This window comes from Anguilla rostrata, chromosome 1 (genome assembly GCF_018555375.3).
Source record: "Anguilla rostrata isolate EN2019 chromosome 1, ASM1855537v3, whole genome shotgun sequence".
Classification (NCBI taxonomy): domain Eukaryota; kingdom Metazoa; phylum Chordata; class Actinopteri; order Anguilliformes; family Anguillidae; genus Anguilla; species Anguilla rostrata.
The window spans coordinates 29,350,420-29,494,598 of NC_057933.1; positions in this window are offsets into that span (position 1 = coordinate 29,350,420).

The following is a 144,179-nucleotide window of genomic DNA, read 5'->3' on the forward strand; positions in this document are numbered from 1 at the left end:
CACCTAGTGCATTGTTAAAATTTTAATTCTGTGAAAAACATTCAGCATTTTGAGAAAATGTGTTTAGCATCTGTGTCATATCAAAAGCGTGTGTGACAAAGCAAGGGAATTCTCAATAATAACACAAGACTTCGCTTTTGGCCTTTCACTGTCATAGCATGAGTGCTTATTAACATGGTGTTTGTTTTATTAGATGCTATGTTAGGAAACTTCTGCTAAGAATAGTATTGGATGGTAAAAACCAGTACCTGTGAAAAAAGATGTAGATACATAAAAGATTTCTAAATGTCATGATACGTTTTGATACTCTTAAGAACATTGCATGATGGTACAATGGCATAAGACTAGACACTACAACATTCTGACTACAAGACCAGAAAGGACACTACCCCTTTTAAACAGCAGACTTGGCCTGTTGTGAACTACCGCACAAAACCTGTTGTGAATTCAAGAGCCTGAGTACAATATCACTAATTATTGTGGCACAGATCCTTTCTGAATAGGTACTGAATAGAAGACCTTGGCCTTATGTGCCCATAGTGCAAGAAGAAAACTGGGGTCTTAATTATTTTAATGTTTATCAATATAACATTTTTTAAATATAGATTGAATTAATATGAGCAAAGCATCTGGCATTCAAATTTTATTGGGCATGTCACTGTTTGTTTAAATATATTTCTAATAAATATATTGGGATGGTTGTATGTATGTGCGTTTGTGTGTGCATATGAGTCTTTGGGATTTATTTTCCTTCCAGTGCATGGCGGGTTGCGAGCTGTTGCACTGACAAAATGGTATTTCTGTTAAGAATTTTGACGCACCTGAGCTGAAATTAGGTAATTTCTTGACTTGGTGTGTGCCGAAGTTGGGGAAGAATCGCTGCTGGGGGCGTGCCAGTCAAGTTTGTGAAGCGGACTGCGATTTTGGTGCAGCTCAAAATTCTGGTTCGTCTGGGCAATTTTTGTGCCCTCACCCCCCCGCCTGCTCAAACCAGGTCTATGGTGTAAATCGCAGCCCAGCATAAGGTGGACTGCTAATTTCAGGGGTTCCCCATGCAATGTGTGCATGATCACAACATATTCAAAAGCCAATCAACAATTTCCGTGTATCATATGCTGTCAAATTTGATACAAATCCCAGAAATAGAAAAATGCATACTTTGCATTTATTCTTCATTGTTTTTTTTCTTTTTTATAATTTTGATTCTTGTATTTATTTCTATTTTTAATTGTTTATGGCTGTTCTTATACTGCATTGTGGTCCCTGGGACACTGCAGTTCATTCCTTTTTTACACCCGTCTGTAATGAACTGAATTACAATAAACACACTTGAACAATATTTTCATTTTAATTGGCTGTAGTTAAAATGATAGCTGCAGTATACTGGCATAAATTATGGATAGACTGCATTTATAAACTGTTAGTTTGACAATTAATGCAATCTCTCTTTTCGGCATAATAAATGTAATATGTAATAAACATAACATCAACATAAAACAAAAATGTGGAAATAATTTGCATTTGAGCTAAACAGGTAATAATCATTACAAATTCCTATATGCATTATACTAACTTAACTGAGCATTCTAACACATCTTACTGATGGAAATTGTATAATCAACTTGAACATGTATTACTTTGTCTCAATTACTTTTACATACGTCACATTACGTTTGAGGTGATGGTTTGTGTAGAATTTAAGCAAACATTAACGTAGTCCAATGTTACAACTGTGATGTATATGCGAATAACCACATAAAATGATCATTAATATGTTCAAAAGAGCATACTGGGCATTGATGTTTAAACCAGCTACCAAGTAGAAAGGTCATGTTTTTTTTTTTTTGTTTTTTTTTTTGCCAAAAAACGGTACGTATGTGGGATTCGATGAGTTATGGGTTTGTCATGTTTTAAATCCACTTATTTTGTCTGTGGAGTCATGTCAATCAGGAAAAGTAAAGAAACCTTTTTGAGCCAATCTTTATTTTCTGTAGGTTTTATGTCTTTTGTCGACCAGTTATAAATCATATAGACAGACTTGCTGTTTTGTTGCTTAGCGATGTCTGTGAGTAAGCAATACAAGTGAAACCTATGCTGATTTGGAACCAGGAGGTTAATTGAAAAAAGTGTATTTAAAACACGAGCAGTATACCTTGTGCAACGTGCATGGCTCATAAAGAGAATGAAAATTAATTTGGCTGTTAATGAATCCAGCTGCACCAATAATATATTTAGTATAATCCAGCCCATTTTCCAGGTGTATCACACACTTTAAGCTGTACACTCCTCACTTCTGGTCACATGCGCTGTGTGATATTGATTCCAGAAAACAGAGCTCTCTGTGTTTATCAATAAATATAATATAATATCATACCAATTGGTATGTACATGCATGTGTGCATAAATAAAATAGATGTATTCCTGTGTACCTGTGTATACATGTGTGTGTATCTGTGTGTGTGTGTGTAGTTGTTTTAGTGAGCAGATGCTACAATTCTTCAGGAATTGTTTCACTTAGAGTGTGTATATATATATATATATATATGTATGTATGTGTTTAGTGAAGACAGAAGTATGCCATTGTCATGACAGAGGAGAGGCTGTCTCTAGAATGTCACATCTGTAATGCCATTATAGTAAGAGTATATGTTGGACTGGGGGAGTGGGGGGGGTGGGCGGGCTTGGGGGTACTGTGAGGTCCTCAGGCTTGGCTTCATATTGTTTTATTTTTCTGGCGTTGTAAAAAAATATTATCAGTGAAAAAAGGGAAACATAATCATGGTGAGGTTTTAATGCAATGGCATTCTGACTGACCCTGACATCTTTAATGAATGACAGCTGGACAGTTAGCCAGGCCTGTCCCCTACTATGTGCCTATAACCCATAAATCATCTCTCACTGTGTCTGCCCTGCTTCTATGAGCTGCTTTAAGAGACAGCTTACAAACTTTTCACAGGGAATTAAAACACACCTAAAACCATGCCCACAACTAAGCAGTGATTCATGTTTTTCAGTCATTAATTGCCTTCACCTTGTTAAAGAGAAACTTTTTTATTGTATAGCCCAAGCACATGGCCTAAGCTGTTAACCAGTTTTTGAGAAAAATGTCCAGTAGAAATGCTAAACTTGTAGTCTTGGAAGAAGAGAAGTCAATTTGACAGGATTAACACTGATATTCACTAAACTAACAAAAGGACTATGTGTTCTTTGTGACTGTGAAATGGGTATAAACAAGAAATGTGCGTGTGGGTGGTTGCATTCAAGTGCACCAAAGTTGCAGTCAAGAAGTGATTTATTGAAAATTCAGAAAAAAAAAGTCTTGATGTGTATAGAATTTAATTTTCTACATGCAATTCATCTCTGGGATGTTGCACAAAAACAAAGGATAGAATGTGTGAATGAGATTCATTAAGCATTCTAAGTATTCTAATTAATTCACAAAGGCCTACTCTACTTACATGGCACCTTTAACAAACAAAATAACTGTCATTAATTCACTGCTGTGTTGTCGGTCTGTATAGTCAACGCAATGTCGGCTCATGCCTTGGAGTATTACAGCAGGACAGAGACATCGGCCTGGATTCAATCAAAAAAATTTTATTACACAAACACGGTTTGCCAAATTTGATGCACAACTGAACAAAAGTGTTCATTTCTCTTTCACAACCACAGTTCGGTACGTTCAGCTTTGGCAACTTGCCAAACTGGATGCGATTGTGTTTATTTGAAAGAGCATTTATCCTGTGAATGCCAACCACTGCCTAACTTCCTATTAAGTTATGTCAGACAATGGTTCAGTCTTTTCTTGTAGATGACAAATTAACAGGCTCAATTGTTTCTATGCTATCCACTCCCATCATGCACCTCTTCAGTCGGCAGTACTGATTTGTTTCCTGTTGTTGCAGTTCCTCTGTTGATGGGGCTCGCACTATTACCCTGTCACTGAAAAAAAAAAAAACTCAAACATTTCCATCACCTATTGATTCCATATTTTCATCCCATCAAACTTCCTTTCTCCTGGAGATGTGTTACACACACTGGTTAGAATACAATGTTCTAAACAATCTTTTAATTCATTTTGGAAATCATCTCAACTAATCACTCCATTTCCGCTTAATTAGGTGCATGGAGAAGAATGACACATTGACATTTATCACATGTTGGAGTGTAGTGTATTTGAAGATGTGGCAATACATTAAAACTTTCACCAAAAACATGTACATTGTACATTGGTGAGAAAAGTTGAAAAGCATTGTTACAGTGTTAAAAAGCATTTGTAAAAAAAATCATTTAAAAAAATCTGTTCACATTAGACACTCCAAACTGAAAACAGTGCAGTGGTGACACATTAAAGAAATAGGCGCAGTTGAATCTTTCATCAACATCAACAGTTGGTTGACTTCTTTGTGTGTTGATGTTTGTTCGAAAACCTGCCCATAAGAAACGCTGCTCAGCATCGACAGATTTTGTAATGGCTGAGAAGTAACACTTGGCCTTCTGTGTGAAACTGGGAAATATTTTTTCAGCTGTATCTCATCAATCCAAAGACATGTGTGCATTTAACTTAGCCTACAGTAGTTAACTTTCATGTTCAGACTGACAGTCCTTGTCCAAGCCAGGAGCAGAATCAATTGGGAGATTTCCTACCCAGCTGAGTGCTGTTATGTTGGAGTGAAACCAGAAACAGCCGGCGTGTTCTCTTTAAACAGGAGATAACTGATCAGCCTTGCATCTGAGCTTGAAATATGACCCAAGCCAAGCGCAGATGTGCGTCCTTTCGCGTGCATCGGTTAAAGACTTGGCCCTGTCCAACTGTATTTCCATGCAGTAAAGTGCAGCTAGTCTTCAATTTAAATGTCTGCCATCTTATGCGTGTGGACAGGTCTGTACATTTTATAATGCAAATACACTGAGATACAAGCCAATTATATATATATATATATATATATCATTATATATATATATATATATATATATATAAATAACCACAAAAAAGGACTTTCATGCTGCTGTTCCATCTACCAAGCCTGGACTCATATAAACTCTATTAGAGCTGAATTAACACTGGAAAAATTACTGTGTGGTCACTCAACTCCATATTTTAAAAGGAACAGATTCAAATGCATGTTATCTTACTGTTGTGCTGACTGGAAGAGAGAGCAAGTGCCTTCTACTTGGAGGAGCAGACAGACTCTTTCATGTTTGCTTCAGTCATCTGAAAGCCGGGGTACCAGGGCGGCGACCATTTCAGATCTGGCAGCAATTAAAGAAGCTTTTCATCCTCTCATGTTCACCTACACTGTACAAGCCTTACAGAGACAGTATAGCACAGAAAACTAGACATATCATAACAAGAGTGAGAATTTGAACATTGACATGCCTCTGAGTCTGGAGGTAAGTGCTAATGCAAGTTTTTTTTAAAAATTCAAATAAATTACGCAGATTCTAACCTTTGTCAAGTTGACAGTTTATATTTGAATCTTCCTTCAGTCAAAAAAAACCCATTGTTTCAGTAAACTTATTGTGACAGCAATTGACACAAAGGGTTCTCTAACCACTTCAAGGCCTCGATCCTTGCTTTATTCTGCATCTCCCATATCAGTGGTTGACTTTATATAAAATTATTGCTTATTGTTTATTCTGATAAATGATAAATGAGCTGATATTTTCAGAAAACGCTCCCTGGAGCCCTTCAGTGCGGATTGTATAGTGTTGCATGTTACAATTCACCTGAGCATAATAGCAATTACCTTCATTGCACATGATAAGATTCTAATGGTAAGACAATACATAACTACAATCTGCCCTGCAGTTTGTGCTTAACATAAAATCAGTATTTTCCAACCTCACATGAAAAGAAATATATTTGAAAGTACATATATAATAACAAAAGAACAGAGTCTTTCTGTGAGCGTATGCAGTGAAGAAGAGGGAATGATTTCAGAGTGAATGCTTCACCCTTTCCTGCCTCCCTTTAATCCTTCCTGTCATTGGGGTTACTGATGTGAAACAAGACTGACTGACAGCTTCCTTCAAGCATGTGAGGGTGTCTCATTTGGAACAAATGTTCACAAAACAGAAGTGCAAACATGCCAAAGGAGACCCCCTTTGGCCTTCATGATGGTTCCAGCTAGCTGGGACCAGGCCGCTCCACCATTTTGGGCCACACAGTCACGGTTCTCTTCTATTTTGCACAGCTGGTCAAAAAGCAGACAAGCCAAAAAGTGATTTTATCGACCCCATTCAACTGCAATTCATAATGCACTTTACATTAAAATATAATTTGTTTGGAAATCACGTTGTTTTGTCACGAAAGTTTTGCCGTGCATTTAAATGGCAAGCTTATGCAATTTGAATAATTGAATTGGGGAACACATGTAATATAAAGCACAAAATATCTGAAAATTCAGTTTGTTCAGAAACTGGTTATTACTGTGGTATTTACAAACGGTGCATATATCCTGTAATAATAATAATACATTCTCCCCTCACACTGAATAGCTTTTTATGCCCCTGCACCTGTGTGCACGATGGGCACGAGTTTGGCAGTTAAGGAGTAATCGAAAAGTCAGGACAGTGTTGAATCACGGCATGTCAAATTCAATTCCAGAAATTCTATAACTGGAGATGGAAATACACTTGCGGGGCAGTTTCAAAGGAGGTTAGTTTGAAAGGAATACATTTGGTTTGCTTTCATTTTGGCCAATCAAAATGACCCCCCCCCCCCCACCATTTAATAGCACAATGTTTATGAATTAGCTGTGTGATATATCTCATCATGTGTGATATAATTATCTGGGAGTTGCAAAGTCTCAACACTGTCAGAAAAGGGGGTACGGTATGGGTTTGTGTTTGTTCTCTAAGGTACGATTCTTAATGTTCCCTCAATAGGTCAAATTTTGTACCACAGAATATTAATTTAAAAGGGTAAAGGCTACAATGGTCATACCTTTGAGGATACTGCCCCACTGACAATCCATTGTACCCCTATAGGTACAATCTTTCCACATTTTTTCTATGGTATAAAAGACACACCATTAGTGAGGGGACACTGAAAGAGGAACAGCAGTGTGCCAATGAGCAGACGGCTTCTGACTTCCCATTTATGCTTTTAGCATGTTTAATTAACAAATGCCTCAAGCAATGCATAAAACGAGCATGTTATTCTGCTCGAACAGAAAAAGATCCTTATTTTACCGTGGACAATATATCCACATAATAAAGTTGTTCTTGTTTTCCCAGTGAATTGATAAATGTGGAAATGCATGGACCGTGGCATCCCGCTATCAACATCTGAAGGTCACAATGCACTTTGATGGACAAAGGCCCCCCAAAGTGTGCATGCTGAATGAGGGCCGTGTTTTTCATAGGGGGAGGCTCACCCTTTTGCACTGATTTGTGCCTTTTGTTTTTGATATCGATGAATAACCCTACAAGCCATTCGGCTTTTGTATGAAATGAATGCAGTTTTCATTGGGAATTGTGTTGCCCCATTTGTAATGATTTTATTGTTTGAACATCGAACATATGATAGACAAGCTTAAAGACATACACCACATTTCCAAATATATGTGGACACCCCTTCTAATTAGTAGTTTAGTGTAAGCCGGGGCTCAAACCCAGGCCTTCCTGTGTAGGAGTCAAGTGCTTCACCACTACAGACTAACAATAAAAATGTAGAAAACAAAAACAAGCAAGGTCTCTTGTATACGGAAGAAACTCAAAAGCAGGCTTGGTCAGGGTCAGAACACACAGGGAACTTCTCTAGACTGAGCAAGGAACTAAGAAAAACAGGCAACTTAAATACACCATTTAACAAGACACAGGTGACAACACTAATTGGTAACAAAGCACAGAATCAACACATTACACATGATGGGTGTACAACAGAGAGCTAAGTGTCCTGAGGACCCCTCATGGTCCGGAGGGGAATAGCAACCAGAATCATGACAGGTAACAAAGCACAGAAACAACACATTACACATGATGGGAGTACAACAGAGAACTAAGTGTCCTGAGGACCCCTCATGGTCCGGAGGGGAATAGCAACCAGAATCATGACAGTTTTGGCTATTTCAGCAACACCCATTGCTAATAGGTACATAAAATAGAGCATACAGCTATGTTATCTCCATTGACTAACATTGGCAGTAGAATGGGTTGTACTGAAGAGCTCAGTGACTTTCAACGTCGCACTGTCATAGGATGCCACCTTTAGCAACAGGTCAGTTCGTCAAAGTTCTGCCCTGCTTGAGCTGCCTCAGTCAACTGTAAGTGCTTTTATTGTGAAGTGGAAACGTATAGGAGCAACGTCAGCTCAGCCGTGAAGCCAAGAGCTTCATTAAATGGGTTTCCATGGCTGAGCAGCCATACACAAGATCACCATGTGCAATGAAAAGCATCGGCTGGAGTGCTATAAAGCACACTGCCATTGGACTCTAGAGCAGTGCAAATACGTTCTGTGGAGTGATGAATCATGCTTCACTATCTGGCAGTCTGACAGACGAATATGGGTTGCATAATGCCAAATGTGCGAATATTTCCAACTGTGTGCAGGAGGAATAATGGCCTGGGGCTGTTTTTTTATGGTTATTACATTTTAAGGGGGGTTTTGACCAGTGAAAATGCAAATGTGTGGCAAATGACTTTGGAAAATAACAAGTCACAATGCCTGGTGAGCAAAAAGTTAATGTAAAGCCATGCTAGTATGTGAAGTTGCTGGGTAACTTTTTCAAACTGATCAATCAAGACATTGACAGCTAACGGCTGCTAGCTATAAGAGGTAGTATCCGCACAACGGGAGCCAGCTAAGTTGATTATGGAGGAAATAGTCTACCATATTGATACAAAGAGTTAACGTTAGGTTGTACTATTGACAGTGCAAACAAGTGACATACAGTGACACTGTGGTTCCACCAGAAACTTACTTTCACTTTGAGATGCCTTGGAGAAGACAGATAAAGCTAGCGTGTCTCTGGTCTCATCGCATCAAGTTTCCCAGGCAACAACACAGCAGTTGATTCATGTTTCGGAACAGCGCCCCGCAGAGGCTCCAAATCGCAAATGATTCCTGAATTCCAGCCCACCAGGCCTGATTTTCCTGACAGGCAAATGAAAACCAACTCTTGGATTACAATTGTTTGTTTTTAAATCCGATGCTGATGGCTGATTGTGCAAATTGTTAGTTTATCAGCAGATACTGATCATGGGCTGATATATCGGTGCATCCTTACTGTTATGCTGTTGATTTGCACCATTATATGTAAATATATTTCTGATGTTTTTAAGAATGGCATTTTCCTATGATAAAATGTTACAATTAGAAGTGTTTTAAATACCTTTAAATGGCTTTAGTTTCTTTGGGAGAATAAATCAGCCTTGGTGGCTGCATCCTGTAAACATCCAGCAAAATTGTGATTTCAGCCCATCAGCTTAGAAGTATGGAAATACTTTACATATATAGCTTGTTAATATTTTAAGATTGTGAAAACTTCTTCGTGGATATAGTCTGCTGCTGCTTTTCCTGATGAAAAAATGAAAATTTAATGGCATCTTTCATGGCATTGGTTTCAAAGGGATAGTGAGTTGGGTGTTAATGATGCCGGCTATCCTCTTGGATTTCTTTTAAAGAGACACTGCCCTATCCCAAGTGAGAAGGCATAAGTTCTAAAACTGTATCCAATAAATGTTAAATTGCTATGGAAATGATACATTTTAAGTCTTGTTGTTTCATGTATTTGACTCTCCTTTGAAGTTTGTGCTACCCCCACTGCCAGTCACTTCTTATCATTCCACAGTCTACCAGCTGTGATTGCATCAGAGAAATACACTTCATGATCATTACTTTTTAAAATATTAGACCAGATCTGTAAACTGGAGTAATGGCAGCTTCTCCAGTTGATTGGCTGCTCCTTCTCCGGGTGAATTACAGGCCTTTTTAAAGTTTATCTCTGCTTTTCAAATGAGTTCCACCCATAATATATATATATATATATATGTGTGTGTGTGTGTGTGGGTGTGTGTGGGTGTATGGGTGTAGGCCAAACCATCTGTTTGGAGCATCAACTGGTTGGAACATCATTAGATTAGAAGAAAGAGAGAACTGGTGAGTTTAGTAATTGCAAAGGGCCTGGTAGGAGATGGAAGATCTCTGCAGTTGATGACTAAAGAATTCTCACCATAATAAAGACAACCCCCACACACCTGTCCGATAGATGATACACTCTTCAAGAAGAGGACTTGGTGACGACTGTCCACAGATGAACAGAACTACAGTGCCTACACTGCAAGATGCAAACCAGAGCCATTACAGTTTACTAAAAAGTACCTAAATGAGCTTGCAGAGCTCCTGAAAAAGGTCTTGTGGACAGATGAGACCAATATTCACTTGCATTTGATTAGAGTGATGACAAGAGCAAAGTTGGAAGCCAACAGGAACTGCCCAAGGTCCAAAGCACCCCTCATCTGTGAAACATGGTGGGGGTGTTGTAGTTTGGCCATGTATGGCTGCCACAGATACTGGCTCACCTATCCCCATTGATAATGTAACTGCTGTTAGCAGCATCAGAATGAATTCTAAAGTGTACAGAAGCATCTCATCTGCTCAGGCTCAACAAAATGCCAAAATTCCAAATTCATGTATAAAAAGTGCTATAATTTCTACATGGTGAAACCAAAGTTCATAAACATACCCTTAAAATCTGAGAATGCACACTTAAACTAATCCTGCCACTTTATTCCACTCTCAGGGACCATACACAATGGGGTTAGCCCTCATTGGCTGGGACCACTTCCTTCAGCACTAGCGCTTGCTACAATTTGTCCATTTCTGACTGCAGTAAAAACTATTTATCAATACACAGAAGATGTAGTCTCTGTGCCAAAAAAATTAGGATGAGCACTCCTCCAGAAGCTCTATTCAGCTACTATACAATCCTCAGCCACCAGAGTAGCCAGGAACTACAGAGAACCCTTCCACTGGTGCCCCAGCCAAATTTTAATTGATGTTCTAACCCTGTAGTGGTCAAATGGGTTAGGCTGCTAATTGCACTTCTGGCCCCGCTGGTTTGAGGGGCAGCATTGCTAGGATGCTCCAGCCCACTCATCTGCTGCTAACCTCCTAGATTCAGCCTGGCCATTTATTAGTGCACATACTACGATGTGCCAATCCCTGTGTCAAATACTAGAGTGAATATTCCTGTAGCATCCTCAAACAAACACATCATATATTATGCCACTAGTGCCATCCGTTATAAATTTGGATAACTGCAACAATCTTGAGTGCGAGTACAGGCACGTCCCTGGGATCATCGGATGGACACTCTCTTCAAAACTGGTGCTTCGTTGAATAATGCCCATCACTCCGAGAAGGCTCAACAGTGTGTTCCAGCATTCTAGAACCATCTCCCTCTACACCTCTAAAGGAATGTGATCCTGAGCGTCGTTACCACCTATGTTGCTGGTGACTTTGATTTCCACTCTCACTGTATGACTGCTTATCCCATTTTGCTGATAGTCCTGGTGTAGACTTGGACAGAAAGGCCTGTTGATATCTAATACTTGAATGCTTGGGAAGCAAAAAAAAAAAAATCATGTGAGCAAAAAGAAAAAAAGAAATCTGCAGCTTCAAAGCCAGCGACATGAAAGTGAATGCTGAAGGACCCCGCATATCAATACCGGAATCGTTGAGGAATCGGATCGATGCGTAAGACACGTCATTATTTATTAAAAGGCCCTACCTTTGAACTGAACCAGAAGAGCTACCTGTAAATTTTAGTGAATCAATGACTCTTACAAAGGAAGCATACACAACAGTGTGAATCACACTTCAAAGCCAGCCAACACCAAAACATGAACCCCGGAATCAAAAGATTATTTATTTATTTATTTATTTTATGGCTTGCCTGCTGTTTGCCTGCACTTAATGTGTACAGTATTTCAGGACAGAAACAGATCTGGGAGGGATTGCACGATTGGCGATGTAAAATAAACTTTCTCACACTGGTATACTTATAAATATAGGCTCTTTTCGTGTACGTAAGCCATTAAACTGAATTAAGTTCCTAGGTGCCCTGCACAAAGACCTTAATCTGCTCTACAGGAATGCATTAAGATCTATTGTCATTTAAATGCTCTGCACATGATCTATGCCCTTACCAGGCTACTGAATTAGTTGCTGAGTTGTTGGTTGGTTGTGTTTGTTGGTTATTTACATCAAAGTTGCACTCATCAACCTCCAGGGGGTGCAACTTGTGCTTGATTCAGGCCTTTGCTATTCATTGCTTTTCACATAATGTCACTTCCTGTAATTGCCATCATATAAGATCATACAGCAATGGCATTTTTACATAGTTCACTTGCACTAGGAAGAAAGAATGCAAGGAAAGGATGAGAGGATGGTGGAATCAGGGAAACGTGCATTAGGCAAATGGAACATCCTTGCTCTTTCAAGCATCAGTTTGATGCCATGTCAATTACAGATTTGGCAGTTGGGAAGAGGTGGATCATTTATAAGTCACACGTTACTTCTGCAAATAATATACTTCCGTAAAGGAAGCACTCATATTTATTTGCTCAAATGTCCTTCAGGTGCCTCCTAGGTCCTTCAAGGAGCAGTTAACAGGTTGGAATGTCTTTAACGATGGTGGACCACAACGATTTTTGGGTCAGGCAAGGACTGAGGAGGCAAGGATGGATAAAATAAGCAACTGAAAGGAGTCCTGGGTTCGGAAGTAGGATGCTGGATCGTCTTTGAATTCAAAAGTGAATTTTCAAATTCCAAAAATGGGCAACACTAGTGTGTTGTCAATTGCTGACTAGCCATTAGTGCTTTGGATCTCGGGAAGTTTCTTTTGGTCTCCACACTTGTCATAACTCTGACTGTAACCTGACCATCCTGTTTTTCTGGCTAACTAGTGGTTTGCATCTTGCAATGTAGCCTCTGTAGCTCAGTTTGTGTCTTCTGTGGACAGTAGTAACTGACACATCCACGACTGCCTCTTGATCTGTCGGACATGTGTTTGTGGGTTTTCCTTCATCATGGTGAGTATTCTTTGGTCATTAACTGCAGATGGCTTCCTTGGCCGACCAGGACCATTGTGATAACTGGGCTCCCCAGTGTTCTCTTTTTTCACTAGATGTGAAAAGCTCTCTTACACCTGCACTAAAGAAAGCAACTGAACATACCTGATTAATCGGAGTGTATAAAAATACCCTTCAATAAAAGCTGAGAATCTGTCCTTAAAGAAATATGCCTTCGTCCGAAACATTATGATGCTTATTGTACCTGATGGGAATGAACCATACACACATAGAAGTCACAGCTCAAGGTAAAAAAAGGCAGCATTGAACCATTGTAACCTATTAACACAAGCCCCCTCCCCCTAGTAACTCCACTATAAATCATGGTCACAACAATAGTACTTTTGAGCTTAAGAAAATGATTAAGGAAAATTGCAAGCAGCCATTTTATAGATCCTATGGTAAATGGTGGTTTTTGGGTAATAAACAGGACTGTTTTTTTCAGGATCTCAAATTTATTGCCAAATTCTGCCATTGACCGCAGGTTTTATAGAGCCATGCGTATACTCCCTGAGGGGAAGTGCTCATGGATCCCAGCAAAAACAGATGAGCCAATCGAATGGCGATGAGGAGGAATGTGTCCCGTGACCTGGTCCTGTTGTGATGAAGTCCTCTATCATTATTGACAGTCAATGGACTCTGTTTACTGCACAATATTACTTTCCATTGCTCATTCATTGTGCAGTATTTCTAAGCCTATTTAAACAGTCGCCAGGTAACATGCCTTTAATTGTGATAACCCCATTCTAAACTAACAATTATGGGTAAAGTCAGCAAGGCTGATTTTTGTTCATGCAAAAATATCAGTTTTAAAATGTGCACTGCATTCAAAGATAGGGAAATACAGTTTTTCAACATTTTCCACAACATATTCTCCTTTGTAACTCACATCTGCATGTAAATATGCAATTACACACTATCTTCTTTGTTTGTAGGTTTCACATCCATCATTGCATCACATTATTGTCAATTACTGTTTGCTCGATTTCACATTACATGTTTCTGTATAATTTGAGCAAGCAGGTACTTCTGGGAATATGAATCTTTGCAGTGGTAGTTTCTTTTTTTTGCAATAAAGTAGGGGAATAACACACGCTATTTATTGCTGCACATGTGATAATGTACATAATTACTCTGATGCCTGTCTGTTCAAACACTGTTGGTTTCCTCTGACTGATTGGTTCAGAGCATGTGTGGAGTGTGGCACACTGAGGCATGATGGGACACATTGGGACTTTGCTGCATTCTGCTGTCCACCTCACAGAGACAGAGAGAGATGAAGGTATGATGCCATGAAGACACAATGCCATGTGACATTGCATGGCAAGGCTGTTACAATTATTTGTACACTGTAAAAAGATTGGCTGTAAATTTACAGTAAATTACTGGCTACTAGTTGCAGTATTTTTTTACAGCAAACTTCATAGTAACTTACTGTAACATATTCACAGTACAGTGCTGTGAAAAAAGTATTTGCCCCCTTCCTGATTGGTCATATTAGACAAAGGGAAACTGAGTAAACACAAAAAGTATTTTTTAAATTATAATTTTATTATATTTTATTATCATTTATTTTATGAGAAAAGTTCTCAATGGCCACTAAATGAGAGCATCTGATCTCCCCACCGCCAAATTAAAAGACATTTGTAGCCCTTTTTTGAAGAGTTTAAAGAGCTTTCTGTTAAGCAACATTTTAAAATGATTTTGAGATCTGCTAGACTGGCCTCTTTCTCCTGTACATGTCTTCTTTTTGGGATCAAAAATATCTGTCCAAGCAGGATTTATAAATTCATAAAAATGTGAAAGCTTTGCTCATTTCATAGACTGTATATAAACAAGTGAGTAGCCTTGTATTACAGTCATAGTGCCCACCCGCCCTTGTCCTCTTTTTTGAAATCCAATAAATGGTCACCCTAGGTCAGCAAACTCAGAGAATTCCATTAAACTTAACCCATAAACCCATAAATGGATAACAATTCTGCGATTCCCAACTCCACCGATCATGAGCCTACAGAGTTTGTAGGGTTAAAGCAGCCAGATGTGCCAGTTCTCTGGAGGCACATTAACATTCACAGGGGATTTGATCCAAATTACTGCTGGTTACATCACCAAACAGGGACAGTGGCCTGAGCGTACAGTGCGAAGCCTTGTGACCGCAGACATTAATCCGGAGTGATGCTTTCCACTTGCAACTGCTGAACTCTGCAGAAACATCTGGAATCAAATCAAAGCCACGACCCACCCATTCTAATTCTGGAGCAAGAAACCACTACATGAATGGTGCAGCAATTTATATCTGATGTGTGCTTTCTGCCTCATAGAAACCTAAATGGGTTCGCCATATTTTGCTGTGAAGAACAAGAAGCAAGGAATGCGATGAGCATGGATTCATGAAGCAAAAATAAAAAATGATAAATAAAACAACGACAATAAATGTGCAGAAAAAGAAGCAAAATTCTTGTGAATCGCTCACATGCACTAGAACTTTATGAACCTTTCAGTAATTAACTTCTCTTTGCAGATCTTTAAGCATCTTCACAGCACCTTCGCTTAATGCTTCTCAATGTACAAAACTTCAGCCTTATCTGTAATCGGGCAACGTATCTCATATGTATCTCTCTGTATTTTCACAATGCAGTAAACCTTTAATAGCTAACTGTGTCCTGCAACACCATCGTTTTAGATTTGAAACCAGATCTTTGTAAGCTTTTTACTGAGTATTTGTTAAATGGAAATAAAAAACAGCATCAGCTGGTCATTTATAAGAACAGAACGCTCCCACTTTGAACATGATAGATATGTTTTTGGAAGACAAAACGCTGTTTTAAACAATGCTGTGGTTATTGACATTTAACTCTGGACTGCGTGATTTAAGACGGCATGTACACATAATCTCGTTTATCTTCTCTGCCTCCTCTACCTTCCTGAGCCGCAAGTAAGTGCTTTGATGTAATCTTCTGTTGGCTTATTGTAATTGAATCAAACCGTGGCAGAGAAATTCACTGAGCAGCTATACCCACATAATTGTGTGTATATGCTTTCATGTGAAATCAAGTTTTGCGTTTGGCGGTCTCTGACCTGACGTTACAAACAAGCTGATCACCTGCCGGATATCACAAAAAATAATAAAAATAAATAAAACGTAAAATATAATTAAAAAAATAAAGACAGAAAATACCCAGATCAGCATATTGTGGAACTACAGGGCCTGAAATTCCTACAAATTTCCTCTCTGCAGAAACATCCTAGCTTGGGCTGGTACAACTCGAACCCCTTTTCAACTCAGAGGACTTAAAAGGTCAAAAGAGCACCCAATAAGCTTCTCTGTTGTGTCTTTTTTTTTCTTGGGGGGCTAACAAACTGAGGCTTTGTCCTATGGGGCCACCCCTGCTGTGCGCTGCCATGGGGACTGGGGCTCTGACTACCAAGACCTGCCGTCAGGCTCTAAACAGGACCTGCTTTAATTTACCCTTTGACCTCTGCTCCAAAAGGAACCGAGCAGGAGAAAGAAAGGGAAAAGAGAGAGATATGTGATACACCAGGCCACTATGTGAAACTCCAGAGCTGTGAGACACGGATCTCAAAACTGCACTGTGTGCAAGAATGAAGGAGACCATTGTACACCACCATCATGCTGCCCCCGCCCCCACCCCCTTCCCCCCCACCACCGCCTCTTTATTTCCACCAAAGGCAATATCTGTGTACATATGCGCATATGGATTTAGAAAATGGGATTTGAGCAATTGAATCCATTATTTATCTAATTACGCTGACCGGAGTCATAACTTCCCCCAGGGCGTGAGCATTATTTTATCCTGTTCCTTAACCGGGACATGCAAAATCAAAACAGTGCGATGAATCCTGCTTAGAACGCCATGCCATTTTAACAACTTTTTTTTTCTTGCTGGAGGACATCGGAAAGAGAAGCATTTATACTTTTTTGTTTTATTGTTTTCATCATTTACCAGATTCCTTTTGTATAGCTAATCCTGTCCACTGACTAAACAATGTGTTTACCCGAGTACCTCAAACTTTTAAACAAGAATAAATGCAATACTCTCAGGTGTTTGAGAAAATGTATCAAATGTTTAATTAAAGTGTTATAGGCCAAAACATTAACATATAAATACTGATATAAATAAATGCAGATTTACAATTTCATTTCACTGTGCTTTTTTTATACAAAAGAATAGATCGCTAGTTACAAAAATGAATCCTTAGCCCTGCTGTCCATGGAGAAGCAATGAACTAGAAGATAATGAAGATAGTTTTGTACATTGCAAGGTTTGAGTCTTTAATGGAGTGCCTGTGGTCACTAAAAATGTTACCGAAAGAAGAAAAGGAACACTGGGCATCAACACTGTTGACAGATGCTGTCAAACATCTGATAAACATCTGTTACAACTGATAAAGATGTAAATATTGAATCCAGGGAATTCCAGAATCTGTATACATTGTTGCACATTGTTTATCCCAGCATTTGGTGATATAGATAAAATGCTTAAGCCTATATAGATGTACACTGTATGCTACATTAAGGTTGACATTTACCATCCAGGTCTGCTGAAAAATACGGAATCATGGGAATGAAAAACAAAGCAAAAAACAGGGAAATAACTGGCAAAATGCCAATGGAATCCACGACACCCGCGACTTCTGTGACAAACACCTTGCCATCCTAATAATCATGAGCTGTTATTCCAATATCTTAAAGTTAAAGGACATTCGTCATTATTCAATGTTGGGTGAAATTTGTTCTTAGAACAATGATGAATTCCAGAGTAAAAGATTGTGTCTTTAAATAATTAACATTGTAATACAGTTTCTGCTATTCACAATTTTAGCTATTTGGCAGGCACTTTTAGTAAAAATGTCTTACAAAAGTGCATTGGACATGGTAAGAAAACACCACTGGAGCTAGTGATATGCAAAGTTAAGGTGCATGATTCACGATCTCTGAAATGAGGGAAAGAAAGTTTTATTTAGAAACATAGAGGTGCAGTTTGGAAAGGTGAGTTTTTAGACATTTAAAATGAAGACAGCCAATGAATTTGCTTTCCAGACTGACTGGAGAAGGCCATTCCACCATTAGGGAATGAGGACAGAGAAGAGCCAGCGACACGAGATCCAGCTTCTGGGTGCTAGAAGAGATGGAACAGCCAGCTGCCTAGAGGATGCACAACAGAAATGTCTGGTTGGAGTGTATGGCATAATCATTGCCTGGACATAGGAAGGACCAGTGCTGTTCACAGCTTGGTATGCCATTGTGTGAGAGATTTGATCTGGTTGAAGACCAGGAGGGCAGCATTTTGGACGAGTTGCAGTTGCATGATAGCACAGGCTGGTAAACTGGCCAACAAGATAATACAGTCGTCCAGACGAGAGGTAAGGAGGGCTTGTACAAGTAGCTGTGTAGCCGCCTGTGTGAACAAGGGATGGATCCTTGTGATGTTGTCCCAGAGAGTGTCCCAAAGAGTTCAGCTGGTCATCCAAGGTGACACCATGATTCATATCTTAGCAGGAGGGATGTACTATGATTACATCAATCAGCAAAAACCCCTTTGCCAGGGGAACAGGTCTTCTGCCTTCTCCAGGTTCAGCTTCAGGTGGTGGGAGGACATCGAGATTGCAGTGTCAGCCAGACGTGCTTACTTCATGTACAGCATTGTACAGTACCTCCCAAACTGCACAGCACCCACCAAAGTATCTACTGCTTAAGTGTTAGGTTCGCTAAAATACCCAAAATATTTTTATTTGACTGCATGAACACTGAATGAAAAGTATCAGTTGGTGGCTTTATGTGTTTTAGAATGCGTGCTCATATAAAAAACACCAACAATTACCGGTAACTCCAAGTTGGGGAATAAACAAGAAAGCATATTCAATGTGTTTATCTACAACCTCATATAACATTAAAAATATATCAAATATAACTGTCTATATATGTCTATGCTTCATTTATTTGTATTAATAATAACATATATAAATATTTTCTGTGGGCAGCTTGGCAGTTCACTCAGTAAAAAGCACCCTTTGCGGCATGAATGAGGACCACAACTGAATCCTGCCCTCACTGGCCACAGACTGTCACCTTTTATTTCTAATATGTACTATACATCCTTTAACCTTTTATTCATTGTTCTATTTCAAATCCAGTGTGCTGGAGTACAGAAACAACCAAAATTATGTCACGGTCACAATACTTTTGCTTTTAACTGCAAATAGAAGGCTGTGTATTATACATGCGCCTACTTTAATGTATTAAAATAAGTCACGGGTTATGTTTTTGTTTGTTTTTGAATGATTTATAGGTTCAACAATTTCATTTTAAAAAGACAAAATTGGATTTTTTTTTTTTTGCATTCCATAAAAGCATCTGAAACTATTCACAGTCAGCCTTGTGATTATCTTCAGTTCACTGATGTCTGTAATCACACCTCGCGATACATCGGACGGAGCCCTAATCAACAATATTTGAGGTTTTTCACAGCAGAAAATTTTAAGCGCACAACTGGGGGGGGGGAGTAAACAAGTCATAAAAAGAGGAAATGAACGAGCTGTGTTTCTCGGACGGACGTCGGGTTCCCATGGCTTTGTCCCTGATAGAAAGGAATTGATTGACTCGGAGATGGCCCGCGTAGCCTATCAATCTGACAGGGGTTCTGGGAGGAGGCCCTGGATATGGAGGGGGACCCCCCCATTGTTTCAGGGCTGTGACACTCAGTTCTTGACCTTGGCGACTGGGGCGGTGACGTTGCGCCAGGGGTGGGAGGGAGCGGGGGGGGGGGGGTGGGGGGGGGGGGGTTGAGCACGGAGACCGGGGGCTTGGGTGCTCAATATTTGAGATCGAGGCTTTTAAGCAGAGAGGTCAGGGGTCAGCGTTAAAGCTTGGGAGTATTAATGAGTGACCTTGGTAAAAGGGGTGGGGGGCAGAAAGCTTTAAAGCCTGAGAGAGCAGAGAGGCTGGGCTGAGATCTGCGTCTCGCTGATAACGGCCCCATTGCGGGGAATGCATCCATCACCGGGGTGCTGAACCGGAGCCCTGGACCCGTCCCCCTGCTGTGTGTGCGTGGACGTGTGTGTGTGTGTGCGTGTGTGTGTGTGTGTGTGTGAGAGGGAGAGATTCTCTGCTCTGTTTGTGCTTGTATTTGTAATTGTGTGTATGTTTATGTGTGTCTACAAGTAATTGTTTGTTTGATACTACATTTTTTAAGGAGTCTGTGTGTGCATACACGTGTGTGTATGCGTGAGTGTGTTTGTGTGTGCATTCTTAAGCAGATGCAGTTGTATAGAAATATTTATTATGCAGGGTCACTTCAGAATGTCCCATAACAAATATGTACAACACGTATTACAGTATCCTGTAACTTTAACTTAAGCCAAGTAGAAGCCGGACAGAATATTCAAACTGAATGTGATTATATTACTTACAAAATGCATGACTGGAAACTACATTTTTGAGTTTGAAATTATCTTTCAGTAGAACTGACCCTTGGGTTTTCATGGCCCAAAACAAGAACATTGTTGTGCCCTCAGAGTGCTCAAACATAAACTGTTAAATGACATTAAAAAAATAAAAAAAATATTAAGTTGAATTGTGTGGCCCAAATAAGTGTTTATGCCAGTGGCCAGCTGAGTTTTTAAGTATGCATCTCTCACTCACAATGCATATACACAAACTTAAAAAAGTCTGAGCTCAGTAATGTAATAACAGCATGTAGAATGTGAAGATCAGTGTTTTTACTTTAAAAAAAAAATGTTTTTAGTAAATCTGTCACTTGAGGAGATAAAGGCTCATTTATTGTTCAATCAAATAGAGTATACTGTTGGTTATGTGAAAGGTTACCTTTAGCCAGCTGGGCCCCAGGTAATTGTCTGTAATAGCTAAACACCCATGAGAGCAGTATAATGACAATAAAACAATGGTAATTTCTTGCAGACAATAAAACACGTTTTTAATTAACTCCTTAACACACCACGATACCTTTATTAAGAGTGCTAGAAGCAGTTTAAGCTGAACTGGGTTGTCAGAAGCCATCTTCCAGCCTGAAAACCGCCACACACCTTTCAACATCCCCTCACTGATGTTGTGTCTTTTGGCACAGACCATGTCTAGCTACAAAAACAGAGGGAGTGAGATACTGTGACAGACTGCCAGCTCAGTTATATTGATATGTGTTTGACTAATTGATTGCTAACAAATATAAATTTGGCAGGTGTCAGCAACTCTAAAGTCGGTAGTGTTTCGCTTCCCACTTTTACTTACATATACTTTTATCTTGAACCATCCACATCCAGTACAAACATTTGTGGGAGGGAACATGTGTGAGAGAGAACAGTAGTAGAAGATAGCTTGCATGCATGCCTAGCCAGCCAACAGTGTCCTGCTAGATAGCTTGCAATGTCCTGATATTGCTTTTTTTCTGACTGGACTCAGAAGATAAAATATTTAATCTATATATTTCAAATACTTCTGTCTAGTGTGGCTATAGATAGAACTAGTGTCATATAGACTATTATGAAATACAGTTGAATAATGACTAATTATTTACAACATCTATTGTTCGTGCTCTTTGTAAAAGATAGAGAGACTCCAGAGACTGGGGATGCAGACACTATAATATATGAGGTAATCCTCCCAGCTGATCTCCAGGATTCAAACCAATTATTAAATGGCCTGTTTTTAAAAACCTGATGTTGGTATTAAACCTGTGTTGGCCTTTTGATGGCTTTGATGACCACCAATCAGATGACCACCAAACAATTTCCCTGAAACAGTGCACTTTATGCACTTGTAAGAATAAGTATGCTGAAAGTCAGTGGAGGAAAATGCAAACACTGGATTAGACATTGTTGACAACTACACTGAAACACATTTAGCAGATACTCTAACATTTTACTTACAATCCATTTACACAGCTGGCTATTAACCTAAATGAGTCATGAGATGTCCTTGTTCAAAGATACAACAACAGTGTTCCACTTGGCAATTGAGTCCACAACCTCAGAGTTACACACACAGTTCTCTAACCGCAAAGCTAACTCCCTCTTCCTCTCCATTCTGTCTATATAACCCTCTGTGTTCTTTATTTCCTGTGTTCTCAACTTCTTTCCTCCCATCATTCTTCATTCTTTGCTTGTCATTTTGTTCACCGCTATCTGCATTCTTCACTCTCTGGGTTCTCCCCTCTTTGTATTCTTTTCCCTCTGTGTTCTTTCACACTGTCTTTAACTGTATCTCTAATGGCTTACTTGTTCACTCATTCCATATATAGTGGGTATATACCCAGTACACTAAACAAAACGACATTTGGAAATCAATTTTCATATCCCAAAACTAACCAGTGAATATGTGTTGCCAGTTAGTGTCATTTGTTATTGACATGGTGACAAAAACAATAAACATGAATAAACTATTTTTTCGCTTGACATAAACGGGCAAACTTGTAAAGAAAGATATGTCTCTTTTTCCATAGAAGTTCCGTTTTACAACTATTGTTCATGTAATGTTATCAGATTTGGTTTCCCCAGTGGGACGAAGTCATAAGTTTCATCGTAAGTGGATGGGTGAAAGCCGAATTCAGACACCAAATTCCCTGTGATATTATTTTGTAATATCAGATGCAATACCTCTTAAAACATGTAACTTTAGTCTACCTCACGATATGCAATGCAGGAAGAACTGTTGCTCAAACACAATGTATGACAGCTATCTTTAGAGGCTAAATAGCTTGTGGCTAGCTAACTTGTGCACAAGCTCATATTTAAAGGCGGCTTGACAGTTTAGTAAAACCTGTTTCCTGTAACATTACTGAAGAATAACACAAATGTTCTTTCAAACTAAAATGTCAAAATATATCATCTTAGCACAATTGTCATTAGCTGGCTAGTTAATATTACACTTTTTCCATACTAGTGTCTGGATTGGTTTCAGTGCACTGCATCGGGGAAGAATTTTGATACAACTCACAAGACACACTAGAAAATGTCTGACACCCTAGATAGTCCACTACATAGGGAATTAGTGGACCATTTGAGACATAGCCTGTTTGCCTAACCCTCTGTGTTCTTCACTCTGTGAGCACTGTGCTTGTTATTCCATGTGTTATTCCATTCTTCACGCTCTTCATTTTGTTCTCCAGTCATTGTTATCCTCTTTTTATTCTTCCAACTCTCTGTTCTTCACTATCTTGTCTCGATGTTCTTCACTCAGAATGTAGCACGTTACCGTGCTGACCCTGGTGCCCTCATCTTTGTTTTTTCGTTGGAGGTGCGTCTCCCATTTCTCTGCCCTCGGGCTCATCATTTTCCCAACTCTTTCAGATGGCTCCTGTGCCTGCTCCAGAGGGATGCTTCTTGTGCCTTTTAAAATAGAATAATGGATGCATAATTCATGGGATGACACAAGAGGTGCTCGTTAAACTTTACATGGTAAATGGTGAAGACGGGCACTTGTTAAATGTGTTCCCCTAGTCGCAAATGTCTTGATGTGGCCACAGTAAAAGCAAAGCTTAGTGAAATAGCGTGTGAATCGCGTTGATTTGTCAGAACTAGTCATCGTGTGGAATTTCCAAAGTCCCATAATCTTTCCTACTCTTTGCAATAAGTGCTGTGAGATCTTTAAGGACCACTGTAAGTGAGGACCTTGATTTAATGTACCATACAAATGGTGGCTTCTCTTACAGTAAAGTGTCCCATTCAGCACACCCGTGCTTTTATTTTCTGTACTGTTAGCAGTCTTATATGTGCCCATCAACACCAGCATCAGCAGTAACTTGATTTACCAAGTTTACAGTCCAAGTATTAACAAGGCGTCCGCCTGCTAATTAATCTCTGCACTGGAAAGAGAAACAGAAGAGTTAGAGAAGAAAATCACCAAATCGTAATCACTGTTGCCTTTCAGGCAGTTGAAAAAGAGTTTTACACTGAACTATAGTACATACTGTAAATGTAGCAATAATATAAATAGGGTTAGATTTGGTCCATTGTTCAGTGCATGCACCCAGGTCAGATAAGGAGTATCTGAAATGCACTGACAACAGGTATTGTATTATCTATACTGCAACTAATTCATAATTAGACAGAATAAAATATATTTGGTCTATTTAATTCTGTAATACTTTTATTTTATAACGGAAGCTTACAGTAATTAAAATATACTGTATGAATATATTAAATATGACTAAATGGGTTCAATTTGAGACACTCCTCTAAAAGTAGTTTCCATTATCAATGGACTATGTTTGTAATTTGATTTGAATTTTGAAAATCTATCAAATGTTTTAGTAAGTCAGTAAATAAAGCAAAAGATAGTGAAAAGGTTTATCGCTTTAGTCAACACCAAGTGACAGATGCTGTAGATTAACTGAGGAACATAAAGCATCCTCAATACAGGAAAATAAAGCATTTGTCTGAAGAATGGATTTTATTTTGATTCTGTATGCAAACAGAGAGAAGAAATGCCCTCTGGGTAAATCATTTTATGTGCTTTACTTCCTCCGTAGTTGCCTCAGATTGTTCAGATCCTAATCATACAACATTTAACTCCCCCTGTGTGATCCGATAAAAGGAAACAGCTGGTGAAATATAGACAGGTAGAGCGAGCCCTTTGGGGTTGCCAGGCAGAGGGGTTGAATACAGAAATCACTCAGGGGGGGGAAACAGGGAGCTGTCGTTACAGCACTCAACACATGGGGGGAATGCTCCGTGTTTCGCCTTCGCTCGCTCCCAAAGGCCCAAACCCCCCCCAGTCTCATAAATATATAATTCCAGGACCGTTGACTATTTTCTGTTTTCATCAGCTGTCAGAAATGACCTAAATTCGCCATCTGAGACTGACCTAAATTCAGCAGTCAGATATGTTAATCCAGGTTTTACGTAATCACGTTGCCCCATTTCCAAATGCGAGCCGCACCGTGCTGTGGCCTGCGCTGAAAATAGCGCTCGCCCCGGCTAATTGAAACTGGGGATGAAGATATTTGCGTCCATAAATTAACCTTTCTCTTTTTGAAGTCTGGGAGCAATACCCCCACTCTTCCCCCACCCACGTCATCCTGTCAGTTACAGAAGAATTGAGACTTTAACAGCAAACATGATAGTCTGAAAATTCTAGTAAATTCTTCCCTCTCCAAAGGGAAAAATTTGAATATACTAGAGTTGGGGAAGAAAAAACACAGCAGAGAATGACTCTTTTCTTTGGTCATTTGACTGTCATTCTGGGATTTCATAAAATCTTAATGCCAGCTCACACCAGGGGATTTGGCGCTTGATTAAAAATGTATTTGCATGGAAGACACCCTACGTGGGAAGCTCATTGTTGAACAGTATTCTCAGGATACAGAGCGTCATAATTCTCTGATGTTTAGTCCCAAGCACAATGTAACATACAAAGATTGTTCATGATGATGGAATAAAGGTACTGTGTACTTTCCGTATTTTGTTTAGTTTCAAGGAGTACATATATGACTGAGAGACAAGATCAAAGAACATTATGAACTGTATTTCCAATTGTGGCTCGATCAAGGGCATATAGTTTTATCTCAGAAGACATGGAGTATGTACATATTTTGTTCTAGCTCAACTCTGAAACACCTGATTCAGCTAATCAACTAATCGCAGTCTGAAATCAAAACCCTGATTTAACCCTGTGATTCAAATGTTTAAGTGCTGGGCTAGAACAAAGGCCAGCAGCAATGCTGACCCTTCTTGCTTGAACCCCATGGCTAGTTTAAATATACTGCTTCTTTTATATGGCGGATCCCTGCCATTTGCTGTCATGATGATACTCTACTCAACATTATTCATTATTTTATGATGATCTTATGTCTGAGACTCATGCTAAGCTGTTAATTAAATTGTCTCTGTAACATTTCAAATGGAAAAGTCCCTCAAGTGACACACAGTCACACAATGATTGTAAAATATTCAGGAAGAGAACATGTGTACATGGCTAAGATATTAAGACTCTGCTGTCCACAATTAAAGAAAACATGGAAAGGCTGGCAATAATGTAAGTACACTGAGGCCTGCCACACCAGACAGTTGGGGGTGGGGGGGTGGGGGTAGCTTCACTTTACATTAATTCTTCATTAATATGTCTGCTGTCACTGTAATATACACTGCTATGAAGGCGTTAAACAACTGGCATATCAGCCAAATGTGTATCAGAGTGAAACATCATATGAATACCCAATAGGAAAACCCTGTTTATTTGAATTTAAAATCTTAACTCTGTGAAACTAGTTATCACTTTCATGAAGAAAAAAAACATTTATTTAACCTACCATTCATCTTTTAACTGAAAAGTTGAACTGGACAATTTTCTGGGGTTTTTCTGTTCTGGCCCTGCTCTCTGAAGCAGTGATGTTTTTCACCACCTACTGGTAAGACAGAGACACTGCTGCTGCTGAAGGGGAGCAACTGACTTTCTCACTCACATCTATTGTTTCTAGTGCTGGGTTCACATGTCTAGAATCAAGAGGGTATGCACACATAGACATACATATGCAAAGACACACACACATACACACAAACACAGACACACACACACAAATGTTCTAATATGGAATATTCAAATCCTAGAAGGGAAGTAATGAAGTTGATGCATTAAAAACATACGTCTACCAAGCTGTTCACGCACCAAACAGGATTATGGGATTTTAATGTATCTCTGCCATCAAAATCAACATGACAAGCAAGACAGCACTGTTGTGCTGGCGTGAAATTAAGAAACCACATTCCCATACAAGTCTGTAAAATAATAACATCATCAAATTAACTACAGTAATTATTACAAATACAGCCTTTTTATGCTTTACTGCAGGGTAGAGCGTCTCGTAACACTCTTTCTCTTTCAACATGTCTTTCTCTCCATTTCTTTCTCTCTCTCTCTGTCACACACAGATGTACAGACACTCGCTCTCTCCCACACACACATACACACACACACTCTCCCTCTCTCTCCTTTTCTTTGCATACGCATCGCCTGCAGTCACCAAGTTCTCTGATCAAAGGGACAAATCTATCCAGGAGCAATCAGGTTGCTGAGCTGGGCTGGCTGCCTCTTTGATCAGAAGCACATGGTCTCCTGCAGGCGGGCTGCCTTTGTCTGGGCCAGGAAATGGGGGAAGTGCTCTGCACCGCTCCCTCTTGGTTTGGTGTCTCGCTCTTCCTTCTCTCCTCCTGTCATTTCAGATGAAAGCAGGGCTAATTACTAGTGAAAACACCCCCCCAACCAACCATGCTGCTACACCGTACCCTCATATGCCAACAGTCAACCCCCTTAACCAACCATGTGCCCAAACAGCTGTCCTGTAGCCCCATATCAGAAAACTCAACCCCCAACAAATAACACAGTTATACTCTACCCGCACTGAAATTGAATACGGCCATCCAACCGTGCACTTCAGCATTTCAACCAGGCTCTCCACCGAGCCTGTGAAACCTAAGACATTCTCCCAGCTCTCTACTTATTATTTAATACGACTTACAGTACACTGCCTAGAGCTCACTAATGGGCCCTTGTGAAGAATCCCTGCCTCATGTTAGAATATTCAAAGCACAATGGCAACTACTGCATTTTATTTTGCTGCACAAACATATGCACTGTACGAGGGAGGGAGAGGGAGAGATAGATAGAGCTGCCGCTGGCTAGCAAATCCACAGAGCCAGCTTGAGTTTCTGCAGTGTCAGGGTTTTATAAAGAGACAAGATGGGAGGCGGGAAAGAAGGAGCAGACATCCAGAGTACCGCAGTTTTACTTTCTCTCTCTTTCTCTCTCCCTCTCCCTTCTCCATTTTTGCCGCATTCTAATATGCCGACAGGCGCATCTTACAGGCTGCGGGCGGTGGGCTCCGATCTGGCGGGAGTCTACGCCAATTCGCTCCGAAAGAGCGCCGCATTGCGGGCTGCCGCTCAGAATCCCCCCCTTCCCCGCCTTGACAGCCAGAGCCACGGGCAGGAGACCGTTACGGCGCCTTTAGGATCATCCGCCCCGTTTTTCGCCATGGTCCTACGGCAATTACACACCTGTCAGGTGTCACCCTGTCTCCGGGTTTGACCGACAGGGTTATGTTGAGCAGTCAGCCATTAAGGCGGTCGTTACCGCGAGGAGCTGCCATTGTCGGGCTTGGGGGAGAGTCAGAGTGTGGAAGAGTGAACAAGTGCTGGGTTAAGTGGTGACTGGAAGCCGGGTCCAAGTTGTGAAATCTCATTTTGATATTTCACAGACCTTGATTGGCAGCGAGGGGTGTTTCTTTTTCTTCCCGCACATCAAGCATGACAGCAAATTGCAGGCCTTCCTCGCTCGGGCTTCTCCGTCCCCCAAGCAATGGCTTTCATATGCATAAAGGTGATTCCACCCGTCCGAGGGCCGCAAAGTGCGTTATGCGCCAAAAATCAGACGGAATGGCTAATACGATGCAGAATGAATCGGCTTTCGCCCTCGGCCCGCTTTGGATGCTGCCACCTGTCTCGCGGTGCACTCGTCCGCCGTGACGGGTCTGCCTTTCTGTCAGTTTCCCTGGTTTTGGTAAAAAGCATGAACCAAACAGAATAATTGAGCTCCGCATAACAACGACTCGAGAGGAAAAACAACAGCAAGCAAAGTGAAGTTCTTTCTTCAGGGTCCATAACAGAATCACTTTGTTTACTTGGTGCCGAGTTTCCTTACAGTGTTTCCTGGAGTGTTTTTCCCTTACTTTCTGAGGTGTGTGCTTCCATTCTTCCTGGGGTGTATGTTTTATCAATTCCTGGAATGTTCTTTTCCTTATTTCCTGGATCTACAGTTCCTTTGCTGGACCCAGAGTTTCCTTACTTTGTTGATTCTATATGGTTTAACAACTCCATATAAAAATGCCAGGAAAGGTGAACTGCCTTTTATTTCCTCTGGTCATGAACACCACCAAATAAACTGTACTTCCTGGATACAGGCTGTTCTTACTTCCGGAATCCGGGTGGCTTCCTTCCTCTCCACCTTTAATCTTGTGTTGCACTGCATTTAGTGAAACTAACAGGTTATTGCCCCACACATATATAATCCTGGCTTGACCTGGTAATTTGTGATGATTATTTATGCACAGATTAGTCCAGATTTGTATATTCAGGGCCATTTACAATACACTATATGTCAACACATGCAGTTGGTGTAGAATCATTGGCTGCTCCTAATCACCATCTGTTCAGTTGGACACATTCAAAATAACTGTTCTGAACACATATGGGTCTTGTGGTCCATGGTGGTCAGTGTTGAGAGGTAGGCTGGATGAGGCTCAGGCTTAGAATAATTTAGGTAAAAGAGAATTTATAAAAATTGATTAAATACACTGTATGTAAGCCATGGATAGAAATGAGTATGAGAAATGAGAAATGAGCTCTGGAAATGAGTAAAATACAAAGGCATAAGCATAGTGAATGGATGGGGGCGGAGCTATGATTTTCACCCCCTCATATGAGTGACAGGGATATTGCAGGCCTGAGCTAATTCCTAACCATCTAATGGAAGGCAGAATCTGTTGTTAAGTCTTGGAACTAACTTCCACATAATGAAACACCAGTATTGTTTATCTCCACAATCACATCCTGAATTTATAAAGAACTTAAATTCTTAACCAAAATTTGAATCCTGTTTTTCTTTTTTTCCGGCATGGAATTCTGATTTGGAATGCCAGACTATTGGAAAATTGGGAATTGAAAACTCTACAGAAGCTCTGCCCTCTTTTCATTTTTTATTTTTTATTCAAGTGACGTCAATTTAATTGCTGTTCCTCTCGCCGTCGCAGGTGATTCTTTAATGCCGGCTTCACGCTGTCATTTTAGCTGTGACAGTTTAATATTGTATACCAGGTGCTGCCCCATGTTAAAAGCATTTGAGCAGAGATGGAATCTGGGTCACTTTCCAGCCCTGGTCTGTCTCACGGCAGTGTTACTGGTGCTTGAGTAACGTCAGAAACATTGTCTTAACTATTAATGAAGGAGCCGTCCCCACCGGCCTGGTGTTTGTCAAAAGAAATTACATACATCCAATTGGAAAAGGTATGAATTAATCTTTCAGACTCCATCCGGACATTGGAAGGAGCACAACGTAGCCCACCTACTGAAAATAGCCCTTTGACGGAGACAGTCTAGCAGGTGGCTTCTGCAATTAAGTCTTAAGCCTTGTGTGTTTTCACAGTTTTATCTTATGGATACCATGCAAAAAGGAAGAGCGTAATATTTGTAGTTTTTTCAAATTTGTTTCTATATTCCAGAAAAAGGATACGGTCATGGAATCATTGCAGCTGTAATGGTTATGAGCCATCTGTACTGAAATAATAAGAAATGCTATGGCCAGTGAATAGAAGGCATGGAAGAATCAAGCAAGGAATGAATTGTTCTTTAGAATTCGATTCGATTCGATTCGAGTTGTTTCAAAAAGAATAAATAGAACACGCTCATTTTTATGTATGAATGAAATTAATTCAGCTGATTGTGGATGCTCATTCAATAAAAATAGCAACATAAAGCTGGTTTTCAGGAGTGGATGAATGGGGAGGGGGAGGATGAACATATATATATATATATATATATTCCTGAAAAATGTCATTGAGATTAGTTAGTAAACGGCGTAAATATCAAGGTTCAAATATTGGTGTTTTACATTAGAGAGCGGACCAATGCAAACATACGTGGTACAGTACAATATAGTGAGCTCCATAATGTTTGAGTTTTTTTTTTCTTGATTTGGCTCTACAGTCCACAATTTTAGATTTGTAATCAAACAATTCACATTTTGTTTCTCGGATTTTATCAAAGGGTATTTTTTACGGAAAACTTTTTATAAATAGTCCCCATTTCAGGGCACCATGATGTTTGGGACAAATGGGTTCACAGGTGTTTCTGATTAGTCAGGTATGTTCAATTGCTTCCTTAGTGCAGGTATAAAACAGCTTTCAGAATCAAGAATTTTTTCCATGCTTTTGATTGCCATTGGAGTCTGTTATTGGCATGTGTCAACAAGAGGACCAGAGCAGTGCCAATGAAAGCCAAGGAAGCCATTATGAGGCAGAGGAATAAGACAAAAAAAGACATGAGGCCAAACCTTACGCTTACCAAAATGAACATTATTAAGAAGAAAGTCAGCACTGGTGAGCTCATTAATCATAAAGGGCCTGGTAGGCCAAGGTACACCAAGGTACAGTTGATGACCGAATAATTCTCACCATAATGAAGAAAAAATACCTGTCTGACAAATCAGAAACAGTCTTCAGAAGGCAAGAAACACTCTAAATACTAAGGATTCGAAGAGCGATGTTGCGGGGATGTAGGACCAGTGAACAAACGCTGTACATATTATGTCGTACCGATTAATTTGATTACATTTGATTGCAGATGTTGCGGCGAGGATATGTGCTTACTGGGTGAATTGTCAAAATGTTTGAGTACAATATCAATGCATAATGTCTAATGTCGCTAGGTGAAATAATTCATTAGCGGTTGGCCATTTAAATGTGCATGTAAACTAGTATCTGTGTTGGCTATTTCAGTGTATGGTGGACGTTTTATTAAAGTATCCTACCACACACTCAAAAAAAGTTGGATTTACTAAAGAAAATTATGGATAGCAGTTGCATGCAATGTTATTAGGTATAGGCCAATGTGAACTGTCATCATGTAGACATTACCTTGTAAAACAATGCATGATTAGAGTAACAGTGTGCATTTATTTAGCAATAACAATACAAAAGCAATGTGTAGATAACAGTAGTAGACCACAGAAATTGGCAGTAAGCCAGGACTTTTTGCAGCCTAAAGGGAATGAAAAGAGGTCATTTGATTGGCCGAATGAATTCCGCTGCAACACACCCAGCTGCAACACACCCAGTGATAATATATTAATTACAATCCAGCCATTTTCGACAAGTGCTGAGCGCTTTTAGGTTCACCAATTTTTAATAATTCCATCATTCTAAAGTTTAAAATGAACATAACAATGACCAGATGCTGTTAAGTCTTGCATTGCAGTGACCAGCATGCAGGCACACAATCACCGACCAGTCATACACTGGCTCAGTCTGAAGTGGCAAGGAGGCAATTAACTGTATAACTATGTGCCAGATCCTCTAAAGCAAGGGTGAAACCATGTGGCTAGCCAGTTCTCTTAACATTCGGTACTATATTGTCTTTGCTATCTGTTAACTAGATAGCTAATTACAACAGGTATTTTTAGTAGGATTGATGGTGGGAACTAATGTCTGGCTAGCTAGTACTAACGTTAGCTAACTGTCCTAATTTGATATTTCTGGCTAGCTAGCACGAACATTTCAGATCATATTGCTAGCTATCTGGATATAAATGTATATAACTTTACATACATGTTGTAGCTAAATGCACATTTTTATCCTAGGCTACTATTATATAGCTAATTGCATGCTCATCAATAAGTTGGAATATCAATGTCACACGCCAGTGTGACACCCCTGGGAGGGAGATGTGGCAGTTCCGGGAAACACCGTTGGTTGCCACATGGAGAGAGAGAGAGAGACAGAGCGGACCCACACCAACACAAAATGAAATAAACAAACGGGTTCTGGATGAAAACAATAAACTAAGACAACAAACTAAAATAAGAAAGACAATTAAGAAAGGCTTTCCACTGGACCTACTTTTCAGAGGCGGTTTACTTTCTCCATCGTGTTCAAAGAAACAAAACTGAAACTAAACAAAATGGTGTGTGCTCTCGGTCTCGGCTCCCGAACTGTGGAGAGCAACTCACATTTAAACACTTTGGCTGATTAATTAACGCAATCCAGGTGTATGTGCTCTCTCCACAAGCCAGTGCAGCCGAGACCAATCCGGTTCACCACCGGACTGAATGCCACACACTGCTTCTGTTGCAACCATATTGCTAGCTGCCCTGTATCTCCGTTTTTACCGAGTTGGACGGATGACATCTTGAAGAGTTTGTTTCTGGAAAGCGTAGCTATATCTAACTGTTATGGTTTAAGTTATGGAGTTAATGTTTTGTGTAACGTAGCAGCACTTCTTTTTGAAGAACCAACATAACAAATGCGCATTCAGTTTTTATTTTTAATAGGAAATTCCATTAGGCCTACATTTGATCCATGAAAGTAAAACTTGTATTTATACAACGGCTTGACTGAATACTCAATTATGATTGGTCCAAGGGTGGGCATTCATTCTCAGTAAAGGGATACCTCTGCCTTTTAACAGTTCTAAAATCAATGTGCTACAAAATCCAGCATTCTAAAGCAGTTAAAACAGCAACATTATTCTTTCGATTTTGAATTGTTGTTACGTCCCCTCCCCTTTTAAATGTCCAATTTCGCAATTGATGGCAAAGTTGAATCACGGTTCTAGTTACTGGCTTCATTTAGGGTTGCCAACCATCCCACAAAATACTGAATCGTCCCTTATTTGGACAGTAGAATAGGTATTCCGTATTTAACTCATGGCTACGGGACGCATTTTCTTCTGTATCTTCGTTAACGACTGCGTTTATAGGAACTGCTGTTTTAAATATAATTTAGTTGTTAGCTAGCTAGCTAGCCGGGATAAAAAGCATGCCGTGAGACCATTTTGACCTAAAATCCAGCTGAGTTTTAATATTGGCTAGGTGACAAATGACAGCAAATCAGAAAGCTAGCTGGCATGCAAACCCGATTTTAGAGGGTCTTGGAGAAACTCTATGTCTACACTGCATGACCACATTTTAAAAAGCAAGACAGAGCTAGGGAGATTCCTTTGATTGAGTTATGGTTTCATGCAGTTGTCTTAAATAATGTAAAGAAAAAAATGACCAAAATTAGTGCTAATTGTATGGTATAAAATAGGAAGGAACTATTTTTTCTTGATAGAATCATTGTTTTCATGGAATGAATGATCAGAGGTTTTTCCTTAACAACCATGCAAATAGAACTACCAACCAGAGTTTTCGCATAACAGCGGTCTAAATAGAACTACCAACGAGAGTTTTGCTTGACAACGGTAAAATAATATGCCCAAACGGCCACGGAAAAATATTTCCATTTCAGGTGATTAAATCTATAAAAATCAATAAATATTAAAGTAACCATATATAGTCATTGTTGGTTGTATAAGTGAAATAAACCCCTCCGGACTGTCCGGTTATTGTAAAATAATTTACTTTGGTGGTGGTCAAGCGATCCCCATCGTACGTTATTTTTTATTAGTTTTTATTATTTAACGGGACAATCTGTCATGATTTATTTCTTACATATGAGAAATTTAAAGTTACTTGTGTGGTTGATTACTTCTAGAAAGTAAGGTGGTAGCTAACGTGGTGGGTTGGGGGGTGTTAAATGGTGACTTTGTATGATGGTACTGAATGCAGGCACAGTATGTTTGGGAGGGTTATTTCTCACACCAGTGGTGCTATACTCAATGTACATACACAGTATGACCAAAAGTATCGGGACACCCCTTGGTCTGGGGCTGTTTTTCATGGTGTAAACTACGCCCAGTGAAGGCAAATCTTAATGCTACAGCACACAACCACATTCTAGAGGATTCTGTGCTTCCCTAACTGCTTGGGGAAGGCCCAGTCCTGTTTCAGCAATATTTACAATACCCTAAGGGACACAACAAGGTCCATATAGAAATGGTTTTGTCAAGAATGATGTGGAAGAACTTGACTGGCTTGCACAGAGCCCTGACCTGAACCCCATCCAACACCTTTGGGGTTCAACTGGAAAGCCGACTGCGAGCCAGGCCTAATTGCCCAACCGCACTAATGATCTTCTGGCTGAATGGAGTGCATTTAGAGTGTTATATAAGATATGATATCAACATTTTATACACTACCATAAAATCTAATACTTGTTTTAAATTTCATATGGTAATAATTCCCAGTTCCGTAATTTACATGCATAATAATACTGAGTATTAATGAAACTTCCTAAATTTCCTGGTGCAAAAACTGAGGATGTTTTGAGTGAAATGTTACATTTGCCGAAAGTCTCAAAAGACAGGAAATTACATTGATCAGCCGTAGTGCTAACATCAGCATGCTCCCTCTCAAGGTTTATCAGCACATATCTTTGACAACTGTTACAGCCCTGTATATGTCTACTGTACTTCAAACAACATGTAATCACCACTGGGCAGATTACATAAGATTCAAACCTTCTATCAAAGAGCCTAATTCACACTGTGCTCAGTGTGTTGGCAAAGTTGGATATTAAATATGGATATTAAAGCAAGAGGGAATGTACAGTACAGATTTTGCACTTTTTTGCACATGCGTCATTTCCAACACACCAATATGTTCTATTTCATTTAAATGTTGAAACGAACCACGTTTTCATTGTAGCTTTAAAGACATTTTTTTTTTACAATGCAGCAGGCCTTATTCTTGTTTCAGCATGGCTGTGTATCAGTGGTTGCTTTGAATGCTGGATTTTTCACCCTGTGAATATTATTCAGTTGTTCACAGAAGTAGCTTGCGGTTAATTAAATGCCACTGTGCTCAGCTGGCACCCGGAATCAAAATCTTAACACTCGCTCTATACGGTATTTTCAGCAGGGCTTGGGTCCAGCTTGAGAAAAAAAAAAAAAAAAACAGGATATATTAGGATCTGCAGTTTTTCTGATTTGCTGAGGTTGGAATATGCCTAAGGATCACTGCAGGGCCTTTAAATGCAAATTTGGGTGAGGGACCAATGCCCTCTCTTTAAATCCCTAGCCTTATCACCTGCCTCCCAGCTTAGGTCTGGTCTGGGATGGGATCTTGGATGCCCGCCCCCACCCTTTCCCAGAGAGCTGTTGGCCTGGGGTCCAGACCAACATGCGAGGAGTTCATTGTTTTGCCCACACTGAGAGAGAGAGAGCCTGGAAGAGAGTACATATAAGAGAGGGAATGAGAGGGGGAATGAGATTGAGGGGTGAGGTCATTACATGTTGTAGCATTATGACTATATTATGGCTATGCTAGTATGCACTGTATAAAGCAATTAAATATAAGTGTTAGATAAACAGAATGAGATGTGTATGTTATAAATATCGAACGAACGGTATGAGAACATTACAACTATAGGTCCTAATTATTATATACACAATCTCAACAGTGTAGCTGTAGATACAAAGTAGCCCCATCCCCTGCCGCAGCATCCTCCCCAATAAACCCTGGTGATGGAATGCACTGAACTGATGGATACATTACCCATATGTGACAAACAATTCGCGCAATGCGACAGAAGACACTGCAGCCGGGAGCGAGTGAAACATGGAGTCCTCGTGATGAAATTGGCCTGGGGGGCCGAGCGCACATGAGACAGCAGGTGCTGCAGCTCGGAGAAAAATGAACTATGCTCGGATGCACAGGTGAATGAGAGCCCCCCAGAGCATAGCATCCGCGAGACGGCCGGTGGCTACGGCTCATAATGGGGAAATTCCCATTCGATTAGCCACTTTGTAATTAGCAGGCTATTTGTATGTGCGGCTAGCTCCATTTAATCCAAATGTTGAAGCGTCGCCAGTGCATCTTGTGCATCCATTTGCTTTTGTGCCATGGTAAATTGGTAATTGCACGCTCTCTGGCAAAGTGCACAGTGCAGTACGTCATGTAGTCAGCCAAGTTCATTTGAACAGTAGCCAAGCACGGCTCCACAAAATGAACTTTATACCATTTTCATATAGCTGACTCCGCCTACAGTAGACTAGCACTGTTTATGATAAATCTTTGTGAATCATCCCATTTTATCACTGGAATAATTATTTTTATTACAGGTCATTAATATTTTGAAATAATAATAATAATAATGTTAGCAATTTGCTGTAATAAAAGATAATTATTTTTAATAAATTAGCAGGCTATTGTTCAAACTTCTCGTATTGGATACCTCTTTGACTAAAACAATTCACATCTCCGTCACATTGAAACTGATGCCGAATATCTTCCAAGATCCTAACTGCCATCAGTCAGAGCTGTTGTGTATTTACTGTCTGTCAGTCTTTATGAAGTACAACTGCGGATCAGGACTCTCTGGTCAGTCACAGAAATCTAAGGTGTTGTAGGCATAGTTCCATTACAGTCCTTTCCGTTGTCTTCAAGTAATTTACTTCCTCAGTCACTATGCTATTCGGGGCATTCTCTCCAAATTACACTCCCTCCGTCGTCTGATGTGAGGGGAGGTCTGGAACACAGTAAACCTGACATAGAGGCAATAGATATGACTCCCCCCCCCCCCCGACACATGCACACACGCATGCACACACACATACACATAACTGCACACGCGCACACACACACACACACACACACACAATGCCTCTGGTTGTCTGTGCACATTTGTGGTGTGATAGTGATGTGTTCCACTCAATAGGTGAGCTTCACATTTCTCCCAGCTGAAAAAATGAAAACAGAAAGGCACACTGCCCATTATTGAGGACCAGCTGGCATTTCTGCTACCTGCCATGGCATCAGGAGGGTGTGCAGAAACAACAACAGGCAAAGGAACCAATGGCACAGGGCCGCCACGATCTACAGGAAACAGGAAGGTGTCATGTGCTTGAAAGGCATGCAGTCTACAGCTCAAGATGCTCCGATCAAGCTTTAATTCTAGTAACAACATTGTGATAGTTTTTCTTTACTTCCCTGCAAAATCCCTCTACCGGATCAGGAGGGCGCACTCCAACAAAACCTGTTTCGTTAAAAAACCTGCAGCGCACATCAGTTCTGCAGTCGAAAACCGTCCTTCTCTGGGCAACATTAAGTGAGATTATGTGCTGCCCTGCGGGATTACCAACCACAATTGGCAAGAGCATGGCCGGGATTCAATTTCAGGCCACGTCGCGCCTCTACACAATTTAGACCAGTTTTTTAATAGGACAAGAAGCCCAGAATTCCAGGAATTTATCAACAGGAAATTTGATACAAAGCTGCATTTTCAATTTGACATCTGCCTCACATGATAACTGCTGGGAGATTTAGGTTGTGGTTGAGTAGAGCAAAGGGGCCGATCCTCTTCCTGGATTTGAAGTGGTTTGACAGAGCCGTTGTTCAGCACAAGGGCCAGGACCCGTAAAGCAGTCGGCATGTATAAACAGCCAATGACTATGCTCGGTCCACCCTCTCGTCACAAGTACCAATCAACCAATCGCATTTCATTTGATGACGTGTTCCTCACAGTGGGTTTGGCACAAAGAGTATCAAGAGTGCATTGCAAAGAAACATGTCAGTTACATTAATGAAGGCTCATAGAATGGTAAAGTCAGGAGCAATGAGAAGTGTGCTAACAGGCTGTCCTATTCTGAGCAGTTTCTGAATGGAACCATGTGCATGTGGTAAAGTACTGTACATGTGATTTCCTATAAAGGGCACAAAAATAGCACAAAAGGATCCCTTATACAATATATGAGCTTGGAAAAAAAGAAAATTTCCTTGGCAATAGTCCAGAAGATATCATTAGGAACAGCTACACAATGGTGTGTCTATTCCAATTGTGATAACCCTGCAATGGGGTTGGGAGATACCTTCTTACATGTAGAAGAGGGGTGTTTGAGCCCATTTATGTTTATTTAATTCATTTTTCTCCTTTGAATCACCCCCTCTACCCATTAGGAGTCATAAGCAATACTGGGTAAGTTGTGATAACTACAGGCAGGTTTAACCGTAATGAAACACCAAGATACACAGTTTGTGAAAAGTAATATACATTGCAAAATCCTAAGTGACAAATTTGCAGTATTAGAGCTGAATGTAAAAAAGAAATTCCAGCTCTTGTATGGCCTTACATCCTGCAGATTTTTTTTCTAAAAACAGCGTTGTTGTCGGAATGGGGAGTCAATTTCATGTTCTGTTAAACAGGGCCCTGTTTCATGTACGTGACTAAGTTAACCAGATTAGTTTGTTGATGTTTTGGTGTAAACCCAGGATTTTCACTTTCAGGAAGAACGCCTTTCTATTGCAGTAGGCAGGATAACTACATGGGTGGGTGGCGTGCTGGTTCAGTGAATAGCACTTTCGCCTCACAGCAAGAAGGTCCATGGTTAGAATCCCAGCCAGGGCTTTTTTGTGTGGAGTTTGCATGTTCTCCCCAGGTCCATGTGGGTTTCCTCCCACAACCCAAGGACATGCTGGTTAGGGTTGGGTTAATGTGAAGAGGAGGAGTTATCTGGACCTTGCTGTAAAAGAGCACGCTTGCTCAGTCAACCTACCTTGTATGCATAAAATGTTAATAATGACCAAAAAATGAATGTAAATGAACATAAATATTGTGATTAACCTTAACATTTAAAGATTGATTCCATCTTCCTTTCCCATAGGTAACCCTGTACCCCTATGGCACCGGTTCCCATACGACTGTTACCGCCTGAACTGAATCGCAGTGCAGATTTTGGTTATTTCAATGCCACATGCCTTCACTAGCTAACACTACACTCACTTCGTTGACACAGTGACAGCAGGGACTGTTAGGAAGCTAGATAACATTAAACGTGGTCAAAATGCCAAAATAGAATAATTCGTATAATTCATTCAATTTCTTTGCCTTTGCCTGGCGTGGAAGCACGCAGTCCATAAAAGTTACTGACATGGCAGACTTGGACGAGACTTGAGGAAAAGTGGGACATTGTTGAGCCTGTAGAGCATGTTTGCATGTTTGTAGAGCATGAGGCAGACTGAGGTCAGTGGATGGCTAGAGGCTGGCTGAGGTCAGTGGATGGCTAGAGGCTGGCTGAGGTCATTGCATGGCTAGCAGCTGGCTAAGGGTCAGTGGATGGCTAGAGGCAGGCTGAGGGTCAGTGGATGGCTAGAGGCTGGCTGAGGGTCAGTGGATGGCTAGAGGCTGGCTAAGGGTCAGTGTATGGCTAGAGGCAGGCTGAGGATCAGTGGATGGCTAGAGGCTGGCTGAGGGTCAGTGGATGGCTAGAGGCTGGCTGAGGGTCAGTGGATGGCTAGAGGCTGGCTGAGGGTCAGTGTATGGCTAGAGGCTGGTTTGAGGCAGGAAGAACTTCAAAAATATCACTAAAACCTTGGTAAAGCAGCACGAAAGTCAACTAGCTTATGACTGGGAGAATCTGTTTTTAAGGTTTGAGTTTGGTCTCATATAAAATTGAATGATTAGCACTTTTGGAGGGTGGTGAAATGTTAAGCAGAACATCACACGTGAGTGCATACTCTGGGACCCATCCCTTTCAACAGCGCCAACTGAGGCAATGTGGACCGCCCCCCCCGCCCCCCCGCGAGGGGCCCCCATTCCGCCCGCCGCGCTGGCAGAACCGGAACCTTCAAAGCCCCTAAATGCGCCCGCTGTGATCAAACGGAAGCGAGCGTGTCAAAAAGGCAAAGGGAAAAAAAAAAGTGCGTGCCAAAGTCCCCGTTTTAGATGAAGACATCAAAACTTGAGGGAAGAAGGGAGATTTACAAACCCGTTCCGGCGGCTCGGGATTTCCCTCCTTCCTGGCCGTCCGCTCTGGCTCTCTGATCCGAGCCGACCTCAGATGTAGCGAGCCGTGTCCCGTCGCGCTCGGGCCCCTCTGAAGATGACATCATCGACGGGAGACGTTTGCGCGTGTGAAGCGAGGCAAGTTGGGATGCGCTTGCTCCCGGTTAGCGGCCGTCCACAGGGAAGCCTGCAGGCCGCATGGGCCTCTTGGCCTGCATTATTTACCGTCCGGGCAGCACTCATAATGACTTTAACATGAACAAATTGTAAATGCGCAATAAATGTCAAGTTGCTTTTAAAGGAGGTGGCTACGAAAGGATGATACTCCCAATGCTTAGCACAAACTTAAACACATTCTCCATGCGCTCCTTTTTTTAATAACTTATTCATATTGTCAGATTTACACATCAGGTTGGTAATAAAAAACAGACATGTCATTTCTGAAAATGAACTGACTCACAAAGAAAGGAAACAGGTAATAATGATATAATAAAATGATATACTTCTGGAAGTATCATTTCTCTTAATAAAGAAAGAGATGAATTATTTACAAAAGGTTCTTAATAAAAAGCATTTTACCATGTAGTTCAGAGTAGTAAAATGTTCATGCTGGTTTGGTGTAGAATCGCTAGGACATCTCTTCAACTTATATCTCAAAAAAATGCCACCAAACTATCCGACCCATTAAGATGGCTCTTTTGGAAGCAGTCAATCCTGAGGCAATATTGGCTCGCAAAATTTGAATTTAAATATTCTCAAGCACCAGCTATACAGCACAGAGAAGTCTGTATGTTAAGAACATCCGAAGGCGCAGATGCCACATCTTTCTTGTGGGCATTCTCACTCATATATAGCTATCACAATGTACCGTTTAATATAATGCTTAAAAATGTACACAGATCACATTACCAGGGACATCTGGTGTGGTGCATGATTATAATGGGCCTAATTGGGAAAGCATGGGGACTCACTGAGTATTTCCAAACAGACTTAGAAACCTTTAATGTCTCTTTAAAAAAAACACGCAGCTTGTCCTGCATCAAATTCCATCCACTTAGCCCGACGCAGCAATTGTCAATAGGTAATAGACCAAGGGATCAGCTAATGAATGGTATTATGTACTTTACACTGTCACACCACCTCCAAATGAAACATTCCCTGCTTACAGTAAATTTCTTAATTAAGTTGCGCTTACTTAAAGTTAATTAGTAAAGGACCGATCACTTTAGTTGCAGACTAAAGACCCCTCCTCAACAATGTGTGTGTGTATCAACCTTTAACTCTCTGGACACAGAGCAATGTTCACCACTCTTTCCTCGGGAGACGGAACTTCACGGGAGTTTTAGATTGAGCATCAGCATTTCCTGGAACGGGCACGCAAAGCAGCAGTTGCTTCTCTACCCTCGTTCGCCGTGCAGCAGCTAAACCTCCAGAGAACACAGAGGCTGTGTGTGGCATCATTAAAAGAACAGAGCATCTGTATTATCCATTAAGCATATAATGGACATTTTCCTTCAGCTGTTAGGGGTAAAATATAAAAACAACAAAATCAACAAAATTGGAAAGAAAAAAAAAATATCAAAGCCTCAACTCAACTTTTAAGTTGGCACAAAGGCGGTGGCCCAGCCACCTGGTGCACACATGAACGGTGAAAAGGGGCCTCAATGAATTCACTTTTTTTGGGCTGTCAGTTGTGTGGGTGGGGGGAGTGTAGGGGCTAGAGGTAGGGGGCAGGGCGAGTGAATTAATGCGATAGGTGATTTATTTGTTTGCTGTAATAAGGACTGTAAAACAGTAAGAGTTCTGTCGGGCTTAGCAGGGCCCCTACCTCAGGGGCACAATCAAACAGTGTCAGTAAATCAATAGAGCCGGGAGAGGTTTTTATAACTGGACTTTAACACCAGTCTCTAAGTGCACCAGGTGGCAGGTCATTTGTCCATTACTGCAACTTATCACAATAAACAGTGGCAACCCTTATTTGGCAACATCAGTGGGATAAGCCCCTGCTCTCCCACCGCAAAAAAGAAAAGGAAGTTGCAGGAAAAAAAAAAAAAAACAGGTGTGGGTCAGCGAGACCTAATAATACATGACTGTACTGGAAATGGAGAGCCAGAGATTAAGCACTGTAATTACCCAGAAGTCCCATTGAGTTGTCCATGGGAGATGAGTTCCCTGTCCAGATTGCTGCCCTGTCCCCATTCAATAAAAGACCCTTGTTTATGCCCCTCCCACACTGTTCTTGGCCCAATTTCACATGACCAATAAGAATGAAACCTGGTTCATCCTTCTTTGCATCAGACAAGATTAAACAGAACATATTTGAGATTTTTGAGGCATCCACTGTTACTGTCGCATGCAGGGGAGACCCGTGAAGTAACACCCCTTCACACTCATGCTAAAGGTTGTGGTCAAAGGTCGAGAGAGGGTGCTCGGCGCGCTGGGAGGCAGCCTCTTGCCCGACTCCTTTAATCACAAAGGCACACCACTCACATGCCTCATCGATCGTGATAAAAAAATAAAGTGAAGAAGGAAGACAATAAAGAAAAGGGTTGGGAGGGACGAGGGCTAATTCACGGACAATCAGAAGGACTTGAACAAATGCACTCCTTGCCCACTCAACTGTCCTTGCTCTTTTCTGTGCTTTTCTGGTATTCAGTCACTCTCCGTGTGCTTTCGATTAACAGGCCTCACATCGTTGTTGTGAAGCCTGTTAACCGAGGCAACCAATTTCCCCTTCCCTAGTGATTGTGGTTGCCATGTATTCCTGCTCCTTGCTCTCTCCTCTTGAACCACAATGATGACACGCTGAGTCACTTGAAATATCAAGTTCAACCAAAGTTCTCTTTCCCCTGTTCCGCAGGAACTGAAAATAACGCGTAGCCCTGAAAATGTAAAGCAAAGGGCTGCATTTAATCGAGATTGAACTGGAAAACAAAATTATTCATTGAAATACAGGCCTTAATGATTGTGGTCATGGGTGAAAATGCATAAACACCAACAGTAAGGAACATGAAGCCGGCTTAATACACTGCAATGCTATCAGCATGACCTGTCTGTAAGAATACCCCATTGAACACCAGCAATGTTTACAGGCAGTCAAGAATGTTCACAGAGCAAAGTTATTCTTAGTAAAATATAGCTACGTAATGAAATTTTGAAAGCTTGATTTATTTGCAGTGTGTGCTGGTGAGTGTCTGAAAACAGGAATTTAGTCAAGGAGATCTGTGAGATGTCCTGTATCACTTGCTTTTGTACTTGAAACAGAACAGAAGATGGACTAAACTGACATTGCGACAACATTTCATATAGTGTGATAAAATATTTAAATATTTAATAAATATTAATTAAAAAAAATCAATGCTTTAAGGAAATCTAGCAATGAACAGTTTAAACAGATGGATTAACAAAATTCTAACATTTGCTGTTCTACAATGCAATTTTTTCTTCCAAAAGCAATGGAAAAAAGGAAAGCCTTAAGGAAAAGTGTATGCTCGAATTAACCTCTGTGAATTGTACAATGAGTTATGAATGTGGACATCCCACTACTAAAAACACTCCATGCAGCATGCTTTCAAGTCCAGGAGTAGACTTAATCTGGGTTCAGTGAAAGGAATTTTGTCAGAACTAACTGTTTCACAGAATGCCCAATTCTAGGTTGATTATAGGCCATTCACGTTGCTATTACACAGTGAAGCACGCTCAAGAAAACGACTCAAGCGTGAGGCGGCTACGATCTTCTGATCACGGCAGCCAGCATTCGCTTCCCCGCCTCTCAGGGCTAAAACGCTCGCGCTAACCTTCTCATGATCCCAGCAAATGAAATGAAAACACTGTTGCCCATGCTCTCTGTTTCTCCAAGAGTCCTTTTAAAGATGCGCCATCTGGCTTAATAATGCATGTCGTTTCTGGATGAATTAGCAGGGGGATTGTGAAATTACAATGCGCCGCAAGTGCCACCGCGTAATACAAAGCAATGGCGGAAGCAGGGCAGAACTGCGGTCACCCCAGCCACAGTAAATCCGCTGTGCTTTCACTGACCTCACGGTTATGACGGTGTATCCAACCTGGTCTCACACCCAATTTGTATCTGTTCAATGAATGTCCAGCACCCCAAAATTTGTACTTAGAGATGTGAATTCTCACATGTCGTGACTTAACAGGTTTTTTGAAATCAAAGTGAAACAATATGAAACAGAATGAAAAACTGACACTTTTGGCTGGACCGCAACGGCGGGGCCAGCCCTACAAATGCGAATGTCTGTGACTGAGTGATTGAGTGAGTGATGAAGTTACACCATTGGTCGGCCGGATCATGTGTGTTAGGTCCTGCCATATACTAGGTTTTGATCTGGTCTTGTTCTTTCAGCAGTGAATCAACAAAAACAATAAAATGTCAATATTGAATTTCAAACATACATTTATAGAAATGGTTCTTATTTTGTGATTGCATTGCATCTCTTCTTAATCTGTCCCAATTTTCTTGCATTACTTAGCAAACTATTCAGCTCTGTCACACATAGTTAGCTACATAGCTAGCCAGCTCGATTCGTTTAGATCACTGTGGCCGCAGCAGAGCTGGTTCAAATACGTATTTGTTTTAATTAAAATACTTTTCTGTGATCTATTGATCTTTACTGGATGAAATTGAGTCTGCCAATATGACCAGAACATGGGATTTGCACTTTTTGAGAGTATTTAATTGGTTCCAATACACTAGACCAGATCAGTAAAGAATAGAAAAGTATTTGAATCCAAAACAAATACGTATTTGATCCAGGTCTCGACCACAGTATTAGGAATAATAATGGATTTAGCTTGTGACCTAGCCATCAGATTGTATAGTTTTCACTTCTTTTTTTCCAGAAATGTAGCTATAACGTGAGGGAATCAAGCATATCTGTCTAATTTAAGAAAAAAGAAAAAAAAAACGTTGCCGTTAACATCTTTGAAGAACTACAATTTCCATGATTCAATGCGCTGTCTGTATGTAAACACGTTGTATTCTTGAAAAAACTGTTTTTGAACCTCTGATCATACAAAACTCAATATGAAATAAATGTTTAGTTGTTGTTGATGTTGTTGATGTTGTCAAGCCAAAACAATTGTTCAAGAATAGCACACAGCAGATATAGAACATCTATCTTCATGGTTAGTACTTGTCATATATAACATTTGCAGTGACGATAGCCCATTGATGAATTCATTTTTGCCAATACATAACAGTCTTTATGTTTTGTGTTAAACGATATGTTGATGTGCATCACCACTGCATTTTACATTTAACAGTATTGCCCCTATTCACAGTTTAAAAAAATTTGGATTTGCTTCCATCACTCCAGAAGAGCATTAGTGCTTTCCAATTAATTCCAAATAACACACATTTAAAGACAGACATAAAATCTGCATTGAAGAAAAAAACCTCATGATTGTATAAAAGTGGTTAGTGTGTGCCAGTGTAGCCATAGCTTTTCCAGATCGCCACCCATTTCTTCTGAATTGCATCATTCTTAGGAAACTGAAAAAAATGACACTGTAACGTTACCCTTATTCTCTATGTTTATGTGTACAGAGAGGGCACATATACAGGTCAAATTTGGCATGCTCACAATGAAAACAGACTTGATAATTTTACAAAATAATGATAATGAACTGAAATCTGTTGCTCCATAGCTCTAGGAGTAACACAACTAGACTACCTAGCCACACAGCTAGGTATCACCATGAAAAACGAATGGAGAAGGTGGGAGAAAGAGCAGTTTGGGGGATGATTGGTAGAAGGATTAAAAGTGGAAAAATTGCAAAATAACTACAGCTAACTATTACAAATCTCAATTTATAATGCGGAAAACGATTCACTATGGTAAAGGAGTGTTTTGCTCAGATTCAAAGAGACTGTTTTAGCAGGACAGAATGCATTTATTTGCATCAAGCTCTGGGAGGAGATATGCAATGAGACCAAAACATGTATTGGTCATTCGGGTCATGAAGGACCTGGCCCCAATAGATCAGAGCCCCGCAATAATTTGAACTCAAACCATTTAACCCCACATAGGAATAGATGAAATTGTTCAGACTTATAGAAGTCAATATTACAATGCAACAGATTTCTCATACTGTTGCTGATGCTTAATGCATATCATAATAGCCCGATACAATGTAGTCTAACACCATTCACGGTTTTACCTTTACAATCACTATAATAGGTCACTATAGGATATTTAGCCCTACAAGGCTATAAAGCTAGAAAGAGTTATTCAAATGAACTTGAATGAAAAAATTCTCTAATTCAGAAGCTTTGAAAAGCAATGCAAGGGAAAGTTATAGATGTTGCACACATATTAGCGAGTAATCCAATTTTCTCAATTATACAACTTTATGTGTATTAGTAAAGCTTTGTAAATCATTTTATTGGTGAAGCTTGAATATGTGAGTGACAGATTCATAGCATCATGCCGTAACCAACTAAATAAGAGTCAAGCATCATGCCATTGTTCTTCTCCCCCCTCAACCCAACATCTCCCCCAACTCCCTCTTCTGTCACTACATCTGACTTTGCAACCTCCTTTGACATGAAAGTAGACATCTGCATTTTCAGATCTCCAGCACAGTCTTCTAGCCTCCCCCACATTGACGCTGGCTCCAGCCTACCCTCTCTTTGTGTATTCTCTTCATTTTCCGATGCTTATTCTCCGCATTTCCAGATGCTTGTATCTCGGTACTTTTTCTGGTTCACCGACTGAACACCTGTTCACTATACCTGATTAATGATACTCAACTGTTTTGCTCCTTATCCCCCTCTGGTACACAGGTTTCCTCACACGTCAGCCTACCTTGTGTACTTTGCATCCTGGATGACACCTGAAGCACTGCTGTTGGGATTTGCTTCTATTCAGCCAAAAGAGCATTAGTGAGGTTGGGCACTGACTGGACGATTAGGCCTGGCATGCAGTTGGCATTCCAATTGATCGCAAAGGAGTTGGGTGGGGTTGAGGTCAGGGCTCTTTGCAGGATAGTCAAGTTCCTCCACACCGATCTTGACAAAACCTATATGGACCTTGCTGTGTGCAGCGGGGCATTGTCCTGCTGAAACAGGAAAGGGCCTTCCCCAAATTGTTGGCACAAAGTTGGAATCGCCTAGAATGTCACTACATTAAGATTTGCCTTCACTGTAACTAAGGAGCCTAGCCCAAACCTTTAAAAACAGCCCCAGACTAAGGGGTGTCAGGATACTTTTGGTCAAATAGTATACCATTCACCCCAAGTTAAAAACAATGTCGCACAACAATATTTCCCAAAATACTCCCAGTAAAATAGCCGATTAGCCCAACTATATACAATACTGCCACCGAGGAACTCACTCTTCACCCCAGGAGTTCCCCGCCTCTGCAGTGCCGCTTAGCTCTAACTGGCTACAGTTGTGCCCTGTTTCCTCCACCCCATAACTCTGCCAAGCCAATTATCTTGCCAGCTCTCCCTTGCTGCAGCCCTTCTATCCTGACACGTACATAATGTGAAAAATATTGCATTTTGATTAATATTCAATTATGAAGGGGAAGCTGCAGCAAAAGCTCAAGTTACCTGGACATTCATTTGGTTCTATCCAATGTTTTTACTAGTGATAGGGAAACAAACCTTTCTGAGGCAATGAAGCTTTCAAACCGATTGTGTTAAACCACTGTTCATTGAAATGACCACCATTCAATAAATTTAGATGCACTAAATGGTGTACACAAAGTGAGCTACAGGTGCACGGTTAGCCCACAGCATTAGGCATTGGGATGTAGGGGTTCGATCCTTGGCTTATTTCTGTTGCAAAAGTTTAGTCTACTTTTTAAAATATAATTATATGAACATTCTTTCTGTGTTTCTATGGAAGCTTACTAAAAGTAAAATGGATGAAAGTGAGTTTCGAAGCGGAAACAAATTTATTTTGTTGCTGAAAAGTGAATGTGCTTGTAGCCCACCATGTCTACAAACTTACAACTTGCTTCAAACACAATACCAAACCTGAGACTAAACCGAAACAGTGAGGTGGCCGTGTGACCCAATTAAGCTTCGGACGTCATTTACCACATGCTTTTTATCATACAAAACAAACATCGATGCAATGCTTTGGACTAAACTACTTCACAATTGCGATGCACGCTGTGAAGCTTCAGTATCAAGCGTAACATCACCAGTTGTTACAGCAGCATTTTAAAAAATCAAAGCATGCCTCAGGACTTCGAAGACAGATGCAGACAATGGTTAGTCCATGGTTATGCATTTTATGTATACTTTATATCAAAAGTTACATTTATACTTCTTTATATGCTGCATTTCCCATCCTTTAAACAGCTTATGACTATTAAGTATGGTTCTGGTTTTACAAGAGACAGGAGTAAGATCTGTTTTCAGGATTATGCTAAATCCATTACATGACATTCACTTTATTTTCAAGAGTGTACTTCCCTTGCTTCATTACCACTCTCTTAAATCACGCTAAAATTCTTTTTTTTTTTTTTTTTTGCTTTTAAAAATGAATAACTTTAATCATATTGTATTTCAGACTTTTTCATATATGAATATATTAGTTGAAAAGTAAGTTTTAATGAAAATAACCAATGACGTTCCTTTGTTCCAATGTGAAGAAGTATGCTTTATATTCCCAATTAAGGTATTGGCACTTCTTTCATTAATGTGGATGAATTCCTTCCTTCTGTTAACCACAAACATAATTAGTGGATACTTCAGCACTGTGACTATAAACTAGCTGAATAACCTCTACCCCTGTGCTGGGGAATTTAAAACATGCTCATTTCCATAAAATGTGTAAGTGAAGTTAAATGTTGGAAATAAAAATATGTGCCTAAATTATTTCATCAATGTTATGAGCAATGCACGATTTGGATGGGTTGAAGCTTCACTTGATGTAGACTCCTGCTATTAACTGACTGCACAAAGGCTGATGAGAAGTCTATTATAAAGGAATGGCTGCGTTTGCTAAAATAATAATTTTAAATATTATTTGCCACAACAGGGGCCTGAATCAGGCTGTCCAAATTATTATCAGGATATACTCAGGAGGGCTTGTATTGTGAAGGTAGATTCAAGTTTTTACTGGACGTATTATATAACTGTAGCACATTGCATTACAGTGCTTTTCTCATGTTTCAAGATGCTGACTCAACACAGGGATAAATGAAAAAGAAAAACAAGAAAATTCATAAAATAATCAAAAGAAGGAAGCCAATTATATGTGTCCAAGTAGACAACACACGAATATCAAAGAAGCAACGACTGTTTAAACTTGAGGTTATCCCTTTCACAATTGGGGGCGGGTTGGGGGAGTTTCAGTCCTCCACCAATGACAGAACTGCACTGAAGTCCTGATTGTGCTTTATTTGAGTTCCTGGCGCTGTTTCAAACTTCAGTGTGAGGCCGGTGAGATTAATCAGAGCAGTTAAAACTCAGACGGAGAGCCGGGGCTTTTATGGACTTTAATTAGGCGGTTAATTTGGGGTCATGGATTGGGTCAAGGGAAGCAGTGAGCGGGCCCCCGAACTTTTTTCTTTCCACGACTCGGCAACAGAGGAGGGGCCCGTGGTCCCGTCAGCTCATAAGTTTGAACGGGTGGAGTTTGTGGTCTGTCGTCTTTGTCACAATCACCATAAACGTACAGTTCTCCGTTGCCGTTCCGAGAGACGGCTCAGATTACGCGAAAATGCTTAAGTAAAATACATCACCAGTGACAACTCCTTGTTTACCTACCTATCATGTCCCCAGGAGATCGGGAGAAACTGTAAGGCACATGCTCATTTAGAAGGTTCACCGAGAAGGCACAAGGTGGTTTTGTGAGAGTTTCATTGGAATTAATGGCTTGGCTTTGTGATGGCCCAAATATTGTTTGTTGTATGTGGGCTGAATACCAGAAGGATTTTCTACTAAATAGAGAAATTAAGTGGTTAAATCACGAAACACTGATTACAGAGCAAACATTTAGCATATTTCAAGAAGAACATTCAAGCTTTAATGCAGATATATGACTTCAGAAATAAACACGTTCATTCTGATGAATATCTAAAAGCAGACGACGAGGTTTTTTCTATTTTATTTTTAATTCCTTGATGCAGAAGCACCTTATACGGAGCTCCTGAAGGGACATGGGTGAGAAAATTTTTTTAAATACTTTTACGTTTCCTGGCAAAAATTTTGCATCCCCTCTAGGGGCACAGAAAGAGATTTTGAGCAAGGGGTACTGCCGAAGGAAATACTAATTTGTGTTGTCAATATTTAAGGATTAGTTACAGGATAGGTCAGAGATCTGTCCCATATCCTCTCCCAGGGAACTCATTGTCGGGTAAGGCTGCTCAAAACTGGCAGCGGTGCTAATAGTTATGTGGTGGCAGCCCGCTGTTTATTCTCAATTGTCAGCATTGTGGTCTGCCAAGCTAATGCTAGTTTTGCTGCACTCGACTGCTGGGGTCGCAGGTCGACCTTTTCAGACTATTGTTGTTGTTGTTATTTATGTTACTACGTGTAGGTTCACTCTTAGTCATTGTTAGAATTTGTATTCAGAAAAAGGTCAAATATTCTTCTTGAGCAGTTTTGCTAACTGTATGTGTATGGGCGATAGCTAGCTTGCTAGCTGAAAGGCACTAGGATGTCACATGAGGTCAGTAACACTGTAGATGATTGGCTGTTGTTGGTATTGATGCCCTTTTCCTACTAGTCATCACATTAAAAGATCATTTTCCCCCTCCTCCCCCGCCAATTTCCTCCAATGAAGTCAAAGAGGTGCATTTTTTTTTGCAGTGAGGCAAGATTTACAGTACTGCTTCTTAAATTTAGTATTCTAAGCTTCATTCGCTGCCATAGCTACCTGTTGCAGCTGCAGTGTCTCAGAATTGTAACAACTAATTCTTTAAATGGGAGGCATTTACACACGCAATCACCCAATGCTAGCTAGCTAGCGAGAGAGAGATTGATAGGGCTAGCTAGCTATATATTTTGCAGAGGAAGCTGGTCTATAGAGGCAGAGGGAGATCAAAATATGAAAAAAGTACATGGTTGAAATGAATAAACCATTACAAAATCTCAGTGTCATATGAAATCCTTTTTCTCTCAGGAAAAATTTGTTTAAAATGTTCACCACAGACAAAAGGGGAAAGGACAGTCAACAAGTGTGGTGTACAGGGAGGAAAAAATCTCACTGTTCTCCCTTAAGGTGGGCCGTCTTCTATAAATCTAACATATTTCATTTTTTTCACTGCTAATCTGTGTTTGGTAAAAACATGTAAAATGATTGACATGTAAAAAGTATTTTCTTTTTTTCTCATCCATGTCCCTTTAGGGGCTCTGCAACCTTATACTTGCTGGTATGATGAAAATATTATGAAACAGACTAATGTGCAGACCAGCTGATTAAGAATGCATAATTGTGAAAAGTGCAACTGGTTTATGGGAAGGATTCTCCCAATGAATTTAAAAGACTGAAAGCTATATCTTAAGATACTATTTTGTATCAGTATTTTCCCTCATGCATTAATACCACTCCTGTGCATATAGATTTGTATTGGTATTGGTTGTATTGGTGCATATAGATTTGTATTGGTATTGGTTGCTCACTGACCTCCACTGGCTGCCTGTTATGGCTCGCATCAAATTTAAGACCTTGGTGCTTGCATACCAGGCAGCTAAGGGGTCAGCACCAGGGTACATTCAGAGGATCATCAGACCCTACACACCAGCCAGACCTCTCCGTTCTGCCACCTCTGGACGCTTGGCACCTCCCCCTCTTCGCGTCTGTACTTCCCGCTCCCGTCTGCTGTCTGTCCTGGCCCCTCGCTGGTGGAATGACCTCCCCGTGACGGTCAGAACAGCAGAGAATCTCACCACCTTCAAACGCAGACTGAAGACTCATCTCTTCAGGCTGCACCTCTCCCCACCCCTCCCTAGCCTATAGTTCAGCTCACTGTACCTAGTTAGGATAATATGATTATGTTAGTGTATCTCGCAGGATTGTTTTTGTCTGATTAGGTGTGATTAGATGTGATTCCAGTGCTAGTTTGTACTTGGTAGGATTCTTGCTTGCTGAACAAGCTTACTCTACAGGGTTGGAGTCCTGATCGATGTGGTCACTTCTGGCACTACGATCCTTACTTCACTCTAGTGTTTCTTTTGCACCTCTACATCATGAACCTATGCACTTGTTGTACGTCGCTCTGGATAAGAGCGTCTGCTAAACGCCTATAATGTAATGTAATGTAATTGTAGGCTATATAACTTATTTAATTATTTCTGACTGATTATTCTTTGCAGTGCATTGGAATAAATTGTAAATTGAAGATCATAGCATAGCTACTGATGAACAGAATTTTATTACTGCTGTGGCAGGTATGTTACAATGGCATGATCGGCAACATGCAAGGAATTAATAATCAATAACAGAGGTAATTACTCTTTTTGATTCGTATATCTCAAACAGAGTGTGAGATGATCAATCTACAGTCAGTCAAATTGCAGTCCAGGTTGCCGGCGTGTATACACTTATTTTTAATTTTTTTTCTTTTATTCACAGCTATGAATGACGATAGCCAAGCAGCAATCGATAAAGGGTATTTAATATTAACGGGTCATGGTTAGATGATGTGGCTCTGTGGCTGGCCTAACGGCAGGTATCCTGAGTGAAGAAGGTGGGCTTAACGACTGGGTGTCCTGGCTAACTAGCGCCACAAGGCCGAGAACGCAGAGCACAGGAGTGTGAAAAGCAGTGATCTGTGCTGACTGCTAGGGAAACGCAGCGTGATGCCACTGCACGCAATGTTTGTTTATTTCATGTTTTCATTATTTGGTCTCTGAGTAAATTCATCTGGATTACAGCTCCCACATTCACCCACCTTTACCGCAGTACACTACCGCTGTTTGGCAGGAACAGGGGGATTTTCTCTCACGCTCTGCTTTAGATTTGTTCCGATTTCTTTTCTTTCTTGCACTTTCTTTTGCTCATTTTGGCTCTTCCGGCTTTAACGTAGTGGACCTGGTGTGCATATTGCTCTGCATATCTGTCAATCTTTTAATGAATGGGCAAATGTGTTTGAGTCTTCACCGTTCCGTAACGGTATGAGTGGGAGCCCGGATGTGGGCAGGAAAAGCAGCGGGGGGTGAAAAGAATGAGAGAAATGGATGTGCTCAAGTCAGTGGCGTCCGTGTGTTCAACACACAACATGGGCGACAGTGAATAAAGGTGACCTCTTTGAATAATCGGTGGGAAAACATGATGTCAGCATGAATTCAGTCAATGTTGGTCTAAAAACCATTTGATTAAAACCATTTAATGTACTTTTTTACCTTCACATACACAGTTCATCACCAAAATGATGTAACTCCACTATCCACAGTTCTGTTAAATCAACTATAGACTATATTTTACTTTCACAAGATGCATCTCTATTGGATGTATATCAACTCAGGAAGAGTGGAAATAAGACTAAACATTTCACTGTCTGTTTGTCAACAACAACACGACACTTATGTTTAAATGCGCACTAATACTTTCATTATTGTGAAAAATCACTTTATTTCAGTATTTAGATTATGCACACATTGATATAAGTAATGTGATTACTCTAATAGCCATGCTTATATGATTCTTTCCGTAATTGGTATATGCTCAATGGAAACCGTTTATACGACAGCAATGCTTAATTTCATCTGGGATCTTTAACTTCTGCCTTTTTTTTTAATTGGGCAAAAATCCAGGTATCTTAATCGGGTTTTGAATACAGCGATTATCTCCGATAAAGATAACAGATAGGAAGATAAATAAGATAAAAGCGTTTACGTGACCATTTCAATAATCAGAGTATTGCCACGATTGGAGTATTAGTGTTCATGTAAACACACCCAATGTTACTCAAAAGGGAAATAGAAAGGACAATATTTTCTAGATTACTTTTATTTGGATTTACCTAAAGTAGAATGGGAGGGAACTGGGGTAAGGGAGGGGGGGCGGTGGGTGCCATTAAAACTCTGATTACATGTCACCGTGATTCACAGGCACCGATTATAGTGGTTTGGACCATGTCCAATCACGGCTCTAATTTACCACTCTTCTTTTATGAGCCCCAGCGAGCCTTGCTGCCTTGCCTTTCTCAGCTAATGATCGTTTGAGTGACAGCTGCTATCTTTTGAGCACAGCGGGGAACCCCTCGCCCCCATGGCTGGATTTCTGGGTATGGAAGCCCACCCCCTAACCCTGTTACACCCTGCTGGTCCCCAGCCCCCACCTACCCCCCCCCCCCCCCACCCCCACCTCTTCCCTGCCCCTCATCTCCACCCCATCAACTGGTGCACTGTGTGACTCAGAAGACGTGTGCTCCACAGCACTCCTGTGGACTTGACCCCCCCCCCCACCCTATTTTTTCTCTCAGCAGTGTTAGCCCCTGTCCGACCCCCCGCCCCCACCACCTCTGACAACCTATGAAATAATGAGCTGGTGGTGTAGCATCTCTCTGTTCTCTGTGCATCAGCAGGAGCGTTATAAAAATTAATGATCATTGCACATACTAAAAACATACATATATAGATAGTTGGTGTTTTTGGAGTGAGTGCAATGGGTGTTGTGCATCCACCACGGACCCCGTGCTGGATCAAAATGTTTGACCGAAATATTAGTGTTATTCACAAGAAAATATTTTTATTTTGTCAAGCCATTGTTACAAGCTTGTTTTTTTTTTTTTTTTTGGAGGGAAACGATTAGTGATTAGACAAAAAGAAAATAGTTTCATACTTTCAATAGTCTGTGTGTGTGCATGTGTGTTCACATAGCTATTTAAAATGGCAGATGGTCAATCTCTGTGATTATTGAACAAACAGAAATACAGTCCATTGTACCATGGCCACTGCTTCAGAGCTGGTACTGCTGTATATGTTTTGGAGGGTGCTTTGATCCAGCTTGCCTCTCAAGACAATTAAGCCCTGCATATGGCCAGTTTTTCATTAACAAATGTAAGCAGTTTAAATTGGTTTAATGAAGCAGACATGTAATAGTAGGCTACTGGCCTTGACTCAGTGAATCTTTCTCCTATCTAGGAACAGTCAAGTGGTGCGCACTGGCAATTTATCAGAGAACAACTTGCTTCTGGACTCACAGTGCTTACTGGTAATACTCCTCTAGTTGATGCCTAAATGGAGAATATATGGCGAATTATTAAAAAAAGTATTCTCTTAGTTTTGTACTGGAGGGTTAAGCAGAATTACAGTTGCACATACGTATGTATGTATGATACCATTCTCTTATTTAAAGTATGGTCCAGCTTTTTGACATTTCTATTGGGTAGTGTAGTGAAATTATATTTTTCTTCTTTAACCAAGCTATGTTTAACACAGACCTATCTATTTTTAAGCAAGCTACCATGCAGGCACCATGAAACCTCATGATTAATTAAGCTTGACCTGTGGGGGAATTTGTGCCGTGTTTATGCTATATATAGCTTGTGGAATGTTTTGTGGTGTGCCAGGCAAATGCAAGACTGCGCTCCCCCCAATAAAAAGCTAGAACCTCACAAATAAATGAATAAAGGGAGGGGCATACTGCAGAGTGGGAAAGATACGTAACAAGAAAGGAAGAAGCCCGTGTAGAGGCCTGTAACAAGAGGAGTCGCCTGTTTCAGAAAGGGTGACAGAATGCTGGGACTTACGCATCTCTTTACATGGTTTCCTATCTTCTTTTTTACACAGTTTTTACTGACTTTTTCAGATAATAGAGAAATTAAAAAGTAAAACCTTCAATTACGTTACTACATCCTTATATTTATACTCAGAGTGAGAGTTTGGCACAACTGGAAGTAAACTTGAATTTTATAAGTTTATAGGTTCAAAATATGTATCCTCAATCAGCAGAACTAATTATATCTCTGTCTAGCTGCAAAATGGATACACAGGAATGTTTGTGCTATGCTAGTCATGCAGGATAAAGGTGTTGGCTAAGCATATAAATAATGACAAACTGAGAGAAATAAATCCAATACTAATGTAAGTACCAGCATAAACTGTCTGAGCTCTCAGTGGAGAGCTAGATACTGTACCATTTTCTGTAATGTATACTCGCATAGGGCTAAACTCAAACTTCCTCACAAGTTCAGTGTTTTTTTCCCCCTGTGCATATCTTTGGAGGCTCAAGTGAGTTAAGTAGAGACGTGATAGATATGCGCCTGAGGAGGAGTCACTGAGAAGAAGGCATGTCCCACTGAATTCTGAGTTACATCTTGGCTTGAGGCTTACGTACTTTTTAAAATCTAGTTTTATCTATGCAGCCTTTTGCTTGGCTGACCTATCAGCGAGCACGTGGAATTACAGTTCAGTGTATTTTCCTCCAAGTGGGCAAACATGTTTTTACATGGAATGCTGATGAAACATTAAATCAATGTAATTTTATGGGAATTTTGACTTTTACATTCAAATGAATAATATGAATACTAGTTAAAATGGCACAAATGTTTACACACATTTGTGTCATCACATTCGGTAGCCTATTACTAGTGATTTGTAAATAATGTTTGCCTTTTTCATTAAAACATAGAATCCAGTGAGCTCATTCAGAGATTTTTAATGGACACCCTTTGTGAGACACCCCAAATGCTGAAGTGTCTAGTTACTATTAAAACCATCATTTACAGCGTTTCGACTGTTTTGCCACATCCCTCTCTTTCTCAACATGAATCTGCTTACAATAGAATTAACCAGGCATATGCATTTTTTACTTGGATATACAGGAACTGAGTAAGGGTGGGTTATTGCTTAATTCTGCCAACATCTAACATTTAGACAGCCTTTACACCACACTGGCAGGGCTTCCCGTTGCCTTGTCCAAGCACAGCATTGCTTATCCTGGCCGCTGTGCATCTGGTGGTGAGGATTCAAGAAATCGTTCTTTGTCTCTGTTATGTTTCTTGGGGTAACCTCTGTGACCTTTCTGTTGCCGTTTCCCTCTTCCAAGCTTGGCGGCAGAGGTTTTCACCCAGGGGCTCTGTAGGTTTTTCAAGAGAAGGAGGGGCAGAAGCTGCTAGAACTGATGTGCACCACAGAGAGACCAGGCAGTCCAAGACCTCGCAGTTATCACAAGAATGTATATTTGTGTGTGTGTGCCTACCTCTTTTCTTTCAGCCACATTTTCATTTGTGGAATTAGGTAATTGGAAATGTACATTAATCCACTTTAAGTATATAATGCCAACTATTTCATGGTAAAAGTCACCCATGTCTCCAAGCACTGAATAACTGATTTTACAACAACAACAAAAAACAAGGACACAGGAACTCACATTTTCCATCTGTGGGACTGGGTCAAGCTGATTTAATTATATTCACTGCAACTAAGCATGAACCAGCAAATTCAGAGTTAAGCACAGAGTAAAAAGCACTAAAAAGTTCCTTAAATTTGTAGCAATAATGTCAGGGATGACTTAATTAAAAAGTGACATAAGGAGCCATTTTGTTTAGGTGAAACTGCAATTGTTTGTGGTAATGATGATGAAAGTCTTTTCTAACTCAGTTTTGGTAATTGTGTGACCAGAGTAATGATAATGCACCTGTGACTCAGGAGCTTGGTTTATATAGCATGGATGACTTTTAGATGTAGATGGGTGGGTGTGGTTTCTTTGCAGCCAATCAGATCAGCTATTTTTCCCCTTAATAGCCGCTCACCTCAAAAAAGCATCCACAGGCAAATTATGTTAAAATGTCTTGTTAATCAGAGGAGGAAGATGTCGACTGTTCATTTGTTGTTTTATGTTGTATTTTAACTGAAGCTGTATAAAGACCTAAAATATTGGTTTATTATTTTGCTATTGATTCTTTTATTTGAATTCAGTATTACTAAACATTGTATTTATTAAATCTAGTACTGTTTTAGTTTAGCAGGCTATGGAAGTCATAAGATTTCACAACATTTTTCTTGTTTCATTAATGCGCTACGGCCATAATCTACCATGTGCTGTCTTCTTCTCCAACCTCCTCCACAAGCAGAAAATGCAGTTGTGTAGTATATACAGTTTGACCAGGGTATAAGCACATGATACAGAATTCAATCTTTGTCTCCAGATTAAATAGTTTTTCAATTCAAGTTGCTTTATTGGCATGAAATACAAATCTAATTATTGCCAAACCATACATATAAATAATATGTAAAATAATAATAATGATAAATGTATTCATATATAACAATAACAGCAACAACAGCAAAATAAGTAAACCAATAAATATGTAAATGTTTATATGGGGTGGGTGGTCACTCACTGTCCCTGAGATTATGACAGGCTGAAATGCACTATGCTGCAATTGGGACTATTGAACTTTCTCCTGATATAACTGCACATTTATGATAAGGAAATTAAATAATAATTTCATCATTCCTGAAAATATTTTTTTTTCTGATTTGTAAATATTTTGTGCAAGTAAAGAGGAAGTGCATCTCTGTTTCCACCTCTCCTGTCTTACAGTGAGCACATATTCGCTCTTCTTTTGGTAAGCATGAGTTTTTGTGTCTGCCTATTTCAATTGCAAGCGTGTGGTCACTGAACCTGTACTTGGTCAGGATCCATCTCTGCTTTTTATATCTGACAGAGCAGTGATACTCTGCCAGTGTGTATTTTCTGTTTAGGGCCTGATAACAATTCTGTTTATTTTGTGTTTCTCTGTTCCAATGGTCCAGATAGGAGTTTTGATGTGTTTTATAATTTGGTTCACTCTAATGGGCAGTTGTGAAGCAGTGCTGATCTGAAGCTGGTTTGTGCAAGTGTGTGTTACTGTTAGTCTAGAGAGTTTCAGAACCGGCTGATTGAGGAGATCCTTTGGGTTTGGAGTGCCATGAATTATAAGGAGTTTCTTAGACTCATTTTTAGATGTTCAATAAAATTGACTGCGCTTTTTTGAATTTGAATGAGAATCGGACATATGCCTAATTCAGCCCTGCATGTATTAGAAGCATTTCTATGTACTTGTTGTTTTTACAAAATCCGGCATGCAGGGTTTCAACTGGATGCTTCTCCCACTTTGTGAAGTGTTGCTGACTAAGCGGACTGCATATTTCGCTTCCATATAGCATAATAGGCTGGGTGACACTATCAAAGATTTTTGAGAAGACTCGAATGGGAATGTTTATTTTTTGGAATCTCTTTTTAATCACATAAAAAGACCTTCAGACCTTTTCTTTTAAAATACCTTTTCTTTTCTTTCACTGCTAGGCCAAAACTCTTGGATACACTGATTTTTAGTCCAAGGCAATCATAGCATAGTGTGTGTTCTAGGGCGTTGTTTCCTAGAGTAAATTATTTGTATGATCATAATTTTTGTCTTTTTCAAATTTACTGTCAGGGCCTAGTTCTGACAGTATTGCTCCAGCAGATCCAGATTCCGTTGTAATCCTTGTTCAGTGGGTGACAGCAGGACCAGGCAGACCAGGTGCACTGTGGCAATGTTTAAATGCATCAAGAAATTTTAATTCATTCTACACCAAGGTCCATCAAATTTAGCTCTACTCAGCATGCGCTGATCTCATCTGATCCTGTGCATACATGCCAGGTCAGATTGCAGTAAATTTGGCTTTGTTCAAATTACGGCTCAGCTTCAATACTTTCTAATCTACTCTGCCTGCTGGGATTTTCCCCAAATCTCACAGATTAGCTGAAACGTCAGCTAACACATACCATCTCTGAACCAGTTAACTTCTAACGCTGGCCAAACCGAGAGCACAGTTCCTGTTGAAAATCAAAGGTGAGATGCAATTGGCCTTCCCCCACCAGGCTCTGGGCAGCTTTAATTTGATCAGGTTTCCTTGGATTACAGTTGCATCCAGTGTCATGGCAGATGCCCATAGACCAAAGCAAGAAACAGGTCAGTAGCTCTCTTGTAGTACTGTTTGTTGTACTTATGCTGTACAGCCCTTCTGGGGTAGGTGACAGCAGCAACTAGGGAGGCAGTACACTTGGCGAGTCTAAATTCAGGAGGAAAAAAATAAAAAAAGATGTTTGAGAAAAAATATATAAAAAAATATATTTTTTAGTTTGGCTCTGTATTCCAGCACATTGGACTTGAAATTGGGTGATCCATGTATGAATTACGGCCATTTTTAGACATTTTGGGGGAGAAAATTTAATTGGTCAATTGGTTGCTCATCTGTTTCTTGGCCAACTGTGTGTGTTGCATTACATTGCATCACAATCTCAATGAACAAGTCTTAAATTATGTATTTATTCTGTACTCATTTATGTTGTTACTGTGATGGGCATGTAGCTCCTTCTGCATGGTGCCTTGTCATTTCCATGCATAAAACTACTAAAACATAAAGAAAAGATAAAAATATGAATTTCATGGGGATATAATTGTCCAGGTTCATCTTAGATAATTTGCTCTAATGCAAAATAAAAGTATAATTATTTCTTTCTTCAAGCTGTGATAGATCTCTTTGAAACAAAAAATGAATAATTTGATGCTGGTAATAGTCTCAAAACATTTCTTAACTGCAATCAAAAGTTTCCAAATGAGCTCAGATAGCTAGAAAAAGAGCCAACAAGCAAGTTTTGTACAAAACAAATAAAACAAAACATGTCCATCACAGTTCCCACTTAAATAGAATCGAATTACCTCCCATCCATCATTAAAATTGGCCATCCCGTCCAACTGAAACCTTCTCATCCCTAAGTGATGCTACAGCTAATTTTGCATCACCCAATGTGACTGCTGCACTGGAAAAAAACACAATGGGACAGCACCTTAGCAGAATGTGCCACCAAACAGCCCCCAGAATTATTGCTGTTTTTGCACTTTTGGGGCACCAATGTTAAACGGCAAAAAAAAAAAAAAACATTGGTTCTTATTATCAGGGAGGCTTGCATTAAAGGTTAACAATTATGTGTTCGAGCACAAGATTTTCCTTTTTAAAAAAGGTGGGCGTGCAGGTGACAAATAATTAATCTGGTCCACAGACTCATTCAGAGGAATTCATAATTTACAGAAGAAATATGAGCATTTTATGTTTGTGCCATGCCGTCTTGTCACACGATCGCTTGTCTGGAACCAAATTACAGCAAAGCCTGTTTGTGTTTATATGTATCTCCAGGCCTTCTCTCTTTATACAGCATTTCAACCACAAGCTCAAAAGTTTAATAAAAACAAACTGCTTCCTGCCGTTTTAACAGCAAAGCATCGCAACCTGGGACTACTCTTTTATTATTATTTTTATCTCAGTCACAGTCAAAACAGCACATTCAGCATTTGTAAACGCAGAAGGTCAAAGTTGTAAAAAGGTCTGTGGAAGCTGTGTCTCGTAATAGATTCCAGACCGCTCTGAAGGATGAAAGTTGGCCGGCCGCTCACAATGAGACCTTGGCATTGGAAACAGCTGCCGTGCCCTGCAGATGTACAGAGGAAAGAGGCGGGGGAATCGCAGCATTCTCCGGTCCAAATTCTCAATCTGAATTATTACGAGACTCAACATTCAATGACTATTGCTCTGGAAACTGGAGAAACAGAATTGGAGTTACAGCAGGAATTACACCTGCAAGCTTTGAATAGTATTTACCAGCCACTTTAATAAGAACAACAATTTCCCACCACTTCTGTTTCCAATCATCCAGATTTGACCCAAATACCTTACATTTGTCCTTAATTCCAAGGAAGACTTTAACATAACATGCCCATCGAATGCATTGTCTAAGAATTGAAAACCATGCAGCACTTACCATGCAGGTAATTTATTTCTCAGAGTTTGCAAAAGCTCACACGGGTGGATTGGAGTTGTGCTGAAATAAGACTTCTGAAATGACACACAGCTGAAGTCTCTTTGCAATTTCCTTAGGCAAACATCAGGACAAAAGAAAATACGAGTCAGGCAGCAATTACACGAAACCTTCAGAGAGGGAAATTAGAAACTTCATGTTTAATGACAGGCAAGTGGAGCCTCAGAAAGAGTTTCCCGTATAATGGTTTTGTAATTTTGATCGGAAGCGAGGGCCATTCCTTTCTTTTGATGGATAGAATGTGACTCCATTTTAGCCCTTTGTGATCGTCGCCTGAGGCTACTTTCCATTGGGAGATAGGGAAAAAAATACTCTTGACAAACGTAGCAAAAATACATTTAGCCAGGGTTTACTTTAGGCTTAAATGAATGTGAAGAACAATTACTACCCCAGATACATTGCTGGGTATTGATTTGCAAGTTGTTTTAATATGGACAAATAAACAGGCCGCTGGCAGCTGTGGGTAAACGTTTGCATTTGCAATTACTAACACAGGCCTACCCTTGGGAGAACATTTTCAAAATATGTTGTAGGCAGGAAGTGGAAGGCTGAATTTTGTAAACTCTTGTGCAGTCCAGAAGGAGCCAGTTGGATGAAACAGATGCTTAAACTGGAAACAGATACCTAACAGATACTCTAACTGGTGCTTCAGGAAAACATCACAGTCAAAAAAAATGCTTGTTGTGTTGTGAATATATGCCAGAACATCATAACGCAACATTGCTTTCCTCTTATTGCAGTGATTTGAAAAAGGAAGTAGGCCCTCTACTTCTATGGTTTCACATATTAGAACATAAGTAACCCTCTTACAGCATAGCCATCACCAAGTGTTACCAGTAGGTAAATCTAACTGTATGTGACAAATAGCACATGCCAGATTTTACATGTGATACCACTTCCTGATGATCAACTAATTGTGTTTACTACAGTATATTAGCAGCACATAGTTCTAACTACCGTCTTAATTGATATGGAAGCAGTAAGGGTGCACTTTCTCACACATGACTTCTGCATGTCAGCTTATTTCTGACTGAATAAGTAATGACACATTTTATGGCTGTTATTAGTCACATTAGTTTAGATTTATCTACAGGTAGCTCTTGATGAGGACTAAATGAGGCTGATAGGTTCTAATCTGTAAAATGGAGAAAGCTGGCAAAATGGATAAGTTTCTTGTCAGACATGGCCCTAGTCCGTAAAATGAAAATAATGATAGGGAAGAGCCTAGTGCAAAAAAATTTAAATTATGAAAATTCGATGAATCTGAAATACCCAAAAATATGGTTTCATGAAACACAGTGATGGCAGACCACAATGGACTTTGGGCTAGAACATTTTATCTTATGAAGCGCTAAACCCATCGCATCACAGCTCATCCAGAACATGCAAAAAATAAATAAATAAATAATAATACAAAATTTCCAGTACAAAGAAAGAGGAATATGGAAAACAAAAACACAAATGACAAATACCACAACAATCCCAGAGAATGTGCAGCAAACATGTTACCTGGCAGCCCTACAAATAGCCAAGTGCAAAAAACCTCATGCCAATGCTGAGAATTACTACTTCCAGAAGTGGATATGTGCAGAGTGATGATCAGGGAGGATGCAGCAAACAAGCTCTAGGCTATACCACTGTCCAATAATATGGTAACATAATAATCAGGGACCTATCTTTTGACGTGAAATGCCAACTGATCGAAAGGCTAAGATCCTGTGAACAGTTTTCAGTGCAGCTCAATTAATGCACAATGCAGCTTAGTTGCTAGTTTATGTTCAATACTCACGGGAGGGCAGACCTTTGGTTGATATTTCATTTTGTAAAACAGTAGAGGGGGAGCTACAGGTGAAGAGACATTTAGAATGTTAGACAAGTTCATGGTGGAGGAAAATTTGAGCTGGAAGAAGTGTGTGTCTTTTTGCGCTGATGGTGCTGCAGCAATGACTGACCACAAGAGCGGAATTGTTAGCCAGGTTCAAGCTGTGATAAAGATTCTCATTGTATGCTTCACGGTCATGTTCCTGCATCGAAGTCCATGGCACCTGAACTGCATTATTTTTTGGATGTAGCTGTAGCTGTGGTGAACTTTGTGAAGTCATGACCTCTGAAATCATGTCTCTTTGTAAAACTATGCACAGAAATGGGTGCAACTCCCAAAAAGCTACTGTTTCATTCAGATGTGCAATGGCTGTCACACGCTAAAGTGATCAAGCGAGTGCTCGAGTTCAGAGATCAGCTACATGACATCAAGACTGAACGCAAACCCAATTTGGGATGGTATTTTTCAAACTCAGAATGGGTGGCAAGACTGGCCTGTCTGACATTTTTAATGTTCACAATGGACTTTTGTTTATTCATGGGGCTCATTCCATTATTTTGGAAGCGAATGACAAAATAAACGCATTCAGGAAAAAGACTGAACTCTGGACATCACTGACATGTTCCCGAATCTAACCCATAAATAAATGCCTGTCCCCTTACTCTTTTGATCCTGTAATTAACTCACAGACCACTCCATTGATTTGGTACCAGTTTGGTCATGTACATCCCCTTGAGAAGGAAAGGGGAACCGGATTTATTTTGCATAAACACTATAGTTATAGGAAATGGTTGATCCATAGGTGTTTAATTACTGAAATGGTTCAAAAATAACAGGCCAATCAAAAGCATGGATGCCCCAAAACTATCAACTAACCCCAATCGAAGGATGCACATGGGGTTCCCACCATAAAAACTCTCCAAACTTTTTGCACTGTTGAGAACCTAGACTGACTTTGCTGTGCATCCCAACCCGCATCTTGCCTGATCATCAAGACAGAGTTGTCCAGCCACCATCCACAAGATAAACTAAGCTGGTTTATTTTCCTTTGACATCTTTTTTGAGGACAAGTGACTTTTCCTCCAGCATCACCCTTGCGGCTGGGGCCCAAGTGAAAATCCACATCCAAGTTTCCTTGACTGGAACCTCTTTGCGAACCTGACTTTAGTGAATATGTCTCCCAGGAGTACATGCACTTGCCAGAACCTTGGACAGCTGACTCACTCATGTAGCAAAACACATTTAAAAGTATAGCCAAGAAACAAAAGTTAGCTACTGGACGGTCAACATAACAACACTAACGTTATCTTCTGGTCAAACAGCAGACCCAATGGGAAATGAAAGGGCCAAAGCAGATGGCTAACAATAGAGCTAACTGCAACAGGACATACTTGCCAGAGAATGTCAGCAATTGATTAAAAGCTCTGTCCTGTATTTACATTTTTATCTTCTGGCCGTGCCAATCCACATGAAATGCAACGATAATGTAACTTTGACAAAAAAACAAAAAAAAATCCAGATGTCATTTTGACGATGATGGATTACCTATCTCAAGCAACTCTGCAAGTAGATTTTCATACTGTATGGAAATGAACAGAAAACCAATGGCTTTCTGGAAGGTAGGAAAAACTAATTTAACTAATTTCATTTAATCTAAAATTGTTTTGCAGCTATGTAAAGTACACAACATTTCTAGTAAATTAGTTTTTATATGAAAAATACCAGTATGGTCCTTTAAGTTTCTAAATAGGTGAGGACACCCAACAGGAAACAAAAAGGCAACACAACTAGGCAACTGCTGTGCCCAATAAGTAATTAGTAAAAAATGAACACAGTAGTCGAAATACAACAATTCGCTTAGCAGTATACAAAGCATAGGCTATAAACAGGCTGAGCTCTTTCTCCAAGACGACTGCGTGTGTTCTGTTCTGTGAGTGATGCCGTGGCTCCTGAACACAAACAAACTCCGCCCATTGCATCACAAGTCAGTTAACAAAAGCAAATTATGGAAGTTTTTTTCAGTCGACTATAGCTATAGTTTATCCTCATGATTGTTGCTGCCTGGACGGTCTCCGGAATACAAATAATATAGTAGAAATTCGGAAGCAACAAATATTGATTTGTATATTGAGTTGCGGCCACAATTTGCTGTTTGGAAGCACAGGCTATTTACATTAACACACAGGTGTGCCTAATAAACTGGAAGCGCAGGCTATTTACATTAATGCACAGGTGTACCCAATAAACAGGGCACTAAGTATAGTTTAGTGTGTCACTAACCCATAACACAAATAAAGTTCATTTTAGTTCAATTAGCTTCTATATTTACAGTAGCCGTTGTAGAATTATCATGATTAAGAGTCATATACCTCATATATTCTAATTATTATTTTCTATTATTTGTTAATTCAGAATTATAACCAATAAAATATATATCAAACCATTGTGACGTGCATAATTTTAACTAGGTGTTTAACTTAATTTGTTCTGAATAAAACTGACCAAACCTCACTACAGCTTTATGTTTCTCATCTTAGGCTTGCTATGGGTGTAGTCCGCATGTGTTTATAATTTGTAATTTGGCCCTTGTTTAGAATAGTTAACTCACAATAGTTCTTTAGTGAGGTTGCATCTTTACTTGTTGTTCTAAGAATGTTGTTGAGCACATCTGGTACTATTCTTTTTAATCAGGTGATTGCACTTATGTTTCCCTTATACTGTAATTTACTTTTGATATGATCATTTGCTAAATTAATGTTATGTCAAGTTATAGATCGACAGTGGATAAGTGAATATGGTAATACAGACAGAGCAAAGACTAACTTTTTAGGAATATGTTGGTGAAATGTTGAGTCTTTTTTATGTTTCTCTCATATTTTGAATGCCAGAGGCCCCCATTCCTTAGAGATTCACCCCAAATCCTTTCCTCTAGTTCCTGTCTGACTCGAAACAGAGTAAATAAACCAGATGCGAATCTGAGATGGTGGGGTTCAAAGGTCAAAGGCAAAGGTCACCACTGTAGGCTACAGTTAGGCCTGCGAAACTCACCTCCAAGGTCACTTGGATTTGATTTTGAGGTTCCGTGCACCCTGGTGCTTGGGCGTAGGCGTTAGTAAAAGTAGTAGATTTGAAGAAAAAAATTGAGAAAAACATTTTTATAAACTTTTTGCTGTAATACAAGCATCATGTATATGGCTATATTTTGTTATTGTGCTTATTTTCTGGGAAAAATGCACATCGGCTGTTGCTGGAAGACTCTGCAGGAGAGAACAGAATGTGGAAGCTTGCTGGATTCTTTCCAAGTTGTAGTTACCTTTCCTTCCTCGACTCTCATCAGAAAAAGGGGAGAGCGAGAAAGTGTTTCATCCATGATGTTAAAAAAGCATTCAGAGCTGTTAATGGTCAAGAAGACTGTTCTGACAGGCTGGAGATTGAGTTGAAAAGCAATAAGTAATTGCCGTAAGATGAACGAAGCACACATTATTGCCTTGGGGGTTCTGTGCATGAAAAGCGAGGCTTCAACTTCTACTTCCATTATAGGAAATACTCCTATAAATACTATTCTGCACAGTGTTATTTGGGGATGGGATAAAAAAAAAAAATTATGTGCAATCTGTCACTGCACAACATTGCCTGCATGACAGTTCGACACAACAGATATTTGTGACCACAGATTTCAGGGAAATTCAAAAAAAAAAAAAAAACATGCATTATATATCTATAAGTAAATTTATTAATTCTCCCTCAAAAATGTCGGAAATGCATGAGGGCACAAATCAATGAAAAATAGTTTATCGCTGCCTGCCTAACGATTTACTAATGGCAACTATCAATTGTTCGCTCGCAGCTTCAGCACAGAGTACTTCAGCAATTAGAGAAAACAGCAAGCAGTGTAGAAGGAAAGTGGTTTAGTGTTGAATCCCAGGTTAATTCAATGTTTATTCTGCTTGGTGAATTGAATTCATTCCACACCGTCAGTCTTGTTTATTTATTTATTTGTGTATTATATTTATTAAAATATTTGATTGCCAGGTTCTCTCTCTCTCTCTCTCTCTCAAAATAAACATTCATTCCACATTAGTGTCTTGCTTCAACAAACAAGTGAAAACAATTACAAGTCATCCTAAGGAATCATTTTAAATTATAATGAGTCAGAGAATATGATAAAAAAAAAAAAGTATATGTTTGTGAAGAACCATTAGTAACCATTTTCACACTCGCCATGATGACTGTAATTAGTTTCCTATTAACATTTGTTTTGGGGAGCTGAGGACTTATGGTGGTAAAATATGGATTACACTCTATCGGTGTGAAATAAAGATAATTTAAATAATTATTCTGGGAGCTATGGTACAAAATCCAACAGCATGAAGTAAGTGTGCAGAAGCAAACCTGAACACAGATATGTCATTTGGACCCAGGGAGTACTTTCTCACGATACACGCGTGTACACTCCAGCCAACGTTTTATTTATTTACTTATCTACCCCCCCCCCCCCAATGCCTGCCTTAACATACACAGCACATTGGACGTTTACTTTCTCAGTGTTTTTATTTATTCATAATGGCCCGGAGTGTTCTGTGTCCTTTTGCTTTGCTGTCACAGTTCTCTCCTCCGTGTTTGATAAAGTGCACAATGATGGTTTTCACAATAGCAGCATGATAGGAGGAACTGCTTCCACAGCAAATGGAGGGTGTTATGTGGCCAGATATTTCTGTAATTGACTCGTAAACGTAACGCAAACATCCCTTTTGCACTTATTGTCCAGGTCAAACTTTAGAAAACATATAAATCATAAGACACCCAACTTTTTCTCTTTTGACTGATATGATTTATCTCCTTCTGTCCACAAATATAGGAAGGAAACATGGAGCTTACAGCAACTTTATGTGGAAGGGCCCTGAAATGTTTAGGGAATGGTGTGTTGTTGCTGCTTTTTGTAATGAAAATGCTTTGGTCACATCACATTTTATTCCTTTGAATTCAACATATTTATTAATCCATGGAAAACTAATGAACTCCTGGTCATGTAATAGGTTACAAGTTTTGATGCGGTTTGAGGCTGCCTGTATTTAATATATTCAGTATTGGAGGAATTATGAACAAGACGCGGAAATTAACAACTATATACAGGAACAGAAATTAGCTAAAGTTATAATTGCAGTGTTTTAAAATCTGGTATGCAAACAGACATTTAGCTAATTGCTTGCTATGGGGTATGACCTGGGGAAAGGGGAGCAGTGTTGGCCTACTAGGCCACGTTTTTTGCTGGCCTATCTGCAAACCTTGCAAGTGAGCGACATTGGAGCGAAACTGGAGGGAGAGAAAAGATCGATGCTCCATCCTTTTGAAACGGCGCTCCACGCTGCAGTTAAATTACGTCCACTCCACTCCTCGCTCCACTTGAGCTCTGCTAGCATTCCCCGGCATGAAGTACAGGCAAAAGTACTATCTGCAACCTTCAAGCAAGACAACAATACAATGCACAGGGCCAAAGCTGCATTTGAGCAGCTCAAGAATAAAAAAAAAAGCAAATGTCCTTGAGTGGCCCTGTCAAAGTCTTGACCTCAGTCCCATTGAAAATCTATGGAAACGTTTGATACTTGCAAAATAAAACAGTGCTAACATTTTCGGCTGGACCGCAACAGCGGGGCCCACCCTATAAACGTAAATGTCTGTGACTGAGTGACTGAGTGAGTGATGAAGTTACACCATTGGTCGGTCCAGTCATATACTAGGTTTTGACCTGGTCTTGTTTACAACTGAAATTGTCCATGGGTGTTTTTCAAGGCATTGTGTGTGTGCGTGTGCGGGTACGTGCGCGCCCGTGTGTCTGTGTGTGTTCATTTAAACAAATGAACGCCAATGAAAAAGGCAATGTCACCACTGGGTGTACTCAATCCACCAGCTCAGCTGAGCATTCATTACAATTAGGACTGCACGACTTCTCCAGCTGATGCAGGGAGAGTGCACATGCCCAATCAACCAGTGTACTTCGAAAGGCTGGGGAAGGACAGGCTCGCTAACTAGTATAATGTGTACAAATACATGCTTTTCTATTGGGATTTATCTGGGTTCAATTCAATTTTAGTTTCCTAATGTATCTCAATGGGCATTTATATATCCAAGATTATAATACAGGGATGTGCACAATTTTTTAAATCTTAAAAATACAATGTATTGAACCTTTGAGGAAGGTTTCAAGCTGTTAATCAAATAATGTGGATTGATGACACAGCAAATTCTACATTGCCTGGATTGCCCTGAATAAAGAAGATACATGACATTGATCGGGGCTTTGACGCCGCATGTCTATCACAGATTGGACCGCAGCTTACAAAGAGGAGTAAGCTTGTCTGCTTGACTTTTCCCTTACATTCAGTTATATCCTTCTGAGCTAAAGATTGTGTTAATTTATACTCTTCTATAATTACGACAGTGTTTATTTATGCTCTTACATGGGAAATACAGTGTTTAGTTACTGTGAGCTCTATCTCATAAAAAACACGTTTTCAACGTACAAAAATGCCAAGTTACTAAAAAGTATTGATATCAAAATGACGCCAAGTTACGATACTACAAACAATATAGGCTATCTTGCCTCACCGAAATGACATAAGATGTATCTCAAAGCAATGCTACCCAATATTTCCTCAGTTCTTTCAAGTCACTTGGCCCTGTGTATAAGCATGCACTACATGAACAGGCCAAATATATGTGTGGATGGCTCTCTCACAGTCAAGATTGATTGAATAGGTGTGTGTATGTCCAATTTGTATTGGTATGTAGGGCTATGTATTTCGCTGCCCAGGCTTTCTGTTGCGTGAATGATAGTATGTTTCTTGGTACAAGTGTGTTCGTGAATGTGAATGTAAGATGCTGCCAGGGAAATGTCCCCATGCGGATAAAGAAGTTCTCTATGTATGTATGTACAATATGTGTTTTACATGCAGTATTTATTGTACGTAGCAAATATACAATAACTTGCACATGTACTCAAATTCAGTTCAGAAGCAAGTATAAACATGTTTTCTGGAGAAATGTGCTTCCTGTCGTTGCTCAGCAGCAGTTCTGTACATTAATGAATTTATACATTAATTTCAATGTACAATGTTCAATGTGTTCCATGAGGCAATTCGAAATATTTGTCTCTTTGATCTGACAGAAAGTTTGCATGACATTGTGAAATGGTAAGATTAGAAAACACAGGGCCAAGTGACTTGAAAGAACTGAGGAAATATTGGGTAGCATTGCTTTGAGATACATCTTATGTCATTTCGGTGAGGCAAGATAGCCTATATTGTTTGTAGTATCGTAACTTGGCGTCATTTTGATATCAATACTTTTTAGTAACTTGGCATTTTTGTACGTTGAAAACGTGTTTTTTATGAGATATCAGTTCTTTTTGCAAAGCGTTTTATTATGAGAGTGAGAAATGCGACCCTGCAAGAAACGGTTGTGGATTATGGCTATCGTTGTGTGAATCTGTACAGTCTGATGAGCGTGTACCGTTCAGCAGTTTCGGTTTGCTATATATGTAAAACAGTGGCTGTGAGAAAGGATGCAATGGCGTAAGCGTAAACGCATCAGAAACGCAGATGGAATATGGTATGTACTCACGGATTTGACGTCCATCCAACGAGCCTTGACTGACAAAATAATCAACACGCCCGTAGAATTATAACTCCCTAGGTCGCAACTTGTGTAGCCTTCTGTCCTGCTCCGTTGTCTGTTATTTCGTGGAGATGCACTATTAGTGTTTGTAAGGTTTATCCTTCTGTCCTGCTCCATTGTCTGTTATTTCGTGGAGGTGCACTTTTAGTGTTTGTAAGGTTTATAAGGCATTTTGATAGGCTAATCTGCAGGTAGGAATCCTCTTCGCCGTTTTGCTAAACTAGAACCGGAAAACATGATAGTGGAGAATAGGAGCAGACGCATATGTCCCAGCAGGCTTTGCATATGAGAGAATAACAACAGTGTGAGAGAAATTAAAATGAAATGACGAAATTCCGTAGTTGAAACAATATGTTTTTAGCAGAATGGGCATGTAGGTGAAGGTTGACATGATCACGGAGTATAGAGCGAAGTAAATGGAGTGACCATGAGCGAGCTTATATTCCTTATCAAATGGTATATATAACAGTCGGTATTTAACATTGGTTGTTGAAGTGGAGGGTCAAATAACATTGCACACATTATTTACCTGTAATGTAATCTATTGCACGAATGTGTTTTTCTCATGTTCAGTGCTAGTAGTTATACTTATGAGTGAATCATGATTTTAAATGTAATGTTTTAATGCGGAGTTGCAGAACGTACATACGTAGTAATTGTGTGTAGCCTATGTGGCTAGATAGAGAACAGGGCGAGGTAACAGGAATGTAGAAACGTGGCGTTTGCTGATATTAAGGTTTTGTACGGTAGCCAAGTGAAGAAATATAGTTAGTAGAAATGGCACAGTGGTGAACCGGTGTAACTTTTAAATAAAAGGAATACATTTGCGTCATGAAATGCATATGGGTGGCCGTGAGTGAGTGAGGTTTACCAGTCTGTGACTTCGTTAGCTAATGCCATAGCTATGCAATGCGTGAAATATCATTAGCGAACCTGCCGGTAGTTTTAAAGAAGAACACAAGCCAGTAAGCACAGAAGAGCTTCCGTTGAATCCATATGGCTTAGCAATATTGTAGCCGGTCAATAACTGAACGTACAGACGGTAAGTCATAATGCATATATCTTAGCAATATTGTAGCCGGTTAATAACTGAACGGTGAACGGCGGGTAGATATGGTGCAAAAGCAATAATTAAGAAGTAGTAGACAATTATTAGTGAGGGTCGAAGCAAGTTAAAGAAACGGGTTCCAAGCTGGGCTTGAACATGCGACCCAGTGTTCCCAAGCCTGTAACCTTACCCACTAGGCCACAGACGGATTAGCTGTTCAACCTGCGGAGTTGCGGAATGTACATAAGTACTAATTGTTTGTAGCGTATGTGGGTAGATAGAGAACAGGGCGAGGTAACAGGAATGTAGAAACGTGGCGTTTGCTGATATTAAGGTTTTGTACGGTAGCCAAGTGAAGAAATATAGTTAGTAGAAATGGCACAGTGGTGAACTGGTGTAACTTTTAAATAAAAGGAATACATTTGCGTCATGAAATGCATATGGGTGGCCGTGAGTGAGTGAGGTTTACCAGTCTGTGACTTCGTTAGCTAATGCCATAGCTATGCAATGCGTGAAATATCATTAGAGAACCTGCCGGTGGTTTTAAAGAAGAACACAAGCCAGTAAGCACAGAAGAGCTTCCGTTGAATCCATATGGCTTAGCAATATTGTAGCCGGTCAATAACCCAACGTACAGACGGTAAGTCATAATGCATATATCTTAGCAATATTGTAGCCGGTTAATAACTGAACGGTCAACGGCGGGTAGAAATGGTGCAAAAGCAATAATTAAGAAGTAGTAGACAATTATTAGTGAGGATCGAAGCAGGTAAAGAAACGTGTTTCAAGCTGGGCTTGAACATGCGACCCAGTGTTATCAAGCCTGTAACCTTACCCACTAGGCCACGAATGGATTAGCTGTTCAAATTGCGGAGTTGCAGAATGTACATAAGTAGTAATTGTTTGTAGCGTATGTGGCTAGATAGAGAACAGAGCGAGGTAACATGAATGTAGAAATAGAAACGTGGCGTTTACTTATATGAAAGTTTTGTACGGTAGCCAAGTGAAGAAATATAGGCTAGTTAATAGAAATGGCACAGTGGTGAACTGGTGTAACTTTTTAATGAAAGGAATACATTTGCCGTGACTTCGTTAGCTAATGCCATAGCTATGCAATGGGTGAAATATCATTAGCAAACCTGCCGGTGGTTTTAAAGAACACAGGCCAGTAAGCACAGAAGAGCTCCCGTTGAATCCGTGTGGCTTAGCAATATTGTAGCCGGTTAATAACTGAACGGTGAACGGCGGGTAAATATGGTGCAAAAGCAATAATTGATAAGTAGGCTAGTAGACAATTATTAGTGACGGTTGAAGCAGGTTAAAGAAACGTGTTCTAAGCTGGGCTTGAACCTCCGACCCCATGTTCCCAAGACTGTAACCTTACCCACTAGGCCACAGGTGGACTAGCTGTTTGAACGGGAAATGTTTCAGAATAAAAATGTATGGGTATTTTGCGTGTGTATGCGCGTTTTTGATTGGGTCGTGTAGGGGAGATTTGGCTGGTGTTAGTGAAATGTCCAATGGGGAGACATGTTGTTAGTGGGATAGGCGGCAGGAAAAATAAGAATGAGAAGAAGAAGAAGAAGAAGAAGAAGAAGAAGAAGAAGAAGAAGAAGAAGAAGAAGAAGAAGAAGAAGAAGAAGAAGGAGAAAACGCAAAATCCCCTTAGTTTGGGGCTTTATTGTGTGGACATGTGAAGTTGTTGTTGAATTCTGTCTGTTGAAATGGGGTCAGAATGTATAGAATTTAATGTTTTTAAGGGCTGAGTGTCTGTGGCTGTTGTGGTTATTTCTGTGGGGAACCCTGAAAAGTGCCAAACTCTCGGTGCTGTATAGGTATGGGGGCATGCCCCCGCCAAGGCGTAACTTGGCGGGATGGCATACCTGCCATCCCAATAATGTTTGGGACAAGGACTAATTCTTTCTTGATTTGGTTCTGTACTTTGCAGTTATTGATTTGGAATCAAACACTTCACGTGTCATTAAAGTGCACACTTTCAGCTATATTTAAAAAGTATTTTTATACATTTTGGTGTATAAATGTATAAATTACAGAATATTTTGTTTAGTTGTATACATAGCCCCACCTTTCAGGGCACCATAATGTTTTGAACAAATTTCTTCCCACGTGTTTCTGATACATCAGGTGTGTTTAATAGCTTTCTTAGTGCAGGTATAGCAGAGCTATCTAGTCTGTCCATATAGAGGTATCTAGTCTTATTTTATGCTGAGACTGAGAAATAAGAAAAAAACAGTCAGTGACATAGACCAAAATCAACTGTTTGGAACATCACCAAGAAAAAGCCTTGGTGAGCTCAGTAATCACAAAAGGCCTGGATGATGACCAAAGAGTTCTCACCATAATGAAGAAAAACCCCCCAACACCTGTCTGACAAATCAGAAACACTATTCAAGAGGCAGGCATGGATGCATCAGTGACTACTGTCTGCCGAAGACTTCACAAACGAAACTACAGAGGCTACACTGCAAGATGCAAACCTCTAGTGAGCCGCAAAAACAGGATGGCAGGGTTATAGTACCTAAAACAGCCTGGAAGAGCTCTGGAAAAAGGTGTTGTGGACAGCTGAGACCAAGATTGACTTGTATCAGAGTAATGGCAAGAGCAAAGTGTGGAGGCAAATGTGGCTATGTATAAAAAGTGCTGTAATTTATGTATGGTGAAACCAAAGTGTATGAAAATACCCTGAAATAAAAGCGGAGCATGTGCATTTTAACCACACTATGTAAATCTATAATTGTGAAGCATAGAGCCAAATACAGAAAAGAAAATGTCCCAAACATTATGGAGCTCAGTGTTCATCCTTATTTTGGAAATTCAGTGTTCGGTTATACTCTCATATTGGAAATACAGAGTTAAATCATGTAGTGTTCAGGTTTGGTTGAATTTGGTTTGGTTGAGTTCAGTGTTTCTGTGGCTGCCTAAACAGTGAAAGGAATGGCTTCTTGTACAAACGGCAATGGGTCCACAGGTGTCAATAGCTACGCTACTTACTGACAATCAGATGGCTTTGGGATACAGAATGTTCTTGGAGATGACAAGGCCAGGACTTTTAATCTTGGCCTGAAAACCTCATCTAGAGAAGCACTCTGAAACTGTGCCAGTCAACTTGAGTGACGGCTTGTTTGAAGTGTCCATAGACTGAGAAAACCACAGCTTGTCCATCACTGTAAATGTGTGAGTGCGTCCGTGTGTGTGTGTGTGTGTGTGTGAGAGAGAGAGAGAGAGAGAGAGAGAGAGAGAGAGAGATGTATATGTCATGCAAGGAGAATAAAAATAATTAAATGTTTAAATATTTGTTTAAATGTACATTTAAATTACTATTGTACTTCAACATGACCTATATGGAAGAATACTGTGTTACATATACAGTGCCCTCTGTAATGTTCGGGACAAAAACATATTTTTTTCTTGATTTGGGTCTGCACTCAACAATTTTAGATTTGTTAAAACACATGTGGGTAAAGTGCAGATTCTCAGTTTTTATTATAGGGTATTACACAATTTGGTTTCACCATAAAGAATTTACTGCACTGTTTATACATAGCCCCTATTTCAGGGTACTAAATGTTGAATCACCAGATTTATTTATACATTGGTAATTGCACACAAGTGTACAGTGCAGTATACTATGTAGTCAGCCAAGTTCATCTGAACAGTAGCCAAGCAGGGTTCTAAAAAAATGAACTTTATAACATTTCTATATGGCTGGCCTGCAGTAGAATATCTCCATCTATAATAAATCAGTACAAATTGCTGCATTTTATATCTTTAAATATTGTGTAATTGGCAGGCTGTTGTTTATAGCACATATTGTCAAGAGTGTTGATGAGTCATTACACATAGTCATCAACAGGACTTTGTCTAATAGTTTTGATGCCGTCATATCCCCCAAGCCATAGCAATCCAGCATCAATGGCCATTGTTTGGCTCAAATGTTTTGGTAAGATTGATTACATGTTATTTTATTTTAACCTTTTTTTAAACATACTTTTAGCAAAGGTAGATTTTTTTAAAGCCACATACTTTGGAAAAGCCATTAACTGGGAAACACAATTTTAGTGATAGCAGAGTTATTAGAAATTAGATACTGCCAAACAGCATATGGTGAAGACCCCCAAAGGAACATGCCCATTGTTTCCTTATTACTTTGCCTTGGAATATTGTGTAACCTGAAATTCCTTAGAAAGAGAGGAGCTTGATGCAGACATTGATGTGACTCTGTACTAGGTTACTATGAATGACCCCTTATCTATCTAAATGTGAAAACATTGGGCAGGGTAAGTTACCACAGGCCCTGGGACTCCCCTGTTCCAAATTACACATGCAAAGCTACAGGATAAATATATCTTTCTTAATGCCAAGATCCTAAAACTAAACCTTACATACCCTATGCTGATGTATTCTGCACATATATTCACATCTGCAGTTAATTTCTACATGTGATAGGACTCGGTTTTAATGAAACCATGTTGTTGCACAAAGCGACTAAACTAAAGGCTCCACATTACCTTACACTAAATCTGACATCTTAAGTTTAACAGGCACCATAATTCTCTTAACGCTGTAAACATAACTAACTAGGTAGCCTTGAGGATTGTTTAGTCTGTGCGTTGAATGGGGAATTGTAGATGGTTTATTGGAGTTCTTAGCCGCAGACAGCATTATTGCACGACTGCAGCACAAGATCCATATAACAGCAACTGCTTTGTGTATTTGTAAAGTTACCGTTTGTCTGTGTTTCAGAATGTCAGCTGTGAATAAACAGATTTGATTTAGTTATTTATTGGCTGTGAATTTAGGAGGCTGCCTTTAGGGTGGTTTTACATCCAGTTCATTTAACTGTTTCCTTGGAATGGAACATTTGTTTCAAGCTTTGTTTCATTGGGCGCTATATGCAAAACTTTGGTCAGTGACATAATCACACCAGCATGTGGATATAAGCTACCAAACACTGGCCAAGTGTAATCAGACTATTTTGGAACCGAACCTGGTGCATTGTGGTGTTGGTCCGTCAAAAATGTGTCCGGTGTGAAAGCAAACACATTCAGGTTCGCCAAACCTCCCCGAACGTGCACCAGACGGAGTGCTTGAAGTTAGATGAAGCAGCTTGTTTGTTTTTGCTTCAGCTATTTCATCCAATCCAAGCTATTGCTTGTGATTGATCTCAGAAGGAGAGTGGTCTGAATTTCATTTGGTTTTGTCCTGATCTTTGACTCTCAACTCACTTCAAGTATTATTTCCTATCTTCACCATACAATTTGGCATCACTAAAGTTGTAATAACCAGAGTAACACACCAAACTGTGAAGAAAAGAATTAACGCTCATTCAATAATTCAAAGAGAAATGTTGACTGAATCCTGGGCATTGGCCTCAACAGTGTGACACAACAATTGTTTCCAACTTAAAGTAATAATCTTGAAGATTTTCATTAAAATAAATGTCTGTTAAGTCACTATCTATCGCCAAATTAGGTAACACAATGGTGATTGAGCCTATTATTATTATTATTATTATTATTATTTATGATTAAAGAGCTAGGTGTCTGTGGCGACATTCCCGGGAAAAAATCACAAGCGGCGTATAGTTAGTGACGCGTTTTCCATTACCCATCAGTTGTTGGTCCGCCAGAGAGGGTAGGCGGAGCTAACGCAACAGGCTCGCTCCATGTCAAGAAAGGCAACATTAGTTTAGACAACATTGCTCACAGTATCCATCTCTCACATCAGGTAACATTGCGTTAGCTAGCTAGCTAATGTAATTAACACAATCTAATGTCAGCCAACAATTAGAAAAAACGCTAGCTAACGCTACCGACCGGTACCGACCTCGCAAACCGTCTCTCGAATGCAATGCTACCTTGTTGCAACGTTGTAATGTAGCTAACTAAAGGCCAGTTCAGATCAATGATTCGCAACGAGACTGGATGCAACTTGCAAAATTCCAAGACATCTGATTGTAAACATTCTAAAACTGCACTTGCTGATTTGACAAGGTGAGTCTTTTGAGACCCCAGGCAACGGCTTCAGACACTCTGCAACTAACCAGTTCACACCGCTGCAATTTTCTCTGCAACATTCTAAAACCGTTTCGCCTCGTTGCGAATCATTGATCTGAACTGGCCTTAACGTTACCGTTATTTACATTGCCATGGAGTTCATCAATATATTATAATGATCTGAATAAAGCCTGGGTATGGGTGGAGCAGAGCTGGGTCTGATTTCTGTGTAAAGATGTCAAGCCGGAGAAAACTAAATAAAAGAATATGGCAGTATGGATTAGCTGTCACAGTACGGTGGCTAGGACCCAGGCGCAGAGTGGGGAAAAACACGAAACTCAAAAATGTCGATACAAACAAGACTTTACTACAGAAAACAGAACGAACAAAGAGCCATGAGGGGCATATAATAAAAACTAAAAGAATACAAAAAACAAAACTTCACAAGCACAGAAAACAAGTGGCAGAAGCACAAGCGGGTCAAGAACACAGGCAGGTACATGGTCAAATCAAACACAAGTAGGAAACAAACACAAGGAACCAGCACCCGAGTCAAGGGAACAAAGAACTTAAATAGACAGGGGGTAACAAGACACAGGTGAACTCAAAAAACAATCAAACCAGAAAAGGAGGGGATAACAAGACACGGGTGGGAACAATGATAGAATAACGAGACAATTGGAACAATCATACAATTAACAGGGGGGAGCAGGACACAAAACAGAAGTGCCGCCATCTGGCGGCCCAACAAGGGAAACACAGACAGGAAAACACAGAACCATGACATTAGCGTTGTTATTATTTTATTACGCTTCCTCATATGTTCCTCATTGTTCTGATTGCTAATTTAACACCCAGCTCAGCTTTATCCTCAAACAGTTTAGCTAGCAAAACCAGAAACACCAGGGGTAACATTTTGCAAGGCAATTTTTTCAAAAGTATCACACAACAATCATTCACAAAAAAGACTGTTTATTGTGCACGAGATACATAATTGCACGAGCCACAGCGAATCCTGTGAATTCTTCTCTGCAGTGTAAAGATGTTCATACCGGGCAAAAGGTGAATAAAGAACGTTGTGGAAATTGATCATCACTAATTCTATCCCAGGTCTGCTACAGCATTTTAACCCGGCCCAGCAGTGTAAAGACAGTAAAGTGTAAAGTTAGCTAAATGTTAGACAATGAATGAGTATGTACATAACATTACTTTTATAACAACCATTTTTTATTCAGTAAATAGTAAGTGTTATAGTTGGCATGGCCCAGGTGCCAACTGACTGATGTCACACAGGCGACACTGGTTGGATCCGGGTGGATTTATGGGAAGTGAGGTCCAAAAACACACCTGCAATTACCGCTTCTTGCCATTGGTACCGCCAAAGATAACGAAACAGAAATCTTTGAGATTGTAACTTTAAGGTTACTCCTGAAATAACCAAATATCCCACAGTAAATGCAAAATCACAGCAAGGGTACCTGTATTCTCCATCATGGTGGAATAAAAAAGAAAACTGGTAGCAACAGAAATGCTCTTTGCAATTAATGTTACATTTCTTTAACTATGGATTTCCTTTCCATGATAAGACACTTGTGAGTAACAATATTTATATAATAGCATTGTTTATGCATAAGTAAGGGTATATATTAGGTGCAAATGAAAAGTTTCAGTTATATAATTCATATACAAGTATGAACATATTTTTCCTTTCAGGAATGTGGAGTCCATCCCATTATGTCCTTTGCCTTTGAGTTGTAGATTGAGTTAATAACTTTACAGACCTTCTCTTCATTGTTAAAAAGTAGTTGTCGACGGACTGTTCTTGCTAACGGTCTGATCACGTCCCCAGTGACATTCTCAGTCACCTGAGGAAGAGTTGCTCTGTCACTGTTCCTATTGAAACACTTGTCAGTTGAGCAGTCTTTGCTAAGCAGTTAATCAAAGCTGAATTGATTCTGAAATAGCAAAGTAAACACTTTAGCTAGATAGCAAGCTAAATAATAGCTGGCCTTCTAGCTTACTTTTGGGGCTTAACGAAAAACCGCTAGGTTATACATGTATCAAGCTAACCAGCTGACATTTGCTGTCTGTGTAATTCATAACTATTAGCTAGATAGCTAGTGGGGTAGCCATCTTAGCAACGTTCACTGTCTGTGTAATTCACGACTGCTGGCTGGCTAGGTTGCAGTCTTAGTAATGTTGGCTATCTGTGTAATCCACAACTGCAAGCCTACTATGTAGTTAGGCACCCATCTTAGCTACTAGCTCACAGGCTTACGGGCCACAAGTGCAAAGCTTTCAAAGTATACAATCATGTGATATCGTATCCAATAAGAAGTCAATAAATTGCAATCACAACGGAACCAGAAATAGTGGGTCACCAACGGTGCAGGTATACACCAGCTACCTATCATATTGGGGGTGGGCTTGCGGTAGGGCAAAGATGACACGACACTCTTACTGTCTGAATGAATGTTAGTGAAAGTGAAGGTATTTCACAGCAATAGTGCACAAGCAGATTTTTTGTCCATTCTGAAGTCTCTTTCTTCATAACAGTGAACGTAATAGTAAGCTTTTAATATGTTGTAATACAAGATATGTTCATTCAAGTGATGTACATTATTAAAAGACTAGTGGGATTTAAGAGGACTGAGGGGCCAACACTTTGATTCTCGATACAGTGATGTGCATTGGCTAGTAGTGCACCTACTGAAGCAAAGCACTTATACTGTTGACTTGTATTTGTTTGTCCCCTTCAGTATGCAGTTTTGTGTGACAGCATTTTTCTGTATTATAATTTTAAACAAGGACACTATTTAAGCAGTGGACTTTGTTTTGTGTTTGAGAAACCCACTGTATCTATGCAGGTGTTCATCTAGCCTAGTAAGAGCTGATAAGAATATAAGTTTCTGCTGTAATGTAAATGTAGGAATGTTGCACTGAAACTCATTATAACACTGTAGCAAAAGTCAAGCCTGCATTTGTTCAACATCATTGCATTCAGACGACTATATATATATATATATACATTTACAGACTCAAATTTTTCCTGTTAATTGGCCAGTTATGTAAACACTACCAAGTCTTCTTATAAATGCGTGTATGAACCTTTTAGAGCTCATTATGGATATTTTATTATTTATTGTATAGCACATTTTCAAAAAAGGTTGAACATCAAAGTGGTTTTCACAAGTTGAAGTTTTACATTCATAAAATACAGGCACTTTACACTATTAAACATATAAATTCAAATGTAGAGAATGAAAAAATATAAAAATATTAATTATACAGGAATACAATATTCAAATAATTGCAAAATTACAAAAATCAATGTTCACCTACACCTGTAGTTTGTTTGCTCATTCATTAGGTAGTGAGCCCCCCACAGTGGGGTTCTGAGAGCATGTGCACTGCACTTGGGGGTGAAAATTAAACGCACTTGTGAAAGCTAACACCAGAGGGCACTGTCTAGGCAGGAGATGCCCTTTGTGGAGATGCCACAGACGTGAGGTGCAATTTATCATCATTCATGCCGTCTGTCTTCAAGCACAGAATGAGGGCAGAGGCTTGTCATCCACAGCAATCATTTACCTTTGTGTAAAAGAATGTCCGTTTCCATCTCTGGGGGCTGTCTGTGCACTGTGCATGTGTGCGTGTGTGTGTATGCGTCTGCATGTGTGAGTGTGTGGGTCAGTGTGTGTGTGTGTGCATGTGCATGTGCGTGTGTGTGTATGCGTCTGTATGTGTGAGTGTGTGGGTCAGTGTGTGTGTGTGTGCGTGTGCATGTGCGTGTGTGTTTGTATGCTTGTGTATGTGTGAGCGTGTGGGTCAGTGTGTACGTGCGTGTGTGTGTGAGTGCATGTTTGTGTGCATGTTTGTGTGCTTGAGTGTGAAGACCAGTGAGTGTTTTTTTTTCCCTGAAGATGCAGGAAGCCAGGATCCGGAACCTGCAGATTTTTCGGTGCGAGTTTGGACCTGATCATCATAATCAAGTCTGACTCAAGAAAAGTGTTTTGCATTAAAAAAAAAAAAAAAAACTTCAACAAATGCACCAACAAAGGGGTGGTTCAAAGTATCAGCTTCAGATTACATTAGCCTTCCAGGACACGTGTGGATCTGGCAGCACTGTGCTCTGGAACGACAGGCTGCATGACGGGAAGTGCTGTAATTAATCTGTCTATGATTTGTCTCTATGATGGTAATAATGTTGCAGAAGAGCAAGTGAGGAGAGTGTTTCTCATTAACTTACAACTCAGATCACCAGCTCCGAAGGTACAGAAATATCCAGACCTACATACAGGTAAACAGGGAACCAAGATTTATTTTCAAGCAATAATTTATTTAATGCAATGTTATTCGTTTTAAACATCCCCTGTCCTTAAAGACCTAAGTGCCCCATGTAACTTGTGACGTGTGCAACTCTTGATTCTTAATTCTTTGCTTTCTGGGATAATGAAACACAAGTCCATCTTAAAAGTCCGCTGCCCCCTCACCACCACCAACACTGTCTTCTAGATTAATTGAGTGTAAGAGTCAATTTTTCAGTACACTGTAAGCACAGTTTTAAGTTAGTTTGCTGCACAATAAAATGTCCAGTATTAACTTAAAGCAGTTTATATGTGTCTAAGAGGGATCTACAGTGTGGAATCAGTGTTGAGTTACTGTAACACCGAACATTTTACTGTGTAGTGTTGAAGACTTTTACCATGAATGCAATGAGGCTCCTTTAATATGTCAAAGTGGCATCAGGACACAATCGAGCTCATTATGGCGATTAAATTAAGATCCGATTTTTGCGTTGTCAGCAGGAACTGATTCGGCGCTCAATTAAAACCTTTGGCACTACGATGAAAAATGTTTCCCGACGCCTCCCTGCCGCTTTTAAAAGGGTCGTCCCTGACAACCTCAATTCATTGGGGGGATGGGGGAGGTGCGTGATTCAGGAAGCGCAGTCCAACAGCTCAGGCGTCAGCCATATTTTCATGTTTAAACTGAAACGTCAATGCAGCCCGTCTGGCAGAAACCAAAGGGCCGCCAGGTCCCCCCGTTTTTCCCACAGGGAGGGGATCGATGCCAAGATAATTCTCATATTCATTAAGGGCATGGCGTCCATCGTTCGCAGCTATTTATGAATTGGCTGGCAGATTATTTCATTTTACATTATTACTTTGAATAACAAGGAGTCTAGTGTGATTCAGATTTGGACACTCCACCACCACCCCCCCCCACCCCCACACCCAAAGCTAATAGTCTTACTTTGTACTCATCAATCCCGGCAGTCAAAAGATATTGATTATGGGGCAGATGGAATCAGAGTTATTTCACGGTGATAGCTATTACAAAGTACAGTTATCATGGCAAAAGGGCTCTCCATTTAAAATATGGAAGACCTGCCTTTTTAGGTGAGTGATCATATAGACGAGCGCGCGATCTGAATTCATCTTCCATCTCGTGTTTGAAATTGGTTTCCATCAATGGAGGAGCTCTCTCCATGACCATGAGCAAAACTCATTACAGGAAAGCACTAAATTAAGCACTTCTCATAGCTTTTCCTCTATTTATGAACCGGGCTTGGTTCAGTTTAATTGCAGGGTGTCTTTTACTTATTACATTTTTTTCCCCACTTCAGTCTTGAGTAGTGAATTTTAAAAGCTTGCACCACTTATTTTTTTACACTCAAACATCGCAAGGTCGGTGGCAGCTGAAATGACGACACCTGATGTATGAAATATGTTACACTTGCTTAAATTCACAATTTGAGGGAAGTGTGCAGAAAATAAGAAAAAATGTGTGGCTGTAATCTAGCACTAATCAGTGCTGAAATGCATTACTCAAAAATAAACAATGCTCATCAGCTCATCCTCAAAGTGTGGTGACACAATCTGGTATAAAATATTGCCTATACCTGTATTGCCTGCGGAGGGAGGGTTCATTCGGTAGGTCTGTCCCAGCTCTCATGTGCAACAGCGACCCCTCTGGTCAATGAAGTGCCTGCAGTCTGCCTGCCATGTTTGAAGTGCACTCGACTGATGGACCGCAGTGAAAAGTAATGAGGGCTAACAGAAACAAATAATCCAGAAGTTTTGTTATTGTTAGGTTGTATTGATCATTTGCTATCCATACCCCTAAAACAGCATACATTTTTACACAGTGGTCCATTTATAAAACTGGGTATTTTCTGCATACATTTCATGGTTTTCTCAAAGCATTGCCCTGCTTGGGATTTGAACCTGCAGTCCTGGTGTGACAGGCCCACAATGCCTTGTGCGTCGGTGCTTTAAGACACTTTTTCCCCTCAGTGGTCACTGTACCCTCACTCTTTGGTAAAAAGACCCTCCATGACAAGCCACCATGAGATGACATGTGGAGGGATGACATCATGAGACAAGTGAATGGCTGATTCTGTCCTCATGAGTTTCTGACAGTGAGTCATGGGAGGGGCCCTGAGGGTGACATGTATCACGTAATGAATCAGCCTTTCGGTCCACTTCAGAAGGAAGTGTCAGGTCTCTTAAGGTATCTTGTGGGAGCATTTCAGGTCTGTCTTCCACTCACCCTCCCCTCCACCAGTTTAAGCACACACCCATTCACCTGACTTCACTGCGCCCGGCCAGATAAAATCACCGAAGAGGGTGACGTGATTCTTCGGGGGCTTAATCCGCCCTCCGCTGCTCTGCGAGTCCTGCCCATGATGTCACTCCCTGCTTCCCGTTCACGGCGAGCCGGCTGGCACCGAATACCCAGCGGCTGCCGGGGCAGTCACGCATTATCTCATATCTGATGGAACCCGCACCCCTCCGAAGTCCCGACAGGCTAATGCACTTCCCGGCGTCTCCGTCGCGGAACTCCGAAAGAGGATGCGGCCGAGGACGGGCGGGGGATGGGGGAGAGGATGAGGGGCGGGGGGAGGGGGGGGGGGGGTGGAGGCAGGGGGGATGCGGGGGGTTGTGCGATGGGGCGGATGACATTGCTGTACTCTGGTGAGTGTGCGTTCTGCTGAGTGGATATTACTTCACTGCCTCTTTCCCGGCAGCTCTCTTTCGCTGAGGAGAAGAGAGAGAGAGGGGGGGGCGTACGTCGCGCCTCCGAGCTGCTGCTCAGACACCCCCCCCCTCCCCCACAACGGCATCACCCACCTGGCTGACGGTAATATGAGTAACATGCATCCCAGATAATGCTCATCTTCCTGTCAGCGCGACAACATGCAGGAAGTCCTTCATCATCATAAGAGTAAAATCTCATGAGGTCCTCCAGTCCTTTAAAATGTTTCTGAAGTTATGAACATTATAGTTGCCCTGGTATTTCTAACCTTCACAGAGTCCACTTTTATCATGATACAATTTTAATATTTATTTTGATTCATTATTTAACAAATTGTCTCAGCTTTTTTTCCTTTCTTCCAATATTTCAATGCCCAAATATATTTTTAGTCTCATAACTGAGTCTCATAAGTGATCATCCCTGAAACACCCAATCTCACACACGCATGCACGCACACACACACACAAAAACACAAACAAGCGCCACCTCAAAATGCAAGTCTGTGGTGAAAAGCGATCTTTACATTTGTTCAGGCTTTTTGAATGAGGGTCCAGAGAGCCAGTCTGGGGCGCTGCAAATCAAGGCAGAAGCAGTGAAGGGATGATGTCACACTGCCGGGTTTACACGCCATCGAATAGCTCCTGTTTCCCTGGTCTCTCGTGACCCGGCGATGACGCATCAGTAACCGTGATGCAACCTCACGGCGAGGTTAAGGCGGAAAACGTAGCGTCACCGCCGCCGAGCCCGTGAGTCACCGGGGCGAGCGGCGAGGACAGGTGTCGGAGAAGGAGCACGAGCCGTGCCGTTTGTTGACATTTCACGCACCTGTTACCTTGACACCGGCTGGGGTGGCTCTCGTCACCCTGGGGGATAGTTTGCAGTCTGGCTCCTTAAAACAGACACTACGCAGAAACACCAAATCAAACTGCAAAGGCTAAGGCTTCCATTTAATACGCATAACTGCACTTCATTTTAATTAACACATTTATGCAAGTGTTTTTTTTTTTTTTTGTGTCCTGCGGTACATTACAAGCTGGATTTAAAAATCGTTACTGACTCCACAACATCAAGTTCATATTTACTACATGCCATATTATGAATTAGTGCTTAGTACACCATATTGTGAGCTGGTTCTGCATGTATGCCATCAATGCAATGACCCTTAAGATTTTTGTATATCAGGTGACAGTGCAGTTTAATTTAAGTACAAAAAATTGAATAAGCCACCAAAAATATTAACAACCTTATAGAGCACAATAGTCATCTGTCACTCCAATGTAAATGTCAGAGACATGTAAAGAGAATTCTTCTTGTTGCCCAAGCTGAATTTTTCAGGGCCAGATTCAATTTACCCACAATTGAGGCACTTCATGTTTTAACAGAATTAGGGAATTGATACTAATTTTATTATTTTCTTTATTGCACAGCGTTACGGCATTATCTCGCATGACGTGAGAGAGAGCAGCATGCGCTCGGTTTTTCCGCCATTCAGAGGGAAGCGCGAAATGCGCCGTGGGGCAGGGTGAACCCGTCCCCGCGGCCCGGCCCTCGTCTTTGTGTGGCGGGTGACACTAAGCGGAGGCAGCTGGGAGGCTTACAAGGCCGAGGACCCGGAGAAACGTGCTCTTGGAGGCGGGGCCGTCGTGCGTGCGACCTCGTCCACGCTCCCCTAACGAGATTACCGCGTCGGCGAAGCGATGCCCAGGCCCCGCGTCGTTTCGTTTCGGGGGTGGGAAGGGGGGCGAGGTCGAACTTTTTTTGTAGGAGCGCTGAAGACGCCATAATGATCTCGTAAAAAGGGCTGACTGGCGTGTTTTATCTCGCTGTGTTTGGAAGCGGCTCCCTCGGTTCCCCTGCATGAAATCGGCTATCAGACAGCGCAGCCTGCGGCTTTGAGCGGCCCATTCAGCGGTGGCATCGTCACGCCCGTAACGCCATTGTCCGGCTGCTCAATAGGGCTTTTTAAAAAAGCAAGCATCTCAGACTAGAACAAGCCGGGCAGACCCTTAAAACCTGCCTCACACATGCCGTGCACTGGAGAACAGCACTCGCATTCAGAGGCAGATAGATTCAGCATAGATTTTTTGTTCAGCCATTAATATTGAACGTTCTCCATATGTGTGGGCTTGGTACAGTTCTGGTTTTACTTGTCATCGGTGTCAAAGTCGGTTTTTGTTGCTCCCTTTTTGTTTTCTTTATTTTTTTTTTCTTTGCTCTTAATTCAGAATGCCCCCCACTGCATCTCTAGACCGGTCCTCTGTGAATTTATGCATAAGCTTCCCTGAAAAAAGAAACAAAACAGACTGTTGTATCCATGCTTCGTTGCCGAATACAAAGTGCTGTAAAACAAGGCACTTAAGGAACGTGAACTGCTCTGTTTGAGATTGCCACCAATGCCTGGATACAATATGTCACAGTCTGTCCTAACCATCGTTTCGTAACCATGCTGAAAGCCTCCCTGGATATTATGACTACACGGCCGGGTCGCATCGCTGCACCAAGCTGAACACGCTAGACATGTCAGAAGTGATATCGCAGCATTCCCGCTCGTTTGATGGGTCGGTATTTAATCGAGCCTCGGAAACACGCTAAGTCCGATGCACCTGTCTGGCGGGCCGCATTTGAAATGCAGAGTGCCCATTATTGAGTGTTCAGCTCTGTTTCCACGGCTCCGTGCAGCTGGGCTCAGGCCCTGCCGGAGGGAAAAGCTCTTCGATCAGCAGTAATGCTGAAGGTACGTATTTTAGGGAACGTGCCGCGATGACAGTCTTCTGAAAGGCTTACACTACACGGGACAGGAGTCCCGTAAGAAATGTGCATGTCTGCATGTCTTTGAGAAACAGGTATGTGGTCCGCTGATTTCACTCTCTTCAGCACATTTTCATCACTTTTACACACACACACACGCACACACATTCCCAAGCACCTATGCGCACACAGTTGCAGAGATGCACACAAACACACATACAAATATGCACACACACATCTCTCTCTCTCTCCCTCTTTCTCTCACATGTATGTGTGCACACGCACACACACACACACACACACACACACACACACAAACCATAACCATACAACCTAAAACCACACCCAAGGTTGGTAGAAATCTGAGAAACCTATGCCTTGGATTATAGGTTTAGGATTACAATACAGAATCAAGAAGCAAAGTAAATGTAATGGCCTACTGGACCAGTCCAATAACGTCTTTGCAATCAGGGCGGGTGTGCATTATGTGATTTTCTCGTGGGTTACAATGGTGGGAGTTTGGATGCCCTCTCACATTTAATGAGGCTCAGATTGTGACAACTGGTCGCGTGATAGCATAGACCAGGGATCATCAACTCTGGCCCTCAAATCCAAATCCAGCCCTGGTTTTCTTTTCTCCCAGGTAATTAGTGCTACTTATTGGCCAGACTGTCTTCACACCTGACTCCCAGGCAAAGGGAGGGTGGAAAACCAGCAGGTCTCGGCCCTTGAGGACCGTGAGTTGCTGACCCCTGGCATAGACTATACAAACTCTCGACCAGGTCAGGTGACGTTGCAGTCTGCAAAGCAGGGCAGGCAAAACGTCATACACGGAGCCCCCTCCTGATTGGTCAACGGGAATTTAAACACAGTATCAGCTCACATGACCTCTCACACCTGAAAAATTCAAGCAGACTGTGCCATGTCAAAAAAGAGCTGGGAACCAGAAAAGCAGTCCAATCGTTTTGGAATGGTATCTCATACCTTGCGAATTGCGAACGTTTTTCTTACGATTTGGACTTGGTCAGAAAAAAACCAGGAGCCCGCAACTCGTATAATGTACGCCCGCCCTAAAAGAGCAGGGCAAGCTGCCTTAGGCACACTAGAGATAAATAAATAACACAATCTTCACATACCGGGTGAGTCAAATACTATGACATTAGAAGCACATCCATCCACTCACAAACTACACCATCTAAACGAAAGGAAATGTTATTTATGCTAAGCTTATTTAGCTTTTTTATTCATTTGTTTTTCTACCAGGGTATAGGCAGTAGCTAAGTGGCTGTTTTGACTGGTCTTTCTGGGGGTTTGCTTTGTGAGTGACGAAGTGCATGACTGAGGGTGGAAAAGTATGTCTTTCTGAGCCAAGTGAAAGTCCCCAGCGCCAGCTATTGTGCCCTGGCTGGGTGACATCACAGAAACGGCACTGGTGACATCACCGAAGTAGCACTGGTGAAATCACCGAAACAGCACCGGTGACATCACCCAAACGAGCACAGCTCTACCTACAGTAATCTACTAGTGATTTAATTGGGCCTCTCTCCTTGTGGGGGTGATTGGAAAAATTCAGACACTTAGGGCTGCTAGATTTTCACACTAGGCCATTTTTATCACCAAACTTCTCAACAAGTCGCAGACAACAAAAAAGTAAAAAGTGAACACAGTTAGATTAATTCATATGTTATCTCCACTGAACTGAAGGCAAAATTATTAAACAGGAACTAAATGTTTGATTGATGTATAGGGATATATCAGAACCCACATACCCTATTTGGAACCACACAGAAATGGTGTTATATATAGACATTTTTTCTTCCTGAAGTTGACCAATGGTATTTGTGGATATCCGTGGTATCATGGAAATACCAGGTTACTAAAAATAATAATAATTTATTCCAATTCCCAGGATTAAATATTAAAGACAAATGAGTCATACTTTCCAATGATAAAAATACACATCCCACTCTAACTATAACTGTGTGTTAGCTCCACCAGCTCAGAAGGAACAGCATACAATGTAAAATAAATGGTCATTTCTTGCACACAGTAAAACATGATTTTTAATGGATTTATACATTTGCATTTATTAGAAAACAAGAAAAAAAGTGCTTATGAGATCCTGATTACACCTTGTTTGATTATTAGTTATCAAATTATAAAACAATTTGTAGTTGAAAATGCAAGCTTTTTTTAAAAGGTCTGCATAATGCAAGTGGCCATTCCAATGACTCAAATTAAAATTTCACCTGGGAGGCACGGTAGTGCACTCCAAAGACATGCAGGTTAGGTTAACTGGAGAGTCTAAATTGCCCCTAAGTATGAGTGTGTGAGTGAATGGTGTGTGTGCCCTGTGATGGACTGGTAAACTGTCCAGGGTTTATTCCTGCCTTGTGCTCAATGCATGCTGGGATAGGCTCCAGGTAATTTTTCTCATCTGGGAGGTATACATGCACACAAACACACACACACAAGCAGGTAGAGAGATTCGTATGATTGCTAAAAACAATTAAACCAAGAGGGATAAGGAAATCTGAAGTTAGTTGTTTTTTGCTGTCCTGTTGACTTACCTTTTTACCTATAGCCTTGTATTTTTACAAATCCAGGACAAACCTAATTTGTTGGCAGGAACACATGTGAGAGAGACTAGCTAACTAGCTTACTTGGCGTGACCTGCTAGCTACCTAACAACAGCCCATATATATATATATATATATATATATATATATATATATATAAAGATGAAATCCTTAAGATTTGAAAGAGCTGCCTCTGCATCTCCCACTGCACCCGCAGTGCCTGGTGTGTCTAGAGCAAGTACTAGCGCTGCTCAGACACAGACTATTCTAAAATGTAAATGTACATAAATGTGAATCATTTAGAACGTCTATGTTATCGTTGTTTATAAAATATAGCCATAAAAGGAAGCAAATAGTTACTTATACAGTACTTCATGAATAATGATATGTCAATCTTAAATCACTGTGTTCTGTGCTGTGTTAAAGTTCCAAGCTTTGAAAACACAAAAGGGATTGAAGCAAGGCATTCCTATACCTGGAGGAGGAGCTGAGCCCTCTTCCCCGCCCTCGCTGGTAGCTCAGAGACAGACTCCGCCCCCTGAGGACGGCGATCCGGGTGCCAGCTCTTCGGTACGGCCCATGCATCAAACGGACAGCGATATCCCTGGCTGCGGCTCACGTGCGCCGCAAATGATTCATGGTTATTAATTAGTAAAACGTAGGGCGCAGCGTGATTTATCACATTTGCATTATTCAAAATCTATCATCAACATGGGGTCGTCAGCGGGGGTCTTACGGAAAACTTCCGCCCTCGCCTGCTCCGCTCCGGAGTGGAGTTCCGCGCACTCCAACCGCTGTAAACAAAGGCAGCCAAATTTGAACATGCATTGCACCCGATGTGCGATCAGTGTGTGTCTAGACTTCTTGCGTAAGTTCATAATACAGTAATGAGTAGAAAGTAAAAGATGCATGCTAAAAGATGTTCAGAAATGTCAGACACTGTATTTTAGACATTTAGTCTTGGGCTTGGGATTTCTCCTGGCCCAGAGGAGGAGGTTACTGACCACCCCACTGGGACATCAGTGACAAAGGGGGTAGGACGGAGAGGAGAAAACATGAAATTTTATTTTATTTTTTTAAATGGTGGTGATAGAGCGGTAGAAGGATGCCAGAAATAGCTAAAAGAAGGCGTGTGGTAATTTTTTTAAAATTCCAACCCCTTTTTAACAAACTGAGGTAATAGTGTGTGGGTTTGCTTATAATGTATCTCTTCCAAATCTTCATTTAAAACTCTAACAATGACAAAGGTATTAATCATAATTATGATTTAATCATAATACTTATGATTTAACCATAATAACACCTGTTTTGAAAATGATCCCAAGAAAAGGTGATTCACTGGTTGTTTTATATTGTATGTAGTTATTCATAATCAATTAATGCTTAATCATCATAATTATTATTTAACCATAATAATAACACCTGTTTTTATCGCAAGTTTCACAGTCAGTTAATTCTTTTAGTTATTTGTGCTTGCACTCACGTAATATACAGTATAATAAAGAAAAGTTCCCACCCTGAGAGACTGAACATTAAGACATATTACCCAGGATTCACAGTTCCTCTGAATTCAACTATGTGATTAAATAGGCTGACTTTCAATTTGTGGAGTTAGAGCCATGAGCATCTTGCCTGGAAATATATGAAACCCACAATGATGAAAATGACAGGAAAGCAATGTACAAGTACAGGACGTTCTCTTGGCTGTGAGCATTAGCATAGCACTATAAAATAAAAACAACAACTTTACTGGTTGGGTTATCTGGAAAATTGTAATGAAGTTAGTATATTGTTTGCAACTCTTAAATGAATTTGTGAAAATTGCTGAGCACTGAAAATAAGACATCTCAATTTCCTTTCATGTCATTTGAATTGGATTACTTGTACTATCCAGTCAAATTCACAAAAACTGCTTTTGCCAGCACAAACAATAAATGCAACTTCTTCAGTATTTATAACTTGATTGTTTCTGAATTAGTCTTTGACTAATTGATAGCTATTCTACAGTGTTCATGATTGTTTTATTTCTCTAGGTAATCCACACACCCACAGAGGTCAGTCCACTTACATTCAATGCAAGTGCATTTGCAAAGTGCCCAACAGATTGTTTTTCTTCACAAAAATATATTTCTGATGAACTTGGCAATTTCTGACCTAATGAAACTGTTAGTGAAAAAAAAGAAAGCTTATATTTAATTCTGACCCAAATTGGGCGACCTTTCGTTTACAGAATCTAGACCACAGTCTCCGGGAGGAACATGAAACATGCTGCATGTTTGCACAACTGCAAATCCTTCTCTACTTTTACACAGACTGTGTACAGCCTGTAGTGGAAACAACATGAGCTGCAGAATAACTTTAACGTCCAATGGTAAAAATGGTCAAATTAAGCACCATGTCAATGTAATAGATCTTTTGAATAGAAATAGAAATAGTAGACAGTACAATAGCTAAATATATATATTTTTCTCATTGTAAATTACTCTGGACAGAAGTACAATGCACAATTCTCGTACAATTCTCTTATGAGGCGGTTACTTTCGATGTAGCGGTTTAAATATTGTCAGTGTGACTACAAGAGCCGTTTCTGTTATTGCAAGCGAATGTAAGCAAAGATGTCAACAAACGGGAGAGGGACAGGTGCACGCAATTCAATCCTCCTTTCACGCTCCGGTTTCTTTGGATAGTGAAATACCGCTCTCTAGCACCGTGGATTTCTTGGCCCCTGTATTTGTCTCTGGCCTGCTGGATTTGAGCTCAGAGCGTTCTTAGGTGGTCTCCCCCATAAATGTTAATGTTTCCCTCACACCTAGAGCATTCATCAGCCGTCCAAAGACCACGCTGTGAGCAGCCGGAGCAATGAAAGAAATATTATAGCGCATAATTAAATTCGAAATTAAGTGATATTTCATCTAGGCTCATTAATTTAAAGAGGTCTATGAAAAATAATTTATTTCAGGAAACATGGGAGGATGGCTATAATCATCACCGGAGTAGAGAAGGTAAAGGGTACGTAAAAGATTTGAAAACATGGATTCCAACCCCCTCCCCCTCGTGCTCATTTAAATAAGTAACCCAGGCCTCCAGGTCTTTCATAATAACTCTCTGTATTTGATTTTTCCCCCATTCTGTAAACTCTTTGAGGAACGGAATTGGTAAGAAACCAGTTGAAATTCCTGTTTTTATTTCCTTTTTATGAATCGCTCAGTGTGCTTCCAAAGTCAGAAACCTGCGCAAGGAGCAATGTCGTAGAAGTGTGTGTACTTATCCGATACTCAGCCCATGTGACTGTTTTCCATGTTACAGGCCACACAGTGCAAGAGGAGAGCAAGTGCTGCTAAGAGGAGATAAACACAAATACTGAGAGAGTCAGACTACCTCTGTTGTCCACCACTCATCCGGTAACATGAGATTGAGGTGAATGAATACCTTTTGCACAGGGACATAGATAAAAATGTCAGGGTCAGTCACTCAGATTCAACTCTGATCAGAAGTTTTTGCTGTAACAGGAGTGCTTTCATTTCTTTAACCCCTTCGTGCAGATGCCAAATCTGATCAATCCTTTCCCATTTAGGGGTTGTTTGAATTAAGGCTTTATAATTCCAGATGTGAGCATCTCAGAGACTTAGAAAATGACTTTTGTACAATGTGCCATTATAAAACGAATAGTTCTGCTCCTTGATTATAGTTGGCTGAGCCGCGTTTGAAGCCGTGGTAAAAGACTCTATGAACACGCACCTGTGACCGCACACATTTTAGTATTGCTGTGCCAATTAGTCACCTATACCAATTGTTTCAAAATGTCAGATTTTGTTGTGAATTTTGATTTACTGGGTGGGCTAAGTGCGGATGAGTGGTGGACAGAGGTGGACAGAATAGAGGAGGAAGATAAAGAAGAAAGGAGACACAATGAAATTAATAAGAGAGAAACTGAAGAGCTGGAAAAGTCAAGAAACGAAGCCGGGACCGTTAAACAGACTATGTGGTCCGTTCGCTGTTTTCAGACCTGGTGTGCCGAGAAAGATCTGGCTATTGATTTGAAAACAATCACCAAAATGGAGCTAAACCAGGCTCTCCGTCAGTTTTATGCCACTGTGACAAACAGGAAAGGCGAACCCTATGGTTTCAGCAGTTATGTTAGCCTACTTGTGGGGCTTAACCAGTACATCAATGATCCACCGATCAGCCGATCCTGGTGTCTGTTGAAAGATCCCGAGTTTATCACTAGCAACAACGTTTTCGTTGGAGTAGTGAAAAAAACGTTGCCGAGAAGGACGTGACAAAACATCCCACCACCAAGCGTCAACGGAGGCAGACTTTCAGAAAACCAAGCACTCTCAGGCACTGAAACCAAACACACCTGAGGGTCTTGTCAACAAAGTCTGGTTCGATGTAAAGCTGCATATGGGACGCAGAGCTAAAGAGGGCAACCGCCAACTGAAGCCCGAATCATTTATCATCCGCCAGGACGAGAACGGTCAGAAGTACGCAATGCTGTCATTCAACAAATGCACAAAAAAATACACAAATATGCCAGCAAAAGAAACAAAGAGAGCCTACGGGGATTTATGTTTGAGCAGTCATGGAACCCACTGTGTCCTGTTGCTTCGTTGGAGAAATACCTCTCGTTGCTGCTGCCCAATCCACTGGCCTTTTATCTCCATCCAAAGCGGACAAACTACACCATGGATCTATGCTAAGTTAACAATGTAACTTTAGCTAGCTTGCATGTTTTTTAATCGCTGTAATAGCATACCTTCAGGGTATTGTTGGCTGTATCTTGTCGCCATTACAGAAAATTTATTTTTATTGGTGAAGGCATATTTTTTATGGACTCCCAGATAGATTCTGTTGTCCAGTGTGCCATGCTTTGGAGATATAGTTGCAGATGAGACTGCAGGGAGTGGCTGCTTGTTAGTAAAACAAGTTGACTATAACTTTATTATTAAATTGTGTCAAGTAAATCGCAAATTGCTTCCGATTCTTATATGAATAATGGGCATATAAGTATGGGTTGAAAATATGGCTTAAAAAACCCCTTCATTTGGTAGGAAAAGGCATGAGTTTCTCCATTATAGCTTATGTGGAAATTGAGAGGTGCGGGGCACTGGAAGCCATATTGGTTTCTACAACTTTGGCAACAGAAGCAAGCGGTTACATCCACTCCATTTCATTGAGTTCAGTGTCCTGGGACTGGTTTAGAAGTATTTGCTTTTCCCATTTGCTAGCACTAATGTTACAACTAAACTCCATTAACACACTAGTGTTTTTTTTATTTATTTTTTAATACAAACAGTATAATATAATGTCACATCTCCTTTTGAAAGTGCTCCAAAAGGGCTTGTTAGCTAGGGCCTTTCCCATGCTCCATTGTTCTCAGCATTCTAGCTAGCACTTTCTAGTTAACTAAAAATATGGCTTGGGTGACAAAATGAACCCTAACCTTAACAAGCTAATTGGATTATTCATTTGACATTATGGTAATACATAATAATAATAATAATAATTGTTATTATTATTATTATTATTATTATTATTATTTCAGTAGTTCTTGTGTATTTGTTGTGGTTGTTCAGCTCACACACCTTTTAATTGCAATGACTGCGTAACTAACAGAGACTGATTACACCGGCTAAGTAAATGTGTGTTAGAAGCGATCTTGTACTTTGGGACACTTCACAGGCAGCAACTCTGAGTGGAGGTGCAACGGCGGCATAGTATTTCTCAGTGATTTCATTGACAAGTTTAATGGCCCAAATATATTGAGCATTACAAACTGTCCAGCGGTGTTTGAGAGACTGAAAGTCAGGTGCTTCCAGGTAACAGCCCCGGGACAGGCACTTCATTAGCTCTGATGGCACAGCAGCCACTTTTTCAATGAAGGTGATTTTTTATGATGGGCACTCCAGCCAAAATGATGGGGGCCTTGGCTACTTGCGTGGGTGCCCTCATGCATGCAGTGTACATGCCTGGCATTGCTTTGAAGCCACTGTTGGAAGGAGCGCAGGTCTCGGTGCCCCCCCCTCCTTTCCCCATGAATAAATCTCCAAAGCTCCAGGGCGTCAGTAATACTCTCTTTCAGTGAACATAGTGGAGCACTCCACCCCAATTCCTCTGACAGCTTTATGCTGTGCCAGAGGAGAGAGGCTGTAGGTGTGTGTCAGAATCCAAATTAAAAAAGGTAACCCTCTACAGTGCTGTGCTAATTACTTTCCAGGTGATAATTAGACGACCAGTATAAACTGCAAGTGTCTAATGTGAGTGATTGTTCTGTGATTAGACATTACCTGGTTTTCCTGCGGGCAATATCCTGTGGAGGGGACTAATAGCAATCCTTTAAAAAAAAAAAAAGCTACACAGAAACACATGGGCATTAGACAACTCTTGTTAAACCCTTGTTTAACCCTTAAGGTTAGAATTAGTTTGAATTTTAGTTTTGATCCATGAATGTTGACTTTAATTATAAATAACATGCTATAATGCACTAAATTAATATATGCCACTGTATACTTTATGCTTAATATTGATGTAGATTGTTGGCTAATGATATAGTATAAAAATGTGCATAAGGTATGAAAAAATAAATTGAATTTAGATTGAACATTTTTCATATCATTCCAGAGCTCACCTTGTTAATCTTCAGCAAAGTGAAGGTAATGAAATTATATTTCAGTTCTCATAGGCACGTGTTAATTGATGATAGCTCACTAGGTACACCTGCAGACACCTGCAGAGGCAAGATCTGCAGAGAAAGCCTTGTAGCAAGATAGAGAGGTCAGGGGTCAAGGGTCAGAAGTCAGCTACCCCTCTTCCTGGAACCTTCTGAACTGAACTTTCCATTGTCCATCATACAGTACCAAAATGTTTGTTCTTTTATTAAGGAGGATGAAAACTAATTCCAACCAATTTCCAACATTCGTTACTGTTTCTGCAGTCTTACCACCTCTACAATATAATTATTTTCTGGATCAGATGACTCTATCTTTTTCCAAAGTCAGCATTAAACATACCAAGGGTACCAAAACAGCTCACGGAACACAGCTAAGGGCACATGAAGATTCTATAATCACTCAAAGATGATATACTGTGACCCTGTAAATTTATGTTTAACACGCTTGATGCTTCTTCTCTCACTGAACTATTTCTTGCTGGCGTTTAATACAGGTGTATTCAGCAGAAAAGCAATTTCCTGTCCCTGTAATTACTCACAACTCGCCAGCACACCCTTGGGTGTTTGTTTTTGTTTTTCCTCAGACCACAGTTTCTTTTGGTGACTTTATTGCTACTCCTTGAAGCTATCAGGACAAACCAAAACACTGATTATTACTTTATCTTGTTTCTGTGCAAGCCGGTTGTGCTTTCATGGACATGGTCATGCGAAGGGATTGCTAAGGGAGTATGTTACAACTGTCGTGCTCCAGAGTAAGGCACTTCACCTGAATTGTTTCCATAAAACAAGCAGGTTCCATTAATGAATAATGTCTAAGCATGGGAGCCATACAAGTGACCCAGCATAAGAGAGAATGTTACATTTCATCTTGGTATTTAACAGACTCTTTTCCAGAGCAGCATACACATTTTTACATACAATCCACTTGGACCTTTTTTTCTGAAACAATTCAGCAAGCACCTTGCTCACAGATACAATGGCAGCACCGCAGAGGGGTATCAAACGCACAACCTTTGAGTTGCGTGCCTGGCTACCTAACCATTAATCACCACTGATAATTATTATTAGCAAATACTGCAGTGCAACTTACAATGCAACTATGAAGCAAATACAGATAAAATGCAATATTAAAATACAAGCATTATAGGGACTTGTCATACAATGTTGAATAATATAATAACCGTACAATGCATTACAATAAACATATTATTATTATTATTATTATTATTATTATTATTATTATTATTACTATTGTTATTATTATTATTATACAGGTTGACTCACTAACTTGGCCGTTACAGGATCCCCTTAAACACTTCTGAAACTCCTGACAGCATTGCCTCTGGCTAAACAGGAAGCAGACCGTGGGGCAGCTGGTAGTTTCGTGTTGGGTGGTAGGGTGTGGAAGAGATGGAGTGGAAGTAGGGGTAATGGTGAGAGACTTTGATCAGATCAGGCTGTTCAACAGGAAGTCATTTGTCATGTCATCTTTTCCAAAAAAGATTTTGAACAACAAAAAACACGCTACTCTCCTTTTTGGGCTTGCAGTGAGAGGTGTTGCAGGAGTGTAACATAAAATAATATTGCTGCTATTTAAGTTCAGATTCCTGAAAGGCTGTGAACCGATTAGCACCTTGCTCTTTAATTAATCTTAATCTTCACATTTTGGAAATGTGTAAATTTGTACATGGAAGCATATCTGTAGTTTCAGAAAAAAAAAAGAAAAAAAAAAGAACTGTTGCTTTGGCTACCTCCATATGAGTGCTAATATATGACTGCAGGACAGTGTTGTAGTACAGGACTCAGACTTGAGTAGTATAAGGTACAATATAATATGTTATAGTAACAGCTAAGCCTGTCCTCCAATAAAAATAAATATTTACAGTAACACATCAAAGCAATATAATTTCAATAGCAGGGCCACTTATCTTGCTACTGAACTCATCTTGCTAATGAAGTCGTGCGCTGTCAATGTGAGCTTTTAAATGACAGCTTCTGGTACTACCTAGCCCGTCTGTTGTTAAAAAAATCAGTTTGCTAGATTATCTTCTACCACCTGGGTTTTCAACAGGCAAATTGTGGACCCCTGGGGATCCTTGATGGTACTGGTCAGACCTGATATGCACTTATGTCTTAGATTTTGGGAAATACAAATATAAAACTTTTTTTTGATATAACAGTTATTAACTTATGATGGGGGGCCCTGGATGCTTTTGAGCCTGGGTGGGGGTCCCTGGATTAGAAAAGTTAGAAAACCCCTGTCCTGACTGACAATACTGCAATGCTATGTATGGAGTCACAATGACAAGGAACTGATAGGCGTGGAAAGTTTAATTTGCTTACAGTATACAAGCAGGTGTGTATGCTGTAAACATGTGAGAAGTAATATTAATTTTATAATGAGCAGGCAAGCAAGCTTTTGCACATCCGGGCCATTCCCATCAATCACCACACCAAAGATGAGATCTCACAGCAATATAATCGCTCTTGAGTTCAGGGAGTTCTACCATCCAGAGTTGATGTCCGGTCTCTCTGCTCTCCTTCCCCCCAAAACCCTGAAACGTGCTGAATCAACGCTCACTTCTTTTCACAGAATAACCTTGGTGACCCTTTTCAGTCTGATTTCAGAGCTGGCCATCCCATAGGGACTACTCTCTCCATTAGTGGAGTACTTTCATCAGCTAGAGCATCTTCACTTTCTTCTGGCCTTAATTATAATGACCATCTTTACATCCTTTCACATTGTTTACCATATGCAACCTCTCTGTACCCTGACTACATTGGGGATGTCGGGCACAGCTACTTTAGGGGTATTCTTAGGGTATTCTTAGAGTATTCTGGGATGGTAGCTTTTCTGAAACCCACTGTCTTCATACTGGTGTCCCCCAAGGATCTCCACTAGGCCCCCTCTTCTTCTTTCTTTAAATGCAATCTCTGGTTCTGTTATGTCATTCCATGGTTTGTCATACCACTGACAATATTCAGCTTGTTCTCTCCTTTCCTCTCTCTGACACTCAGATCTCACAATACATCTCAGCTTGATTGAAGGTCATTTCAATTTGGATGACAGACATCGAAAGGAACTAATGTTGCTATAACCTGGCTCTATCCAGTTTGCCCCCACCCTAACCCTGGCAATATAAGTACTAATAAACAAATAATATCAATTAGAATTATACTGAAAAAGAAATAAAAACATGCTCATTGTTGTGAATTACTGTGTGTATAATAATTCATAATTTTACTCAGATATGTGCAACCACTCTGTAAGGTGTCTTGCTGTGATGCCGCTTTGGAAGTGGTGTCTGAGACAGTTCGTTAGCGTTGTCTAATGATTTAGATCTGCTAATTTTAATTGTTTGTACAAGGAGTTCTTGGAAAAGCAGCCAGCCAAGCTAAGCTAATCTAACTGCGGCAAGCCTCCTTCACATGGGCCACTTCGAAAATAAAATATTGATATCCATTATTGAATTAGGCAAAAGACAGAATGTGTGCCTGCGGGCTATCTGCAACAGGAATATTGTATTGATTTCACTCTACATTAATCCCTATTACTGAGTGGTGAAGAAAACGTCCTATCAAAATAATCAGAGGCTGAGGGGACTGTCCACATCAGTGAATGCCATTCGTGTTTCAGCACTGAATATTAATCAGTTTTATTTTTAAACTTGCAGCTCTTGACATGAATCCCTAAATCCTGCTCATTATGTGAGAACGACCTCCATTTAATTATATGATGCAATGCCCATTGTGTTGAATGGTGAATGACAAATGCAAGTCAGTGTTTAATTTTTCATTTACTTTTTTCCCCCACTGATTGAATGCTCAAATTGTACTGTAAGGATACCCAAATGCTGCAGTGTCTCATAAATTCAGCAGGGTGAGGACTTCGGAGTGTCTTATGAGGCATGGTAAATCAACTGACCTTTGCCAGTCCTCTGCTGGACACTTGGTTATGCCTGGCTTCTGCATGGCTGGGATTTGTTCGGGATTGCATGAGTGATTTAACTGCTACTTGGGTGCACCACTCAACGGTCCAAGCTTTGCTTTCTTTCACAAGAGTTTTGAATTAGTTTCAGTGGTTACGAAACTAATGATGTGTCAAACTTGCGTAGGATAAGTAATACTTAAGAGCATAAGAATGATTAATGGCTAGAACAGACCATCCAGCCTTTCAAGGCTTGCCAATTTGCATCTCACATTAACAAGGGGGAAAAAAAGTGCTGGAATCACCTCGATTTGCTGCAAATAAGGAGCAAAATTACTATTCATAACAGCAAGTCTGCAGTGAAATCACAACAAATTGCAGCAAATGACTACTGATAATGGCAAACAAGCAGTGGAATTACTACAGATCTCACCGAATAAGCAGTAAAATCGAAACTGATCACAGCAAATTGGGTTTGGAAGACAGACATGCAAATGACTAAAGCCTGCAAATTTGGCGCGTGCACTTTCTTCTCTACAGTCCACAGGAAAGACCAGGAATGTTGTTGAGGAGGCAGGCAGGTTTGTGAACTTTTGCTTTGTTAAGCGGTTGGAATCTACTCATGTGTTTGGAATTTACTGATGAGCAGAGCTTGTACGGATGACGCAATGTCTGCCCTCTGTTTTAAGGAGAATCAGTAACGGCAGCCATAGATAAGTCCATTTTGGTTTTCACTTACCACTTTCTATCTTGTATCTTGCACTTATTTTTGGATAGATGCTCTCACTAATGACATGAAATTGATGATTAAAAATGAATTGTAAATTGTATTATGTATCATCTGGAGATTAATAGCATGTGTAACAACAGGTGGAACAACGTGTCTACAAGAACCATTGTTGTATTGTATAAATATTATACCCTTTTCCCCAGTCGCACATCTCAGAGAAGCTATGACATTTCACTGTTGTGTTTGTGTGCGTCTGTTTGGTTAAATTCTTTTAAACACAGTTGGATCATCAAAAGGAGGACAAGTAGTGGCAAAAATACACTTCTTTTTGAGAAGCATCCATTTTCAGCTGTGATTAAAATCAGATTTAAAAAAAATTATGGCCTAATTAAGTTGCATCCAGACAGAACGGAAGCCTTTGTCCTTATCTGCGTCTAATCTGTTCTCATCGCATATGAAGGGCTGTAAATATGTTATCTCAGACATATGTCTAAAATTGGGTGCTTTTCTAAAGAGGGATTACAGTCCACATGCTAGGTCTGTTGTTCAGGGTGAGACCGTCTCCCTATCTTCCCAACTGAACTACTCAACTGAATTACCTAGGGCAGACTGACCCCAAACCATAAAGACTTTAGACTGGATTGAGTCAACATTTTCCCTTGCATTTTACTTGTAATTGCATGTGTGTGTTTTTTATTTCCAAAAACAATTCAATGTTCTGCGTTCAGCAATCGCCAAAACTAACTGAACAGACTAAGTTTGTGGACAGAATGGACAATGGAAATGGAACAGTGGCATTGTCAGTGTTTGTATGTTGAAATCCAGGAAGTTAGTCTAGGATGCAGTCAGACTGTTGTTATCAAGCTGCTTGGAATATCACTCGATAAATTACCTTCACTTTGGGCAATCAGAGAGGGCTTTGACATGGGTGCGCCTTAGCAGCAAAACTGCATTGAAAGAGAGACCTGTGGCCCAGCATGAGAGGCTGAAGCCACTTTAGAGACACACCCCTCCAAGTACCTCTGAAACAGCCAAATATCTGAAAGAAATTACACCCAAAGTGTGCTCCATGTATTGATTAGAAATTTTCTGGAGAAAACGAGGTTCCTCAGAGATTACATCTGACACTCCGCTTTTCTTTAGGGACCCTGGGGATGGGAGGTGCAGGGGGGGCCAGCGTGTGAAGAGGGAATAGCAGCGAGAGATAGGCTTGTACTTGTTCTCTGCCGGGGAGCAAATCAAATCCTTCCTGGAGCGTTTTCATCAGCTGACAGCTCCAGACAGATTTTTCTGCAGGGCCAGGCAGGAAATTAGGCTATTAAATTACAGCTTTTCACAGGCCCCTTGTCATTCTCCCTCCTGCTCCTACAGATGTTCTATCAAAGTAAGTCATTGTAACCATTCATCTTTCCGAACTTAAATACCTTCTCTGCAAACTATCCACACACCCCACCCGTCCCAACCCCACCCCCACCCCACACCCTCTGTACTTGAGGTCTTTGTAGTCTGCGTCTGGCCTCCCGGTCTTCTGCTGATCGGAGATTAATTTGAGCCGGAGAGAGGGGGGTTTTCACGACAAAATCAATTTCAATTGGGTCAGCAGGGGTCATCTGCCGAGACTGGAACGTGTGTGAATAAATAAATAATTATCGTGGCTGTGTGATGGGGCTGCCTCACCAATGCAGAGTAGGCACCCAGAGAAGTTGAGTGGATGTTACTCAGATTCCATTGTCCTTCCGATTGCCTCGCTGGCCTTGTTGCACTGCCATTGGGCACTAAGTCTTGATTTGGACGCAGACGGCACTAAATTTGCTAGGGTGTTTTTTGAAAATAATTACAATTACTGGTTTTCCTAGTTCTCATTGGAAATATTAAACACATCAACCGATCTGCACATTCAAAGATGGAATAAATTTGAGATGTGTGTGTGTTTGTGCGTTTCTGATACTTCTGTGAGAGAATTTTTGCAAGTGCAAAAAATGCATTTGGCATTTTCAGGAGTATATGCAAGTATGTGTGTATGCTGTGTGTGTACAGTATAATGCTTTAACATTTTACATCATTTCCACAATCACTTAACAATCCTGTAATGACTGCTAAACCAATTCAGGACTGAAGCTCATGCCAGTGGTTCTTTAATTACTTATTATAAAGTAATTTATTTTCACAGCAAGCTATGCAGGAACACACGTTGAAGCACGCACACCTAATAACAGATCCAATAAATACTCATTTGCAGATGCAAATGGCTGTTGTCATTTCTTGTTTGTCATAGCTCCACCAGATGTTCTGCTTTACCCCAGTAGTTCCTGCTGCGTCCCAATTGTTGCGGTGCTTCCAGTGTGCGAATGTGCATCTGTGCACTCTTCGGAAAGGTTTGACTGATATCACGGCAAATTCTTTCAATTGTCTTGGTCTTGTCTGTTTGTTTTGTGCTCCATTGCGGAAAATGCCAGAGCAGGACATCAACTAATGTAATACTCTCCTAGGTCCACATTACGCAGCACTTTTTTGTCCCTTGTTTTTGTTCTTTTTTCCCAGGTCCATCCATTACTGCTAACATGCGGCTCCTTCAGCTTGACTGAAGCATTTTAGCAAAAAGGAAATATAAGAGAGAAACAATATCTCATTATGTCAGGTTCTCCATTCCTTTTCCTTGATGGCCGATCATTATCTAAGAACCCATTGGACTGTAAAAGTTCATGCTTCAGAAAATAGCTATTTCACGAGCTAACAAACATGGCCCGCATGCCCCCGCTGAACTGTAAGAGCCGTTTTGGTAAGTTTGTTTTTCTTTTTTTGATGTCTGTTGGTTTTGGCTGTTTCAGATGGACATGTCTGTTATGTAAGTTGACACAAACAAAAAGTTTTAGTAAGTTGTCAGAACTAGAAAAACAGGCCCGTCAAGGCACATTTATCAAACTCTAGGGCTAACTCATAGCAGGCATGTTTAACCAATTTCTTAAAATTTCCTGAGTCGGCTGTAGAACATCAGTTGCACAGTTGTAAAAAAACATGTGACGCAAGAGGATAAATAACCTGTAGGAATGGTGAGAGTTTTTGGTTTGATTTTAACCAATCAGATTGGCTGCTTTCTTTTCCTTTTAATACTTATTCATCGAGGCCTTAGAAGACTGCTGTTTGTCATGTCTGATACACTTATCTGCCAGATACAGTCTTCACGTGCATATTTATGGGAAAAAACAATGCTGTCAAGATGGTGTAAGAACTAGGGGAGGAAGACATGGCTTGCATTAGTTGTTTAGCTGAATTTATTTGATTGTGCTTTGTAGTATTAAAACCTGTATACATAGAGTAATACTTTTTTAAGATTACGAGGATATTTACATGACACAATGCATAATCTCCACCTGAATTATGTTCGAATGATGGATGTGCAGGTCTATCCCAGTCAATCAAGGAAGTTGCATACATTTATGTCAAATCGATATCAAGCTCTGGGTGCTATTATTGAACTGTTTCCCTGCTTTCTTATATAAAGACAGACAGTAAAAATAAAATGATAAAATAAAATTTTATTAACAAAGATATACGATTAAAAAGCAGAGGTTGAAAAAACAGCTCTACTGAGATCAACAGCTACAAATTGAGAGTTGCCTGTTCAAAGAAGGCAACAAGGTAACAGTAAAATAAGTAGCAATTGCAGTGAAAGGAATTCTGCCATAAGTTACCATAAAGCATTTTATTTCTGATCACCAAACTTCATTTGAAATCGTGTTACATCCATCGAACAGGCTTGTGTGCTTGTCTTTACCGTGCATTCAGTGTTCATATGTGCACATTCAGTTGACACTCCCCATATTGTGCCACCCAACCTACGTTGATGAAAATACCTTTATGGCAGATGGTGAAATTATCAAACCAGGTGGAGGTGAAAAGTATGTCTCCACGGGAAGAAATGCCACTAGCGCCCTGGCACATTTGCTCCAGCACTGTCACAAAAATAGGGGCCCATGACCAATTATTTACAGAAGTGATGCAGAAGAAACATTTTAAATCTGGATGTTTGGCTAGATGTGTGTGTGTGAGTGACAAAAATGCTGAACAGAATTAGAAAACGAATGATGTAGAGATGCGGAAAATGTGGCAATATTTAAGGTTTCTTTATTTTAAAAAATGGTTTTGTTCTTTTTTAATCATTCTCACATGGAATCAGCTAAATGAAAACTCTCCTCAGAGCCACATTATCTCCACCACCAATGAGGGCATTGCTAATGTAATACATTTGTGCAACATTATCAAAGTTACAAAGTGTCTAAGTATAGAATGTTACATCACGCATTTTGTTTTTCTTTGCTTTACTCTTTGCTTTTGTCTTTTGGTGAAATAAAGAAAGGGCCTTTTGGAAATACTCAATTGAGTGTGTTTGGAGGAACAGTTGAGGTCGATCAAACCATAACAGCCTGCTCATCACAGAAAAGTGCATGCTCTTTGACCCCATGCCAGATTTGCGTATTAAATGGTTATGCTGCATACAGGTAGTCTCGATCCCCTCTGTCTCTCTAGAGTAAGGGTGCTCAAATCTGGCCCTTGAGAATAGTATTGCTGGTTTTCTTTTCAACCTGATAGTTAATTGTTTGATTAATGTTAATGATTGTCTATTAGGCATCGACTTTGCCTTTGGCAGTGAGGTTGAAAAACCACGTAGCTAGAATACAGCAGATGAGTGAAGATATGTTTGACTATTGGAAGTTACACAATTGTGTTCTATATCATTCTCTGTGCCGTTTGAAGAGTGGTGTTTCGACTGGATAACTGAGGTAAAAGATCCTGTTCACTTATCCTACACTGGAAACATGTGAGGCCAGGGACACAATTTGGTGGCATGAATGGCACTCCTCTCCTTTGCCACTCCATAAGCTGCTCTGGTTAAGAGCATCTGCCAAATGCCAGTCACATAATGTAATGCCTCATTCCACCTTACACAAAGAAGATTCAGTTGCAATGACAAATGCACCTCTGGACTCCCCGCCCCCCTACCAATTTGCAGAAAAATTATTCAGTTTCATTCATTCAGACAAATTGCACGAGCAGGAAAAACACTCCATGCAAAATTATTCCTGGCAGGGTTAAGGAGGCTGGTGTGCACGGCTCCCAGAGTGAGAGCTGATCAGTGATACGACCCATTATGGATTTTTTGGGGTCTTATCTCGGTGACCAGATGCTATGACACACACAGGGGTATGCATGTCCCCTTGAGTGCCACAGCTCACAAGACGGAAGGGGACAGTTATTCCATGTCTGGCAACCCCTGGCAGTATGATGACCAGACGTGCCCTCTCAATCATTTTGTGTGTAAGTACCTTGTCAGCTTGGAATATTTTCACTAGTTTCGGCCTGGTGCAAAACACAATGGACGATCGGATTCCGTAAAAATATATTTAATTAACTTATTTGAATATACTCCCACAAACTCTGCTCATGCTAACCAAAGACACCCACACACTCACCCACCCGTGCAAACACACTCCCACATGCTGTTGCTCCCATATAAACTCATGCACACTCACATTCCCATATAAACGCACACACCCTGCCATATTTGTAAATACTCCCACACACTCTACTTTATATGCAGACCAAACATACCCACACACTGACCCTGCCATAGAAATACACAAACAATTACCCATCTATATACATGCACACATGCATCCCCTCCCGTATAAATGGTCACTTCCCTACACAAGCACTTGCAAACACACACATAGACACATGCACATGCACATTCGTCTTCTCATATAAAATCACACACAATCCCCCTCCCATACAAATACACTCAGACACTTACCTTACTATGGAAACACACACACACACACAGACACCTTCACCCATTCTAACACACACACACACTCAACCTTCCACACAAACACACACAATCACCCTCTGATAAAACACACACACACACACACACACATCAGCTATCCCTCCCATACATGCTGTACATCAACCTGGTAATGCCTCTATGTGAAAAAGGAGGTATGGAGGTAGCTCTGGAGGGGTCCTTCAGTATATTCCAATTTGCAGAGCACATCTGTATACTCCTGGCCTGAATTTACAAACACGGTAAAAATGGACTCCTGACATCAACCTTAATCTTCTAAAGCAGTGACCCATTCTGGCTCAGTGTAATAACAGGTCCCAGAGTGTCAATTAAAATAAATCACTCCTTAAGCGAATCTGGAATTTTTACTCATGCCTCATCAGTAACTGAATTATGGCATGCAGATTATCTCAAAGGAGCTAAAGCACTGCATACTCCAACCCCAAAAATATTTTGCGTGGAGTACCGCGCCTTGCAGCATGATGACCATCACCAGGCAATTTTCACGTCCCTTCCTACATCTGCAATAATGTTTTTTGCTAAGCTTATCAAACATTTTCCATGTAAATATTTGGCTTGCATTTCAAATCTGGGAGGTAATTTTTTTTTTTTTTTTTCAAGGGCGACCACTGAACATGTGACACAAGGCTCACTGCTGCATTCCCTATGGTCATTATTTAACTTCATTTCCGGTGCATCTTCACAGTATTATTCAGTTATAAACCTGTAGTTTTCTTGAAATTACCTGGGTCAAGAACCTTGCTCTTCAGTGAAACAGCAGTGCCCTTCTAGGAATAAGACCCTGCAATGTTCTGGTTGCAACTTACCAATGCCTTCCAAGCCCCTGACCGACTAACGAGGCTGTGCGACCACCTCTTTTGTAAAATGAACCTTCTACAGCACCTTCAGAAGGTATTAATCCTCAAACTTTCAGATTTTGTTCTGTTACACCTTATAATTGTAATGAAATATTCCCCCGTCTTCACCAACTCAAGAGTTTTTTATATTCAGTAATATGTCTTTCAATGACTTACATTTCTGATTTACAAAAGTATTTACATTCCTCCATGAAAATTTGCTCCAACTCTTCTAAGTTATACAGCGAGTCTCAGTGGACAGCAATGTTCAGGCCATGCCACCAATTTTCGTTGGGATTTAAGTCTGAGGTTTGGCTGGGTCATTGTAGAATACTGACCATCTTGTGTTTTGTAGTTCCCTTGTAGTTTATGCTGTTTGCTTTCCGTCAGAATCCTCATGCAGACTGAAACAAGTTATTCTCCAGGAACTGTCTATATTTGGCTCTGTCCACCTCGTCCTTGGCAACCATATTCCCAGTCCCTCCTGCTGAAAACCTCCACATCAGCGGATACCAGCCACCTTCACCTTACACCATGTGACCAGACGGCTCTGCACTGTGTAGCTGCACTTTCTTTAGCAGCCGCTGTTGTTATTTTTTAACGCCTATCTTCATCTTCAATTTTCGCAGTATTGAATATCTAATACTTTCACCCAGCTCAATAAATAAATATGCAATGAATACAACAGCACTAGATGGCTCTCAGTGTGTGTCAGACAAAAGTGGATAATCTGACTCGGTGGCTAGCTACCTGCACTGTCTATTTCATTTGTACCTAAAAAAATAAATGTCAGCTAATGGTTCATGTGGTGAAAATTTCTTTATTTGTAGTATTATTTGCATGTTTTCAAATAGTTGTTACAAATTATGTATTTCATTTCTAGCAAACCTGTAATGAACACCCACAATGTTTGTAAAGTACTTATTTGAAGGTTGTAGGCTACTGATCATGAATCACGATATGCAAAAATCAAAACTAATAACACGGGCGCAGTCATATAATATAATCTGGTCTAACATGACTAAGATTATTCACTTTCTTTGCACAGATGTCCCAAAAGACTTGCTAAGGTGTGTAGTGTAAAGCATATTTTCCTGAACTTTTTTTGTTGTCGCAAGGGCTGAGAGCTGTGTGCAGCCGACAGCTTCCTTACAACCAACAGCTTTCTCAGGGTTGTCAGACGTTGCTATTGAATAAAAATAAAGCCTTCATCCAGATGCGTCTGTAAAAGCGACAACGTATTGCAAATACTGACTTAATTTCGTTTCCTGAGTCCCAACACAGGCATCAAGTAAAACTTCTATGCACTATTTGATCTCCCAAAATTCCTTGGGGCAATTCATAATTTGCTCATCCCCATCAGGGCACCGACTGAGTACAAACACACTTTTGTATGTAGAAAAGAGTAGAGCACAAGTTGTGATACCAGTTACAGTAGGCTATTAAAATCTGTGGGTAGGTGTCGTGGGAGCACACACAAAAGCTACATTTGGAGCAACTGTGATTTGTGTCACCGCTTAGTCACAGGTGCATTACTGATGGATGGCTTCTAGGTGACAGTGAATAGGTTTAATTTGAATATTACAAATAGCAAAACGTCCAACGTTACTCTAAAGTGTAGGCTATATTAGGTCTCCTGGGGAGACACTACGTTTTATTTAATTTGGCATTTTATCTAAAGCGACGTACAATAAGTGCATACCGAAGGTCAATGGAACAATTACAAAACACAGGTCCGATAAGGTACAATAGTCATTATGTCGCACCTCGTAGGTATCAGTAACAAGAAAAAGTTTGTGAGCCCTTTGGAATTACCTGGATTTCTGCATTAATTACAATAATAGACAAACACATTCTGCTTAAACGAATAATAATGTGTTATTATTGTGTTCAGTAAAGGCACTTTTCATTTCTTTATTAAATAGTAAAGAGTATAATCTGTGATAGTCTCCAACTTGAAGGCACACTGCAATCAACCCTGAGCGTTCAGGTTTCGGTTTAACACAGAATGCCAAGGATGAAAGATGCCTGTGAAGATCTCAGTAAACCAGTTGTTGCAGCTCATGAGTCCAGAAAAGCTTATAAAGCAATATACAAACAATATAATGTCCATCATCCCACAGTGAGAAAGATCATTTACAAATAGAGAACATTCAAGACAGTTGCCAATCTATCCAGGAGTGGGTGTCCCAAGAAATTCACCTAAAGGTCAGAACGTATGATGCTCCAAGAAATTATGAAGTACCCTAAGGCTACATCCAGGGATCTACGGGTCCCAGTCAACACAGCACATATTAGGGTTTATGACCCCACCGTTAGGAAAATACTTTCTGTACTGTCTTTTTTTACATGACTGTGTCAGTAACAAAACTCCCAAATGACCCTTTCTAATGCAGAGACCACAAAGCAATGCTGCATCTGAACTCATGTTTTATGCTGATAAGAAAATGCAAATAAATAAAAAAACTATTATGTGGCTTTAATAGATTGTTTGTTGTTATGACTATTTCATTTTTCAGTGCTTTGTTATTTCATGCGCAGTATTTAAACAGCACAGGATAGGAATCATTATATGTACTCATCACTTCTTCTGTGATTCCTGCATCTGCTTTGCTTTTGCTCTGTATCTGTCTGCACCGCATATAGAAAAATCCCAGACAATAAGATTAAATATGAAAATTGATTATGTAATTAGGTGGCTCAAGCTTTTAAATATGAATGACTGCTCGTCCAAGCAGAAAAGCAAAGTACAGAAGAACATTATCACTTATTTCCAAACTCATTAGTAGCTGATGGTAATCATTTTGGAATTGAACAATGATACTATGATCTAAATTTTCTTTCATAATTAGAAATATATATCACTGCCTTAGCATTCTATAAAAAAAAATACTGAACCCACTTATGTAGCTATGCAACATTCCCTGATGGGGCGCAGTAGATATTACACCTTTCTGTGTGTAAAATGTGTGTGGACGAAGGGAGTTGAACTCAGGGGATGAGTGAACTCATCCCCTGCTAACATGGGACACACCCTCAAACTCCACCCCACATGTCTCATCTCACCCTCCTTCCCTTGCTTGCTGATTATGTACACAAGTCTAGATGTGCAAAAACGTTGCGGTTTGCTATTTCAGACTTAAGTTTACTTAAGCATGTATCTGGATTCTGAAAAGGCCCCATTGCTTTGTGTAGGTATGAATGAAAGTAATGTGATGTTTTCTGACAGTATAGGTCTTCACATTAGCATGTGTTAATCTCACTGAAGTCAGTTCAACTTGACTGCCCTCGATTAACTGTCGAACTCTACGTGAAACGGAATCTACCTAATCTCTTGTTTTTTTTTTTTAATGAATTCCCTTCTGACGTTCAATTAAATAAAATATTGTTTTTGCATACGCATTTGTCTGCTGTGACAGACAAAACCAGGACAGGGGCCAGGATAGAGTTGGCTGAAAATTGAGGGATGAGAAAGAAAGCGAAAGAAAATTTAATTCCCTTTTTTTCTGAGAAGTGTGTGAGCTGAAAAAATCAATTACTGAGTCAGTGGTGTCAGACTTCCTTCCCTGAGAAAACGAGAGTGATAATGGAGGAATATTAAGTTATCGTTTAACCTTCCACTGATGGTTTCAGCTGAACGAGTCAAATGCTGTCTGAGGCACTGGCCAATCAAAAGCTATACATTTAGAGATTACATCAAAGGAATGTGACTCTGGATGTGCAGCATATTCGCTCCTTTCTTTTCTGCCTTATATAGTGTTTCCTGCTGTCAATCATTCTCTATTAAAGGGTGTTTGCAATTTTTAATTGCAGTATTATTATGCTGACTGAATCTGGACTGATTATGCCAGAAAAAACAAATGTATTTAAAAACACACATTTGATAGATACAAAGCACACTAATCAATGCAGAAATATTCACAATTGCTTACAGAGCACAAGCTTGAGGCAAATGAATGTTGTATATCTGTATAATGTTGTAAATAATTTTCTTCTTTATGAAATATAAAATATAATTAATTTTTTTTAAATAATTGTAAAAATGGTGTTAACCCATCCATGTTCATCAGCTAATACAATGAAATTAGTTTTACTTGACAACACAAAAACACAGTTTTATGACTGGCATTGTCTCAGTATTTAAAAAATCGAGTCTTCAGGGTGGAATATATGGTATGTGTGTAGCTTCAACCAACTTAAATATGTGATGCGTACAAACTCGCTACAGAGGTACTTAAGTTTTCCTCAGGGAACTGAAACAGTCAGATAGACCTAGCCACAGAGGCAAAATCAATGATCGCAATGGACTTGGTTCCCCATCTTTACTAGTTACAGAAGATATGCTGCACTCCCACTGATCCTCATTACACTTCAAAAAAAGAAAAGAAAATAATTGTCGGAAGGTTACCAGTGTTTCATTTTTGACATGCTTCTCCAGATTCCCATGACATGCATTCACTGTTATGATATAATTTAACTGAATGTAAAACTAAAGTAAATAAATAAATAAATAAATAAATAAATACAAAGCTTTGATTGTGTATTTTCATTGAAATTCTGATTGTTGTTCTCTCTTCCCTCTGTGATACATCTAGGCAGGTCACATGACTCTGTTTTGGGAGGCTCTGCTTCGTGGGGGGGCGAGGTAATGATAGTTGGGGTGGGGGGGGGACTCACTCTCAACCAGAGATCAGCAACCTTGTGTGTTATTAGGCAAATTCAGTACATTAGGGACGGGTTAGTTCCCTGCACTTCTGTGATCACAAACATCTAGTTACTGCTTCCTACACTCCCACCCGCTGAGTTCATGGAGATATCTATATCTACATGACCCCTCTGGGCCCCCGCTGGAGACCCCAAATGATGTAAGAACACTTGTCTATTCTCCCCCACCTTTCCTCTCTGCTATGAATATTCATGCAATCAGGCTATAAAGCTCTGTGTTTGGTGTTGAGCCAAATACAGCTGAATTTTTTATTATACTTTGTAAACTTCATTCAATCAACACTTGATCAATCGGTTCAAGCGCTGGACTTCAGATAAAACAAATATGAAAACTGCCCATGGGAAATCCCCCCCCCCCCCTTTTGGTAGCTAAATAATGACTGGGTGAAGAGCAGGCAAATGTGTTGCAATTTTCCCTTTCTGACAGCACAACCGCCCAGATGAGACTTTATTTCTGGCTCACTGCATTAATATCCATTGTGGTTATCCTAAGCCTTGCTTTGTTTGTTATGTCCTATAGTTGTGCTGTAAAAAGGACAGAGGTTTAAGCTCACGCACTTGTTATGTTGCATTGTGTAAATACACAAACATTACTTAAAATATATCAATATATATCTAAATCTATACAAAATCCATCAAGATGCATCTCACAGTCATGTATTTACACAATGCCATTCACCATCAGCTTGTGCCTCTGTCCTATAATAAAGTTTAGTTTAGATCATTATAGGAACTACCAACCTCATCACAAATGTTCCCAAAAGCTGTAGTGACTATGACACAAATTGGCACCACTGTAGTTCGCACCACAGTAACTTGAACAATGTTGTTAATGACACTATAGAGCCCATGGAGTGTTAAAATTTCTCAGAAAGCTTACTTGTGCAGATGAAGGGTTCCTAATCTCATACTGTGTCATGAACAAAGACAAAAATTATAATGGAATATTAAGTGCTTTATATTACATTACATTACATTATAGGCATTTAGCAGACGCTCTTATCCAGAGCGACGTACAACAAGTGCATAGGTTTCATGATGTAGAGGCGCAAAAGAAACACTAGAGTAAAGTAAGGATCGTAGTGCCAGAAGTGACCACATCGATCAGGACTCCAACCCTGTAGAGTAAGCTTGTTCAGCAAGCAAGAATCCTACCAAGTACAAACTAGCACTGGAATCACACCTAATCATACAAAAACAATCCTGCCAGATACACTAACATAATCAAATTATCCTAGCTAGATACAGTGAGCTGAACTATAGGCTAGAGAGGGGTGGGGAGAGGTGCAGCCTGAAGAGATGAGTCTTCAGTCTGCGTTTGAAAGTGGTGAGATTCTCTGCTGTTCTGACCGTCACGGGGAGGTCATTCCACCAGCGAGGGGCCAGGACAGACAGCAGACGGGAGCGGGAAGTGCAGACGCGAAGAGGGGAGGTGCCAAGCGTCCAGAGGTGGCCGAACGGAGAGGTCTGGCTGGTGTGTAGGGTCTGATGATCCTCTGAATGTACCCTGGTGCTGACCCCTTAGCTGCCTGGTATGCAAGCACCAAGGACTTAAATTTGATGCGAGCCATAACAGGCAGCCAGTGGAGGTCAGTGAGCAGGGGGGTGACATGGGAATGTCTGGGGAGGTTGTAGACCAGACGCGCTGCAGCATTCTGGATGAGCTGCAGGGGTCTGATGGCGGATGCTGGCAGACCAGCCAGTAGCGAGTTGCAGTAGTCCAAGCGGGACAGGACCATCGCTTGAACCAGGAGCTGGGTTGCGTAGGTGGTGAGGAAGGGGCGGATTCTCCGGATGTTGTACAGGAAGAACCTGCACGTTCGACTCACCGCCGTGATGTTCTATCATACCAAAATTATGTATATTAATTTAGGATAAAACATTTGAAACTTGGAGTACCTCAGTATTATTCATGACTCAGTAAAATACATATACTTCATTGAAAAATTATGCTACATCCTCAGAAATGTGCCTTAATGTTTAATTCACTTTCTTACCAATTATTATTTTTACTGAGCATTCATTAATATTTACATGAAACGAAAGTTGTTCCGGTGGCTCAGTATTACAATTACTTTTTGCTGTGCCACAGGGTCAAATCCAGTCCAGCCTTTGACACATCTAATTAGCCACAGTCAGTCTATACTTACAAAGAGAAAAGAAAGGTTTTTCAGAACTCCCAATTGTCTAACTATGGTTCATTCAATGGAACTTGCAACCATAGGTACACAATGCTTTTGGGAAGCACACTTCTGATCAGGGGATGGGAAACAAGGCTAAATACAAATGTCGTTGAGGGAGTTGCCATGGATCATCCTATCCCTCGACATGTTAGGCTGTGTCTCTGTGGATTGGCCCAACAAAGACAGCTGTCAAGACAATGCAACAGGAAGTGAAGTGAATATAATCGGAACTCTAAGAATATGACAGCAGACTCTGTGGGAAACCCTATCATACTTATTAATCAAGACAACAAAGATGAAATTCTACAGGCTGTGTGGTCTTTGGAGATATATTTACATGGCATAAGACATATCAGAGGCCATCTTCTTATACCAAGCTTACATTTTCTGCACTTTCAAAGTTGAAGGAGTGCAGAATAAGTATATAACAGTAAGCTCCTTTCTAAAAACCTCTCTAAACACCTTTCTACAGTGGTTACAAGGTCTGCTCCATAACCTCTTCTATGCTGTGACCCCACTAGTTGTCTTGTCAGCAGCCTGAATAGAGGTTACCTGTTGGTTTCTCCTTTTCCGAGATCAGTATGTTCTGACCTCTGAGTATGTCCTCATGCCATCTGGCTGCATATACTTTATTCTAATGGTTAAAACAAATAGAGCATCCAACTCATTCATGCACTAAAGGTGTTCAGCTTTCTGTCTTTCTCTCTAATGGATCAGGACACCAGTGGGGTCAAGGGAAGGGCTTTAAGCATGATTTTGTCCTGTTCATCACGCCCTTCGGGCCTGAAATCGACAGATTGCTATTTTATTATCGGCTGATATGCATCCCTTCTATTTTTATTATTAGTGCTATTTTGTTAGGTGCTTTCAGTTTGATGATTAGGTGCTATATCAATATAATGTATTGTTTTTGCACTCATTATGTATTATTATTTATTATTCCAAGGAAATTGCCTGGCCTGACCTGAGAAGAGCAGAAAATCAGCTACTGCTTCTCCTTATTTTAAGTCAGCCATAAATCTGTACAGTCTTTACCAGGTCCAAATAGCACTGACAGCCTGAACCAGATCCAGCCATCTGCCTGAAGCTTGATTTGATTCATCAAAATGCAATGGTGGAATACAAAACTGCTGTTCTTCCTCAAAAAACTGAGGTCCATATTCACAAAAGACGTGTGAGTACTGAACTGGGGTCAGTGACCAGGAACACTTGCCTTTGTGAATTTATTCAAATTAGCAGATGACTCTCGATCAGCACTCCCAGTTTGAGAAGCTTTGTGAATATGGACCTGAGAATTGTTCTGCAAGGAGGAAATTAATTGCGCTGGATGTACTTTTGGTAAATGTGTTGGTCTTTTATGCTGTGTGTGCTTCACATTTTCTATGCTGTCCTTTTAAAAGTACTCTCAGCATCCTTAGGTTTCAGTTTGGTATGCATTTGAAATAATATTTTGAGGCTGAAAACAGCCATAGACATTGTTTTTCACTTTCTAGAATGTTTTTTTTTTTTTTCACACAATGCAACAAAGACTTTCTCTTCCCTTTGCTAAGTTAACGCCTTTGTTGGCCAACTTGGTAGTGCTGGTTGTCTTGTGAGTGATTTTATGAAATGTATCAGGTTCTTATTGTGTGGATTACACCAGTGTACATCTGTGTAATATCTGTGATAATGGGATAAAGCCGCTTTGGGGAATAAAACCAGAATGTGAAATGGATTATTCCAAAGCGTCACCTATGGGATAGGGGGCCCGTGAGTTATCTTCGTCAACAGACAGAATCTCAAAGCAGTTGCTGTGCCTCCAGAGCCTTGTGACAATGCCCCTTAAGGTCTATATCTGGTCGTTCTGGAAAAGGAAAAATAAAGCTGGTTAGTGGGGCTCTGTCGTGGTTCTTTATAATTGATAATTCCTTCGGAGAAGGTGAGCTCTGTACACAGCAAGCTGGCCAGGGAACCTTGCAATGTGCGATATCGAGGAATGTTTAGAGTGTGTTCCAAGAAAGACTGTCTGTGCATGTGCATGTGTAAGAGTGTGTGTGTGTGTGTGTGAGAGAGAGAGAGAGAGAGAGAGAGAGAGAGTATGTGTGTGAGGCTGTGTTTAAGTGTGAGTGAGAAAGTGTGAGCGAGACAGAAAGTGTGCATGCACTAGTTGGCATATGGAATGTTTACAGTGCATTCTATGAAAGCTGAGCTGTGCGTGTGTCTGTGTGTGTGCCTGAGCACTACTTTGCATTTGGGTACAGTTTTGTGCACATATACAAATCAATGCACTTGTAGTGGTCCCTGCTGGTAGTGCTTAGAGTGCATGATTACATTTTTAGTAAAAACAACTCTGTGTGTAAATATTTGTAAATACCCTGAACATCTATGTCCATTTTTTCCTACCGCTTGCTCATTAATGAAAAAATTAGTCTTTTTTTCAAATGTACAAAAGCAATTACAGGCAATTATTACACATATCATTCCCACATGTTCCCAATTAGAAGCGGATTATGTCTTCTGATGGATTAGTTATGCATCATAACAAAGTTATTGTCTCAGGTTGGTATAGAGGATTTCAACAGAACTTTAGATTTCCTAACACATGCTCACACTTTTCCAACCATAATGTTTATTAAAAAAAAAAAAAAACATAGTACAGTACATGAAAGCCCTTTTACTTTCACACAGACAAAAAAAGACAGGAACTTAAAATCATATCATATTCATGCTTCATTTCAGAAGCTATTCTTGCTCACATCTATCTGTGAATGGTATGGATTCTATTATATTTTTGTGTATGTCCATTTAAGGGCATTTTTAGCATGCCCTCAGCCTTGGTCTTGGCCCTTCCACATTAAAATTCAACCTTTCCTATTGACTCCTACAGATTCCTATGCTGAAGCATACACATACACACACACACACACACACATACACAAATGTACAATGTAGTGTAACATTTTATAACAAATTTAGATTTAGCTTTTCACTAAACAGCATTTTAGCTTTATTCGCATTTTAGTTGAATATTGTTAGTTTTAGTCTAGTTTTAGTTGATGCAAACTAGTCAATAAAAAAAGTTGTTTAGTCAACGAGAAATAACAGTTTTAGTCAAATTCTAGTGAAACATTTTTCACAATTTTCTTTTCACTGGAATATTCTTACAAATGATTACTGACTAACATTTACACACAGATGCTGCAATCATCACACTTTCTTACATTAATCTAATAGCTCTTTATTATTGCACAGTATCTGCACTAATTATAGGAATATGGAAGGAATATTACTAATTCTAGAACTCTCTTTATGTCATAGATCTTGCTCTATGCGGGGGTGATGTCTCAGGAGTAAATAATCTAATAACTTCCTCTTATGGGAAAAACCAACATATTTGGGAGAGTGCAGGCCCAGTGGGAAACGAGAAGGGCATACAAGCCACAGGACAATGTTATGCCTGTTACATGTTTCAGCCAATAGATGTTGACTATGACAGAAATGTCTAACTGACTGTAACCATAATGTCCTTTGTACAATTTACTGTCCAGGTTACGTCTTGTACAATCCCACAAGCACACACAGTTTAGGTCAATTGAGATGGTATAACAACACCACTCGTATCACATAGCAAAATAATCTGTGCCATGTTTTAGTATAAAAAAGTGAAGCCTTAAACAGAATCTGTCAAATGCTTTATCATTAGCAAGCTAATGAAGAAATCTCTGTAGATGATCATTCTTTTATTAGCCACCCTGACAAAACAGCAGCCGACTGACAGAATGATTACAAACAATACCTTGCTGAAAATTTCAGCGTAAACCAAGCTAAGCTGGTCAGGCTGGTTTAAGATGTGTTTTTGACACTTTTAGCTAGTTGACCAGCTATTCACCAGCTGAACATTCTATAGTCAGGTAGTCAGCCAGTTTAGCCATCAGCTTACGCTACCCGCTTAGCCAACTAGCCAACCAGCTTTGACCAGCCACAGAACAGCTATGCCCAGCAACAGACCAGCTATGACCAGCCAGAAGTGTAGAAAAACAACTTGTAGAAAATACCAGCTTCGAATCCCAGCTGGTTTTAGCTGGATTTCATCTTATTTGTATTTGTTGATGATAATGTTAGTACTTTTCATCATATTTTTCATCAACGAAAATAACAATGAATGTCATAATGCAACTGCACTGTTGAGTGTGAGACCAGCATTTGATTCAAACACAAGTATAGTACTGTAAACTCTTAAAAACCCTCTCACTATACGCTTGGAAGATGGTATGTGCATATACAGAATAAAATACATCAGTTCTTTAACATGTTTGAATATTTGTGGTGCGTGGGCATTGCAAAAGTGAAGTGTTTTATTCTTTTATTATTTTATTTGTTGTTTTGCCTTTTTGTGCCTTTGTTCATCTCTGTTTGTTTACTTATGTTTTAGTAGCATTGTCTTTCGGTCATGTGCAGCACATTGGGCTACAGCCACTGTATGAAATGTGCTATATAAATAAAGATTGATTGATTGATTGATTGATTGATAGAAGTGTTGCTTCATCACTATTCCAGTGTGTATGGGAATATCAAGATTGGTGTGATTTATTCCTTTTACTGTGTGTGCGTGTGTGTGTGTGTGTGTGTGTGTGTGTGTGCAAGCATGCATGCTGTGTGCTGCATGTTCGTGTGCATTTGTGTGTGTGCATGTTTGCAGTACTGAAGGCTTTTTTTTTCTAGTCATTCTCATTATAGCTGGCCCTGCTTAAAGTCTTTAGCACAGCCAGTAGCCCAGCCATTGTGTGAGTCATAGCTCTATTGTCTATGAATCACAATGCAGGATGACATCACCCATATTAACCCATAGACATTAGCGAGTTGGCCCACAAATCAGCCCAACTGCTATACTTTACCTATAGCTCTGGGAGCCAGACTGCCAGACACAGCAGCTCAGCACTGGCTTGGTGAAACCTTATATGTCCCCAGGAAACATAACATAAGCAGAGATGAGTGCAAATGTAAAAGTCTGGAGAGGCTATTCAAGGAAACAAAAACCCTGGGAAAGTGCATGGATGGCCACGTTGAGCATGTATAAATCAGTCTGGTGTGTGTCAGGCTCATCCAACCAAACCCTTTCCCTGGGGTTCTCAAGATCCGCTTAGATGAAATCAGAGAATGTGGAAAGGACGTAGAACACAGAGCATAGTCTGTTCAGAACCTGTTGGGCTCAAGAAGTTATAACCACATTGAATAAGGAATATTTGAACAAACTGCTATTGATTTTAGGCTTGTTTAGTGCCTGGAATTAGTGGTGCATAAAAACACAGCTACAGGGGCATGGTGTCAGACTAAATAACAAGCATCAATATGTATGTGTGCATTTGTGTGTGTATGTCTTTGTGTGGGTGCCAACATGTAAGAGCATGTGTATGTATTTGTCTGTTGTGTGTGTGTGTGTGTGCCTGTGCAAAAGAGAGTGTGGACACATGTCTCATTGTGGGTGTTTTTTTACTGTTTGCATGTGTGTAGATGTCAAACTGACATGAATGCTTTTGAGAATATGGAAATATACTGTCATCTGGTTTCTTAATAAGCAGGCTTCCAACTGCCCTCTCACTGTATCAGAAGCCAGGGCATTTATGTTCCTAAAGGAAGAATCTTCCTCCAATGCTCCCCCCATCCCAAGCCATCCATAATTACTCTCTACCTTTTTTTAGGAAGATAATGTGATATGAATATGGACAATAGTGGAGAAAGCTTCAGTGTATACACACCATTGCCCCCCCCCCCCAACCTCACACAAACAAACTACTTAATGCTGTTGTCACTGCTGCTTCAAAAAAAAAAACATATTTTACAATATTACATCAGCCCAGACATCATCAGATAAATCCATATAAACAAGGTAATGAGAGCCTTTGATGCATATGCACATACTTCCTCCCGTCAAAGACATATGAGGTAATCCTGCCATAAATAACCCAGCCAGGCAGACGCGTTTGGTTCAGTTTGGCGGCTCAGTGCTGTGTAATGCGAGGTGGGCTCTGATTCAGGGCCCTTAGGTGTCGTCGCACTTCACAAACAGCGCATAGCTGCTCCACTGGGTACTGGGTTCGCATCGGGTGTGATTTCAACAAAGAGTGAGCTCCATAATGTTTGGGACAAAAACATATTTATTTTTCTTTATTGGCTCTGCGCTCCACAGTTGTTGTAATCAAATAATCGCATGTGACTTGTTCAATACAAATCTAAAATTATGAAAAATATGGAGCTCGCTGTACACACACACACACACACATATATATATACACACACACTCGCTCACTCAAAAAAAATTTCTGTTTCTTTCCAGAAACATATATTGTCGAAGAAACACTTTAAAAGTAACTGTGTGCACGATGCACTACATTATTTTATTTATCCCGTACTTATACGCAGAGGTGCTTGGTCTCGTTTTCACTTCATTTTTCCCTTTGATGCTATCGGGACCCACCAACAAACGCAGAGCCGAAAATAAATTGCATTCCCCCCCCCTTTTTTTTATTCTGCCGGTGGTTGCCGTGACGGTGTCTGTAGAAAGAGCATTGTAATATAAAACATGAATAAACAGAATCGCTCATGAGCAGAAGTACGAGAATATGGGGAGGTAATCTCCTTTAGGCATGCTCCTTGAAATTAACTCCATAAATCTGTGCGTAAAAACGTGATAAGAAGGCAAATCAGGAGCAAATCCCGAGCATGGCCTGGGCTTATTTAAATGGCAGTTATGAAAGCCCCCGGAACGGAGGGGGGGAGATCATGATCAACTACATACCAGTTTGACCGTCAGTGAACAGTTAATTAACAAAGCTGTGACACATTCACGCATTGGAGGCAAACTAGAACTAAGCGGCTTCATTTGGGTACAAGGTTTTCTGCTGATTTGGTACTTACATGTAGGTGTAGACATTTGAGTTTAAGAAACATTCAAAACAGAGTTCGGCAAGTTCAAAATTCAGGCTAAACTGTGTTTGCAAAAAAAAAACAGACTTGAATTTTACTATGGGTCGACGTTAAGGTAACGTTGATTAAATCCAGGGCTGTCTCCATCCTGTTTCATTAACCCTGGCTGAGGTTCAATCAACAATTGTCCTCAGCTTTGACTATCAATTCAAAGCAAGATGTTTTTTTTTTCCTTTCACTAATGCAATTTGATTAGTTCAGCTATCACTAAAACTCAAACAAATGTTTGTGCAGAGACGCATTAAAATGCAACACATCTACTACTACATCTAAGACAGGACAATGTCTTAACTGAATCACAGTCTCTGTCTCTGGACAGGGTGTCTCCTTTTGTACATATGAGAGGCAATGATATTTATTGTATGCAAACCGTTATACATAAACAAAAGCCAAATGATCCACACATAGCTAGACTACCAGGCACAAAGAGAGGCACTAATCTGGCATAAGCATTGCAGCTAAATGTTTTTTTTTTAATTTTTCAATTTTTTTTATGGAAACCCTCTGAAGTCTTGCCCTCCGTCGAACCGACTGGAAACAAACTCTTTTGGCCTTTATCTGTCTGCGAGAGCTTCACACATGGTTTTAATTAAGCGAACGGTATTATGTTTATTACCGCTGAATGCCCTCGCATGGTTTGGCAGCTCACACATTTCCTCCCGACAAGAGGCGAGATAATTGCTGAAACGCACTGATCCTGCAAAATTTGTTCACAGGAATCAAACTGAGCAAGTACCGCATACCTCAGGATGGATGTGTGAAAATACCAGTGCCATAAATGGTATTGAAAGGCAAACCTCTGCCACTATGAAAGCAAATAAATATCAGACTGATTGCTGCATGTGATTGTTTTGCCAAAGAAGTGTCCAAAACGTATCGCTCCATATAATTCTGCCAGTGGAACAAGTTCAAAAAATTCATAAGACTGAAACCAATTCACATGTCTGAAACCTGATATGGATCCTGTTGGACCCAACCAGCCCATGTTATCTGACAGACAGTTGCATGCTGACACAAACAGATGCCTAACTGTGACAATAATTCAGAAGTGTCCACACACGACTGACTCATGCAACATACACAAGTATGCATGCACATACAGTATGCAGTTGCACATGCAGAAATCACAAACTTGTATATAAACAGCAATGGACTATCTTTTTTGGTGCAAGATAATTGAGCTTAGTAAGTAAGAATATATACAGCCAAGGCCCTTGCTAAGATTTGAGAATACTGTCTGAAAAGCACATCTCAGTCACTTATTAATGCACAAGTCTTAAAAGATCACCATTCAGCTGGCATGGTGAAATTTTTCATTTCAGTCCCATAACAAACAAGTTATGATTCATAGGGTTTTTTATTGATGTAAACTTCTAGCCTGTGCTTCCATGGAACATAAGGTACAGCACTTAGTCCTGGTGGATGGCTAGAGGAAGGGAATCTACCCAAGAGGACTAATGCTTCAAAATTTCTTCAGTTATTTAATATCCTTTTGGCCTGGATCCAATAAATGTGTCCTTAACTTTGACTCTATGTTCCATATAAGTGTTCAATTTAATGCATCTGTCCATGTTTATTTTCATGAACATAATTTGGCGAGTTCAGCCTGTTTAACGAAGCGTCAGCCTGTTTAATGTGCGATGGTCCTGGAAGCCCTTAACTCTTTAAAAACCACAGAGGCTGAAAATGCCAGGCTTATGCAACACACAAACACTCAAGTTTTTAGACCATTCACCTCTCTATCTTATGGTAGTCCCCGATTGTGGCGACAGTCTATTACAGTTGCTACCCAATCGCTATTGCAAGTCTTGCTCCTGAAGTTGCAGGTTCAAATGCCGGACAGGACACTGCTGTTGTACCTTTGGGCAAGATGTTTAACCTTAATTGTTTCAGTGAAATATCCTCCTGTATAAAAGAATGTATAAATGAAGCCTGTTCAAGTCACCCTGGATAAGTGTGTTGGCTAAACAGCCAAATAATAATGTAATCGTAAGACCTTACAAGCCACCTTTCGATGCATGGTGCAGTCCGGAATGTACACCTGGCCCAGCTGTCTGATTCCAAGATCAAGCCTAAAAACTGATCTGAGCTATGAAATATGAGCCCATTGAGCATATCTTGGCAAACCGTCTTCAACCCTTGAGAAGTAGAGATTGTTCTTCATGTGTCCAAATGGGGTCTTAGATTGAAAGAACCCTCAGTTTGCAGGGTGCTGAGCTACCACTTCCTTCTGACCCCAATCCATGCCCAGATTGGCTTTGATGCCCCTTGTCCTACTAAAATGGAGAGATTAAAATCAACTCTTCAGTGTGACCACTGCTGCCTGAGAGAAAACCAGAACTATTAAAACATGAATTTCAGGGGACAAGAAATATCAGGCATAATGTTGGTGCAATGCCAAAACATTATTAGTCAAAATGGCAGTGCATTCTAGTGTAACATTGTTCTTGTAGACCACCAGAGTTAACACCAGCAAGCCTTAGTAACATAGAAAGAATCGCAGCAATTATTTGCACAGATGCAAATGAGTGCCCATTATGAGCATGGGCCAACAGTTAAATGCAATTTTCTGGTGCACGATCCGAGAAATAAAATGGGTCGAACAAAATTTGATGGTGTTTACCTGCTCTGTTATAATTGATCATTGCAAAAAGAAAACAAAGTGGTGTATTTGCATGGCAAAGGAGGGTTTCTTAGTAATTATCTTCGATGTGCTATGCTATTTGTGTATTCATAATTTATTCTAGTGTGCAAACATAACAGACCCGGCCAAGTTCCAGAATATTTTACAATTAATTTAAATTCTCATTTGCATGAACAAAATCAAACAGCCTCATTAGCATACGTGAGATTAAAAAATGATAACCTCAATTGTTACACCATATTTGATCTGATGTGGCTGCCGTAATTGTTTAATGGTGTGAATGCAGGACATATATAGATGTAAACTGCAGCAGGAGCAGTTTATCAGAGAACATTATAGTATTTATTATTATTTTATTTGTTCTGATATTAGATAATGGCTTTTGGTTTTGATAAAAAAAAAAAAAAAAGAAAGGTTTATACAATTTTGCAGTAGCAAAACCAGTCAGCACCAGTCCTAATGATGCCATTCTGGGCTCTGTGAAAAGACCCTGCTCTTCAATTACAGGCTCCCTATATTTTTCTCACTATTAATTCATTCATTTATTTTACCTCATCAGTCAATAAAGAACAAGTCCCCTTTTGCAGTGACGACTCATGCAAACATTGGCAAAGCATAAAGATGAAATGGTTAAAACATTGATGGACAGACAGATCAGTTTCATCGACGGATGAATGAAACAATATCACCACGAAAACACTTCTGGTGTTTTTACCTCTGAACTTTCCTAGAGATTGAGGGAGGCTGTGGAGAGGCGGGGGAGCCTGGTGGTTTTTGTTACAAACAACCCTGCCAAATCCTACAGGACACCATTATAGTCTTCCTCTCCCAGTCCCTTTAGCCTTTCTGCCCTAGATGCGCCTAATTAATCCAGTGACGCCATGGAGATTGCCCGCCTAGTACCCACCCCCAACCCCTTTATCGCTCCCACCTTCCCAGAAACATGATGGATTGGCCTTATTTAGGCCCCACACTCAGGGCAAAGCCAGGCCAAGTGGGCGACCGCCAAGTCCGATGTCATTTTGCGCCAAAATGACGTGTCAATGCAAGAGTTTAGGTAGGAATGATGAGCAATGGGCCAATTAGGAAGCCCAGTCCTGGGACTGTCTTGAGGGAGGGGGGTGAAGGACCATTCCACTGCTTCCGAAAAGCAAAGTGGTCATGGCTGCCTCTCGTTAACGATGGTGAGTCAGCATGCACTTTGACAACAGTAATAGTAAGAGGTAAGAGCTTCAAAATCCCTTTAAGTGTGTGTCTCATGCAGCCACAGAGAATATTCTAGTACTCTGTGCCTTGATTCCTGTTGAATATGGTGGGCTTCACATGTCCTGACTGCAGAAAATGAGACATTTTAGGCTTAACAGGACATTATTTGATTAGTATTGGGAGTTACTATTGTAAGAAATCTGGGTTTCTCCTCTTCTTAAAGGTATGGAAAAAAATAAAAATGTATGTAAAAGTGAAAACGACAGATTATGATTGAGTATGTCTGAAATGTACATGGCAAAAATTGCGTGCATGAATTCAATTAAAATGAAGGCAAGAAATTCCACAGGATGTGGCAGTGAAGGAGCATGGATGCAACATAAATTTCCTTCTTGACAAGTCCATTTTGAAAGCCAATCCAGTCAGCAATGACAAATAACATAATACGTATAACAAAGAACATTTTATTCATTCGTAAAAACAGCAACAAATGCTGTGAGCTTTATGCACTTACACTAAACTGTTCTTACTCTCCAGTAATAAAAAAAAACGAAAACAAGAAATTAAATGTCGAAGATAAACATTTTGGTTGCCAAGGCGAGCTGCTTCCTCGGGATCAGTAATGACCTCTACTCGATAACTTAAAGGACAACTGTCAGAGTAAATGACGTGAGGTATATTTTATTTCTGCGCGTGGCTGACCCGTGTGTTTTTTTGCTGCAGGAGTACGGCTGGGGTTCTCATCAGGGCCACTCTGTGCAGGTAATTGAAAAGCATTGCTCAGTGTAGCGTGTGCCTTCAGACATGCAATGAAGCCACCATTACCATCTCGCGTGGCCTGAAGGGACAGCAAGCCAAGTGTGATGGAAGAACCCCCCATCCCTGCTGTCATATAACCATGCGAAACTGTTTCACCACAACCCATATTACACTCCAGACCCAAAAACGCACAAACACACATAAATATTCTCACACAACAAGTACAGTATACTGTACACTACCAAACATGTGCTTCTATTTCACTATATTTCAGCACCCGCACACAAATACGCACACGTTTTTTGCACTTAATGATTGTGTTATGTCTGATAATGCTCATCAAAAAGAAATAACTCATCACTATACTTCATGAATAATGATATTTCTGTGTTAAATCACTGTTTTGGTGTATTGAAAGCATACAAATATTTGTGTGTGCGAGTGTTTGCAGCATAACATCTTTGTGACCATACACACTTAAGCACTCTGCTTCTAAATTAGTGCGAGTAAATTGGAGCCTGCACTGAGACCTAATCCCACATGTAATAAGTGCATAATTAAACCCCTCTGACGATTGCATCATGCACTATCAGGCCCAGCCAGATCCATTACTCCCAATCAATGCCATGGACAAAACCAGGGGGAGGGGCTGACCACTGCCATCTAAAGCAAAGGCCCCTACTGAGCCAGCTCGGCTAGCGCTGTATACGTAACCCCAAACCCAGAATATTTGAAGCCAGGGCCAGCAGACTGGACAAGGCTCCGAAAAGTAAACATATAAACGCCTCAGCGAACCTCTATCAATCCTCTGTATAAATTTAGTGTTAGCCAAGAAGGTCGCACTTTCTCCGCAATAGCCAAGGTGTGCTTGGAGCTAAGGAACCGGACTCGCAACAATAAGTGTTCCTCTGTGCTTCGAGACGCACTTTCGTCGTAAAACGCGCCAGCTTCCCCCGTATGCTAATGCGTGCTTGTGAGCGCGTCGCTCTTTAACGCACCGCGGGTTTCCGCGTGCGCGTACGTGCAGGACGGCGCTCGGCGTCTCCCGAGGGGAGTGTTCTTCAGCAGGGATGTCTGGAAGATGCAGATACGGCAGACGGCTGGAAGCTTGTGCCTCTGACGGCTGAAATAATCTTGTTTTCAGCTTTGGTGGGGTGAGAAGGGAAGGGGGTGGGGGGGTGGGGGGTGGCGATGAAGGCTGCACTTAGGGGACCTATGTAGAGTAGGAGCGTGGAACAATGGTTTTGTCTCCTTTAACTGGAACAAGTTTTTTTTTTACATTCTTCATTGATGTTATACAGCATAATGTTTTTTTCCAGCAGATCAGTGCATTTCCAATTCAGTACTATTAAGATACCCCGATTGTCCATTTTGTGGTCAATACAGGACTTTCTGAAGTTACTGTTAAAGCAATAAATACAGTGTGATACCTTAATAGTCTCACTTAATCAACTGTTTACCGCAGGAGTGTTCAGCCTGATCCAAGAATGGCCACTGTGGCTGGGCAGACGTTTCTTACAGCTCAGCACTACAACACCTCATTCAAATAATAAATGAAGCTTGATCTTAATCAAGACCTTGATTAGTTCAATCAGATATTTTAGTGCTGGGCTAAAACAAAAAACCTACGCCCACACTGACCCTCTTCACATAAGTCTGGACACCCCTGGATTGTGCTCTTGCGACAGCATGCTCAATTGGTCCTTACGTGTATAATAGGTTATGCTGCTTTGACGACTTACCACTGATTGCTAGAGTGCTTGTAGAGAGGCTACCTTGATGATAAGGACTAAAATAGAGGTTAAATGTTTCCCAGATGGCATTTTCAGGAAAAGCTATGTGGCCCTGGTCATTAATCTACTAGGATTTGCTAGCCAGGTTCCTATCTATGAATAGGAGTACAAAATGTATCAAATACACTGAAGATAAACACTCAGCTTCATATATACACATGCATGCATGTGTCACACACATACATATCTGCATGCCTACTTGTATATACACATGACATAGATGTATGGTATATTTATATTTAGAGGTTTTTAGGCAAATGAGAAAGTAGTCCACACCACTCAATGTCACAATCGCTGATTGTGAAGAAAAAAGTACAGGGTGCTCACTGAAATCAATGACAGCCAGTCTTCATAATGTGCGTCTTGTTTTTGAACTCTGCAGAAAGGAAATGGCAGGAAAATGAAGGCCTTTGTGAAAGGTGTCTTGTGAAGTACTCCTGGTATACAGGTTCCACTTTTCATTAGGGCTTTTGTTAGGGCTCAGTTTCCACCTCTGTCCCTGCTGTGCAATTTAACATGCCATTAACTGATGTTATAACCTGTACTGCTGGACAGAGAACACTGCTGATTGTCTATAACTTGGCATATAAAATTTAAATATGAAAATACAGATATTAGAGAGAATCAGCAATGCTCTGTCAAATGCTCTTAGTTTTTGGGGTGGTTGAGGGAGGAGAATGATGATGTTTCTGGAATCACAAAATAATCAGTTTGGTAAAAAAGAAGCTTTGCTATTATTTGTAAAAAGAAAGAGATTGTGGATTCGAAATAGAATGCTGAGCGACTGTTATTACTATGGGGGCTAACCAGGTGTGGACTGGCCATCGCGTGCAGGAATATTCCCGGTGTTCTCCTCTGTTTAGATCTGTGTGGGCCAATATGTCTTGTTTATTATTATTGTGAGTATTATAATTAATTTTTTGTTTGTTTATTTTTTAACTGCGGCAGGCTAACCTTAAATTCAATGCATTTTATGGTGCGATCTCTCCCTCTCTCTCTCTGTCTCTGCATGCTGGGAGCACGGGTGAGAGTGCTGCGTGTCAGTGAGAAAGTCTGTGAGATTGACACGGTTTTCTTTGGAATCCTTTCTAATCTGTCTTTCGTGCATGTTTGGGTAAGAGTTTCGTTCACCTATTCCATTCTTTTTCTTTTGCACCGTTTCTTTTTTTCATTCGTAATTGTTTTCTTAACCACAGATTAGGTTTGGCGGGTTTGGGCGTCCTCCAGCGGTTTCGCTGGCTGAGATGGCTCAGGGCGTGAGCACGGGTTTTGAGCAGCTCACTCGGTGGCATGGGGTGAGGGTCGCCCCGGCCGTGGCCTGCTCTGTGCAGGAGTGTGGTTTGGCTGTTGGAAACGTTGTGGGTCATGCCAGTATTTTATCAGCGTCAAGAATGAACAGTGCCATAGTACTCTTTCTTGACCAGTCGGAAAAGGTTAACACGGTGGTTGAACAGGGTATTGTGATAAACAATATGCGTACTCCGGTTTTCCCCCTTGTTAACCCAGCTAGAAAGGTGATCATTTTGAACGCCCCTCCATTTCTGAGAGACGAAGAGCTGGCGAGAGAATTGTCTCGCCGCGGTCAGAAAGTTTCGGGGTTTAAAAAAATGAATCTTGGTGCTAAAGATCCTGGAATGAAGCACATCGTCTCTTTTAGGAGACGGGTGCTTATGATTTTGCTGAATGGGTTAGAACTAAATCTTAGGCTTGTGTTTAACATTGATAATTTTGATTACACTGTTCACGTAACAACTGAGTCAATGAAATGCTTTCGCTGTGGGAAAGAGGGGCATTTGGTACGTGCATGTCCGGAGCAGACTACTGAACAGACCGATAAAGACAAGGAGAACACTCCGGTGGTAAATGAACCAACACCGCAGTGCTCTGGAGAGGCTAGTGGGGAAAAGGCCCCAGAGGCGGGGGAAGAGGGAAGGAATCAGGCGTCGCCCTCAGCATCAGTTGCTGATAAAGACAGGGACGAGACAGAACTTTTGACTGAGGAAACCGCGACAGCGGAAATCGAGTCAGCTACAGTTCAAAATAACTTAAATATCGAAAATGACAACGCGCTTTTTAAAGTACCAGCAATGAAAAGACGGAGGGTGGGGCGCGCGAGTAGGGCTAGCGAAAGCGAAAGGGCCGCGGCGCAGTCTCTGTTTGAGAGCAGTGACGAGGTTGGCAAGGCGTCTTCAGACTCGGAAAGCGAGTTATCTGATGCATCTTCGAATGGTACGGACGTAGAGGAGGAATGCACATTTGAACAGATGAGGAGTTTTTTAGCAGAGACCAAGGGGAAGAAAAATGTACAGATCGATTCTTTTTTCCCTGATAGAATTGTTTTTCTACAATCTGCCAAGTTTCTTATGAAACAAACAGAGGGGGAATGTCTACGCAATCAGGAAATTTACAGATTAAAAAAAATAGTGCAAAAAGTGAAATCCACTCCCTTTCCCAATGAAATACAACTGCCACAGTCATAAAGCACAATCTGCATTTAAACGGCAGTTTCTTTGGTGTTTACTAATCATATTTTTCATGAGTGGGTTAAAAATATCCTCACTTAATCTAAATGGTGCCAGAGATGGAAAGAAAAGGGCTAGTCTCTATGAGTTGCTGCGGATCAAGCATATAGACATATGTTTTGCACAAGAAACACATAGTAGTGACACTAATGCTGTAGAGTGGCAGAGGGAGTGGGGGGGGGGACTGTTATCCTCAGTCATAAGAGTTCCAACAGTGCAGGAGTAGCTATTTTATTCTCTGAGTGTTTTAAGTCTTCTTCTTATGAAGTGGAAGAGGTGGTTGAGGGGAGGCTTCTTAAAGTAAGAGCAAAATTTGAGAATACGGTGCTTGTGTTTACAAATGTTTATGTGCCTGTGGTAGCGGCTGAGAGAAACCTTTTTTTTGACAAACTATTGGAGGTGATGGGAAAATGTACAAAAGATGAGTATGTATTTATTGGGGGAGATTTTAATTGTACAGCCAGTGAACTAGATAGGAATCATGTAGAGCCAAATATGTCATGTCGTATTTTGTCAAAAATGATAGAATGCCATGAACTCTGTGATGTCTGGCGCAATCTACATGGGTGCGCCAGGCAATACCCATGGTCACATGTAAGAGAGGGCTCCATCTCTCAGGCCAGGTTGGATAGGTTTTATGTGTTTGAGCATCACGCACAAATAATTCAAACTTGTACTTTGTATTGTACCATTGTACCGGTGGCTTTTTCCGATCATTGTTTGGTGTTGGCCAACGCTTTTATAAAGTAAAACCTAAAAGTGCTTACTGGCATTTTAACAACACCTTGTTGGATGATGCACATTTTAAAAACTGTTTTGTTTTCTTTTGGGAGAGATGGAGGTCTCAGAAGACCCAGTTTACTTCCCTCCAGCAGTGGTGGGATGTGGGGAAAGTACAGATTCAGCAGCTTTGTAATCAGTACACTTTTAACGTGTCCAAGGAGATTGCCAGATCTATGAAGTCCCTAGAGACAGAAATTGTGGAGCTCCAAGCTCGTACTGGAGCTACTGGAGATAGAGAGCACTCTCAGACTCTCAATGTTAAAAAGGCCGCTTTGGCAGACCTGTTGGACATTAAAGCACAGGGGGCATTGGTGAGATCAAGATTTCAGAGTACTTCTGAAATGGATGCTCCAACCAGATATTTTTTTAGCCTGGAGAAGAAAAATGACCAGAGTCGGATCATGCACAGTCTTGTCAGGGTGGGCGAGGGAATGGACCCAAACGCGGAGTCAAAAAACACTCAAAATCCATCATGTAAACGCAAAACCAGGAATGTTGCTTTTAATTAGAACAAAAAACAAAAGGGAACAAAAACGAAGCCGCGCAGGGCAAGTCAAAAAAGGACAAAAGTCATTTTTTTTTACACTGCAAAAACAGGGAAAATGAAGAAATTCAAAAAAACAATGCAAAAACAGAACACGGGCAGGGAGGAAGACACTCACGGCAAAACACTGAGTCACAAGAACAAGAAGGAGCACAAACCACATCACAATCCAATACTCACACAAAAAACAAACAAGGATCCAGCACCTGAGTCAGGGAGAAGGGAACTTAAATAGACATGACACTGACGAGACACAGGAGGGCACAATGAACAATCAGGCCACAGAGAGGGAAGGGAAAACGAGACAACCCAAAAACAATCATAGAATAATTGAAAACAATAATACAATTAAACAGGGTAAAAGGACAGGACTAAAAACTGAAGTTCTGCCACCTGGCGGCCCAAAAAGGGAAACACAGACAAACCACAGAACATGACAAATCTGGTCAGGGGAGGAGGGGGGTCAAGGGTTGGTACATCTGGCCAGTAGAACAGCAGCATTTAGATTGCACTGGATTCAGAGGTTACTATATGCTAAGGATAGAACTGCATGGAGGCAGCTTGCTGAATTCGTCTTGAGACAAGTGGGAGGGTTGGATCTAGGCTTTCCCCTGTTCCTCCTCAACATTAAAAAACTGTCACTTAATGATGTGCCACCTTTCTACAAAGGTCTACTAAGGGTGTTGGGGCGGATGGATGTGGTTAGGTCAGTGTCACCTGTTTCTGTGAAGTGGCTCCTGGAGGAGCCGTTGGTATACAGAGCACGGCTGGACATCACCACGGCAGCCACTCCAGGGTTATCAGACTTTTTAAAAGGGGCTAACCTTGTTACCTTAGGGCAACTGGTTAAGCTGGTAGGAAGCAACCCGGCAGATGCTGGGAGGTTGGCTGAGCGGCTGGGCATGAGGTCAACGCGGGTGGCTGTCCAAATGCTGGAGAGGTACAGGAGTGCCTTAACCACAGAGGACTGGCGGGTACTGCAAGAGGGGGACAGTGGGGACACAGAAACTGGGGAGATGGCTCCAAGGCTGCTGTTGGGACCCGCAACTGCAGAGGGAGCGGAGGGGTCTGCTCTAGACTCTGCAGGAAGCCGGTGGTTATACAGTCTTTCGGTCAAGGTGCTCAATAGAGACAGGCTGGGCAACAGGGTTGACACCCCCCTGGAGGGCAAGCCTGGGTGTGGGAGCTGAGGTGCGGCCTGCGTGGACTAACTTGTATAAACTGCCCTTGTCTAAATATGCAGGGGATTTGCAGTGGAGAGTACTCCATGGTGTTGTGCCAGTTAATGCCTTTGTCTATTTGATAAACCCCACAGTGGACAAGGGATGCCCTTTCTGTGGTGTTTGAGAGACAACATTCCACTGTTTTAAAGACTGTACTAGATTCCGTCCTCTTTTAAGCATGGTTAGTTCATTGGTGGCTGCTCTTGGGGTAGTCTTTACCATTCAAGGGTTTATTTTTGGCATTCATTGTAGTAAGAATTGAGATGTATAAGTCTCTCATCAGATCAAGGGCGTCAGTAGACTTTGAGTACTACAGTAGGATGCAGGATATTTGTGTTTTTCAGAATCGGTGGGGAGGCTGTGTGTAGGCTGGAGGGAGGAGAATTAGTATTTAACAGCATACTAAGATGATGGTGTAACTAATGCTTTATGTTAATTGTGCGTCCTATTGTTTTTCTTTCTCCCTTTGTTTTTTATATATATATATATATATATATATATTTTTTTTTTTTTTTTTTTTTTTTCTTAAATTTTGGTTTATTGGTGCCATTGGCTGTGTATTGTACAATAAAGGTTTGTTAAAACTCAAAAAACACACTCTCTCTCTCTCTCTCTGTCTCTCTCTCTCACACACACTCACACACCACATTCCAGGTGTGACTTCTCCCTTCCCTGATTGAACTTGCTCAGAAATTTCTCTCAATATGATTGGTGAATCACAATCACGATCACTGAAGTTTAGTTTCTCCATTCAGTCTTTACCGGGTCTTTTGTTAAGGTATGTTATGGAGAGAAAAAGGAAATGTAGTGCAGAGAAATAATGAGAAAAAAAGCTAAAAGCTCTGAAGACAGATGCTAACAAATGTTCAAAAATTATGAATCATATCGGCCATAGGCTGTGACTGGCTCTTGCTGTTGGTGATGGGGAGAGTGAAGGAGTTGTCAAGCCAGGGATATCCAGATCAGGGAGAACAGGTGCAGCATCATGCAATAAAGTTAACATTACATGATAAATTGAAGTCTTACAATGTCCACACAACGTTAGCTGGCTAGCTAGGCTCCATAGCAGACATAACCACCTAGCTAACTAGAATGCAGCTAAATAACTACTTTGCCTATTATAGTGAATGTAAAGTCTACAATGCATTCTGTAGATATTTGTACAAAAAAAAAAAAGTCCGGCTAGTTTTAATTAATAGCTAAGATAATGGAGTCTTATTGCCATAGTTGGCTGGCAAGACGTGACATCTAAAAGTAACATTTGAAACAGCATTATTTGAGCCCAGCTATTGGCCTTTGTACATGTATTGCACCACACCTCTGCTATAATTAGAAACCAGGTATTATTATAAGTTTTATGGTATTTCAACCAATCATAGTTCATGTGAGCTTTTCTACAGTATGAGTAGGCTTTGGCATTTTAACCATTGGGAAAGAATAAGCTTGACAAAACCCAGGGTCCAATATGGTAAACAAACCAGGTGTGACTGCCACAGTGTCATTCAGCACAACAGAGTTTGAAAGTAAAAGGGAGATTAAGTGCAAACTGCTATTCCATTTACATTTTTATAATTAGGAATACAATTGAGAGAGCCACAGTCAAATTTGAAGTTGATGTTTTGATTTGAGTGCGGCAGAACATATGGCAATACAAAACCTGTGCAATAGACTGCTGTGGGTTAGAACACAGACAGTATGTGAGTATTGGTGTTTTAATTTGAACAAATATTGCGGTCATACTAATCTAAATTCCTGGACTGATTTTTTGTTCTCAGTCCGTCCCTAGGGCTAACTGAGATTTCTGGAAATAAGGCAATCAAAACGTCAAGGAAAATGTTTTACTGTTTTGTTGTAAGCATGTCATCATGTTATAATCCACTCTGAAATGTGTAATTGTTACTGTATTCTATGCTTTTCCCAAGGCACTGTGAGATACTTCTGTCCTCAAAGTATTCTGGGATGCTTACTCAAAGCAAAGGTCAGAAAAATAGGAAAGCATGTCCCATAATGTATGTCTACATGACTTACATAACAAACACATGTGTGATCATGTATGCATGTACAAATGCAAGGGCATGATCATCATACTATATGTTTAAGTCCACTATATGTTGTTTTGAAATTCAAACAAGCCAAACATCATTATCTTGTTGAGGTGCAGACCCCAATGTAAACTGACTGCCAATGCGAGCTAACTGGGGTATGAAAATCTAATATTGGCTAATCTTTGATTCCCTGTCTCCTTGTTCAAATGGAGGCAGGAATGGAAGAGACCAGAGACTCTGAGATGAGATTATATCACCACACCCAAGCAACCCCTCCTGAGCCCCCCCAACAACTCAGCCTTTCACAAAAAATTATTACATTACATATCCAAGGAACATCCATCAGTTTGGAAACCATTTTTTTTTTTCTCAGGCTTATTATGGCAATGGCTTTTTATATAATTTAGCTGTTATATCTCATACAGCCATAATGCCAGGACATTAAGGTGTGAATTTTGTTTTAAGGGGAAAAATATAAATCAAGAAATGTTCACTGTTAGACAGAAATGCAGATATCTTTTTCAGCAGTGCAAATAAAGACAGGTGCAAGTTTGACTTATTCAAGAAACAATGATACAAAAATGTTTTTTTATTCATTTATTTTTATCATAACCCCAGAGAGACAGGATCATTAATAATTTTGAAATGGAAAAAAAAATGTTTGGAAAAAAGTTTTAGAAGCAGAAGAAAAAAGAAAATAATTAATAACCTCTTTAATATATTCAGACCTACATATTCTAATTTGTGTGCATCTCAATCATTCTGCCATCTATATCTATTTTAGGGTATTTCTTTTGTCTGAGAGACTACTGCAGTCTCATCACCCATGACAAGTCTTACTCAAGTGGAAAATAGGCACACAGAACATGCCCAATGCACTTCAAGCCAGCTAAATGTAAGAGGACTGGATAGGTGCTCAACAGTCAGGACGGTAAAACTCAAGTTAAAAGAAAATTCTGGTAAATGTCCGGGTAATGAGGACATTTTTTTTTTACATCTTATGATATGTTTACACTATCTGTAGGTGATCCAGATCCTCTGGGAGTGGGAAGTAAAAAAGAAAAGGACTGTCGTGCAGGCTAGCCTTAGATGGTCGTAGTCAATGTGTGCTAAAGAAAGGAAGTTCAAATCTCAAGGAATGGAACAAAAGCTTGCGTTGGCACCATTTCCGGCAGTTGCAAAATGTGGATGTTTGCATAAGATTGGCACCCTTATTTTGTTCGCGCCACCTCGACGCGTGCAGGCCCCGATTTGCATTTCAGAAGGCTGGACCTGATTGGAGGTCATTCATTTCCTGGAATGTGTTCAGCCCTGACAAGTCATATCTAGGTGCTGCCCATAAGGTCTGGAATTTTTTTGTTGGTGTGTGAAGCATCTTCTAGTTGTGTTCTTATCAATGAAAGTTACGTGACATATAAAAACCATTAGCTACCTGCCACCTTGTTTTGATAATCTGCACTGCACAGCTTTTGTGCATTTCAGTATATTTGGCCTGATTGTTCAAGATGCAAAATTCTTCAAAAATGTGTAGTCATGTTGAAGATTTAACTAATTAAACATTTTTTTTACAAAATAAAGAAAACAAGAGCCACATTATTGGGAGAATATTTGTTTTCTGAAGAGAGCTTTCAATTCCTGAATTTCATGGTCACTTGCACTTGCTAATTTCTTAGCTAGCTTTAATGCGAAATGCTGAACATAAGCTGCTTCAGCAAGTACGTACACCGCTCTAATTTGATTTGTAAATCAAAGGTGTCTGCAAGGCAATTAAAACGATAATATTGACTCTTAATGCAGATACCTATTAATGACATGCAACTGCAGGAAGACAAAGAGGCATGTTTCACTCCTTTCGGCAATATTAAACATTAGTCCTTCAAGAAACTGGAACCAAAATGTAGGGGTGGGGGCAGATGCTTTTATGAACAGCTAGGCTTCATTTTCATATTTATGATGTCCAAAATTACTTTGATGGATGGATGTGAGACACAATATTCCAGGTTGCTTTTTTTTCATGCATTTTTCTAGCAGATGCCAGTATGGCACAAGCCACCTGTATAAAAGACCTATCTTAGCAGTCGCTTTAATTTATGGTGTCACTTCTTCATGGCATCAGGAGGCAATGACAGCAGATTGATTGATATTCCTATTTAACAGGATCCCTGATGGTGGAAAAAAACAGCAATATGCAAGTGTTTGTGTAGAACATAAAACTTATTTTATAACACTTTCTCTCCCCCCCACACACACACACACACAGTACTGTTAGGGAATTTAAAAATGAAATCAGATTAGGCAATATCGTAGAACACAGTGATTATAAAACGGAATAATGGTCATCACCAGCATGTTGGTGTATTACCTTTCTTTTTGTCTTTTTCGCTTTAATTATACTTAGTGGGATAGTAAACAACCAAACTTCATAAGACAGCCAATGAGCAGAAATGACATTTTTTCATTCGATAATTATCGTCGCGGTGTTTTGCCTAGCCCTAATGAGATCAGCCAATTTTGTTGACGTGAAAATAGCTAAGATGGTCAAAGGTGTCATCCCCGCAGATGTCAAAAGCGTGATTCCAACAAGCTAAGATTTGACAGTTCCAGAAATATTAGTATCACACCTCTTCTGTATCTATCCAAAAGCCTTGGTGAGGATACAAAATTTGTTGAAAGAGAATTAACAATAGTGTTAGATACTGTGAATACTTACCCTATTCCCCTATTTGTAATCCCGTATTAACTCTTCTGTGCATGAACTTACCTTAGACTTTTTACAGGAAGTGGTCTCCACACAGCTCTGCGACAAAACTTTGTTTAGAAGTCCAATGCGCTTTCCAGGGTACTCACAAAGATGGTAGCTTAGCCTGAGCTAACTCTGGGATGGTAATGGACAAACAGAGCCGGGTCAGGGCAGAGCGGCAGCATCTGAAACGGCTCGCCACGCGCACCTGCTGCTGCCGAACTCGTTAACCATTTCTCTAATGGCTTTTTAGTTTTAATAGCTTGTTTCCCTTCTTTTCCTCATTTCATACGTAATGAATGACTAGGCGGCATTCCAAAGTCTAATGGGATTGTCCACCGCTCTTTTTTTCAACAGGGCAACATTATCAGCAGCTGTAAAGGCACATGACTACTTTTATTCATTTATTTATTTTAATTTTTTTATTTATGTACATTTGGAATTAATTTCCAGCCAGATTTGCTGCAGTACTTGCATAGAACATGGATCTGCTAAGGTACATTTTTGATTGACTGAAAGAATCTAAAATGCCCGTAAGGCAGTGGTAATGACATCACCACCACAGCTGATTGGCTGGCACATGTTTCCAGTGGTGGGAAGCCTGCTGGAAACAAAACAGAGGTCTGACACCAATGATGAGGGACACATTGTGTCAGACATACAGGTCTATATGAATCCCTCACACTGTGACAAGAGTGAGGAGTTCATAATTGGGCAATGGCACTATTGCCCTTTGCGGTGCTAAAGAATATGTGCTATACCGTAAGAGTAGAATTTAACAAGTAAAATTGACCATATGCATGACTATCGAAGGTTATTAAAATATGCCAAGTCTGTCTCTCTCTTTATTTCTTTCTTTCTTTCTCCCACAGGGCACACACCCATACACACAAACACACACACAGATGCATATGCACACAAATATCCACACACAAATACCCATTATACATACCATCACACAGATTAATACACACAATTGCAGTGTGTTGTTTTTTTATAATGGATGCTTCCTGAAGTTATCTTTGATAACCCTATGAACATTCAAATACACTTATGTGTTTAATAAGTTTCAGTGCATCATCTATCACCACCGTGTTTGAAATCTCATTGATGTTGTCATGTGCATTGTGTTCCCAACATTCTTTTTTGTCATCAATTTTATATTGGTACATACTGTATATTACATTTAGTTTTATTGTCTTATTGGATTTTTAACATTTTTCATATCACAAGGCAATATGTGCTCGACAATATCAATATGGTTCATCAGAAATGTTCAGACATGTTAGAACAAAGCATTAAATTCAGGAGTTTTGACAAGCAATCAATATGACCTCTACAGCTTGTATTGGCACAATCAGTCATTTGCTTGTCAATGGAAATTGCTGACAGGTCATGTGGACATTTATAACAATACAATAGTTCAGTGATATAAACTTGCAAAATGCCACTATTTTGAACTATAAACACATTTGTACTGACCGAAAACTGAAAAGAGGCATCCGTTGGATCCAGCCTACGGTCGGTAGAAAGTTGCTGGATTGAATCCATGACAGCACATTTGAAACACTTCTGTTGTATCTCTATGGCAACTTCCCACTATGTGGAGCAAATCAAAAGCATTAGTGTAAATAATTAGGCATTAACGCAAGAATCCCCCAGTGCAGCTGTACTGCCGCTGCAACAGAGCAGAATACTCTTTTGTCTGTCTGGTGCACACAGCCTGCAGATCTGCCCAATGGACCAAAAGCAATGGTAATCCTACCAAGGTGGTCAGGATTCAATTCCAGTCTGTGGGGCTCATCCACACACTGGAAGCCTACAGGTACCACAATAGCACAGTAGGCTAAGCTAATTTATGTATCTCTTGCTAGCCATTGGCACAGCACTGAGAAAGTATCTTTACCTGCCATCAAGAAAGCTAAACTCTCCTTAACCACTCACGATTCTGTTGAAGGGCTCAAGACTTCTGCTAAAATGCATTTAATGAGAGAGTGAAGCGGGGGATCAAAAATGCAAAGTTCCAGAGCCAAGCATCAATAAGGCCTCACTTATCTGACCAACAGCTATTTATTTATTTCCTCTTCAACTGCTAACTCAGTTGAAGCAAGGCTTCTTGCATCTTAAAACAAGCTTGACTCATTTTGCTCTTACGGTATTTGGAGAATACTCCAGGAAGTAGAAGAAAAAGAACATGCAGTCTAGCATCAGTTTAATATGATTTCTGCAGGATATTTAGTCTCAGAGGCCAGAATAGGGGGAAAATAAGACCTGATTTGAATGCACTGTTTTTGTCTCTTCCCCAAATGTGAACAACACCCAGACGGCTATTGCTGAAAAAAAAGAATAACAATAATAGTAATGGATTGCATTCATATAGTGCATATTATGTCAGGTTATGAACACCCAATACAATGAAGGGGGGATATTGTATAACTCCACCATCATTAAATGTGATATTTGTTTAAGTAGAAAATCTCAATAAGTATTTAAAAAAATTATCCCAAGGAAAGTGTTCAGTGAGATGAACTGGACTGCAGATGATGTAATGGAAGAAGCTTTAAGCATATATTACACAGAGAAAGAAAGCCCCCAATCAAGATCCAAGATATGTGTTTTAAAGGGGGTTGGAGGGGTGGCATGGTGTTAAAGTGGAAGTGCGAACAACGCAGACAGTCGCAGAGAAGCCAGACATGATGGCGCTAATTATTCATGTCGCCTCTGAAGACGAGCAAATTGAAGGCATCGTTCCTTTAAAGCCATCACCATGCAAAACAGAATAATTCATGTCTATTAGGGACCTGTAAATTATTCATTTGCTGGGGTAATGAAAATATGCTAATTAGAGGCCTGCCATTAAAGAAAGGGATAGGTAAGGCTCCTCGCACAAAGTAATTAGAATCCGTAATTATTCAAACATTATTTTCTGAAGTTGAATTATTGGGGCTAGTGAAATTCTCCAAGAAGATAAAAATGCCAAATTGCATTTAATTGATTGAAATGTATGTATGTCTTAGTTATGACAGTCGCTGTGGTCATGTTGGGTGGAACCTACATGACTAATTCAAGTAATTAATGTTTGAAGGAGAAAAAAAGAGAAGGAAATTATAGCCACAGCAGAACTCATATGTTTCACTCTATGTACACACTGCTGGAAAACCTCTTTAACATTGTTAAATTTTCTACTTTGATATGAAGGAAAACTAATTTATATCAAAGACAAACGCATCTTTATGAACAACACAAAATTAGATACCAAATGGACCATTTAAAGATACTGTATGATTTGGCGTTGATGCATGGAACACACATGGTACTGTTTCTTCACACAAATGTGAAACTCTTGTTACCTGTGTTGGATCCTGCATTCTAAAGACAAGGGGGGAGAAAAGTTGTGCTTGTTCTGTCATTGCCTCTCCCTTGACTGCCCCTCATAGAGAGGAAGAGCCCTTGCTGATGAAGGAAGGAATAAAGGAAAACTATGTCCGTTCTGTTCAGTTCATTTTTGGTTTGTGTGCTGTTTGCTTTTCATTTTCATATTAATTTGCTTTTTTCTTACACTGTCCAAATTATATATGCTCACTTTGACAGCAGCTAACTAGATATCTTTCAAAAACTCACGCTCATAGCAAATCTCTAGCAATATATTTCCTTGGGGAAGATAGCTTGATTCTTTAAATTTAATTTAAACATGTCACTTTCTCCCCCCACCCCCACCCCCTCTTTTTCTCTCTCTTACTTCCTTTCTTATACATTTTTCCCTTCTTCCACCCTGGGTAGAAAGAGGAGTTCTGTCAGATCAGGGAAAAAACGGCAGGATTCATTTAGCAGACTGAAACGTGCGACTGAAGAACTGCAGGCTAACCCCCACTGTAAGCGGAGGATTCATCCCTTGCATACATCCTTTGCGTATCTCATCACCTCTCCTTCAATAGACACATTAAGCAGTTTTCCGGGGAATAATAGGCCCTATGAGAGAGAGGTGCAGCCGTGAATACTGGGGCCTCCGTGTGCGCTCATAAAATCCCTCCCCTCCACTGCAGCGGTGCCACTTAGACACAACATTGGCTTTTCTGTTCCCTGTCTTTCAATGAATTTAATGCTTATTATACATTCCTGCTTGGTAAGTGTCACATGGCAAGTGCTGCTATGTTCAGGGCCTCTGTGCATTGGGATCACTGAACGCTGTATGAGTCTCTCGTGTTTTGTCTGAAGAGCAGATTGAGAGGAGGTCAGTAAAAGCCGCGAGCACTTGCGGAGTCATACAGTTGCAGTTTTGGGCCCTGGTAGCTTGACAAAATTGGACTCCTCTTGGCAATGGTGGGCTTATATCTGCAAAAGATTCATAAAAGTTACAACTAACTAGGTGGTTTGGGAGGCTACTACTTGTGTGACCTGTAGGGTGTGAAGTAGGCACTGGTTCGAAGGTGAGTACATTGGACAGCTGGTGTCTGAGTTCAGACGGTACAGCGTGATGGATTCACCTCACTAGCAGAGATAACTCACTTCAATCTGATTGAAATACCGGCCATTTAAATTAATAATGATGAGATTAGGTCTTCATTGTGTTGCCGCAAAGAAGCCGATTCTAGGCAGCACAGCCCCATTTAGTGCCTTTCTTTATGCCAGTGACCCTCATTGAACCTTTCCTGATTCCCCCTGTGTCTTCTGCTTACCTTAAAAAAAAAAAACACACCAGAATGCCCTCTATGCAAGGCTCGGGGTGAGACCCATCACGGAACCCTTTGGGTCTCATTTCAAAAATATGGATTACATTTATATAGCACCTGGCGGTATTCACTTTTGTGAAGGGCCGCAGGGTGGCCAATTTTTT